The following is a 144,179-nucleotide window of genomic DNA, read 5'->3' on the forward strand; positions in this document are numbered from 1 at the left end:
TTTCTGAAGCATGACGTAATGGGGGGGTGTTATCTCTTTTGTCGAAAATCAGCCGTTTTTGCTTGAACATTAAATGCCTCCAAATAGTATTTAATTCACTGCCCGAGCCCCTGGAAGCATGAAAATCACTTTAAACATGCTAATTTTAGCTCTAACACTGATGATCCACCTACAAATGTGAACTGACGTTCAAAAATAAAACATTTGAAAACAGACCATTTTCCACATTTCTGAAGCATGACGTAATGGGGGGGTGTTATCTCTTTTGTCGAAAATCAGCCGTTTTTGCTCGAACATTAAATGCCTCCAAATGGTATTTAATTAACTTCCCGGGGTGAAGAAACACTTTTTGAGAACTCAGAGTGAGTAAATTGGCCATTTTCATGCACTTTTAACCATTCCATAAATCTTGTGTTTAGGGCCCCTGGAAGCATGAAAATCACTTTAAACATGCAAATTTTAGCTCTAACACTGATGATCCACCTACAAATGTGAACTGACGTTCAAAAATAAAACATTTGAAAACTGACCATTTTCCACATTTCTGAAGCATGACGTAATGGGGGGGTGTTATCTCTTTTGTCAGAAATCAGCTGTTTTTGCTTGAACATTAAATGCCTCCAAATAGTATTTAATTCACTTCCCGAGCCCCTGGAAGCATGAAAATCACTTTAAACATGCTAATTTTAGCTCTAACACTGATGATCCACCTACAAATGTGAACTGACGTTCAAAAATAAAACATTTGAAAACAGACCATTTTCCACATTTCTGAAGCATGACGTAATGGGGGGGTGTTATCTCTTTTGTCGAAAATCAGCCGTTTTTGCTCGAACATTAAATGCCTCCAAATGGTATTTATTTAACTTCCCGGGGTGAAGAAACCCTTTTTGAGAACTCAGAGTGAGTAAATTGGCCATTTTCATGCACTTTTAACCATTCCATAAATCTTGTGTTTAGGGCCCCTGGAAGCATGAAAATCACTTTAAACATGCTAATTTTAGCTCTAACACTGATGATCCACCTACAAATGTGAACTGACGTTCAAAAATAAAACATTTGAAAACGGACCATTTTCCACATTTCTGAAGCATGACGTAATGGGGGGTGTTATCTCTTTTGTCGAAAATCAGCCGTTTTTGCTTGAACATTAAATGCCTCCAAATAGTATTTAATTCACTTCCCGAGCCCCTGGAAGCATGAAAATCACTTTAAACATGCTAATTTTAGCTCTAACACTGATGATCCACCTACAAATGTGAACTGACGTTCAAAAATAAAACATTTGAAAACGGACCATTTTCTACATTTCTGAAGCATGACGTAATGGGGGGGTGTTATCTCTTTTGTCGAAAATCAGCCGTTTTTGCTCGAACATTAAATGCCTCCAAATGGTATTTAATTAACTTCCCGGGGTGAAGAAACCCTTTTTGAGAACTCAGAGTGAGTAAATTGGCCATTTTCATGCACTTTTCACCATTCCATAAATCTTGTGTTTAGGGCCCCTGGAAGCATGAAAATCACTTTAAACATGCAAATTTTAGCTCTAACACTGATGATCCACCTACAAATGTGAACTGACGTTCAAAAATAAAACATTTGAAAACGGACCATTTTCCACATTTCTGAAGCATGACGTAATGGGGGGGGTGTTATCTCTTTTGTCGAAAATCAGCCGTTTTTGCTTGAACATTAAATGCCTCCAACTAGTATTTAATTCACTTCCCGAGCCCCTGGAAGCATGAAAATCACTTTAAACATGCTAATTTTAGCTCTTACACTGATGATCCACCTACAAATGTAAACTGACGTTCAAAAATAAAACATTTGAAAACAGACCATTTTCCACATTTCTGAAGCATGACGTAATGGGGGGGTGTTATCTCTTTTGTCGAAAATCAGCCGTTTTTGCTCGAACATTAAATGCCTCCAAATGGTATTTAATTAACTTCCCGGGGTGAAGAAACCCTTTTTGCGAACTCAGAGTGAGTAAATTGGCCATTTTCATGCACTTTTAACCATTCCATAAATCTTTTGTTTAGGGCCCCTGGAAGCATGAAAATCACTTTAAACATGCTAATTTTAGCTCTAACACTGATGATCCACCTACAAATGTGAACTGACGTTCAAAAATAAAACATTTGAAAACTGACCATTTTCCACATTTCTGAAGCATGACGTAATGGGGGGGTGTTATCTCTTTTGTCAGAAATCAGCTGTTTTTGCTTGAACATTAAATGCCTCCAAATAGTATTTAATTCACTTCCCGAGCCCCTGGAAGCATGAAAATCACTTTAAACATGCTAATTTTAGCTCTAACACTGATGATCCACCTACAAATGTGAACTGACGTTCAAAAATAAAACATTTGAAAACAGACCATTTTCCACATTTCTGAAGCATGACGTAATGGGGGGGTGTTATCTCTTTTGTCGAAAATCAGCCGTTTTTGCTCGAACATTAAATGCCTCCAAATGGTATTTAATTAACTTCCCGGGGTGAAGAAACCCTTTTTGAGAACTCAGAGTGAGTAAATTGGCCATTTTCATGCACTTTTAACCATTCCATAAATCTTGTGTTTAGGGCCCCTGGAAGCATGAAAATCACTTTAAACATGCTAATTTTAGCTCTAACACTGATGATCCACCTACAAATGTGAACTGACGTTCAAAAATAAAACATTTGAAAACGGACCATTTTCCACATTTCTGAAGCATGACGTAATGGGGGGGTGTTATCTCTTTTGTCGAAAATCAGCCGTTTTTGCTTGAACATTAAATGCCTCCAAATAGTATTTAATTCACTTCCCGAGCCCCTGGAAGCATGAAAATCACTTTAAACATGCTAATTTTAGCTCTAACACTGATGATCCACCTACAAATGTGAACTGACGTTCAAAAATAAAACATTTGAAAACAGACCATTTTCCACATTTCTGAAGCATGACGTAATGGGGGGGGGGTTTATCTCTTTTGTCGAAAATCAGCCGTTTTTGCTCCAACATTAAATGCCTCCAAATGGTATTTAATTAACTTCCCGGGGTGAAGAAACCCTTTTTGAGAACTCAGAGTGAGTAAATTGGCCATTTTCATGCACTTTTAACCATTCCATAAATCTTGTGTTTAGGGCCCCTGGAAGCATGAAAATCACTTTAAACATGCTAATTTTAGCTCTAACACTGATGATCCACCTACAAATGTGAACTGACGTTCAAAAATAAAACATTTGAAAACGGACCATTTTCCACATTTCTGAAGCATGACGTAATGGGGGGTGTTATCTCTTTTGTCAGAAATCAGCTGTTTTTGCTTGAACATTAAATGCCTCCAAATAGTATTTAATTCACTTCCCGAGCCCCTGGAAGCATGAAAATCACTTTAAACATGCTAATTTTAGCTCTAACACTGATGATCCACCTACAAATGTGAACTGACGTTCAAAAATAAAACATTTGAAAACGGACCATTTTCCACATTTCTGAAGCATGACGTAAGGGGGGGTGTTATCTCTTTTGTCGAAAATCAGCCGTTTTTGCTCGAACATTAAATGCCTCCAAATGGTATTTAATTAACTTCCCGGGGTGAAGAAACCCTTTTTGCGAACTCAGAGTGAGTAAATTGGCCATTTTCATGCACTTTTAACCATTCCATAAATCTTGTGTTTAGGGCCCCTGGAAGCATGAAAATCACTTTAAACATGCTAATTTTAGCTCTAACACTGATGATCCACCTACAAATGTGAACTGACGTTCAAAAATAAAACATTTGAAAACTGACCATTTTCCACATTTCTGAAGCATGACGTAATGGGGGGGTGTTATCTCTTTTGTCAGAAATCAGCTGTTTTTGCTTGAACATTAAATGCCTCCAAATAGTATTTAATTCACTTCCCGAGCCCCTGGAAGCATGAAAATCACTTTAAACATGCTAATTTTAGCTCTAACACTGATGATCCACCTACAAATGTGAACTGACGTTCAAAAATAAAACATTTGAAAACGGACCATTTTCCACATTTCTGAAGCATGACGTAATGGGGGGGTGTTATCACTTTTGTCGAAAATCAGCCGTTTTTGCTCGAACATTAAATGCCTCCAAATGGTATTTAATTAACTTCCCGGGGTGAAGAAACCCTTTTTGCGAACTCAGAGTGAGTAAATTGGCCATTTTCATGCACTTTTAACCATTCCATAAATCTTGTGTTTAGGGCCCCTGGAAGCATGAAAATCACTTTAAACATGCTAATTTTAGCTCTAACACTGATGATCCACCTACAAATGTGAACTGACGTTCAAAAATAAAACATTTGAAAACGGACCATTTTCCACATTCCTGAAGCATGACGTAATGGGGGGGTGTTATCTCTTTTGTCGAAAATCAGCCGTTTTTGCTTGAACATTAAATGCCTCCAAATAGTATTTAATTCACTTCCCGAGCCCCTGGAAGCATGAAAATCACTTTAAACATGCTAATTTTAGCTCTAACACTGATGATCCACCTACAAATGTGAACTGACGTTCAAAAATAAAACATTTGAAAACGGACCATTTTCCACATTTCTGAAGCATGACGTAATGGGGGGGTGTTATCTCTTTTGTCGAAAAAAAGCCGTTTTTGCTCGAACATTAAATGCCTCCAAATGGTATTTAATTAACTTCCCGGGGTGAAGAAACCCTTTTTGCGAACTCAGAGTGAGTAAATTGGCCATTTTCATGCACTTTTAACCATTCCATAAATCTTGTGTTTAGGGCCCCTGGAAGCATGAAAATCACTTTAAACATGCTAATTTTAGCTCTAACACTGATGATCCACCTACAAATGTGAACTGACGTTCAAAAATAAAACATTTGAAAACGGACCATTTTCCACATTTCTGAACCATGACGTAATGGGGGGGTGTTATCTCTTTTGTCAGAAATCAGCTGTTTTTGCTTGAACATTAAATGCCTCCAAATAGTATTTAATTCACTTCCCGAGCCCCTGGAAGCATGAAAATCACTTTAAACATGCTAATTTTAGCTCTAACACTGATAATCCACCTACAAATGTGAACTGACGTTCAAAAATAAAACATTTGAAAACGGACCATTTTCCACATTTCTGAAGCATGACGTAATGGGGGGGTGTTATCTATTTTGTCGAAAATCAGCCGTTTTTGCTCGAACATTAAATGCCTACAAATGGTATTCAATTAACTTCCCGGGGTGAAGAAACCCTTTTTGAGAACTCAGAGTGAGTAAATTGGCCATTTTCATGCGCTTTTAACCATTCCATAAATCTTGTGTTTAGGGCCCCTGGAAGCATGAAAATCACTTTAAACATGCTAATTTTAGCTCTAACACTGATGATCCACCTACAAATGTGAACTGATGTTCAAAAATAAAACATTTGAAAACGGACCATTTTCCACATTTCTGAAGCAGGACGTAATGGGGGGGGGGGTGTTATCTCTTTTGTCAGAAATCAGCTGTTTTTGATTGAACATTAAATGCCTCCAAATTGTATTTAATTCACTTACCAAGCCCCTGGAAGCATGATAATCACTATAAACTTGCTAATTTTAGCTCTAACACTGATTATCCACCTACAAATATGAACTGATGTTCAAAAATAAAACATTTGAAAACGGACCATTTTCCACATTTCTGAAGCATGACGTAATGGGGGGGGTGTTATCTCTTTTGTCGAAAATCAGCCGTTTTTGCTTGAACATTAAATGCCTCCAAATAGTATTTAATTCACTGCCCGAGCCCCTGGAAGCATGAAAATCACTTTAAACATGCTAATTTTAGCTCTAACACTGATGATCCACCTACAAATGTGAACTGACGTTCAAAAATAAAACATTTGAAAACAGACCATTTTCCACATTTCTGAAGCATGACGTAATGGGGGGGTGTTATCTCTTTTGTCGAAAATCAGCCGTTTTTGCTCGAACATTAAATGCCTCCAAATGGTATTTAATTAACTTCCCGGGGTGAAGAAACCCTTTTTGAGAACTCAGAGTGAGTAAATTGGCCATTTTCATGCACTTTTAACCATTCCACAAATCTTGTGTTTAGGGCCCCTGGAAGCATGAAAATCACTTTAAACATGCAAATTTTAGCTCTAACACTGATGATCCACCTACAAATGTGAACTGACGTTCAAAAATAAAACATTTGAAAACGGACCATTTTCCACATTTCTGAAGCATGACGTAATGGGGGGGGGTGTTATCTCTTTTGTCGAAAATCAGCCGTTTTTGCTTGAACATTAAATGCCTCCAACTAGTATTTAATTCACTTCCCGAGCCCCTGGAAGCATGAAAATCACTTTAAACATGCTAATTTTAGCTCTTACACTGATGATCCACCTACAAATGTAAACTGACGTTCAAAAATAAAACATTTGAAAACAGACCATTTTCCACATTTCTGAAGCATGACGTAATGGGGGGGTGTTATCTCTTTTGTCGAAAATCAGCCGTTTTTGCTCGAACATTAAATGCCTCCAAATGGTATTTAATTAACTTCCCGGGGTGAAGAAACCCTTTTTGAGAACTCAGAGTGAGTAAATTGGCCATTTTCATGCACTTTTAACCATTCCATAAATCTTGTGTTTAGGGCCCCTGGAAGCATGAAAATCACCTTAAACATGCTAATTTTAGCTCTAACACTGATGATCCACCTACAAATGTGAACTGACGTTCAAAAATAAAACATTTGAAAACTGACCATTTTCCACATTTCTGAAGCATGACGTAATGGGGGGGGTGTTATCTCTTTTGTCGAAAATCAGCCGTTTTTGCTTGAACATTAAATGCCTCCAAATAGTATTTAATTCACTTCCCGAGCCCCTGGAAGCATGAAAATCACTTTAAACATGCTAATTTTAGCTCTAACACTGATGATCCACCTACAAATGTGAACTGACGTTCAAAAATAAAACATTTGAAAACAGACCATTTTCCACATTTCTGAAGCATGACGTAATGGGGGGGGTGTTATCTCTTTTGTCGAAAATAAGCCGTTTTTGCTCCAACATTAAATGCCTCCAAATGGTATTTAATTAACTTCCCGGGGTGAAGAAACCCTTTTTGAGAACTCAGAGTGAGTAAATTGGCCATTTTCATGCACTTTTAACCATTCCATAAATCTTTTGTTTAGGGCCCCTGGAAGCATGAAAATCACTTTAAACATGCTAATTTTAGCTCTAACACTGATGATCCACCTACAAATGTGAACTGACGTTCAAAAATAAAACATTTGAAAACTGACCATTTTCCACATTTCTGAACCATGACGTAATGGGGGGGTGTTATCTCTTTTGTCAGAAATCAGCTGTTTTTGCTTGAACATTAAATGCCTCCAAATAGTATTTAATTCACTTCCCGAGCCCCTGGAAGCATGAAAATCACTTTAAACATGCTAATTTTAGCTCTAACACTGATGATCCACCTACAAATGTGAACTGACGTTCAAAAATAAAACATTTGAAAACGGACCATTTTCCACATTTCTGAAGCATGACGTAATGGGGGGGTGTTATCTCTTTTGTCAAAAATCAGCCGTTTTTGCTCGAACATTAAATGCCTCCAAATGGTATTTAATTAACTTCCCGGGGTGAAGAAACCCTTTTTGCGAACTCAGAGTGAGTAAATTGGCCATTTTCATGCACTTTTAACCATTCCATAAATCTTGTGTTTAGGGCCCCTGGAAGCATGAAAATCACTTTAAACATGCTAATTTTAGCTCTAACACTGATGATCCACCTACAAATGTGAACTGACGTTCAAAAATAAAACATTTGAAAACTGACCATTTTCCACATTTCTGAAGCATGACGTAATGGGGGGGTGTTATCTCTTTTGTCAGAAATCAGCTGTTTTTGCTTGAACATTAAATGCCTCCAAATAGTATTTAATTCACTTCCCGAACCCCTGGAAGCATGAAAATCACTTTAAACATGCTAATTTTAGCTCTAACACTGATGATCCACCTACAAATGTGAACTGACGTTCAAAAATAAAACATTTGAAAACGGACCATTTTCCACATTTCTGAAGCATGACGTAATGGGGGGGTGTTATCTCTTTTGTCGAAAATCAGCCGTTTTTGCTCGAACATTAAATGCCTACAAATGGTATTCAATTAACTTCCCGGGGTGAAGAAACCCTTTTTGAGAACTCAGAGTGAGTAAATTGGCCATTTTCATGCGCTTTTAACCATTCCATAAATCTTGTGTTTAGGGCCCTGGAAGCATGAAAATCACTTTAAACATGCTAATTTTAGCTCTAACACTGATGATCCACCTACAAATGTGAACTGATGTTCAAAAATAAAACATTTGAAAACGGACCATTTTCCACATTTCTGAAGCAGGACGTAATGGGGGGGGGGGGTGTTATCTCTTTTGTCAGAAATCAGCTGTTTTTGATTGAACATTAAATGACTCCAAATTGTATTTAATTCACTTACCAAGCCCCTGGAAGCATGAAAATCACTTTAAACGTGCTAATTTTAGCTCTAACACTGATGATCCACCTACAAATATGAACTGATGTTCAAAAATAAAACATTTGAAAACGGACCATTTTCCACATTTCTGAAGCATGACGTAATGGGGGGGTGTTATCTCTTGTCGAAAATCAGCCGTTTTTGCTCGAACATTAAATGCCTCCAAATGGTATTTAATTAACTTCCCGGGGTGAAGAAACCCTTTTTGCGAACTCAGAGTGAGTAAATTGGCCATTTTCATGCACTTTTAACCATTCCATAAATCTTGTGTTTAGGGCCCCTGGAAGCATGAAAATCACTTTAAACATGCTAACTTTAGCTCTAACACTGATGATCCACCTACAAATGTGAACTGACGTTCAAAAATAAAACATTTGAAAACGGACCATTTTCCACATTTCTGAAGCATGACGTAATGGGGGGGTGTTATCTCTTTTGTCGAAAATCAGCCGTTTTTGCTTGAACATTAAATGCCTCCAAATAGTATTTAATTCACTGCCCGAGCCCCTGGAAGCATGAAAATCACTTTAAACATGCTAATTTTAGCTCTAACACTGATGATCCACCTACAAATGTGAACTGACGTTCAAAAATAAAACATTTGAAAACAGACCATTTTCCACATTTCTGAAGCATGACGTAATGGGGGGGTGTTATCTCTTTTGTCGAAAATCAGCCGTTTTTGCTCGAACATTAAATGCCTCCAAATGGTATTTAATTAACTTCCCGGGGTGAAGAAACACTTTTTGAGAACTCAGAGTGAGTAAATTGGCCATTTTCATGCACTTTTAACCATTCCATAAATCTTGTGTTTAGGGCCCCTGGAAGCATGAAAATCACTTTAAACATGCAAATTTTAGCTCTAACACTGATGATCCACCTACAAATGTGAACTGACGTTCAAAAATAAAACATTTGAAAACGGACCATTTTCCACATTTCTGAAGCATGACGTAATGGGGGGGGTGTTATCTCTTTTGTCGAAAATCAGCCGTTTTTGCTTGAACATTAAATGCCTCCAACTAGTATTTAATTCACTTCCCGAGCCCCTGGAAGCATGAAAATCACTTTAAACATGCTAATTTTAGCTCTTACACTGATGATCCACCTACAAATGTAAACTGACGTTCAAAAATAAAACATTTGAAAACAGACCATTTTCCACATTTCTGAAGCATGACGTAATGGGGGGGTGTTATCTCTTTTGTCGAAAATCAGCCGTTTTTGCTCGAACATTAAATGCCTCCAAATGGTACTTAATTAACTTCCCGGGGTGAAGAAACCCTTTTTGAGAACTCAGAGTGAGTAAAATGGCCATTTTCATGCCCTTTTAACCATTCCATAAATCTTGTGTTTAGGGCCCCTGGAAGCATGAAAATCACTTTAAACATGCTAATTTTAGCTCTAACACTGATGATCCACCTACAAATGTGAACTGACGTTCAAAAATAAAACATTTGAAAACGGACCATTTTCCACATTTCTGAAGCATAACGTAATGGGGGGGGGTGTTATCTCTTTTGTCGAAAATCAGCCGTTTTTGCTCGAACATTAAATGCCTCCAAATGGTATTTAATTAACTTCCCGGGGTGAAGAAACCCTTTTTGAGAACTCAGAGTGAGTAAATTGGCCATTTTTTTATGCACTTTTAACCATTCCATAAATCTTGTGTTTAGGGCCCCTGGAAGCATGAAAATCACTTTAAACATGCTAATTTTAGCTCTAACACTGATGATCCACCTACAAATGTGAACTGACGTTCAAAAATAAAACATTTGAAAACGGACCATTTTCCACATTTCTGAAGCATGACGTAATGGGGGGGTGTTATCTCTTTTGTCAGAAATCAGCTGTTTTTGCTTGAACATTAAATACCTCCAAATAGTATTTAATTCACTTCCAGAGCCCCTGGAAGCATGAAAATCACTTTAAACATGCTAATTTTAGCTCTAACACTGATGATCCACCTACAAATGTGACCTGACGTTCAAAAATAAAACATTTGAAAACGGACCATTTTCCACATTTCTGAAGCATGACGTAATGGGGGGGTGTTATCTCTTTTGTCGAAAATCAGCCGTTTTTGCTCGAACATTAAATGCCTCCAAATGGTATTTAATTAACTTCCCGGGGTGAAGAAACCCTTTTTGAGAACTCAGAGTGAGTAAATTGGCCATTTTCATGCACTTTTAACCATTCCATAAATCTTGTGTTTAGGGCCCCTGGAAGCATGAAAATCACTTTAAACATGCTAATTTTAGCTCTAACACTGATGATCCATCTACAAATGTGAACTGACGTTCAAAAATAAAACATTTGAAAACAGACCATTTTCCACATTTCTGAAGCATGACGTAATGGGGGGGTGTTATCTCTTTTGTCGAAAATCAGCCGTTTTTGCTTGAACATTAAATGCCTCCAAATAGTATTTAATTCACTTCCCAAGCCCCTGGAAGCATGAAAATCACTTTAAACATGCTAATTTTAGCTCTAACACTGATGATCCACCTACAAATGTGAACTGACGTTCAAAAATAAAACATTTGAAAACGGACCATTTTCCACATTTCTGAAGCATGACATATTGGGGGGGTGTTATCTCTTTTGTCGAAAATCAGCCATTTTTGCTTGAACATTAAATGCCTCCAAATGGTATTTAATTAACTTCCCGGGGTGAAGAAACCCTTTTTGAGAACTCAGAGTGAGTAAATTGGGCATTTTCATGCACTTTTAACCATTCCATAAATCTTGTGTTTAGGGCCCCTGGAAGCATGAAAATCACTTTAAACATGCTAATTTTAGCTGTAACACTGATGATCCACCTACAAATGTGAACTGACGTTCAAAAATAAAACATTTGAAAACAGACCATTTTCCACATTTCTGAAGCATGACGTAATGGGGGGTGTTATCTCTTTTGTCGAAAATCAGCCGTTTTTGCTCGAACATTAAATGCCTCCAAATGGTATTTAATTAACTTCCCGGGGTGAAGAAACCCTTTTTGCGAACTCAGAGTGAGTAAATTGGCCATTTCCATGCACTTTTAACCATTCCATAAATCTTGTGTTTAGGGCCCCTGGAAGCATGAAAATCACTTTAAACATGCTAATTTTAGCTCTAACACTGATGATCCACCTACAAATGTGAACTGACGTTCAAAAATAAAACATTTGAAAACGGACCATTTTCCACATTTCCGAAGCATGACGTAATGGGGGGGTGTTATCTCTTTTGTCAGAAATCAGCTGTTTTTGCTTGAACATTAAATGCCTCCAAATAGTATTTAATTCACTTCCCGAGCCCCTGGAAGCATGAAAATGACTTTAAACATGCTAATTTTAGCTCTAACACTGATGATCCACCTACAAATGTGAACTGACGTTCAAAAATAAAACATTTGAAAACGGACCATTTTCCACATTTCTGAAGCATGACGTAATGGGGGGGTGTTATCTCTTATGTCGAAAATCAGCCGTTTTTGCTCGAACATTAAATGCCTCCAAATGGTATTTAATTAAGTTCCCGGGGTGAAGAAACCCTTTTTGCGAACTCAGAGTGAGTAAATTGGCCATTTTCATGCACTTTTAACCATTCCATAAATCTTGTGTTTAGGGCCCCTGGAAGTATGAAAATCACTTTAAACATGCTAATTTTAGCTCTAACACTGATGATCCACCTACAAATGTGAACTGACGTTCAAAAATAAAACATTTGAAAACGGACCATTTTCCACATTTCTGAAGCATGACGTAATGGGGGGGTGTTATCTCTTTTGTCAGAAATCAGCTGTTTTTGCTTGAACATTAAATGCCTCCAAATAGTATTTAATTCACTTCCCGAGTTCCTGGAAGCATGAAAATCACTTTAAACATGCTAATTTTAGCTCTAACACTGATGATCCACCTACAAATGTGAACTGACGTTCAAAAATAAAACATTTGAAAACGGACCATTTTCCACATTTCTGAAGCATGACGTAATGGAGGGTGTTATCTCTTTTGTCGAAAATCAGCCGTTTTTGCTCGAACATTAAATGCCTCCAAATGGTATTTAATTAACTTCCCGGGGTGAAGAAACCCTTTTTGCGAACTCAGAGTGAGTAAATTGGCCATTTTCATGCACTTTTAACCATTCCATAAATCTTGTGTTTAGGGCCCCTGGAAGCATGAAAATCACTTTAAACATGCTAATTTTAGCTCTAACACTGATGATCCACCTACAAATGTGAACTGACGTTCAAAAATAAAACATTTGAAAACAGACCATTTTCCACATTTCTGAAGCATGACGTAATGGGGGGGTGTTATCTCTTTTGTCAGAAATCAGCTGTTTTTGCTTGAACATTAAATGCATCCAAATAGTATTTAATTCACTTCCCGAGCCCCTGGAAGCATGAAAATCACTTTAAACATGCTAATTTTAGCTCTAACACTGATGATCCACCTACAAATGTGAACTGACATTCAAAAATAAAACATTTGAAAACGGACCATTTTCCACATTTCTGAAGCATGACGTAATGGGGGGGTGTTATCTCTTTTGTCGAAAATCAGCCGTTTTTGCTCGAACATTAAATGCCTACAAATGGTATTCAATTAACTTCCCGGGGTGAAGAAACCCTTTTTGAGAACTCAGAGTGAGTAAATTGGCCATTTTCATGCGCTTTTAACCATTCCATAAATCTTGTGTTTAGGGCCCCTGGAAGCATGAAAATCACTTTAAACATGCTAATTTTAGCTCTAACACTGATGATCCACCTACAAATGTGAACTGACGTTCAAAAATAAAACATTTGAAAACGGACCATTTTCCACATTTCTGAAGCATGACGTAATGGGGGGGTGTTATCTCTTTTGTCAGAAATCAGCTGTTTTTGCTTGAACATTAAATGCCTCCAAATAGTATTTAATTCACTTCCCGAGCCCCTGGAAGCATGAAAATTACTTTAAACATGCTAATTTTAGCTCTAACACTGATGATCCACCTACAAATGTGAACTGACGTTCAAAAATAAAACATTTGAAAACGGACCATTTTCCACATTTCTGAAGCATGACGTAATGGGGGGGTGTTATCTCTTTTGTCGAAAATCAGCCGTTTTTGCTCGAACATTAAATGCCTCCAAATGGTATTTAATTAACTTCCCGGCGTGAAGAAACCCTTTTTGAGAACTCAGAGTGAGTAAATTGGCCATTTTCATGCGCTTTTAACCATTCCATAAATCTTGTGTTTAGGGCCCCTGGAAGCATGAAAATCACTTTAAACATGCTAATTTTAGCTCTAACACTGATGATCCACCTACAAATGTGAACTGACGTTCAAAAATAAAACATTTGAAAACGGACCATTTTCCACATTTCTGAAGCATGACGTAATGGGGGGGTGTTATCTCTTTTGTCGAAAATCAGCCGTTTTTGCTTGAACATTAAATGACTCCAAATAGTATTTAATTCACTTCCCGAGCCCCTGGAAGCATGAAAATCACTTTAAACATGCTAATTTTAGCTCTAACACTGATGATCCACCTACAAATGTGAACTGACATTCAAAAATAAAACATTTGAAAACGGACAATTTTCCACATTTCTGAAGCATGACGTAATGGGGGGGTGTTATCTCTTTTGTCGAAAATCAGCCGTTTTTGCTCGAACATTAATTGCCTACAAATGGTATTTAATTAACTTCCCGGGGTGAAGAAACCCTTTTTGAGAACTCAGAGTGAGTAAATTGGCCATTTTCATGCACTTTTAACCATTCCATAAATCTTGTGTTTAGGGCCCCTGGAAGCATGAAAATCACTTTAAACATGCTAATTTTAGCTCTAACACTGATGATCCACCTACAAATGTGAACTGACGTTCAAAAATAAAACATTTGAAAACAGACCATTTTCCACATTTCTGAAGCATGACGTAATGGGGGGGTGTTATCTCTTTTGTCGAAAATCAGCCGTTTTTGCTTGAACATTAAATGCCTCCAAATAGTATTTAATTCACTTCCCGAGCCCCTGGAAGCATGAAAATCACTTTAAACATGCTAATTTTAGCTCTAACACTGATGATCCACCTACAAATGTGAACTGACGTTCAAAAATAAAACATTTGAAAACGGACCATTTTCCACATTTCTGTAGCATGACGTAATGGGGGGGTGTTATCTCTTTTGTCGAAAATCAGCCATTTTTGCTTGAACATTAAATGCCTCCAAATGGTATTTAATTAACTTCCCGGGGTGAAGAAACCCTTTTTGAGAACTCAGAGTGAGTAAATTGGGCATTTTCATGCACTTTTAACCATTCCATAAATCTTGTGTTTAGGGCCCCTGGAAGCATGAAAATCACTTTAAACATGCTAATTTTAGCTGTAACACTGATGATCCACCTACAAATGTGAACTGACGTTCAAAAATAAAACATTTGAAAACAGACCATTTTCCACATTTCTGAAGCATGACGTAATGGGGGGGTGTTATCTCTTTTGTCGAAAATCAGCCGTTTTTGCTCGAACATTAAATGCCTCCAAATGGTATTTAATTAACTTCCCGGGGTGAAGAAACCCTTTTTGCGAACTCAGAGTGAGTAAATTGGCCATTTCCATGCACTTTTAACCATTCCATAAATCTTGTGTTTAGGGCCCCTGGAAGCATGAAAATCACTTTAAACATGCTAATTTTAGCTCTAACACTGATGATCCACCTACAAATGTGAACTGACGTTCAAAAATAAAACATTTGAAAACGGACCATTTTCCACATTTCCGAAGCATGACGTAATGGGGGGGTGTTATCTCTTTTGTCAGAAATCAGCTGTTTTTGCTTGAACATTAAATGCCTCCAAATAGTATTTAATTCACTTCCCGAGCCCCTGGAAGCATGAAAATGACTTTAAACATGCTAATTTTAGCTCTAACACTGATGATCCACCTACAAATGTGAACTGACGTTCAAAAATAAAACATTTGAAAACGGACCATTTTCCACATTTCTGAAGCATGACGTAATGGGGGGGTGTTATCTCTTATGTCGAAAATCAGCCGTTTTTGCTCGAACATTAAATGCCTCCAAATGGTATTTAATTAAGTTCCCGGGGTGAAGAAACCCTTTTTGCGAACTCAGAGTGAGTAAATTGGCCATTTTCATGCACTTTTAACCATTCCATAAATCTTGTGTTTAGGGCCCCTGGAAGCATGAAAATCACTTTAAACATGCTAATTTTAGCTCTAACACTGATGATCCACCTACAAATGTGAACTGACGTTCAAAAATAAAACATTTGAAAACAGACCATTTTCCACATTTCTGAAGCATGACGTAATGGGGGGGTGCTATCTCTTTTGTCAGAAATCAGCTGTTTTTGCTTGAACATTAAATGCATCCAAATAGTATTTAATTCACTTCCCGAGCCCCTGGAAGCATGAAAATCACTTTAAACATGCTAATTTTAGCTCTAACACTGATGATCCACCTACAAATATGAACTGACATTCAAAAATAAAACATTTGAAAACGGACCATTTTCCACATTTCTGAAGCATGACGTAATGGGGGGGTGTTATCTCTTTTGTCGAAAATCAGCCGTTTTTGCTCGAACATTAAATGCCTACAAATGGTATTCAATTAACTTCCCGGGGTGAAGAAACCCTTTTTGAGAACTCAGAGTGAGTAAATTGGCCATTTTCATGCGCTTTTAACCATTCCATAAATCTTGTGTTTAGGGCCCCTGGAAGCATGAAAATCACTTTAAACATGCTAATTTTAGCTCTAACACTGATGATCCACCTACAAATGTGAACTGACGTTCAAAAATAAAACATTTGAAAACGGACCATTTTCCACATTTCTGAAGCATGACGTAATGGGGGGGTGTTATCTCTTTTGTCAGAAATCAGCTGTTTTTGCTTGAACATTAAATGCCTCCAAATAGTATTTAATTCACTTCCCGAGCCCCTGGAAGCATGAAAATCACTTTAAACATGCTAATTTTAGCTCTAACACTGATGATCCACCTACAAATGTGAACTGACGTTCAAAAATAAAACATTTGAAAACGGACCATTTTCCACATTTCTGAAGCATGACGTAATGGGGGGGTGTTATCTCTTTTGTCGAAAATCAGCCGTTTTTGCTCGAACATTAAATGCCTCCAAATGGTATTTAATTAACTTCCCGGCGTGAAGAAACCCTTTTTGAGAACTCAGAGTGAGTAAATTGGCCATTTTCATGCGCTTTTAACCATTCCATAAATCTTGTGTTTAGGGCCCCTGGAAGCATGAAAATCACTTTAAACATGCTAATTTTAGCTCTAACACTGATGATCCACCTACAAATGTGAACTGACGTTCAAAAATAAAACATTTGAAAATGGACCATTTTCCACATTTCTGAAGCATGACGTAATGGGGGGGTGTTATCTCTTTTGTCAGAAATCAGCTGTTTTTGCTTGAACATTAAATGCCTCCAAATAGTATTTAATTCACTTCCCGAGCCCCTGGAAGCATGAAAATCACTTTAAACATGCTAATTTTAGCTCTAACACTGATGATCCACCTACAAATGTGAACTGACGTTCAAAAATAAAACATTTGAAAACGGACCATTTTCCACATTTCTGAAGCATGACGTAATGGGGGGGTGTTATCTCTTTTGTCGAAAATCAGCCGTTTTTGCTCGAACATTAAATGCCTCCAAATGGTATTTAATTAACTTCCCGGGGTGAAGAAACCCTTTTTGCGAACTCAGAGTGAGTAAATTGGCCATTTTCATGCACTTTTAACCATTCCATAAATCTTGTGTTTAGGGCCCCTGGAAGCATGAAAATCACTTTAAACATGCTAATTTTAGCTCTAACACTGATGATCCACCTACAAATGTGAACTGACGTTCAAAAATAAAACATTTGAAAACAGACCATTTTCCACATTTCTGAAGCATGACCTAATGGGGGGGTGTTATCTCTTTTGTCAGAAATCAGCTGTTTTTGCTTGAACATTAAATGCCTCCAAATAGTATTTAATTCACTTCCCGAGCCCCTGGAAGAATGAAAATCACTTTAAACATGCTAATTTTAGCTCTAACACTGATGATCCACCTACAAATGTGAACTGACATTCAAAAATAAAACATTTGAAAACGGACCATTTTCCACATTTCTGAAGCATGACGTAATGGGGGGGTGTTATCTCTTTTGTCGAAAATCAGCCGTTTTTGCTCGAACATTAAATGCCTAAAATGGTATTCAATTAACTTCCCGGGGTGAAGAAACCCTTTTTGCGAACTCAGAGTGAGTAAATTGGCCATTTTCATGCACTTTTAACCATTCCATAAATCTTGCGTTTAGGGCCCCTGGAAGCATGAAAATCACTTTAAACATGCTAATTTTAGCTCTAACACTGATGATCCACCTACAAATGTGAACTGACGTTCAAAAATAAAACATTTGAAAACTGACCATTTTCCACATTTCTGAAGCATGACGTAATGGGGGGGTGTTATCTCTTTTGTCAGAAATCAGCTGTTTTTGCTTGAACATTAAATGCCTCCAAATAGTATTTAATTCACTTCCCGAGCCCCTGGAAGCATGAAAATCACTTTAAACATGCTAATTTTAGCTCTAACACTGATGATCCACCTACAAATGTGAACTGACGTTCAAAAATAAAACATTTGAAAACGGACCATTTTCCACATTTCTGAAGCATGACGTAATGGGGGGGTGTTATCTCTTTTGTCGAAAATCAGCCGTTTTTGCTCGAACATTAAATGCCTCCAAATGGTATTTAATTAACTTCCCGGGGTGAAGAAACCCTTTTTGCGAACTCAGAGTGAGTAAATTGGCCATTTTCATGCACTTTTAACCATTCCATAAATCTTGTGTTTAGGGCCCCTGGAAGCATGAAAATCACTTTAAACATGCTAATTTTAGCTCTAACACTGATGATCCACCTACAAATGTGAACTGACGTTCAAAAATAAAACATTTGAAAACGGACCATTTTCCACATTCCTGAAGCATGACGTAATGGGGGGGTGTTATCTCTTTTGTCGAAAATCAGCCGTTTTTGCTTGAACATTAAATGCCTCCAAATAGTATTTAATTCACTTCCCGAGCCCCTGGAAGCATGAAAATCACTTTAAACATGCTAATTTTAGCTCTAACACTGATGATCCACCTACAAATGTGAACTGACGTTCAAAAATAAAACATTTGAAAACGGACCATTTTCCACATTTCTGAAGCATGACGTAATGGGGGGGTGTTATCTCTTTTGTCGAAAAAAAGCCGTTTTTGCTCGAACATTAAATGCCTCCAAATGGTATTTAATTAACTTCCCGGGGTGAAGAAACCCTTTTTGCGAACTCAGAGTGAGTAAATTGGCCATTTTCATGCACTTTTAACCATTCCATAAATCTTGTGTTTAGGGCCCCTGGAAGCATGAAAATCACTTTAAACATGCTAATTTTAGCTCTAACACTGATGATCCACCTACAAATGTGAACTGACGTTCAAAAATAAAACATTTGAAAACGGACCATTTTCCACATTTCTGAACCATGACGTAATGGGGGGGTGTTATCTCTTTTGTCAGAAATCAGCTGTTTTTGCTTGAACATTAAATGCCTCCAAATAGTATTTAATTCACTTCCTGAGCCCCTGGAAGCATGAAAATCACTTTAAACATGCTAATTTTAGCTCTAACACTGATAATCCACCTACAAATGTGAACTGACGTTCAAAAATAAAACATTTGAAAACGGACCATTTTCCACATTTCTGAAGCATGACGTAATGGGGGGGTGTTATCTATTTTGTCGAAAATCAGCCGTTTTTGCTCGAACATTAAATGCCTACAAATGGTATTCAATTAACTTCCCGGGGTGAAGAAACCCTTTTTGAGAACTCAGAGTGAGTAAATTGGCCATTTTCATGCGCTTTTAACCATTCCATAAATCTTGTGTTTAGGGCCCCTGGAAGCATGAAAATCACTTTAAACATGCTAATTTTAGCTCTAACACTGATGATCCACCTACAAATGTGAACTGATGTTCAAAAATAAAACATTTGAAAACGGACCATTTTCCACATTTCTGAAGCAGGACGTAATGGGGGGGGGTGTTATCTCTTTTGTCAGAAATCAGCTGTTTTTGATTGAACATTAAATGCCTCCAAATTGTATTTAATTCACTTACCAAGCCCCTGGAAGCATGAAAATCACTTTAAACTTGCTAATTTTAGCTCTAACACTGATGATCCACCTACAAATATGAACTGATGTTCAAAAATAAAACATTTGAAAACGGACCATTTTCCACATTTCTGAAGCATGACGTAATGGGGGGGGTGTTATCTCTTTTGTCGAAAATCAGCCGTTTTTGCTTGAACATTAAATGCCTCCAAATAGTATTTAATTCACTGCTTGAGCCCCTGGAAGCATGAAAATCACTTTAAACATGCTAATTTTAGCTCTAACACTGATGATCCACCTACAAATGTGAAATGACGTTCAAAAATAAAACATTTGAAAACAGACCATTTTCCACATTTCTGAAGCATGACGTAATGGGGGGGTGTTATCTCTTTTGTCGAAAATCAGCCGTTTTTGCTCGAACATTAAATGCCTCCAAATGGTATTTAATTAACTTCCCGGGGTGAAGAAACCCTTTTTGAGAACTCAGAGTGAGTAAATTGGCCATTTTCATGCACTTTTAACCATTCCACAAATCTTGTGTTTAGGGCCCCTGGAAGCATGAAAATCACTTTAAACATGCAAATTTTAGCTCTAACACTGATGATCCACCTACAAATGTGAACTGACGTTCAAAAATAAAACATTTGAAAACGGACCATTTTCCACATTTCTGAAGCATGACGTAATGGGGGGGTGTTATCTCTTTTGTCAGAAATCAGCTGTTTTTGCTTGAACATTAAATGCCTCCAAATAGTATTTAATTCACTTCCCGAGCCCCTGGAAGCATGAAAATCACTTTAAACATGCTAATTTTAGCTCTAACACTGATGATCCACCTACAAATGTGAACTGACGTTCAAAAATAAAACATTTGAAAACGGACCATTTTCCACATTTCTGAAGCATGACGTAATGGGGGGGTGTTATCTCTTTTGTCAGAAATCAGCTGTTTTTGCTTGAACATTAAATGCCTCCAAATAGTATTTAATTCACTTCCCGAGTTCCTGGAAGCATGAAAATCACTTTAAACATGCTAATTTTAGCTCTAACACTGATGATCCACCTACAAATGTGAACTGACGTTCAAAAATAAAACATTTGAAAACGGACCATTTTCCACATTTCTGAAGCATGACGTAATGGAGGGTGTTATCTCTTTTGTCGAAAATCAGCCGTTTTTGCTCGAACATTAAATGCCTCCAAATGGTATTTAATTAACTTCCCGGGGTGAAGAAACCCTTTTTGCGAACTCAGAGTGAGTAAATTGGCCATTTTCATGCACTTTTAACCATTCCATAAATCTTGTGTTTAGGGCCCCTGGAAGCATGAAAATCACTTTAAACATGCTAATTTTAGCTCTAACACTGATGATCCACCTACAAATGTGAACTGACGTTCAAAAATAAAACATTTGAAAACAGACCATTTTCCACATTTCTGAAGCATGACGTAATGGGGGGGTGTTATCTCTTTTGTCAGAAATCAGCTGTTTTTGCTTGAACATTAAATGCATCCAAATAGTATTTAATTCACTTCCCGAGCCCCTGGAAGCATGAAAATCACTTTAAACATGCTAATTTTAGCTCTAACACTGATGATCCACCTACAAATGTGAACTGACATTCAAAAATAAAACATTTGAAAACGGACCATTTTCCACATTTCTGAAGCATGACGTAATGGGGGGGTGTTATCTCTTTTGTCGAAAATCAGCCGTTTTTGCTCGAACATTAAATGCCTACAAATGGTATTCAATTAACTTCCCGGGGTGAAGAAACCCTTTTTGAGAACTCAGAGTGAGTAAATTGGCCATTTTCATGCGCTTTTAACCATTCCATAAATCTTGTGTTTAGGGCCCCTGGAAGCATGAAAATCACTTTAAACATGCTAATTTTAGCTCTAACACTGATGATCCACCTACAAATGTGAACTGACGTTCAAAAATAAAACATTTGAAAACGGACCATTTTCCACATTTCTGAAGCATGACGTAATGGGGGGGTGTTATCTCTTTTGTCAGAAATCAGCTGTTTTTGCTTGAACATTAAATGCCTCCAAATAGTATTTAATTCACTTCCCGAGCCCCTGGAAGCATGAAAATTACTTTAAACATGCTAATTTTAGCTCTAACACTGATGATCCACCTACAAATGTGAACTGACGTTCAAAAATAAAACATTTGAAAACGGACCATTTTCCACATTTCTGAAGCATGACGTAATGGGGGGGTGTTATCTCTTTTGTCGAAAATCAGCCGTTTTTGCTCGAACATTAAATGCCTCCAAATGGTATTTAATTAACTTCCCGGCGTGAAGAAACCCTTTTTGAGAACTCAGAGTGAGTAAATTGGCCATTTTCATGCGCTTTTAACCATTCCATAAATCTTGTGTTTAGGGCCCCTGGAAGCATGAAAATCACTTTAAACATGCTAATTTTAGCTCTAACACTGATGATCCACCTACAAATGTGAACTGACGTTCAAAAATAAAACATTTGAAAACGGACCATTTTCCACATTTCTGAAGCATGACGTAATGGGGGGGTGTTATCTCTTTTGTCGAAAATCAGCCGTTTTTGCTTGAACATTAAATGACTCCAAATAGTATTTAATTCACTTCCCGAGCCCCTGGAAGCATGAAAATCACTTTAAACATGCTAATTTTAGCTCTAACACTGATGATCCACCTACAAATGTGACCTGACGTTCAAAAATAAAACATTTGAAAACGGACCATTTTCCACATTTCTGAAGCATGACGTAATGGGGGGGTGTTATCTCTTTTGTCGAAAATCAGCCGTTTTTGCTCGAACATTAAATGCCTCCAAATGGTATTTAATTAACTTCCCGGGGTGAAGAAACCCTTTTTGAGAACTCAGAGTGAGTAAATTGGCCATTTTCATGCACTTTTAACCATTCCATAAATCTTGTGTTTAGGGCCCCTGGAAGCATGAAAATCACTTTAAACATGCTAATTTTAGCTCATACACTGATGATCCACCTACAAATGTGAACTGACGTTCAAAAATAAAACATTTGAAAACGGACCATTTTCCACATTTCTGAAGCATGACGTAATGGGGGGGGTGTTATCTCTTTTGTCAGAAATCAGCTGTTTTTGCTTGAACATTAAATGCCTCCAAATAGTATTTAATTCACTTCCCGAGCCCCTGGAAGCATGAAAATCACTTTAAACATGCTAATTTTAGCTCTAACACTGATGATCCACCTACAAATGTGAACTGACATTCAAAAATAAAACATTTGAAAACGGACAATTTTCCACATTTCTGAAGCATGACGTAATGGGGGGGTGTTATCTCTTTTGTCGAAAATCAGCCGTTTTTGCTCGAACATTAATTGCCTACAAATGGTATTTAATTAACTTCCCGGGGTGAAGAAACCCTTTTTGAGAACTCAGAGTGAGTAAATTGGCCATTTTCATGCACTTTTAACCATTCCATAAATCTTGTGTTTAGGGCCCCTGGAAGCATGAAAATCACTTTAAACATGCTAATTTTAGCTCTAACACTGATGATCCACCTACAAATGTGAACTGACGTTCAAAAATAAAACATTTGAAAACAGACCATTTTCCACATTTCTGAAGCATGACGTAATGGGGGGGTGTTATCTCTTTTGTCGAAAATCAGCCGTTTTTGCTTGAACATTAAATGCCTCCAAATAGTATTTAATTCACTTCCCGAGCCCCTGGAAGCATGAAAATCACTTTAAACATGCTAATTTTAGCTCTAACACTGATGATCCACCTACAAATGTGAACTGACGTTCAAAAATAAAACATTTGAAAACGGACCATTTTCCACATTTCTGTAGCATGACGTAATGGGGGGGTGTTATCTCTTTTGTCGAAAATCAGCCATTTTTGCTTGAACATTAAATGCCTCCAAATGGTATTTAATTAACTTCCCGGGGTGAAGAAACCCTTTTTGAGAACTCAGAGTGAGTAAATTGGGCATTTTCATGCACTTTTAACCATTCCATAAATCTTGTGTTTAGGGCCCCTGGAAGCATGAAAATCACTTTAAACATGCTAATTTTAGCTGTAACACTGATGATCCACCTACAAATGTGAACTGACGTTCAAAAATAAAACATTTGAAAACAGACCATTTTCCACATTTCTGAAGCATGACGTAATGGGGGGGTGTTATCTCTTTTGTCGAAAATCAGCCGTTTTTGCTCGAACATTAAATGCCTCCAAATGGTATTTAATTAACTTCCCGGGGTGAAGAAACCCTTTTTGCGAACTCAGAGTGAGTAAATTGGCCATTTCCATGCACTTTTAACCATTCCATAAATCTTGTGTTTAGGGCCCCTGGAAGCATGAAAATCACTTTAAACATGCTAATTTTAGCTCTAACACTGATGATCCACCTACAAATGTGAACTGACGTTCAAAAATAAAACATTTGAAAACGGACCATTTTCCACATTTCCGAAGCATGACGTAATGGGGGGGTGTTATCTCTTTTGTCAGAAATCAGCTGTTTTTGCTTGAACATTAAATGCCTCCAAATAGTATTTAATTCACTTCCCGAGCCCCTGGAAGCATGAAAATGACTTTAAACATGCTAATTTTAGCTCTAACACTGATGATCCACCTACAAATGTGAACTGACGTTCAAAAATAAAACATTTGAAAACGGACCATTTTCCACATTTCTGAAGCATGACGTAATGGGGGGGTGTTATCTCTTATGTCGAAAATCAGCCGTTTTTGCTCGAACATTAAATGCCTCCAAATGGTATTTAATTAAGTTCCCGGGGTGAAGAAACCCTTTTTGCGAACTCAGAGTGAGTAAATTGGCCATTTTCATGCACTTTTAACCATTCCATAAATCTTGTGTTTAGGGCCCCTGGAAGCATGAAAATCACTTTAAACATGCTAATTTTAGCTCTAACACTGATGATCCACCTACAAATGTGAACTGACGTTCAAAAATAAAACATTTGAAAACAGACCATTTTCCACATTTCTGAAGCATGACGTAATGGGGGGGTGCTATCTCTTTTGTCAGAAATCAGCTGTTTTTGCTTGAACATTAAATGCATCCAAATAGTATTTAATTCACTTCCCGAGCCCCTGGAAGCATGAAAATCACTTTAAACATGCTAATTTTAGCTCTAACACTGATGATCCACCTACAAATATGAACTGACATTCAAAAATAAAACATTTGAAAACGGACCATTTTCCACATTTCTGAAGCATGACGTAATGGGGGGGTGTTATCTCTTTTGTCGAAAATCAGCCGTTTTTGCTCGAACATTAAATGCCTACAAATGGTATTCAATTAACTTCCCGGGGTGAAGAAACCCTTTTTGAGAACTCAGAGTGAGTAAATTGGCCATTTTCATGCGCTTTTAACCATTCCATAAATCTTGTGTTTAGGGCCCCTGGAAGCATGAAAATCACTTTAAACATGCTAATTTTAGCTCTAACACTGATGATCCACCTACAAATGTGAACTGACGTTCAAAAATAAAACATTTGAAAACGGACCATTTTCCACATTTCTGAAGCATGACGTAATGGGGGGGTGTTATCTCTTTTGTCAGAAATCAGCTGTTTTTGCTTGAACATTAAATGCCTCCAAATAGTATTTAATTCACTTCCCGAGCCCCTGGAAGCATGAAAATCACTTTAAACATGCTAATTTTAGCTCTAACACTGATGATCCACCTACAAATGTGAACTGACGTTCAAAAATAAAACATTTGAAAACGGACCATTTTCCACATTTCTGAAGCATGACGTAATGGGGGGGTGTTATCTCTTTTGTCGAAAATCAGCCGTTTTTGCTCGAACATTAAATGCCTCCAAATGGTATTTAATTAACTTCCCGGCGTGAAGAAACCCTTTTTGAGAACTCAGAGTGAGTAAATTGGCCATTTTCATGCGCTTTTAACCATTCCATAAATCTTGTGTTTAGGGCCCCTGGAAGCATGAAAATCACTTTAAACATGCTAATTTTAGCTCTAACACTGATGATCCACCTACAAATGTGAACTGACGTTCAAAAATAAAACATTTGAAAATGGACCATTTTCCACATTTCTGAAGCATGACGTAATGGGGGGGTGTTATCTCTTTTGTCAGAAATCAGCTGTTTTTGCTTGAACATTAAATGCCTCCAAATAGTATTTAATTCACTTCCCGAGCCCCTGGAAGCATGAAAATCACTTTAAACATGCTAATTTTAGCTCTAACACTGATGATCCACCTACAAATGTGAACTGACGTTCAAAAATAAAACATTTGAAAACGGACCATTTTCCACATTTCTGAAGCATGACGTAATGGGGGGGTGTTATCTCTTTTGTCGAAAATCAGCCGTTTTTGCTCGAACATTAAATGCCTCCAAATGGTATTTAATTAACTTCCCGGGGTGAAGAAACCCTTTTTGCGAACTCAGAGTGAGTAAATTGGCCATTTTCATGCACTTTTAACCATTCCATAAATCTTGTGTTTAGGGCCCCTGGAAGCATGAAAATCACTTTAAACATGCTAATTTTAGCTCTAACACTGATGATCCACCTACAAATGTGAACTGACGTTCAAAAATAAAACATTTGAAAACAGACCATTTTCCACATTTCTGAAGCATGACCTAATGGGGGGGTGTTATCTCTTTTGTCAGAAATCAGCTGTTTTTGCTTGAACATTAAATGCCTCCAAATAGTATTTAATTCACTTCCCGAGCCCCTGGAAGAATGAAAATCACTTTAAACATGCTAATTTTAGCTCTAACACTGATGATCCACCTACAAATGTGAACTGACATTCAAAAATAAAACATTTGAAAACGGACCATTTTCCACATTTCTGAAGCATGACGTAATGGGGGGGTGTTATCTCTTTTGTCGAAAATCAGCCGTTTTTGCTCGAACATTAAATGCCTAAAATGGTATTCAATTAACTTCCCGGGGTGAAGAAACCCTTTTTGCGAACTCAGAGTGAGTAAATTGGCCATTTTCATGCACTTTTAACCATTCCATAAATCTTGCGTTTAGGGCCCCTGGAAGCATGAAAATCACTTTAAACATGCTAATTTTAGCTCTAACACTGATGATCCACCTACAAATGTGAACTGACGTTCAAAAATAAAACATTTGAAAACTGACCATTTTCCACATTTCTGAAGCATGACGTAATGGGGGGGTGTTATCTCTTTTGTCAGAAATCAGCTGTTTTTGCTTGAACATTAAATGCCTCCAAATAGTATTTAATTCACTTCCCGAGCCCCTGGAAGCATGAAAATCACTTTAAACATGCTAATTTTAGCTCTAACACTGATGATCCACCTACAAATGTGAACTGACGTTCAAAAATAAAACATTTGAAAACGGACCATTTTCCACATTTCTGAAGCATGACGTAATGGGGGGGTGTTATCTCTTTTGTCGAAAATCAGCCGTTTTTGCTCGAACATTAAATGCCTCCAAATGGTATTTAATTAACTTCCCGGGGTGAAGAAACCCTTTTTGCGAACTCAGAGTGAGTAAATTGGCCATTTTCATGCACTTTTAACCATTCCATAAATCTTGTGTTTAGGGCCCCTGGAAGCATGAAAATCACTTTAAACATGCTAATTTTAGCTCTAACACTGATGATCCACCTACAAATGTGAACTGACGTTCAAAAATAAAACATTTGAAAACGGACCATTTTCCACATTCCTGAAGCATGACGTAATGGGGGGGTGTTATCTCTTTTGTCGAAAATCAGCCGTTTTTGCTTGAACATTAAATGCCTCCAAATAGTATTTAATTCACTTCCCGAGCCCCTGGAAGCATGAAAATCACTTTAAACATGCTAATTTTAGCTCTAACACTGATGATCCACCTACAAATGTGAACTGACGTTCAAAAATAAAACATTTGAAAACGGACCATTTTCCACATTTCTGAAGCATGACGTAATGGGGGGGTGTTATCTCTTTTGTCGAAAAAAAGCCGTTTTTGCTCGAACATTAAATGCCTCCAAATGGTATTTAATTAACTTCCCGGGGTGAAGAAACCCTTTTTGCGAACTCAGAGTGAGTAAATTGGCCATTTTCATGCACTTTTAACCATTCCATAAATCTTGTGTTTAGGGCCCCTGGAAGCATGAAAATCACTTTAAACATGCTAATTTTAGCTCTAACACTGATGATCCACCTACAAATGTGAACTGACGTTCAAAAATAAAACATTTGAAAACGGACCATTTTCCACATTTCTGAACCATGACGTAATGGGGGGGTGTTATCTCTTTTGTCAGAAATCAGCTGTTTTTGCTTGAACATTAAATGCCTCCAAATAGTATTTAATTCACTTCCTGAGCCCCTGGAAGCATGAAAATCACTTTAAACATGCTAATTTTAGCTCTAACACTGATAATCCACCTACAAATGTGAACTGACGTTCAAAAATAAAACATTTGAAAACGGACCATTTTCCACATTTCTGAAGCATGACGTAATGGGGGGGTGTTATCTATTTTGTCGAAAATCAGCCGTTTTTGCTCGAACATTAAATGCCTACAAATGGTATTCAATTAACTTCCCGGGGTGAAGAAACCCTTTTTGAGAACTCAGAGTGAGTAAATTGGCCATTTTCATGCGCTTTTAACCATTCCATAAATCTTGTGTTTAGGGCCCCTGGAAGCATGAAAATCACTTTAAACATGCTAATTTTAGCTCTAACACTGATGATCCACCTACAAATGTGAACTGATGTTCAAAAATAAAACATTTGAAAACGGACCATTTTCCACATTTCTGAAGCAGGACGTAATGGGGGGGGGTGTTATCTCTTTTGTCAGAAATCAGCTGTTTTTGATTGAACATTAAATGCCTCCAAATTGTATTTAATTCACTTACCAAGCCCCTGGAAGCATGAAAATCACTTTAAACTTGCTAATTTTAGCTCTAACACTGATGATCCACCTACAAATATGAACTGATGTTCAAAAATAAAACATTTGAAAACGGACCATTTTCCACATTTCTGAAGCATGACGTAATGGGGGGGGTGTTATCTCTTTTGTCGAAAATCAGCCGTTTTTGCTTGAACATTAAATGCCTCCAAATAGTATTTAATTCACTGCTTGAGCCCCTGGAAGCATGAAAATCACTTTAAACATGCTAATTTTAGCTCTAACACTGATGATCCACCTACAAATGTGAAATGACGTTCAAAAATAAAACATTTGAAAACAGACCATTTTCCACATTTCTGAAGCATGACGTAATGGGGGGGTGTTATCTCTTTTGTCGAAAATCAGCCGTTTTTGCTCGAACATTAAATGCCTCCAAATGGTATTTAATTAACTTCCCGGGGTGAAGAAACCCTTTTTGAGAACTCAGAGTGAGTAAATTGGCCATTTTCATGCACTTTTAACCATTCCACAAATCTTGTGTTTAGGGCCCCTGGAAGCATGAAAATCACTTTAAACATGCAAATTTTAGCTCTAACACTGATGATCCACCTACAAATGTGAACTGACGTTCAAAAATAAAACATTTGAAAACGGACCATTTTCCACATTTCTGAAGCATGACGTAATGGGGGGGTGTTATCTCTTTTGTCAGAAATCAGCTGTTTTTGCTTGAACATTAAATGCCTCCAAATAGTATTTAATTCACTTCCCGAGCCCCTGGAAGCATGAAAATCACTTTAAACATGCTAATTTTAGCTCTAACACTGATGATCCACCTACAAATGTGAACTGACGTTCAAAAATAAAACATTTGAAAACGGACCATTTTCCACATTTCTGAAGCATGACGTAATGGGGGGGTGTTATCTCTTTTGTCGAAAATCAGCCGTTTTTGCTCGAACATTAAATGCCTCCAAATGGTATTTAATTAACTTCCCGGCGTGAAGAAACCCTTTTTGAGAACTCAGAGTGAGTAAATTGGCCATTTTCATGCGCTTTTAACCATTCCATAAATCTTGTGTTTAGGGCCCCTGGAAGCATGAAAATCACTTTAAACATGCTAATTTTAGCTCTAACACTGATGATCCACCTACAAATGTGAACTGACGTTCAAAAATAAAACATTTGAAAATGGACCATTTTCCACATTTCTGAAGCATGACGTAATGGGGGGGTGTTATCTCTTTTGTCAGAAATCAGCTGTTTTTGCTTGAACATTAAATGCCTCCAAATAGTATTTAATTCACTTCCCGAGCCCCTGGAAGCATGAAAATCACTTTAAACATGCTAATTTTAGCTCTAACACTGATGATCCACCTACAAATGTGAACTGACGTTCAAAAATAAAACATTTGAAAACGGACCATTTTCCACATTTCTGAAGCATGACGTAATGGGGGGGTGTTATCTCTTTTGTCGAAAATCAGCCGTTTTTGCTCGAACATTAAATGCCTCCAAATGGTATTTAATTAACTTCCCGGGGTGAAGAAACCCTTTTTGCGAACTCAGAGTGAGTAAATTGGCCATTTTCATGCACTTTTAACCATTCCATAAATCTTGTGTTTAGGGCCCCTGGAAGCATGAAAATCACTTTAAACATGCTAATTTTAGCTCTAACACTGATGATCCACCTACAAATGTGAACTGACGTTCAAAAATAAAACATTTGAAAACAGACCATTTTCCACATTTCTGAAGCATGACCTAATGGGGGGGTGTTATCTCTTTTGTCAGAAATCAGCTGTTTTTGCTTGAACATTAAATGCCTCCAAATAGTATTTAATTCACTTCCCGAGCCCCTGGAAGAATGAAAATCACTTTAAACATGCTAATTTTAGCTCTAACACTGATGATCCACCTACAAATGTGAACTGACATTCAAAAATAAAACATTTGAAAACGGACCATTTTCCACATTTCTGAAGCATGACGTAATGGGGGGGTGTTATCTCTTTTGTCGAAAATCAGCCGTTTTTGCTCGAACATTAAATGCCTAAAATGGTATTCAATTAACTTCCCGGGGTGAAGAAACCCTTTTTGCGAACTCAGAGTGAGTAAATTGGCCATTTTCATGCACTTTTAACCATTCCATAAATCTTGCGTTTAGGGCCCCTGGAAGCATGAAAATCACTTTAAACATGCTAATTTTAGCTCTAACACTGATGATCCACCTACAAATGTGAACTGACGTTCAAAAATAAAACATTTGAAAACTGACCATTTTCCACATTTCTGAAGCATGACGTAATGGGGGGGTGTTATCTCTTTTGTCAGAAATCAGCTGTTTTTGCTTGAACATTAAATGCCTCCAAATAGTATTTAATTCACTTCCCGAGCCCCTGGAAGCATGAAAATCACTTTAAACATGCTAATTTTAGCTCTAACACTGATGATCCACCTACAAATGTGAACTGACGTTCAAAAATAAAACATTTGAAAACGGACCATTTTCCACATTTCTGAAGCATGACGTAATGGGGGGGTGTTATCTCTTTTGTCGAAAATCAGCCGTTTTTGCTCGAACATTAAATGCCTCCAAATGGTATTTAATTAACTTCCCGGGGTGAAGAAACCCTTTTTGCGAACTCAGAGTGAGTAAATTGGCCATTTTCATGCACTTTTAACCATTCCATAAATCTTGTGTTTAGGGCCCCTGGAAGCATGAAAATCACTTTAAACATGCTAATTTTAGCTCTAACACTGATGATCCACCTACAAATGTGAACTGACGTTCAAAAATAAAACATTTGAAAACGGACCATTTTCCACATTCCTGAAGCATGACGTAATGGGGGGGTGTTATCTCTTTTGTCGAAAATCAGCCGTTTTTGCTTGAACATTAAATGCCTCCAAATAGTATTTAATTCACTTCCCGAGCCCCTGGAAGCATGAAAATCACTTTAAACATGCTAATTTTAGCTCTAACACTGATGATCCACCTACAAATGTGAACTGACGTTCAAAAATAAAACATTTGAAAACGGACCATTTTCCACATTTCTGAAGCATGACGTAATGGGGGGGTGTTATCTCTTTTGTCGAAAAAAAGCCGTTTTTGCTCGAACATTAAATGCCTCCAAATGGTATTTAATTAACTTCCCGGGGTGAAGAAACCCTTTTTGCGAACTCAGAGTGAGTAAATTGGCCATTTTCATGCACTTTTAACCATTCCATAAATCTTGTGTTTAGGGCCCCTGGAAGCATGAAAATCACTTTAAACATGCTAATTTTAGCTCTAACACTGATGATCCACCTACAAATGTGAACTGACGTTCAAAAATAAAACATTTGAAAACGGACCATTTTCCACATTTCTGAACCATGACGTAATGGGGGGGTGTTATCTCTTTTGTCAGAAATCAGCTGTTTTTGCTTGAACATTAAATGCCTCCAAATAGTATTTAATTCACTTCCTGAGCCCCTGGAAGCATGAAAATCACTTTAAACATGCTAATTTTAGCTCTAACACTGATAATCCACCTACAAATGTGAACTGACGTTCAAAAATAAAACATTTGAAAACGGACCATTTTCCACATTTCTGAAGCATGACGTAATGGGGGGGTGTTATCTATTTTGTCGAAAATCAGCCGTTTTTGCTCGAACATTAAATGCCTACAAATGGTATTCAATTAACTTCCCGGGGTGAAGAAACCCTTTTTGAGAACTCAGAGTGAGTAAATTGGCCATTTTCATGCGCTTTTAACCATTCCATAAATCTTGTGTTTAGGGCCCCTGGAAGCATGAAAATCACTTTAAACATGCTAATTTTAGCTCTAACACTGATGATCCACCTACAAATGTGAACTGATGTTCAAAAATAAAACATTTGAAAACGGACCATTTTCCACATTTCTGAAGCAGGACGTAATGGGGGGGGGTGTTATCTCTTTTGTCAGAAATCAGCTGTTTTTGATTGAACATTAAATGCCTCCAAATTGTATTTAATTCACTTACCAAGCCCCTGGAAGCATGAAAATCACTTTAAACTTGCTAATTTTAGCTCTAACACTGATGATCCACCTACAAATATGAACTGATGTTCAAAAATAAAACATTTGAAAACGGACCATTTTCCACATTTCTGAAGCATGACGTAATGGGGGGGGTGTTATCTCTTTTGTCGAAAATCAGCCGTTTTTGCTTGAACATTAAATGCCTCCAAATAGTATTTAATTCACTGCTTGAGCCCCTGGAAGCATGAAAATCACTTTAAACATGCTAATTTTAGCTCTAACACTGATGATCCACCTACAAATGTGAAATGACGTTCAAAAATAAAACATTTGAAAACAGACCATTTTCCACATTTCTGAAGCATGACGTAATGGGGGGGTGTTATCTCTTTTGTCGAAAATCAGCCGTTTTTGCTCGAACATTAAATGCCTCCAAATGGTATTTAATTAACTTCCCGGGGTGAAGAAACCCTTTTTGAGAACTCAGAGTGAGTAAATTGGCCATTTTCATGCACTTTTAACCATTCCACAAATCTTGTGTTTAGGGCCCCTGGAAGCATGAAAATCACTTTAAACATGCAAATTTTAGCTCTAACACTGATGATCCACCTACAAATGTGAACTGACGTTCAAAAATAAAACATTTGAAAACGGACCATTTTCCACATTTCTGAAGCATGACGTAATGGGGGGGGGTGTTATCTCTTTTGTCGAAAATCAGCCGTTTTTGCTTGAACATTAAATGCCTCCAACTAGTATTTAATTCACTTCCCGAGCCCCTGGAAGCATGAAAATCACTTTAAACATGCTAATTTTAGCTCTTACACTGATGATCCACCTACAAATGTAAACTGACGTTCAAAAATAAAACATTTGAAAACAGACCATTTTCCACATTTCTGAAGCATGACGTAATGGGGGGGTGTTATCTCTTTTGTCGAAAATCAGCCGTTTTTGCTCGAACATTAAATGCCTCCAAATGGTATTTAATTAACTTCCCGGGGTGAAGAAACCCTTTTTGAGAACTCAGAGTGAGTAAATTGGCCATTTTCATGCACTTTTAACCATTCCATAAATCTTGTGTTTAGGGCCCCTGGAAGCATGAAAATCACTTTAAACATGCTAATTTTAGCTCTAACACTGATGATCCACCTACAAATGTGAACTGACGTTCAAAAATAAAACATTTGAAAACTGACCATTTTCCACATTTCTGAATCATGACGTAATGGGGGGGGTGTTATCTCTTTTGTCGAAAATAAGCCGTTTTTGCTTGAACATTAAATGCCTCCAAATAGTATTTAATTCACTTCCCGAGCCCCTGGAAGCATGAAAATCACTTTAAACATGCTAATTTTAGCTCTAACACTGATGATCCACCTACAAATGTGAACTGACGTTCAAAAATAAAACATTTGAAAACAGACCATTTTCCACATTTCTGAAGCATGACGTAATGGGGGGGGTGTTATCTCTTTTGTCGAAAATAAGCCGTTTTTGCTCCAACATTAAATGCCTCCAAATGGTATTTAATTAACTTCCCGGGGTGAAGAAACCCTTTTTGAGAACTCAGAGTGAGTAAATTGGCCATTTTCATGCACTTTTAACCATTCCATAAATCTTTTGTTTAGGGCCCCTGGAAGCATGAAAATCACTTTAAACATGCTAATTTTAGCTCTAACACTGATGATCCACCTACAAATGTGAACTGACGTTCAAAAATAAAACATTTGAAAACTGACCATTTTCCACATTTCTGAACCATGACGTAATGGGGGGGTGTTATCTCTTTTGTCAGAAATCAGCTGTTTTTGCTTGAACATTAAATGCCTCCAAATAGTATTTAATTCACTTCCCGAGCCCCTGGAAGCATGAAAATCACTTTAAACATGCTAATTTTAGCTCTAACACTGATGATCCACCTACAAATGTGAACTGACGTTCAAAAATAAAACATTTGAAAACGGACCATTTTCCACATTTCTGAAGCATGACGTAATGGGGGGGTGTTATCTCTTTTGTCAAAAATCAGCCGTTTTTGCTCGAACATTAAATGCCTCCAAATGGTATTTAATTAACTTCCCGGGGTGAAGAAACCCTTTTTGCGAACTCAGAGTGAGTAAATTGGCCATTTTCATGCACTTTTAACCATTCCATAAATCTTGTGTTTAGGGCCCCTGGAAGCATGAAAATCACTTTAAACATGCTAATTTTAGCTCTAACACTGATTATCCACCTACAAATGTGAACTGACGTTCAAAAATAAAACATTTGAAAACTGACCATTTTCCACATTTCTGAAGCATGACGTAATGGGGGGGTGTTATCTCTTTTGTCAGAAATCAGCTGTTTTTGCTTGAACATTAAATGCCTCCAAATATTATTTAATTCACTTCCCGAGCCCCTGGAAGCATGAAAATCACTTTAAACATGCTAATTTTAGCTCTAACACTGATGATCCACCTACAAATGTGAACTGACGTTCAAAAATAAAACATTTGAAAACGGACCATTTTCCACATTTCTGAAGCATGACGTAATGGGGGGGTGTTATCTCTTTTGTCGAAAATCAGCCGTTTTTGCTCGAACATTAAATGCCTACAAATGGTATTCAATTAACTTCCCGGGGTGAAGAAACCCTTTTTGAGAACTCAGAGTGAGTAAATTGGCCATTTTCATGCGCTTTTAACCATTCCATAAATCTTGTGTTTAGGGCCCTGGAAGCATGAAAATCACTTTAAACATGCTAATTTTAGCTCTAACACTGATGATCCACCTACAAATGTGAACTGATGTTCAAAAATAAAACATTTGAAAACGGACCATTTTCCACATTTCTGAAGCAGGACGTAATGGGGGGGGGGGGTGTTATCTCTTTTGTCAGAAATCAGCTGTTTTTGATTGAACATTAAATGCCTCCAAATTGTATTTAATTCACTTACCAAGCCCCTGGAAGCATGAAAATCACTTTAAACGTGCTAATTTTAGCTCTAACACTGATGATCCACCTACAAATATGAACTGATGTTCAAAAATAAAACATTTGAAAACGGACCATTTTCCACATTTCTGAAGCATGACGTAATGGGGGGGTGTTATCTCTTGTCGAAAATCAGCCGTTTTTGCTCGAACATTAAATGCCTCCAAATGGTATTTAATTAACTTCCCGGGGTGAAGAAACCCTTTTTGCGAACTCAGAGTGAGTAAATTGGCCATTTTCATGCACTTTTAACCATTCCATAAATCTTGTGTTTAGGGCCCCTGGAAGCATGAAAATCACTTTAAACATGCTAACTTTAGCTCTAACACTGATGATCCACCTACAAATGTGAACTGACGTTCAAAAATAAAACATTTGAAAACGGACCATTTTCCACATTTCTGAAGCATGACGTAATGGGGGGGTGTTATCTCTTTTGTCGAAAATCAGCCGTTTTTGCTTGAACATTAAATGCCTCCAACTAGTATTTAATTCACTTCCCGAGCCCCTGGAAGCATGAAAATCACTTTAAACATGCTAATTTTAGCTCTTACACTGATGATCCACCTACAAATGTAAACTGACGTTCAAAAATAAAACATTTGAAAACAGACCATTTTCCACATTTCTGAAGCATGACGTAATGGGGGGGTGTTATCTCTTTTGTCGAAAATCAGCCGTTTTTGCTCGAACATTAAATGCCTCCAAATGGTATTTAATTAACTTCCCGGGGTGAAGAAACCCTTTTTGAGAACTCAGAGTGAGTAAAATGGCCATTTTCATGCCCTTTTAACCATTCCATAAATCTTGTGTTTAGGGCCCCTGGAAGCATGAAAATCACTTTAAACATGCTAATTTTAGCGCTAACACTGATGATCCACCTACAAATGTGAACTGACGTTCAAAAATAAAACATTTGAAAACGGACCATTTTCCACATTTCTGAAGCATGACGTAATGGGGGGGTGTTATCTCTTTTGTCAAAAATCAGCCGTTTTTGCTTGAACATTAAATGCCTCCAAATAGTATTTAATTCACTTCCCGAGCCCCTGGAAGCATGAAAATCACTTTAAACATGCTAATTTTAGCTCTAACACTGATGATCCACCTACAAATGTGAACTGACGTTCAAAAATAAAACATTTGAAAACAGACCATTTTCCACATTTCTGAAGCATGACGTAATGGGGGGGGTGTTATCTCTTTTGTCGAAAATCAGCCATTTTTGCTCCAACATTAAATGCCTCCAAATGGTATTTAATTAACTTCCCGGGGTGAAGAAACCCTTTTTGAGAACTCAGAGTGAGTAAATTGGCCATTTTCATGCACTTTTAACCATTCCATAAATCTTTTGTTTAGGGCCCCTGGAAGCATGAAAATCACTTTAAACGTGCTAATTTTAGCTCTAACACTGATGATCCACCTACAAATGTGAACTGACGTTCAAAAATAAAACATTTGAAAACGGACCATTTTCCACATTTCTGAAGCATGACGTAATGGGGGGGTGTTATCTCTTTTGTCAGAAATCAGCTGTTTTTGCTTGAACATTAAATGCCTCCAAATAGTATTTAATCCACTTCCCGAGCCCCTGGAAGCATGAAAATCACTTTAAACATGCTAATTTTAGCTCTAACACTGATGATCCACCTACAAACGTGAACTGACGTTCAAAAATAAAACATTTGAAAACGGACCATTTTCCACATTTCTGAAGCATGACGTAATGGGGGGGTGTTATCTCTTGTCGAAAATCAGCCGTTTTTGCTCGAACATTAAATGCCTCCAAATGGTATTTAATTAACTTCCCGGGGTGAAGAAACCCTTTTTGCGAACTCAGAGTGAGTAAATTGGCCATTTTCATGCACTTTTAACCATTCCATAAATCTTGTGTTTAGGGCCCCTGGAAGCATGAAAATCACTTTAAACATGCTAATTTTAGCTCTAATACTGATGATCCACCTACAAATGTGAACTGACGTTCAAAAATAAAACATTTGAAAACTGACCATTTTCCACATTTCTGAAGCATGACGTAATGGGGGGGTGTTATCTCTTTTGTCAGAAATCAGCTGTTTTTGCTTGAACATTAAATGCCTCCAAATAGTATTTAATTCACTTCCCGAGCCCCTGGAAGCATGAAAATCACTTTAAACATGCTAATTTTAGCTCTAACACTGATGATCCACCTACAAATGTGAACTGACGTTCAAAAATAAAACATTTGAAAACAGACCATTTTCCACATTTCTGAAGCATGACGTAATGGGGGGGTGTTATCTCTTTTGTCGAAAATCAGCCGTTTTTGCTCGAACATTAAATGCCTCCAAATGGTATTTATTTAACTTCCCGGGGTGAAGAAACCCTTTTTGAGAACTCAGAGTGAGTAAATTGGCCATTTTCATGCACTTTTAACCATTCCATAAATCTTGTGTTTAGGGCCCCTGGAAGCATGAAAATCACTTTAAACATGCTAATTTTAGCTCTAACACTGATGATCCACCTACAAATGTGAACTGACGTTCAAAAATAAAACATTTGAAAACGGACCATTTTCCACATTTCTGAAGCATGACGTAATGGGGGGTGTTATCTCTTTTGTCGAAAATCAGCCGTTTTTGCTTGAACATTAAATGCCTCCAAATAGTATTTAATTCACTTCCCGAGCCCCTGGAAGCATGAAAATCACTTTAAACATGCTAATTTTAGCTCTAACACTGATGATCCACCTACAAATGTGAACTGACGTTCAAAAATAAAACATTTGAAAACGGACCATTTTCCACATTTCTGAAGCATGACGTAATGGGGGGGTGTTATCTCTTTTGTCAGAAATCAGCTGTTTTTGCTTGAACATTAAATGCCTCCAAATAGTATTTAATTCACTTCCCGAGCCCCTGGAAGCATGAAAATCACTTTAAACATGCTAATTTTAGCTCTAACACTGATGATCCACCTACAAATGTGAACTGACATTCAAAAATAAAACATTCGAAAACGGATCATTTTCCACATTTCTGAAGCATGACGTAATGGGGGGGGTGTTATCTCTTTTGTCGAAACTCAGCCGTTTTTGCTCGAACATTAAATGCCTACAAATGGTATTTAATTAACTTCCCGGGGTGAAGAAACCCTTTTTGAGAACTCAGAGTGAGTAAATTGGCCATTTTCATGCACTTTTAACCATTCCATAAATCTTGTGTTTAGGGCCCCTGGAAGCATGAAAATCACTTTAAACATGCTAATTTTAGCTCTAACACTGATGATCCACCTACAAATGTGAACTGACGTTCAAAAATAAAACATTTGAAAACGGACCATTTTCCACATTCCTGAAGCATGACGTAATGGGGGGGTGTTATCTCTTTTGTCGAAAATCAGCCGTTTTTGCTTGAACATTAAATGCCTCCAAATAGTATTTAATTCACTTCCCGAGCCCCTGGAAGCATGAAAATCACTTTAAACATGCTAATTTTAGCTCTAACACTGATGATCCACCTACAAATGTGAACTGACGTTCAAAAATAAAACATTTGAAAACGGACCATTTTCCACATTTCTGAAGCATGACGTAATGGGGGGGTGTTATCTCTTTTGTCGAAAAAAAGCCGTTTTTGCTCGAACATTAAATGCCTCCAAATGGTATTTAATTAACTTCCCGGGGTGAAGAAACCCTTTTTGCGAACTCAGAGTGAGTAAATTGGCCATTTTCATGCACTTTTAACCAAACCATAAATCTTGTGTTTAGGGCCCCTGGAAGCATGAAAATCACTTTAAACATGCTAATTTTAGCTCTAACACTGATGATCCACCTACAAATGTGAACTGACGTTCAAAAATAAAACATTTGAAAACGGACCATTTTCCACATTTCTGAACCATGACGTAATGGGGGGGTGTTATCTCTTTTGTCAGAAATCAGCTGTTTTTGCTTGAAAATTAAATGCCTCCAAATAGTATTTAATTCACTTCCCGAGCCCCTGGAAGCATGAAAATCACTTTAAACATGCTAATTTTAGCTCTAACACTGATAATCCACCTACAAATGTGAACTGACGTTCAAAAATAAAACATTTGAAAACGGACCATTTTCCACATTTCTGAAGCATGACGTAATGGGGGGGTGTTATCTATTTTGTCGAAAATCAGCCGTTTTTGCTCGAACATTAAATGCCTCCAAATGGTATTTAATTAACTTCCCGGGGTGAAGAAACCCTTTTTGCGAACTCAGAGTGAGTAAATTGGCCATTTTCATGCACTTTTAACCATTCCATAAATCTTGTGTTTAGGGCCCCTGGAAGCATGAAAATCACTTTAAACATGCTAATTTTAGCTCTAACACTGATGATCAACCTACAAATGTGAACTGACGTTCAAAAATAAAACATTTGAAAACGGACCATTTTCTACATTTCTGAAGCATGACGTAATGGGGGGGTGTTATCTCTTTTGTCGAAAATCAGCCGTTTTTGCTCGAACATTAAATGCCTCCAAATGGTATTTAATTAACTTCCCGGGGTGAAGAAACCCTTTTTGAGAACTCAGAGTGAGTAAATTGGCCATTTTCATGCACTTTTCACCATTCCATAAATCTTGTGTTTAGGGCCCCTGGAAGCATGAAAATCACTTTAAACATGCAAATTTTAGCTCTAACACTGATGATCCACCTACAAATGTGAACTGACGTTCAAAAATAAAACATTTGAAAACGGACCATTTTCCACATTTCTGAAGCATGACGTAATGGGGGGGGTGTTATCTCTTTTGTCGAAAATCAGCCGTTTTTGCTTGAACATTAAATGCCTCCAACTAGTATTTAATTCACTTCCCGAGCCCCTGGAAGCATGAAAATCACTTTAAACATGCTAATTTTAGCTCTTACACTGATGATCCACCTACAAATGTAAACTGACGTTCAAAAATAAAACATTTGAAAACAGACCATTTTCCACATTTCTGAAGCATGACGTAATGGGGGGGTGTTATCTCTTTTGTCGAAAATCAGCCGTTTTTGCTCGAACATTAAATGCCTCCAAATGGTATTTAATTAACTTCCCGGGGTGAAGAAACCCTTTTTGCGAACTCAGAGTGAGTAAATTGGCCATTTTCATGCACTTTTAACCATTCCATAAATCTTTTGTTTAGGGCCCCTGGAAGCATGAAAATCACTTTAAACATGCTAATTTTAGCTCTAACACTGATGATCCACCTACAAATGTGAACTGACGTTCAAAAATAAAACATTTGAAAACTGACCATTTTCCACATTTCTGAAGCATGACGTAATGGGGGGGTGTTATCTCTTTTGTCAGAAATCAGCTGTTTTTGCTTGAACATTAAATGCCTCCAAATAGTATTTAATTCACTTCCCGAGCCCCTGGAAGCATGAAAATCACTTTAAACATGCTAATTTTAGCTCTAACACTGATGATCCACCTACAAATGTGAACTGACGTTCAAAAATAAAACATTTGAAAACAGACCATTTTCCACATTTCTGAAGCATGACGTAATGGGGGGGTGTTATCTCTTTTGTCGAAAATCAGCCGTTTTTGCTCGAACATTAAATGCCTCCAAATGGTATTTAATTAACTTCCCGGGGTGAAGAAACCCTTTTTGAGAACTCAGAGTGAGTAAATTGGCCATTTTCATGCACTTTTAACCATTCCATAAATCTTGTGTTTAGGGCCCCTGGAAGCATGAAAATCACTTTAAACATGCTAATTTTAGCTCTAACACTGATGATCCACCTACAAATGTGAACTGACGTTCAAAAATAAAACATTTGAAAACGGACCATTTTCCACATTTCTGAAGCATGACGTAATGGGGGGGTGTTATCTCTTTTGTCGAAAATCAGCCGTTTTTGCTTGAACATTAAATGCCTCCAAATAGTATTTAATTCACTTCCCGAGCCCCTGGAAGCATGAAAATCACTTTAAACATGCTAATTTTAGCTCTAACACTGATGATCCACCTACAAATGTGAACTGACGTTCAAAAATAAAACATTTGAAAACAGACCATTTTCCACATTTCTGAAGCATGACGTAATGGGGGGGGGTTTATCTCTTTTGTCGAAAATCAGCCGTTTTTGCTCCAACATTAAATGCCTCCAAATGGTATTTAATTAACTTCCCGGGGTGAAGAAACCCTTTTTGAGAACTCAGAGTGAGTAAATTGGCCATTTTCATGCACTTTTAACCATTCCATAAATCTTGTGTTTAGGGCCCCTGGAAGCATGAAAATCACTTTAAACATGCTAATTTTAGCTCTAACACTGATGATCCACCTACAAATGTGAACTGACGTTCAAAAATAAAACATTTGAAAACGGACCATTTTCCACATTTCTGAAGCATGACGTAATGGGGGGTGTTATCTCTTTTGTCAGAAATCAGCTGTTTTTGCTTGAACATTAAATGCCTCCAAATAGTATTTAATTCACTTCCCGAGCCCCTGGAAGCATGAAAATCACTTTAAACATGCTAATTTTAGCTCTAACACTGATGATCCACCTACAAATGTGAACTGACGTTCAAAAATAAAACATTTGAAAACGGACCATTTTCCACATTTCTGAAGCATGACGTAAGGGGGGGTGTTATCTCTTTTGTCGAAAATCAGCCGTTTTTGCTCGAACATTAAATGCCTCCAAATGGTATTTAATTAACTTCCCGGGGTGAAGAAACCCTTTTTGCGAACTCAGAGTGAGTAAATTGGCCATTTTCATGCACTTTTAACCATTCCATAAATCTTGTGTTTAGGGCCCCTGGAAGCATGAAAATCACTTTAAACATGCTAATTTTAGCTCTAACACTGATGATCCACCTACAAATGTGAACTGACGTTCAAAAATAAAACATTTGAAAACTGACCATTTTCCACATTTCTGAAGCATGACGTAATGGGGGGGTGTTATCTCTTTTGTCAGAAATCAGCTGTTTTTGCTTGAACATTAAATGCCTCCAAATAGTATTTAATTCACTTCCCGAGCCCCTGGAAGCATGAAAATCACTTTAAACATGCTAATTTTAGCTCTAACACTGATGATCCACCTACAAATGTGAACTGACGTTCAAAAATAAAACATTTGAAAACGGACCATTTTCCACATTTCTGAAGCATGACGTAATGGGGGGGTGTTATCACTTTTGTCGAAAATCAGCCGTTTTTGCTCGAACATTAAATGCCTCCAAATGGTATTTAATTAACTTCCCGGGGTGAAGAAACCCTTTTTGCGAACTCAGAGTGAGTAAATTGGCCATTTTCATGCACTTTTAACCATTCCATAAATCTTGTGTTTAGGGCCCCTGGAAGCATGAAAATCACTTTAAACATGCTAATTTTAGCTCTAACACTGATGATCCACCTACAAATGTGAACTGACGTTCAAAAATAAAACATTTGAAAACGGACCATTTTCCACATTCCTGAAGCATGACGTAATGGGGGGGTGTTATCTCTTTTGTCGAAAATCAGCCGTTTTTGCTTGAACATTAAATGCCTCCAAATAGTATTTAATTCACTTCCCGAGCCCCTGGAAGCATGAAAATCACTTTAAACATGCTAATTTTAGCTCTAACACTGATGATCCACCTACAAATGTGAACTGACGTTCAAAAATAAAACATTTGAAAACGGACCATTTTCCACATTTCTGAAGCATGACGTAATGGGGGGGTGTTATCTCTTTTGTCGAAAAAAAGCTGTTTTTGCTCGAACATTAAATGCCTCCAAATGGTATTTAATTAACTTCCCGGGGTGAAGAAACCCTTTTTGCGAACTCAGAGTGAGTAAATTGGCCATTTTCATGCACTTTTAACCATTCCATAAATCTTGTGTTTAGGGCCCCTGGAAGCATGAAAATCACTTTAAACATGCTAATTTTAGCTCTAACACTGATGATCCACCTACAAATGTGAACTGACGTTCAAAAATAAAACATTTGAAAACGGACCATTTTCCACATTTCTGAAGCAGGACGTAATGGGGGGGGGGGTGTTATCTCTTTTGTCAGAAATCAGCTGTTTTTGATTGAACATTAAATGCCTCCAAATTGTATTTAATTCACTTACCAAGCCCCTGGAAGCATGAAAATCACTTTAAACTTGCTAATTTTAGCTCTAACACTGATGATCCACCTACAAATATGAACTGATGTTCAAAAATAAAACATTTGAAAACGGACCATTTTCCACATTTCTGAAGCATGACGTAATGGGGGGGGTGTTATCTCTTTTGTCGAAAATCAGCCGTTTTTGCTTGAACATTAAATGCCTCCAAATAGTATTTAATTCACTGCCCGAGCCCCTGGAAGCATGAAAATCACTTTAAACATGCTAATTTTAGCTCTAACACTGATGATCCACCTACAAATGTGAACTGACGTTCAAAAATAAAACATTTGAAAACAGACCATTTTCCACATTTCTGAAGCATGACGTAATGGGGGGGTGTTATCTCTTTTGTCGAAAATCAGCCGTTTTTGCTCGAACATTAAATGCCTCCAAATGGTATTTAATTAACTTCCCGGGGAGAAGAAACCCTTTTTGAGAACTCAGAGTGAGTAAATTGGCCATTTTCATGCACTTTTAACCATTCCACAAATCTTGTGTTTAGGGCCCCTGGAAGCATGAAAATCACTTTAAACATGCAAATTTTAGCTCTAACACTGATGATCCACCTACAAATGTGAACTGACGTTCAAAAATAAAACATTTCAAAACGGACCATTTTCCACATTTCTGAAGCATGACGTAATGGGGGGGGGTGTTATCTCTTTTGTCGAAAATCAGCCGTTTTTGCTTGAACATTAAATGCCTCCAACTAGTATTTAATTCACTTCCCGAGCCCCTGGAAGCATGAAAATCACTTTAAACATGCTAATTTTAGCTCTTACACTGATGATCCACCTACAAATGTAAACTGACGTTCAAAAATAAAACATTTGAAAACAGACCATTTTCCACATTTCTGAAGCATGACGTAATGGGGGGGTGTTATCTCTTTTGTCGAAAATCAGCCGTTTTTGCTCGAACATTAAATGCCTCCAAATGGTATTTAATTAACTTCCCGGGGTGAAGAAACCCTTTTTGAGAACTCAGAGTGAGTAAATTGGCCATTTTCATGCACTTTTAACCATTCCATAAATCTTGTGTTTAGGGCCCCTGGAAGCATGAAAATCACTTTAAACATGCTAATTTTAGCTCTAACACTGATGATCCACCTACAAATGTGAACTGACGTTCAAAAATAAAACATTTGAAAACTGACCATTTTCCACATTTCTGAAGCATGACGTAATGGGGGGGGTGTTATCTCTTTTGTCGAAAATCAGCCGTTTTTGCTTGAACATTAAATGCCTCCAAATAGTATTTAATTCACTTCCCGAGCCCCTGGAAGCATGAAAATCACTTTAAACATGCTAATTTTAGCTCTAACACTGATGATCCACCTACAAATGTGAACTGACGTTCAAAAATAAAACATTTGAAAACAGACCATTTTCCACATTTCTGAAGCATGACGTAATGGGGGGGGTGTTATCTCTTTTGTCGAAAATAAGCCGTTTTTGCTCCAACATTAAATGCCTCCAAATGGTATTTAATTAACTTCCCGGGGTGAAGAAACCCTTTTTGAGAACTCAGAGTGAGTAAATTGGCCATTTTCATGCACTTTTAACCATTCCATAAATCTTTTGTTTAGGGCCCCTGGAAGCATGAAAATCACTTTAAACATGCTAATTTTAGCTCTAACACTGATGATCCACCTACAAATGTGAACTGACGTTCAAAAATAAAACATTTGAAAACTGACCATTTTCCACATTTCTGAACCATGACGTAATGGGGGGGTGTTATCTCTTTTGTCAGAAATCAGCTGTTTTTGCTTGAACATTAAATGCCTCCAAATAGTATTTAATTCACTTCCCGAGCCCCTGGAAGCATGAAAATCACTTTAAACATGCTAATTTTAGCTCTAACACTGATGATCCACCTACAAATGTGAACTGACGTTCAAAAATAAAACATTTGAAAACGGACCATTTTCCACATTTCTGAAGCATGACGTAATGGGGGGGTGTTATCTCTTTTGTCAAAAATCAGCCGTTTTTGCTCGAACATTAAATGCCTCCAAATGGTATTTAATTAACTTCCCGGGGTGAAGAAACCCTTTTTGCGAACTCAGAGTGAGTAAATTGGCCATTTTCATGCACTTTTAACCATTCCATAAATCTTGTGTTTAGGGCCCCTGGAAGCATGAAAATCACTTTAAACATGCTAATTTTAGCTCTAACACTGATGATCCACCTACAAATGTGAACTGACGTTCAAAAATAAAACATTTGAAAACTGACCATTTTCCACATTTCTGAAGCATGACGTAATGGGGGGGTGTTATCTCTTTTGTCAGAAATCAGCTGTTTTTGCTTGAACATTAAATGCCTCCAAATAGTATTTAATTCACTTCCCGAACCCCTGGAAGCATGAAAATCACTTTAAACATGCTAATTTTAGCTCTAACACTGATGATCCACCTACAAATGTGAACTGACGTTCAAAAATAAAACATTTGAAAACGGACCATTTTCCACATTTCTGAAGCATGACGTAATGGGGGGGTGTTATCTCTTTTGTCGAAAATCAGCCGTTTTTGCTCGAACATTAAATGCCTACAAATGGTATTCAATTAACTTCCCGGGGTGAAGAAACCCTTTTTGAGAACTCAGAGTGAGTAAATTGGCCATTTTCATGCGCTTTTAACCATTCCATAAATCTTGTGTTTAGGGCCCTGGAAGCATGAAAATCACTTTAAACATGCTAATTTTAGCTCTAACACTGATGATCCACCTACAAATGTGAACTGATGTTCAAAAATAAAACATTTGAAAACGGACCATTTTCCACATTTCTGAAGCAGGACGTAATGGGGGGGGGGGGTGTTATCTCTTTTGTCAGAAATCAGCTGTTTTTGATTGAACATTAAATGACTCCAAATTGTATTTAATTCACTTACCAAGCCCCTGGAAGCATGAAAATCACTTTAAACGTGCTAATTTTAGCTCTAACACTGATGATCCACCTACAAATATGAACTGATGTTCAAAAATAAAACATTTGAAAACGGACCATTTTCCACATTTCTGAAGCATGACGTAATGGGGGGGTGTTATCTCTTGTCGAAAATCAGCCGTTTTTGCTCGAACATTAAATGCCTCCAAATGGTATTTAATTAACTTCCCGGGGTGAAGAAACCCTTTTTGCGAACTCAGAGTGAGTAAATTGGCCATTTTCATGCACTTTTAACCATTCCATAAATCTTGTGTTTAGGGCCCCTGGAAGCATGAAAATCACTTTAAACATGCTAACTTTAGCTCTAACACTGATGATCCACCTACAAATGTGAACTGACGTTCAAAAATAAAACATTTGAAAACGGACCATTTTCCACATTTCTGAAGCATGACGTAATGGGGGGGTGTTATCTCTTTTGTCGAAAATCAGCCGTTTTTGCTTGAACATTAAATGCCTCCAAATAGTATTTAATTCACTGCCCGAGCCCCTGGAAGCATGAAAATCACTTTAAACATGCTAATTTTAGCTCTAACACTGATGATCCACCTACAAATGTGAACTGACGTTCAAAAATAAAACATTTGAAAACAGACCATTTTCCACATTTCTGAAGCATGACGTAATGGGGGGGTGTTATCTCTTTTGTCGAAAATCAGCCGTTTTTGCTCGAACATTAAATGCCTCCAAATGGTATTTAATTAACTTCCCGGGGTGAAGAAACACTTTTTGAGAACTCAGAGTGAGTAAATTGGCCATTTTCATGCACTTTTAACCATTCCATAAATCTTGTGTTTAGGGCCCCTGGAAGCATGAAAATCACTTTAAACATGCAAATTTTAGCTCTAACACTGATGATCCACCTACAAATGTGAACTGACGTTCAAAAATAAAACATTTGAAAACGGACCATTTTCCACATTTCTGAAGCATGACGTAATGGGGGGGGTGTTATCTCTTTTGTCGAAAATCAGCCGTTTTTGCTTGAACATTAAATGCCTCCAACTAGTATTTAATTCACTTCCCGAGCCCCTGGAAGCATGAAAATCACTTTAAACATGCTAATTTTAGCTCTTACACTGATGATCCACCTACAAATGTAAACTGACGTTCAAAAATAAAACATTTGAAAACAGACCATTTTCCACATTTCTGAAGCATGACGTAATGGGGGGGTGTTATCTCTTTTGTCGAAAATCAGCCGTTTTTGCTCGAACATTAAATGCCTCCAAATGGTATTTAATTAACTTCCCGGGGTGAAGAAACCCTTTTTGAGAACTCAGAGTGAGTAAAATGGCCATTTTCATGCCCTTTTAACCATTCCATAAATCTTGTGTTTAGGGCCCCTGGAAGCATGAAAATCACTTTAAACATGCTAATTTTAGCTCTAACACTGATGATCCACCTACAAATGTGAACTGACGTTCAAAAATAAAACATTTGAAAACGGACCATTTTCCACATTTCTGAAGCATAACGTAATGGGGGGGGGTGTTATCTCTTTTGTCGAAAATCAGCCGTTTTTGCTCGAACATTAAATGCCTCCAAATGGTATTTAATTAACTTCCCGGGGTGAAGAAACCCTTTTTGGGAACTCAGAGTGAGTAAATTGGCCATTTTTTTATGCACTTTTAACCATTCCATAAATCTTGTGTTTAGGGCCCCTGGAAGCATGAAAATCACTTTAAACATGCTAATTTTAGCTCTAACACTGATGATCCACCTACAAATGTGAACTGACGTTCAAAAATAAAACATTTGAAAACGGACCATTTTCCACATTTCTGAAGCATGACGTAATGGGGGGGTGTTATCTCTTTTGTCAGAAATCAGCTGTTTTTGCTTGAACATTAAATACCTCCAAATAGTATTTAATTCACTTCCAGAGCCCCTGGAAGCATGAAAATCACTTTAAACATGCTAATTTTAGCTCTAACACTGATGATCCACCTACAAATGTGACCTGACGTTCAAAAATAAAACATTTGAAAACGGACCATTTTCCACATTTCTGAAGCATGACGTAATGGGGGGGGTGTTATCTCTTTTGTCGAAAATCAGCCGTTTTTGCTCGAACATTAAATGCCTCCAAATGGTATTTAATTAACTTCCCGGGGTGAAGAAACCCTTTTTGAGAACTCAGAGTGAGTAAATTGGCCATTTTCATGCACTTTTAACCATTCCATAAATCTTGTGTTTAGGGCCCCTGGAAGCATGAAAATCACTTTAAACATGCTAATTTTAGCTCTAACACTGATGATCCATCTACAAATGTGAACTGACGTTCAAAAATAAAACATTTGAAAACAGACCATTTTCCACATTTCTGAAGCATGACGTAATGGGGGGGTGTTATCTCTTTTGTCGAAAATCAGCCGTTTTTGCTTGAACATTAAATGCCTCCAAATAGTATTTAATTCACTTCCCGAGCCCCTGGAAGCATGAAAATCACTTTAAACATGCTAATTTTAGCTCTAACACTGATGATCCACCTACAAATGTGAACTGACGTTCAAAAATAAAACATTTGAAAACGGACCATTTTCCACATTTCTGAAGCATGACATATTGGGGGGGTGTTATCTCTTTTGTCGAAAATCAGCCATTTTTGCTTGAACATTAAATGCCTCCAAATGGTATTTAATTAACTTCCCGGGGTGAAGAAACCCTTTTTGAGAACTCAGAGTGAGTAAATTGGGCATTTTCATGCACTTTTAACCATTCCATAAATCTTGTGTTTAGGGCCCCTGGAAGCATGAAAATCACTTTAAACATGCTAATTTTAGCTGTAACACTGATGATCCACCTACAAATGTGAACTGACGTTCAAAAATAAAACATTTGAAAACAGACCATTTTCCACATTTCTGAAGCATGACGTAATGGGGGGTGTTATCTCTTTTGTCGAAAATCAGCCGTTTTTGCTCGAACATTAAATGCCTCCAAATGGTATTTAATTAACTTCCCGGGGTGAAGAAACCCTTTTTGCGAACTCAGAGTGAGTAAATTGGCCATTTCCATGCACTTTTAACCATTCCATAAATCTTGTGTTTAGGGCCCCTGGAAGCATGAAAATCACTTTAAACATGCTAATTTTAGCTCTAACACTGATGATCCACCTACAAATGTGAACTGACGTTCAAAAATAAAACATTTGAAAACGGACCATTTTCCACATTTCCGAAGCATGACGTAATGGGGGGGTGTTATCTCTTTTGTCAGAAATCAGCTGTTTTTGCTTGAACATTAAATGCCTCCAAATAGTATTTAATTCACTTCCCGAGCCCCTGGAAGCATGAAAATGACTTTAAACATGCTAATTTTAGCTCTAACACTGATGATCCACCTACAAATGTGAACTGACGTTCAAAAATAAAACATTTGAAAACGGACCATTTTCCACATTTCTGAAGCATGACGTAATGGGGGGTGTTATCTCTTATGTCGAAAATCAGCCGTTTTTGCTCGAACATTAAATGCCTCCAAATGGTATTTAATTAAGTTCCCGGGGTGAAGAAACCCTTTTTGCGAACTCAGAGTGAGTAAATTGGCCATTTTCATGCACTTTTAACCATTCCATAAATCTTGTGTTTAGGGCCCCTGGAAGTATGAAAATCACTTTAAACATGCTAATTTTAGCTCTAACACTGATGATCCACCTACAAATGTGAACTGACGTTCAAAAATAAAACATTTGAAAACGGACCATTTTCCACATTTCTGAAGCATGACGTAATGGGGGGGTGTTATCTCTTTTGTCAGAAATCAGCTGTTTTTGCTTGAACATTAAATGCCTCCAAATAGTATTTAATTCACTTCCCGAGTTCCTGGAAGCATGAAAATCACTTTAAACATGCTAATTTTAGCTCTAACACTGATGATCCACCTACAAATGTGAACTGACGTTCAAAAATAAAACATTTGAAAACGGACCATTTTCCACATTTCTGAAGCATGACGTAATGGAGGGTGTTATCTCTTTTGTCGAAAATCAGCCGTTTTTGCTCGAACATTAAATGCCTCCAAATGGTATTTAATTAACTTCCCGGGGTGAAGAAACCCTTTTTGCGAACTCAGAGTGAGTAAATTGGCCATTTTCATGCACTTTTAACCATTCCATAAATCTTGTGTTTAGGGCCCCTGGAAGCATGAAAATCACTTTAAACATGCTAATTTTAGCTCTAACACTGATGATCCACCTACAAATGTGAACTGACGTTCAAAAATAAAACATTTGAAAACAGACCATTTTCCACATTTCTGAAGCATGACGTAATGGGGGGGTGTTATCTCTTTTGTCAGAAATCAGCTGTTTTTGCTTGAACATTAAATGCATCCAAATAGTATTTAATTCACTTCCCGAGCCCCTGGAAGCATGAAAATCACTTTAAACATGCTAATTTTAGCTCTAACACTGATGATCCACCTACAAATGTGAACTGACATTCAAAAATAAAACATTTGAAAACGGACCATTTTCCACATTTCTGAAGCATGACGTAATGGGGGGGTGTTATCTCTTTTGTCGAAAATCAGCCGTTTTTGCTCGAACATTAAATGCCTACAAATGGTATTCAATTAACTTCCCGGGGTGAAGAAACCCTTTTTGAGAACTCAGAGTGAGTAAATTGGCCATTTTCATGCGCTTTTAACCATTCCATAAATCTTGTGTTTAGGGCCCCTGGAAGCATGAAAATCACTTTAAACATGCTAATTTTAGCTCTAACACTGATGATCCACCTACAAATGTGAACTGACGTTCAAAAATAAAACATTTGAAAACGGACCATTTTCCACATTTCTGAAGCATGACGTAATGGGGGGGTGTTATCTCTTTTGTCAGAAATCAGCTGTTTTTGCTTGAACATTAAATGCCTCCAAATAGTATTTAATTCACTTCCCGAGCCCCTGGAAGCATGAAAATTACTTTAAACATGCTAATTTTAGCTCTAACACTGATGATCCACCTACAAATGTGAACTGACGTTCAAAAATAAAACATTTGAAAACGGACCATTTTCCACATTTCTGAAGCATGACGTAATGGGGGGGGTGTTATCTCTTTTGTCGAAAATCAGCCGTTTTTGCTCGAACATTAAATGCCTCCAAATGGTATTTAATTAACTTCCCGGCGTGAAGAAACCCTTTTTGAGAACTCAGAGTGAGTAAATTGGCCATTTTCATGCGCTTTTAACCATTCCATAAATCTTGTGTTTAGGGCCCCTGGAAGCATGAAAATCACTTTAAACATGCTAATTTTAGCTCTAACACTGATGATCCACCTACAAATGTGAACTGACGTTCAAAAATAAAACATTTGAAAACGGACCATTTTCCACATTTCTGAAGCATGACGTAATGGGGGGGTGTTATCTCTTTTGTCGAAAATCAGCCGTTTTTGCTTGAACATTAAATGACTCCAAATAGTATTTAATTCACTTCCCGAGCCCCTGGAAGCATGAAAATCACTTTAAACATGCTAATTTTAGCTCTAACACTGATGATCCACCTACAAATGTGACCTGACGTTCAAAAATAAAACATTTGAAAACGGACCATTTTCCACATTTCTGAAGCATGACGTAATGGGGGGGTGTTATCTCTTTTGTCGAAAATCAGCCGTTTTTGCTCGAACATTAAATGCCTCCAAATGGTATTTAATTAACTTCCCGGGGTGAAGAAACCCTTTTTGAGAACTCAGAGTGAGTAAATTGGCCATTTTCATGCACTTTTAACCATTCCATAAATCTTGTGTTTAGGGCCCCTGGAAGCATGAAAATCACTTTAAACATGCTAATTTTAGCTCATACACTGATGATCCACCTACAAATGTGAACTGACGTTCAAAAATAAAACATTTGAAAACGGACCATTTTCCACATTTCTGAAGCATGACGTAATGGGGGGGGTGTTATCTCTTTTGTCAGAAATCAGCTGTTTTTGCTTGAACATTAAATGCCTCCAAATAGTATTTAATTCACTTCCCGAGCCCCTGGAAGCATGAAAATCACTTTAAACATGCTAATTTTAGCTCTAACACTGATGATCCACCTACAAATGTGAACTGACATTCAAAAATAAAACATTTGAAAACGGACAATTTTCCACATTTCTGAAGCATGACGTAATGGGGGGGTGTTATCTCTTTTGTCGAAAATCAGCCGTTTTTGCTCGAACATTAATTGCCTACAAATGGTATTTAATTAACTTCCCGGGGTGAAGAAACCCTTTTTGAGAACTCAGAGTGAGTAAATTGGCCATTTTCATGCACTTTTAACCATTCCATAAATCTTGTGTTTAGGGCCCCTGGAAGCATGAAAATCACTTTAAACATGCTAATTTTAGCTCTAACACTGATGATCCACCTACAAATGTGAACTGACGTTCAAAAATAAAACATTTGAAAACAGACCATTTTCCACATTTCTGAAGCATGACGTAATGGGGGGGTGTTATCTCTTTTGTCGAAAATCAGCCGTTTTTGCTTGAACATTAAATGCCTCCAAATAGTATTTAATTCACTTCCCGAGCCCCTGGAAGCATGAAAATCACTTTAAACATGCTAATTTTAGCTCTAACACTGATGATCCACCTACAAATGTGAACTGACGTTCAAAAATAAAACATTTGAAAACGGACCATTTTCCACATTTCTGTAGCATGACGTAATGGGGGGGTGTTATCTCTTTTGTCGAAAATCAGCCATTTTTGCTTGAACATTAAATGCCTCCAAATGGTATTTAATTAACTTCCCGGGGTGAAGAAACCCTTTTTGAGAACTCAGAGTGAGTAAATTGGGCATTTTCATGCACTTTTAACCATTCCATAAATCTTGTGTTTAGGGCCCCTGGAAGCATGAAAATCACTTTAAACATGCTAATTTTAGCTGTAACACTGATGATCCACCTACAAATGTGAACTGACGTTCAAAAATAAAACATTTGAAAACAGACCATTTTCCACATTTCTGAAGCATGACGTAATGGGGGGGTGTTATCTCTTTTGTCGAAAATCAGCCGTTTTTGCTCGAACATTAAATGCCTCCAAATGGTATTTAATTAACTTCCCGGGGTGAAGAAACCCTTTTTGCGAACTCAGAGTGAGTAAATTGGCCATTTCCATGCACTTTTAACCATTCCATAAATCTTGTGTTTAGGGCCCCTGGAAGCATGAAAATCACTTTAAACATGCTAATTTTAGCTCTAACACTGATGATCCACCTACAAATGTGAACTGACGTTCAAAAATAAAACATTTGAAAACGGACCATTTTCCACATTTCCGAAGCATGACGTAATGGGGGGGTGTTATCTCTTTTGTCAGAAATCAGCTGTTTTTGCTTGAACATTAAATGCCTCCAAATAGTATTTAATTCACTTCCCGAGCCCCTGGAAGCATGAAAATGACTTTAAACATGCTAATTTTAGCTCTAACACTGATGATCCACCTACAAATGTGAACTGACGTTCAAAAATAAAACATTTGAAAACGGACCATTTTCCACATTTCTGAAGCATGACGTAATGGGGGGGTGTTATCTCTTATGTCGAAAATCAGCCGTTTTTGCTCGAACATTAAATGCCTCCAAATGGTATTTAATTAAGTTCCCGGGGTGAAGAAACCCTTTTTGCGAACTCAGAGTGAGTAAATTGGCCATTTTCATGCACTTTTAACCATTCCATAAATCTTGTGTTTAGGGCCCCTGGAAGTATGAAAATCACTTTAAACATGCTAATTTTAGCTCTAACACTGATGATCCACCTACAAATGTGAACTGACGTTCAAAAATAAAACATTTGAAAACGGACCATTTTCCACATTTCTGAAGCATGACGTAATGGGGGGGTGTTATCTCTTTTGTCAGAAATCAGCTGTTTTTGCTTGAACATTAAATGCCTCCAAATAGTATTTAATTCACTTCCCGAGTTCCTGGAAGCATGAAAATCACTTTAAACATGCTAATTTTAGCTCTAACACTGATGATCCACCTACAAATGTGAACTGACGTTCAAAAATAAAACATTTGAAAACGGACCATTTTCCACATTTCTGAAGCATGACGTAATGGAGGGTGTTATCTCTTTTGTCGAAAATCAGCCGTTTTTGCTCGAACATTAAATGCCTCCAAATGGTATTTAATTAACTTCCCGGGGTGAAGAAACCCTTTTTGCGAACTCAGAGTGAGTAAATTGGCCATTTTCATGCACTTTTAACCATTCCATAAATCTTGTGTTTAGGGCCCCTGGAAGCATGAAAATCACTTTAAACATGCTAATTTTAGCTCTAACACTGATGATCCACCTACAAATGTGAACTGACGTTCAAAAATAAAACATTTGAAAACAGACCATTTTCCACATTTCTGAAGCATGACGTAATGGGGGGGTGCTATCTCTTTTGTCAGAAATCAGCTGTTTTTGCTTGAACATTAAATGCATCCAAATAGTATTTAATTCACTTCCCGAGCCCCTGGAAGCATGAAAATCACTTTAAACATGCTAATTTTAGCTCTAACACTGATGATCCACCTACAAATATGAACTGACATTCAAAAATAAAACATTTGAAAACGGACCATTTTCCACATTTCTGAAGCATGACGTAATGGGGGGGTGTTATCTCTTTTGTCGAAAATCAGCCGTTTTTGCTCGAACATTAAATGCCTACAAATGGTATTCAATTAACTTCCCGGGGTGAAGAAACCCTTTTTGAGAACTCAGAGTGAGTAAATTGGCCATTTTCATGCGCTTTTAACCATTCCATAAATCTTGTGTTTAGGGCCCCTGGAAGCATGAAAATCACTTTAAACATGCTAATTTTAGCTCTAACACTGATGATCCACCTACAAATGTGAACTGACGTTCAAAAATAAAACATTTGAAAACGGACCATTTTCCACATTTCTGAAGCATGACGTAATGGGGGGGTGTTATCTCTTTTGTCAGAAATCAGCTGTTTTTGCTTGAACATTAAATGCCTCCAAATAGTATTTAATTCACTTCCCGAGCCCCTGGAAGCATGAAAATCACTTTAAACATGCTAATTTTAGCGCTAACACTGATGATCCACCTACAAATGTGAACTGACGTTCAAAAATAAAACATTTGAAAACGGACCATTTTCCACATTTCTGAAGCATGACGTAATGGGGGGGTGTTATCTCTTTTGTCGAAAATCAGCCGTTTTTGCTCGAACATTAAATGCCTCCAAATGGTATTTAATTAACTTCCCGGCGTGAAGAAACCCTTTTTGAGAACTCAGAGTGAGTAAATTGGCCATTTTCATGCGCTTTTAACCATTCCATAAATCTTGTGTTTAGGGCCCCTGGAAGCATGAAAATCACTTTAAACATGCTAATTTTAGCTCTAACACTGATGATCCACCTACAAATGTGAACTGACGTTCAAAAATAAAACATTTGAAAATGGACCATTTTCCACATTTCTGAAGCATGACGTAATGGGGGGGTGTTATCTCTTTTGTCAGAAATCAGCTGTTTTTGCTTGAACATTAAATGCCTCCAAATAGTATTTAATTCACTTCCCGAGCCCCTGGAAGCATGAAAATCACTTTAAACATGCTAATTTTAGGTCTAACACTGATGATCCACCTACAAATGTGAACTGACGTTCAAAAATAAAACATTTGAAAACGGACCATTTTCCACATTTCTGAAGCATGACGTAATGGGGGGGTGTTATCTCTTTTGTCGAAAATCAGCCGTTTTTGCTCGAACATTAAATGCCTCCAAATGGTATTTAATTAACTTCCCGGGGTGAAGAAACCCTTTTTGCGAACTCAGAGTGAGTAAATTGGCCATTTTCATGCACTTTTAACCATTCCATAAATCTTGTGTTTAGGGCCCCTGGAAGCATGAAAATCACTTTAAACATGCTAATTTTAGCTCTAACACTGATGATCCACCTACAAATGTGAACTGACGTTCAAAAATAAAACATTTGAAAACAGACCATTTTCCACATTTCTGAAGCATGACCTAATGGGGGGGTGTTATCTCTTTTGTCAGAAATCAGCTGTTTTTGCTTGAACATTAAATGCCTCCAAATAGTATTTAATTCACTTCCCGAGCCCCTGGAAGAATGAAAATCACTTTAAACATGCTAATTTTAGCTCTAACACTGATGATCCACCTACAAATGTGAACTGACATTCAAAAATAAAACATTTGAAAACGGACCATTTTCCACATTTCTGAAGCATGACGTAATGGGGGGGTGTTATCTCTTTTGTCGAAAATCAGCCGTTTTTGCTCGAACATTAAATGCCTAAAATGGTATTCAATTAACTTCCCGGGGTGAAGAAACCCTTTTTGAGAACTCAGAGTGAGTAAATTGGCCATTTTCATGCACTTTTAACCATTCCATAAATCTTGTGTTTAGGGCCCCTGGAAGCATGAAAATCACTTTAAACATGCTAATTTTAGCTCTAACACTGATGATCCACCTACAAATGTGAACTGACGTTCAAAAATAAAACATTTGAAAACGGACCATTTTCCACATTTCTGAAGCATGACGTAATGGGGGGGGTGTTATCTCTTTTGTCGAAAATCAGCCGTTTTTGCTTGAACATTAAATGCCTCCAAATAGTATTTAATTCACTTCCCGAGCCCCTGGAAGCATGAAAATCACTTTAAACATGCTAATTTTAGCTCTAACACTGATGATCCACCTACAAATGTGAACTGACGTTCAAAAATAAAACATTTGAAAACAGACCATTTTCCACATTTCTGAAGCATGACGTAATGGGGGGGTGTTATCTCTTTTGTCAAAAATCAGCCGTTTTTGCTCGAACATTAAATGCCTCCAAATGGTATTTAATTAACTTCCCGGGGGGAAGAAACCCTTTTTGAGAACTCAGAGTGAGTAAATTGGCCATTTTCATGCACTTTTAACCATTCCATAAATCTTGTGTTTAGGGCCCCTGGAAGCATGAAAATCACTTTAAACATGCTAATTTTAGCTCTAACACTGATGATCCACCTACAAATGTGAACTGACGTTCAAAAATAAAACATTTGAAAACGGACCATTTTCCACATTTCTGAAGCATGACGTAATGGGGGGGTGTTATCTCTTTTGTCAGAAATCAGCTGTTTTTGCTTGAACATTAAATGCCTCCAAATAGTATTTAATTCACTTCCCGAGCCCCTGGAAGCATGAAAATCACTCTAAACATGCTAATTTTAGCTCTAACACTGATGATCCACCTACAAATGTGAACTGACGTTCAAAAATAAAACATTTGAAAACGGACCATTTTCCACATTTCTGAAGCATGACGTAATGGGGGGGGTGTTATCTCTTTTGTCGAAAATCAGTCGTTTTTGCTCGAACATTAAATGCCTCCAAATGGTATTTAATTAACTTCCTGGGGTGAAGAAACCCTTTTTGCGAACTCAGAGTGAGTAAATTGGCCATTTTCATGCACTTTTAACCATTCCATAAATCTTGTGTTTAGGGCCCCTGGAAGCATGAAAATCACTTTAAACATGCTAATTTTAGCTCTAACACTGATGATCCACCTACAAATGTGAACTGATGTTCAAAAATAAAACATTTGAAAACGGACCATTTTCCACATTTCTGAAGCATGACGTAATGGGGGGGTGTTATCTCTTTTGTCAGAAATCAGCTGTTTTTGCTTGAACATTAAATGCCTCCAAATAGTATTTAATTCACTTCCCGAGCCCCTGGAAGCATGAAAATCACTTTAAACATGCTAATTTTAGCTCTAACACTGATGATCCACCTACAAATGTGAACTGACGTTCAAAAATAAAACATTTGAAAACGGACCATTTTCCACATTTCTGAAGCATGACGTAATGGGGGGTGTTATCTCTTTTGTCGAAAATCAGCCGTTTTTGCTCGAACATTAAATGCCTCCAAATGGTATTTAATTAACTTCCCGGGGTGAAGAAACCCTTTTTGCGAACTCAGAGTGAGTAAATTGGCCATTTTCATGCATTTTAACCATTCCATAAATCTTGTGTTTAGGGCCCCTGGAAGCATGAAAATCACTTTAAACATGCTAATTTTAGCTCTAACACTGATGATCCACCTACAAATGTGAACTGACGGTCAAAAATAAAACATTTGAAAACGGACCATTTTCCACATTTCTGAAGCATGACGTAATGGGGGGGTGTTATCTCTTTTGTCAGAAATCAGCTGTTTTTGCTTGAACATTAAATGCCTCCAAATAGTATTTAATTCACTTCCCGAGCCCCTGGAAGCATGAAAATCACTTTAAACATGCTAATTTTAGCTCTAACACTGATGATCCACCTACAAATGTGAACTGACATTCAAAAATAAAACATTTGAAAATGGACCATTTTCCACATTTCTGAAGCATGACGTAATGGGGGGTGTTATCTCTTTTGTCGAAAATCAGCAGTTTTTGCTCGAACATTAAATGCCTACAAATGGTATTTAATTAACTTCCCGGGGTGAAGAAACCCTTTTTGAGAACTCAGAGTGAGTAAATTGGCCATTTTCATGCACTTTTAACCATTCCATAAATCTTGTGTTTAGGGCCCCTGGAAGCATGAAAATCACTTTAAACATGCTAATTGTAGCTCTAACACTGATGATCCACCTACAAATGTGAACTGACGTTCAAAAATAAAACATTTGAAAACGGACCATTTTCCACATTTCTGAAGCATGACGTAATGGGGGGGTGTTATCTCTTTTGTCGAAAATCAGCCGTTTTTGCTCGAACATTAAATGCCTCCAAATGGTATTTAATTAACTTCCCGGGGTGAAGAAACCCTTTTTGCGAACTCAGAGTGAGTAAATTGGCCATTTTCATGCACTTTTAACCATTCCATAAATCTTGTGTTTAGGGCCCCTGGAAGCATGAAAATCACTTTAAACATGCTAATTTTAGCTCTAACACTGATGATCCACCTACAAATGTGAACTGACGTTCAAAAATAAAACATTTGAAAACGGACCATTTTCCACATTTCTGAAGCATGACGTAATGGGGGGGTGTTATCTCTTTTGTCAGAAATCAGCTGTTTTTGCTTGAACATTAAATGCCTCCAAATAGTATTTAATTCACTTCCCGAGCCCCTGGAAGCATGAAAATCACTTTAAACATGCTAATTTTAGCTCTAACACTGATGATCCACCTACAAATGTGAACTGACGTTCAAAAATAAAACATTTGAAAACGGACCATTTTCCACATTTCTGAAGCATGACGTAATGGGGGGGTGTTATCTCTTTTGTCGAAAATCAGCCGTTTTTGCTCGAACATTAAATGCCTCCAAATGGTATTTAATTAACTTCCCGGGGTGAAGAAACCCTTTTTGCGAACTCAGAGTGAGTAAATTGGCCATTTTCATGCACTTTTAACCATTCCATAAATCTTGTGTTTAGGGCCCCTGGAAGCATGAAAATCACTTTAAACATGCTAATTTTAGCTCTAACACTGATGATCCACCTACAAATGTGAACTGACGTTCAAAAATAAAACATTTGAAAACGGACCATTTTCCACATTTCTGAAGCATGACGTAATGGGGGGGTGTTATCTCTTTTGTCAGAAATCAGCTGTTTTTGCTTGAACATTAAATGCCTCCAAATAGTATTTAATTCACTTCCCGAGCCCCTGGAAGCATGAAAATCACTTTAAACATGCTAATTTTAGCTCTAACACTGATGATCCACCTACAAATGTGAACTGACATTCAAAAATAAAACATTTGAAAATGGACCATTTTCCACATTTCTGAAGCATGACGTAATGGGGGGTGTTATCTCTTTTGTCGAAAATCAGCCGTTTTTGCTCGAACATTAAATGCCTACAAATGGTATTTAATTAACTTCCCGGGGTGAAGAAACCCTTTTTGAGAACTCAGAGTGAGTAAATTGGCCATTTTCATGCACTTTTAACCATTCCATAAATCTTGTGTTTAGGGCCCCTGGAAGCATGAAAATCACTTTAAACATGCTAATTTTAGCTCTAACACTGATGATCCACCTACAAATGTGAACTGACGTTCAAAAATAAAACATTTGAAAACGGACCATTTTCCACATTTCTGAAGCATGACATAATGGGGGGGGGTGTTATCTCTTTTGTCGAAAATCAGCCGTTTTTGCTTGAACATTAAATGCCTCCAAATAGTATTTAATTCACTTCCCGAGCCCCTGGAAGCATGAAAATCACTTTAAACATGCTAATTTTAGCTCTAACACTGATGATCCACCTACAAATGTGAACTGACGTTCAAAAATAAAACATTTGAAAACAGACCATTTTCCACATTTCTGAAGCATGACGTAATGGGGGGGTGTTATCTCTTTTGTCGAAAATCAGCCGTTTTTGCTCGAACATTAAATGCCTCCAAATGGTATTTAATTAACTTCCCGGGGGGAAGAAACCCTTTTTGAGAACTCAGAGTGAGTAAATTGGCCATTTTCATGCACTTTTAACCATTCCATAAATCTTGTGTTTAGGGCCCCTGGAAGCATGAAAATCACTTTAAACATGCTAATTTTAGCTCTAACACTGATGATCCACCTACAAATGTGAACTGACGTTCAAAAATAAAACATTTGAAAACGGACCATTTTCCACATTTCTGAAGCATGACGTAATGGGGGGGTGTTATCTCTTTTGTCAGAAATCAGCTGTTTTTGCTTGAACATTAAATGCCTCCAAATAGTATTTAATTTACTTCCCGAGCCCCTGGAAGCATGAAAATCACTTTAAACATGCTAATTTTAGCTCTAACACTGATGATCCACCTACAAATGTGAACTGACATTCAAAAATAAAACATTTGAAAATGGACCATTTTCCACATTTCTGAAGCATGACGTAATGGGGGGTGTTATCTCTTTTGTCGAAAATCAGCCGTTTTTGCTCGAACATTAAATGCCTACAAATGGTATTTAATTAACTTCCCGGGGTGAAGAAACCCTTTTTGAGAACTCAGAGTGAGTAAATTGGCCATTTTCATGCACTTTTAACCATTCCATAAATCTTGTGTTTAGGGCCCCTGGAAGCATGAAAATCACTTTAAACATGCTAATTTTAGCTCTAACACTGATGATCCACCTACAAATGTGAACTGACGTTCAAAAATAAAACATTTGAAAACGGACCATTTTCCACATTTCTGAAGCATGACGTAATGGGGGGGGTGTTATCTCTTTTGTCGAAAATCAGCCGTTTTTGCTTGAACATTAAATGCCTCCAAATAGTATTTAATTCACTTCCCGAGACCCTGGAAGCATGAAAATCACTTTAAACATGCTAATTTTAGCTCTAACACTGATGATCCACCTACAAATGTGAACTGACGTTCAAAAATAAAACATTTGAAAACAGACCATTTTCCATATTTCTGAAGCATGACGTAATGGGGGGGTGTTATCTCTTTTGTCGAAAATCAGCCGTTTTTGCTCGAACATTAAATGCCTCCAAATGGTATTTAATTAACTTCCCGGGGGGAAGAAACCCTTTTTGAGAACTCAGAGTGAGTAAATTGGCCATTTTCATGCACTTTTAACCATTCCATAAATCTTGTGTTTAGGGCCCCTGGAACCATGAAAATCACTTCAAACATGCTAATTTTAGCTCTAACACTGATGATCCACCTACAAATGTGAACTGACGTTCAAAAATAAAACATTTGAAAACGGACCATTTTCCACATTTCTGAAGCATGACGTAATGGGGGGGTGTTATCTCTTTTGTCAGAAATCAGCTGTTTTTGCTTGAACATTAAATGCCTCCAAATAGTATTTAATTCACTTCCCGAGCCCCTGGAAGCATGAAAATCACTTTAAACATGCTAATTTTAGCTCTAACACTGATGATCCACCTACAAATGTGAACTGACATTCAAAAATAAAACATTTGAAAACGGACCATTTTCCACATTTCTGAAGCATGACGTAATGGGGGGGTGTTATCTCTTTTGTCGAAAATCAGCCGTTTTTGCTCGAACATTAAATGCCTACAAATGGTATTTAATTAACTTCCCGGGGTGAAGAAACCCTTTTTGAGAACTCAGAGTGAGTAAATTGGCCATTTTCATGCACTTTTAACCTTTCCATAAATCTTGTGTTTAGGGCCCCTGGAAGCATGAAAATCACTTTAAACATGCTAATTTTAGCTCTAACACTGATGATCCACCTACAAATGTGAACTGACGTTCAAAAATAGAACATTTGAAAACGGACCATTTTCCACATTTCTGAAGCATGACGTAATGGGGGGTGTTATCTCTTTTGTCGAAAATCAGCCGTTTTTGCTTGAACATTAAATGCCTCCAAATAGTATTTAATTCACTTCCCGAGCCCCTGGAAGCATGAAAATCACTTTAAACATGCTAATTTTAGCTCTAACACTGATGATCCACCTACAAATGTGAACTGACGTTCAAAAATAAAACATTTGAAAACAGACCATTTTCCACATTTCTGAAGCATGACGTAATGGGGGGGTGTTATTTCTTTTGTCGAAAATCAGCCGTTTTTGCTCGAACATTAAATGCCTCCAAATGGTATTTAATTAACTTCCCGGGGGGAAGAAACCCTTTTTGAGAACTCAGAGTGAGTAAATTGGCCATTTTCATGCACTTTTAACCATTCCATAAATCTTGTGTTTAGGGCCCCTGGAAGCATGAAAATCACTTTAAACATGCTAATTTTAGCTCTAACACTGATGATCCACCTACAAATGTGAACTGACGTTCAAAAATAAAACATTTGAAAACGGACCATTTTCCACATTTCTGAAGCATGACGTAATGGGGGGGTGTTATCTCTTTTGTCAGAAATCAGCTGTTTTTGCTTGAACATTAAATGCCTCCAAATAGTATTTAATTCACTTCCCAAGCCCCTGGAAGCATGAAAATCACTTTAAACATGCTAATTTTAGCTCTAACACTGATGATCCACCTACAAATGTGAACTGACGTTCAAAAATAAAACATTTGAAAACGGACCATTTTCCTCATTTCTGAAGCATGACGTAATGGGGGGGGGTGTTATCTCATTTGTCGAAAATCAGCCGTTTTTGCTCGAACATTAAATGCCTCCAAATGGTATTTAATTAACTTCCCGGCGTGAAGAAACCCTTTTTGAGAACTCAGAGTGAGTAAATTGGCCATTTTCATGCGCTTTTAACCATTCCATAAATCTTGTGTTTAGGGCCCCTGGAAGCATGAAAATCACTTTAAACATGCTAATTTTAGCTCTAACACTGATGATCCACCTACAAATGTGAACTGACGTTCAAAAATAAAACATTTGAAAACGGACCATTTTCCACATTTCTGAAGCATGACGTAATGGGGGGGTGTTATCTCTTTTGTCAGAAATCAGCTGTTTTTGCTTGAACATTAAATGCCTCCAAATAGTATTTAATTCACTTCCCGAGCCCCTGGAAGCATGAAAATCACTTTAAACATGCTAATTTTAGCTCTAACACTGATGATCCACCTACAAATGTGAACTGACGTTCAAAAATAAAACATTTGAAAACGGACCATTTTCCACATTTCTGAAGCATGACGTAATGGGGGGTGTTATCTCTTTTGTCGAAAATCAGCCGTTTTTGCTCGAACATTAAATGCCTCCAAATGGTATTTAATTAACTTCCCGGGGTGAAGAAACCCTTTTTGCAAACTCAGAGTGAGTAAATTGGCCATTTTCATGCACTTTTAACCATTCCATAAATCTTGTGTTTAGGGCCCCTGGAAGCATGAAAATCACTTTAAACATGCTAATTTTAGCTCTAACACTGATGATCCACCTACAAATGTGAACTGACGTTCAAAAATAAAACATTTGAAAACGGACCATTTTCCACATTTCTGAAGCATGACGTAATGGGGGGTGTTATCTCTTTTGTCAGAAATCAGCTGTTTTTGCTTGAACATTAAATGCCTCCAAATAGTATTTAATTCACTTCCCGAGCCCCTGGAAGCATGAAAATCACTTTAAACATGCTAATTTTAGCTCTAACACTGATGATCCACCTACAAATGTGAACTGACATTCAAAAATAAAACATTTGAAAATGGACCATTTTCCACATTTCTGAAGCATGACGTAATGGGGGGTGTTATCTCTTTTGTCGAAAATCAGCCGTTTTTGCTCGAACATTAAATGCCTACAAATGGTATTTAATTAACTTCCCGACTGAAGAAACCCTTTTTGAGAACTCAGAGTGAGTAAATTGGCCATTTTCATGCACTTTTAACCATTCCATAAATCTTGAGTTTAGGGCCCCTGGAAGCATGAAAATCACTTTAAACATGCTAATTTTAGCTCTAACACTGATGATCCACCTACAAATGTGAACTGACATTCAAAAATAAAACATTTGAAAACGGACCATTTTCCACATTTCTGAAGCATGACGTAATGGGGGGGGGTGTTATCTCTTTTGTCGAAAATCAGCCGTTTTTGCTTGAACATTAAATGCCTCCAAATGGTATTTAATTAACTTCCCGGGGTGAAGAAACCCTTTTTGCGAACTCAGAGTGAGTAAATTGGCCATTTTCATGCACTTTTAACCATTCCATAAATCTTGTGTTTAGGGCCCCTGGAAGCATGAAAATCACTTTAAACATGCTAATTTTAGCTCTAACACTGATGATCCACCTACAAATGTGAACTGACGTTCAAAAATAATACATTTGAAAACAGACCATTTTCCACATTTCTGAAGCATGACCTAATGGGGGGGTGTTATCTCTTTTGTCAGAAATCAGCTGTTTTTGCTTGAACATGAAATGCCTCCAAATAGTATTTAATTCACTTCCCGAGCCCCTGGAAGCATGAAAATCACTTTAAACTTGCTAATTTTAGCTCTAACACTGATGATCCACCTACAAATGTGAACTGACGTTCAAAAATAAAACATTTGAAAACAGACCATTTTCCACATTTCTGAAGCATGACGTAATGGGGGGGTGTTATCTCTTTTGTCGAAAATCAGCCGTTTTTGCTCGAACATTAAATGCCTCCAAATGGTATTTAATTAACTTCCCGGGGGGAAGAAACCCTTTTTGAGAACTCAGAGTGAGTAAATTGGCCATTTTCATGCACTTTTAACCATTCCATAAATCTTGTGTTTAGGGCCCCTGGAAGCATGAAAATCACTTTAAACATGCTAATTTTAGCTCTAACACTGATGATCCACCTACAAATGTGAACTGACGTTCAAAAATAAAACATTTGAAAACGGACCATTTTCCACATTTCTGAAGCATGACGTAATGGGGGGGTGTTATCTCTTTTGTCAGAAATCAGCTGTTTTTGCTTGAACATTAAATGCCTCCAAATAGTATTTAATTTACTTCCCGAGCCCCTGGAAGCATGAAAATCACTTTAAACATGCTAATTTTAGCTCTAACACTGATGATCCACCTACAAATGTGAACTGACATTCAAAAATAAAACATTTGAAAATGGACCATTTTCCACATTTCTGAAGCATGACGTAATGGGGGGTGTTATCTCTTTTGTCGAAAATCAGCCGTTTTTGCTCGAACATTAAATGCCTACAAATGGTATTTAATTAACTTCCCGGGGTGAAGAAACCCTTTTTGAGAACTCAGAGTGAGTAAATTGGCCATTTTCATGCACTTTTAACCATTCCATAAATCTTGTGTTTAGGGCCCCTGGAAGCATGAAAATCACTTTAAACATGCTAATTTTAGCTCTAACACTGATGATCCACCTACAAATGTGAACTGACGTTCAAAAATAAAACATTTGAAAACGGACCATTTTCCACATTTCTGAAGCATGACGTAATGGGGGGGGTGTTATCTCTTTTGTCGAAAATCAGCCGTTTTTGCTTGAACATTAAATGCCTCCAAATAGTATTTAATTCACTTCCCGAGACCCTGGAAGCATGAAAATCACTTTAAACATGCTAATTTTAGCTCTAACACTGATGATCCACCTACAAATGTGAACTGACGTTCAAAAATAAAACATTTGAAAACAGACCATTTTCCATATTTCTGAAGCATGACGTAATGGGGGGGTGTTATCTCTTTTGTCGAAAATCAGCCGTTTTTGCTCGAACATTAAATGCCTCCAAATGGTATTTAATTAACTTCCCGGGGGGAAGAAACCCTTTTTGAGAACTCAGAGTGAGTAAATTGGCCATTTTCATGCACTTTTAACCATTCCATAAATCTTGTGTTTAGGGCCCCTGGAACCATGAAAATCACTTCAAACATGCTAATTTTAGCTCTAACACTGATGATCCACCTACAAATGTGAACTGACGTTCAAAAATAAAACATTTGAAAACGGACCATTTTCCACATTTCTGAAGCATGACGTAATGGGGGGGTGTTATCTCTTTTGTCAGAAATCAGCTGTTTTTGCTTGAACATTAAATGCCTCCAAATAGTATTTAATTCACTTCCCGAGCCCCTGGAAGCATGAAAATCACTCTAAAGATGCTAATTTTAGCTCTAACACTGATGATCCACCTACAAATGTGAACTGACGTTCAAAAATAAAACATTTGAAAACGGACCATTTTCCACATTTCTGAAGCATGAAGTAATGGGGGGGGTGTTATCTCTTTTGTCGAAAATCAGTCGTTTTTGCTCGAACATTAAATGCCTCCAAATGGTATTTAATTAACTTCCCGGGGTGAAGAAACCCTTTTTGCGAACTCAGAGTGAGTAAATTGGCCATTTTCATGCACTTTTAACCATTCCATAAATCTTGTGTTTAGGGCCCCTGGAAGCATGAAAATCACTTTAAACATGCTAATTTTAGCTCTAACACTGATGATCCACCTACAAATGTGAACTGACGTTCAAAAATAAAACATTTGAAAACGGACCATTTTCCACATTTCTGAAGCATGACGTAATGGGGGGGTGTTATCTCTTTTGTCAGAAATCAGCTGTTTTTGCTTGAACATTAAATGCCTCCAAATAGTATTTAATTCACTTCCCGAGCCCCTGGAAGCATGAAAATCACTTTAAACATGCTAATTTTAGCTCTAACACTGATGATCCACCTACAAATGTGAACTGACATTCAAAAATAAAACATTTGAAAACGGACCATTTTCCACATTTCTGAAGCATGACGTAATGGGGGGGTGTTATCTCTTTTGTCGAAAATCAGCCGTTTTTGCTCGAACATTAAATGCCTACAAATGGTATTTAATTAACTTCCCGGGGTGAAGAAACCCTTTTTGAGAACTCAGAGTGAGTAAATTGGCCATTTTCATGCACTTTTAACCTTTCCATAAATCTTGTGTTTAGGGCCCCTGGAAGCATGAAAATCACTTTAAACATGCTAATTTTAGCTCTAACACTGATGATCCACCTACAAATGTGAACTGACGTTCAAAAATAGAACATTTGAAAACGGACCATTTTCCACATTTCTGAAGCATGACGTAATGGGGGGTGTTATCTCTTTTGTCGAAAATCAGCCGTTTTTGCTTGAACATTAAATGCCTCCAAATAGTATTTAATTCACTTCCCGAGCCCCTGGAAGCATGAAAATCACTTTAAACATGCTAATTTTAGCTCTAACACTGATGATCCACCTACAAATGTGAACTGACGTTCAAAAATAAAACATTTGAAAACAGACCATTTTCCACATTTCTGAAGCATGACGTAATGGGGGGGTGTTATTTCTTTTGTCGAAAATCAGCCGTTTTTGCTCGAACATTAAATGCCTCCAAATGGTATTTAATTAACTTCCCGGGGGGAAGAAACCCTTTTTGAGAACTCAGAGTGAGTAAATTGGCCATTTTCATGCACTTTTAACCATTCCATAAATCTTGTGTTTAGGGCCCCTGGAAGCATGAAAATCACTTTAAACATGCTAATTTTAGCTCTAACACTGATGATCCACCTACAAATGTGAACTGACGTTCAAAAATAAAACATTTGAAAACGGACCATTTTCCACATTTCTGAAGCATGACGTAATGGGGGGGTGTTATCTCTTTTGTCAGAAATCAGCTGTTTTTGCTTGAACATTAAATGCCTCCAAATAGTATTTAATTCACTTCCCAAGCCCCTGGAAGCATGAAAATCACTTTAAACATGCTAATTTTAGCTCTAACACTGATGATCCACCTACAAATGTGAACTGACGTTCAAAAATAAAACATTTGAAAACGGACCATTTTCCTCATTTCTGAAGCATGACGTAATGGGGGGGGGTGTTATCTCATTTGTCGAAAATCAGCCGTTTTTGCTCGAACATTAAATGCCTCCAAATGGTATTTAATTAACTTCCCGGCGTGAAGAAACCCTTTTTGAGAACTCAGAGTGAGTAAATTGGCCATTTTCATGCGCTTTTAACCATTCCATAAATCTTGTGTTTAGGGCCCCTGGAAGCATGAAAATCACTTTAAACATGCTAATTTTAGCTCTAACACTGATGATCCACCTACAAATGTGAACTGACGTTCAAAAATAAAACATTTGAAAACGGACCATTTTCCACATTTCTGAAGCATGACGTAATGGGGGGGTGTTATCTCTTTTGTCAGAAATCAGCTGTTTTTGCTTGAACATTAAATGCCTCCAAATAGTATTTAATTCACTTCCCGAGCCCCTGGAAGCATGAAAATCACTTTAAACATGCTAATTTTAGCTCTAACACTGATGATCCACCTACAAATGTGAACTGACGTTCAAAAATAAAACATTTGAAAACGGACCATTTTCCACATTTCTGAAGCATGACGTAATGGGGGGGTGTTATCTCTTTTGTCGAAAATCAGCCGTTTTTGCTCGAACATTAAATGCCTCCAAATGGTATTTAATTAACTTCCCGGGGTGAAGAAACCCTTTTTGCAAACTCAGAGTGAGTAAATTGGCCATTTTCATGCACTTTTAACCATTCCATAAATCTTGTGTTTAGGGCCCCTGGAAGCATGAAAATCACTTTAAACATGCTAATTTTAGCTCTAACACTGATGATCCACCTACAAATGTGAACTGACGTTCAAAAATAAAACATTTGAAAACGGACCATTTTCCACATTTCTGAAGCATGACGTAATGGGGGGTGTTATCTCTTTTGTCAGAAATCAGCTGTTTTTGCTTGAACATTAAATGCCTCCAAATAGTATTTAATTCACTTCCCGAGCCCCTGGAAGCATGAAAATCACTTTAAACATGCTAATTTTAGCTCTAACACTGATGATCCACCTACAAATGTGAACTGACATTCAAAAATAAAACATTTGAAAATGGACCATTTTCCACATTTCTGAAGCATGACGTAATGGGGGGTGTTATCTCTTTTGTCGAAAATCAGCCGTTTTTGCTCGAACATTAAATGCCTACAAATGGTATTTAATTAACTTCCCGACTGAAGAAACCCTTTTTGAGAACTCAGAGTGAGTAAATTGGCCATTTTCATGCACTTTTAACCATTCCATAAATCTTGAGTTTAGGGCCCCTGGAAGCATGAAAATCACTTTAAACATGCTAATTTTAGCTCTAACACTGATGATCCACCTACAAATGTGAACTGACGTTCAAAAATAAAACATTTGAAAACGGACCATTTTCCACATTTCTGAAGCATGACGTAATGGGGGGGGGTGTTATCTCTTTTGTCGAAAATCAGCCGTTTTTGCTTGAACATTAAATGCCTCCAAATGGTATTTAATTAACTTCCCGGGGTGAAGAAACCCTTTTTGCGAACTCAGAGTGAGTAAATTGGCCATTTTCATGCACTTTTAACCATTCCATAAATCTTGTGTTTAGGGCCCCTGGAAGCATGAAAATCACTTTAAACATGCTAATTTTAGCTCTAACACTGATGATCCACCTACAAATGTGAACTGACGTTCAAAAATAATACATTTGAAAACAGACCATTTTCCACATTTCTGAAGCATGACCTAATGGGGGGGTGTTATCTCTTTTGTCAGAAATCAGCTGTTTTTGCTTGAACATGAAATGCCTCCAAATAGTATTTAATTCACTTCCCGAGCCCCTGGAAGCATGAAAATCACTTTAAACTTGCTAATTTTAGCTCTAACACTGATGATCCACCTACAAATGTGAACTGACATTCAAAAATAAAACATTTGAAAACGGACCATTTTCCACATTTCTGAAGCATGACGTAATGGGGGGGGTGTTATCTCTTTTGTCGAAAATCAGCCGTTTTTGCTCGAACATTAAATGCCTAAAATGGTATTCAATTAACTTCCCGGGGTGAAGAAACCCTTTTTGAGAACTCAGAGTGAGTAAATTGGCCATTTTCATGCACTTTTAACCATTCCATAAATCTTGTGTTTAGGGCCCCTGGAAGCATGAAAATCACTTTAAACATGCTAATTGTAGCTCTAACACTGATGATCCACCTACAAATGTGAACTGACGTTCAAAAATAAAACATTTGAAAACGGACCATTTTCCACATTTCTGAAGCATGACGTAATGGGGGGTGTTATCTCTTTTGTCGAAAATCAGCCGTTTTTGCTCGAACATTAAATGCCTCCAAATGGTATTTAATTAACTTCCCGGGGTGAAGAAACCCTTTTTGCGAACTCAGAGTGAGTAAATTGGCCATTTTCATGCACTTTTAACCATTCCATAAATCTTGTGTTTAGGGCCCCTGGAAGCATGAAAATCACTTTAAACATGCTAATTTTAGCTCTAACACTGATGATCCACCTACAAATGTGAACTGACGTTCAAAAATAAAACATTTGAAAACGGACCATTTTCCACATTTCTGAAGCATGACGTAATGGGGGGGTGTTATCTCTTTTGTCAGAAATCAGCTGTTTTTGCTTGAACATTAAATGCCTCCAAATAGTATTTAATTCACTTCCCGAGCCCCTGGAAGCATGAAAATCACTTTAAACATGCTAATTTTAGCTCTAACACTGATGATCCACCTACAAATGTGAACTGACGTTCAAAAATAAAACATTTGAAAACGGACCATTTTCCACATTTCTGAAGCATGACGTAATGGGGGGGTGTTATCTCTTTTGTCGAAAATCAGCCGTTTTTGCTCGAACATTAAATGCCTCCAAATGGTATTTAATTAACTTCCCGGGGTGAAGAAACCCTTTTTGCGAACTCAGAGTGAGTAAATTGGCCATTTTCATGCACTTTTAACCATTCCATAAATCTTGTGTTTAGGGCCCCTGGAAGCATGAAAATCACTTTAAACATGCTAATTTTAGCTCTAACACTGATGATCCACCTACAAATGTGAACTGACGTTCAAAAATAAAACATTTGAAAACGGACCATTTTCCACATTTCTGAAGCATGACGTAATGGGGGGGTGTTATCTCTTTTGTCAGAAATCAGCTGTTTTTGCTTGAACATTAAATGCCTCCAAATAGTATTTAATTCACTTCCCGAGCCCCTGGAAGCATGAAAATCACTTTAAACATGCTAATTTTAGCTCTAACACTGATGATCCACCTACAAATGTGAACTGACATTCAAAAATAAAACATTTGAAAATGGACCATTTTCCACATTTCTGAAGCATGACGTAATGGGGGGTGTTATCTCTTTTGTCGAAAATCAGCCGTTTTTGCTCGAACATTAAATGCCTACAAATGGTATTTAATTAACTTCCCGGGGTGAAGAAACCCTTTTTGAGAACTCAGAGTGAGTAAATTGGCCATTTTCATGCACTTTTAACCATTCCATAAATCTTGTGTTTAGGGCTGCTGGAAGCATGAAAATCACTTTAAACATGCTAATTTTAGCTCTAACACTGATGATCCACCTACAAATGTGAACTGACGTTCAAAAATAAAACATTTGAAAACGGACCATTTTCCACATTTCTGAAGCATGACGTAATGGGGGGAGGTGTTATCTCTTTTGTCGAAAATCAGCCGTTTTTGCTTGAACATTAAATGCCTCCAAATAGTATTTAATTCACTTCCCGAGCCCCTGGAAGCATGAAAATCACTTTAAACATGCTAATTTTAGCTCTAACACTGATGATCCACCTACAAATGTGAACTGACGTTCAAAAATAAAACATTTGAAAACAGACCATTTTCCACATTTCTGAAGCATGACGTAATGGGGGGGTGTTATCTCTTTTGTCGAAAATCAGCCGTTTTTGCTCGAACATTAAATGCCTCCAAATGGTATTTAATTAACTTCCCGGGGGGAAGAAACCCTTTTTGAGAACTCAGAGTGAGTAAATTGGCCATTTTCATGCACTTTTAACCATTCCATAAATCTTGTGTTTAGGGCCCCTGGAAGCATGAAAATCACTTTAAACATGCTAATTTTAGCTCTAACACTGATGATCCACCTACAAATGTGAACTGACGTTCAAAAATAAAACATTTGAAAACGGACCATTTTCCACATTTCTGAAGCATGACGTAATGGGGGGGTGTTATCTCTTTTGTCAGAAATCAGCTGTTTTTGCTTGAACATTAAATGCCTCCAAATAGTATTTAATTCACTTCCCGAGCCCCTGGAAGCATGAAAATCACTTTAAACATGCTAATTTTAGCTCTAACACTGATGATCCACCTACAAATGTGAACTGACATTCAAAAATAAAACATTTGAAAATGGACCATTTTCCACATTTCTGAAGCATGACGTAATGGGGGGTGTTATCTCTTTTGTCGAAAATCAGCCGTTTTTGCTCGAACATTAAATGCCTACAAATGGTATTTAATTAACTTCCCGGGGTGAAGAAACCCTTTTTGAGAACTCAGAGTGAGTAAATTGGCCATTTTCATGCACTTTTAACCATTCCATAAATCTTGTGTTTAGGGCCCCTGGAAGCATGAAAATCACTTTAAACATGCTAATTTTAGCTCTAACACTGATGATCCACCTACAAATGTGAACTGACGTTCAAAAATAAAACATTTGAAAACGGACCATTTTCCACATTTCTGAAGCATGACGTAATGGGGGGGGTGTTATCTCTTTTGTCGAAAATCAGCCGTTTTTGCTTGAACATTAAATGCCTCCAAATAGTATTTAATTCACTTCCCGAGACCCTGGAAGCATGAAAATCACTTTAAACATGCTAATTTTAGCTCTAACACTGATGATCCACCTACAAATGTGAACTGACGTTCAAAAATAAAACATTTGAAAACAGACCATTTTCCATATTTCTGAAGCATGACGTAATGGGGGGGTGTTATCTCTTTTGTCGAAAATCAGCCGTTTTTGCTCGAACATTAAATGCCTCCAAATGGTATTTAATTAACTTCCCGGGGGGAAGAAACCCTTTTTGAGAACTCAGAGTGAGTAAATTGGCCATTTTCATGCACTTTTAACCATTCCATAAATCTTGTGTTTAGGGCCCCTGGAACCATGAAAATCACTTCAAACATGCTAATTTTAGCTCTAACACTGATGATCCACCTACAAATGTGAACTGACGTTCAAAAATAAAACATTTGAAAACGGACCATTTTCCACATTTCTGAAGCATGACGTAATGGGGGGGTGTTATCTCTTTTGTCAGAAATCAGCTGTTTTTGCTTGAACATTAAATGCCTCCAAATAGTATTTAATTCACTTCCCGAGCCCCTGGAAGCATGAAAATCACTCTAAACATGCTAATTTTAGCTCTAACACTGATGATCCACCTACAAATGTGAACTGACGTTCAAAAATAAAACATTTGAAAACGGACCATTTTCCACATTTCTGAAGCATGAAGTAATGGGGGGGGTGTTATCTCTTTTGTCGAAAATCAGTCGTTTTTGCTCGAACATTAAATGCCTCCAAATGGTATTTAATTAACTTCCCGGGGTGAAGAAACCCTTTTTGCGAACTCAGAGTGAGTAAATTGGCCATTTTCATGCACTTTTAACCATTCCATAAATCTTGTGTTTAGGGCCCCTGGAAGCATGAAAATCACTTTAAACATGCTAATTTTAGCTCTAACACTGATGATCCACCTACAAATGTGAACTGACGTTCAAAAATAAAACATTTGAAAACGGACCATTTTCCACATTTCTGAAGCATGACGTAATGGGGGGGTGTTATCTCTTTTGTCAGAAATCAGCTGTTTTTGCTTGAACATTAAATGCCTCCAAATAGTATTTAATTCACTTCCCGAGCCCCTGGAAGCATGAAAATCACTTTAAACATGCTAATTTTAGCTCTAACACTGATGATCCACCTACAAATGTGAACTGACATTCAAAAATAAAACATTTGAAAACGGACCATTTTCCACATTTCTGAAGCATGACGTAATGGGGGGGTGTTATCTCTTTTGTCGAAAATCAGCCGTTTTTGCTCGAACATTAAATGCCTACAAATGGTATTTAATTAACTTCCCGGGGTGAAGAAACCCTTTTTGAGAACTCAGAGTGAGTAAATTGGCCATTTTCATGCACTTTTAACCTTTCCATAAATCTTGTGTTTAGGGCCCCTGGAAGCATGAAAATCACTTTAAACATGCTAATTTTAGCTCTAACACTGATGATCCACCTACAAATGTGAACTGACGTTCAAAAATAGAACATTTGAAAACGGACCATTTTCCACATTTCTGAAGCATGACGTAATGGGGGGTGTTATCTCTTTTGTCGAAAATCAGCCGTTTTTGCTTGAACATTAAATGCCTCCAAATAGTATTTAATTCACTTCCCGAGCCCCTGGAAGCATGAAAATCACTTTAAACATGCAAATTTTAGCTCTAACACTGATGATCCACCTACAAATGTGAACTGACGTTCAAAAATAAAACATTTGAAAACAGACCATTTTCCACATTTCTGAAGCATGACGTAATGGGGGGGTGTTATTTCTTTTGTCGAAAATCAGCCGTTTTTGCTCGAACATTAAATGCCTCCAAATGGTATTTAATTAACTTCCCGGGGGGAAGAAACCCTTTTTGAGAACTCAGAGTGAGTAAATTGGCCATTTTCATGCACTTTTAACCATTCCATAAATCTTGTGTTTAGGGCCCCTGGAAGCATGAAAATCACTTTAAACATGCTAATTTTAGCTCTAACACTGATGATCCACCTACAAATGTGAACTGACGTTCAAAAATAAAACATTTGAAAACGGACCATTTTCCTCATTTCTGAAGCATGACGTAATGGGGGGGGGTGTTATCTCATTTGTCGAAAATCAGCCGTTTTTGCTCGAACATTAAATGCCTCCAAATGGTATTTAATTAACTTCCCGGCGTGAAGAAACCCTTTTTGAGAACTCAGAGTGAGTAAATTGGCCATTTTCATGCGCTTTTAACCATTCCATAAATCTTGTGTTTAGGGCCCCTGGAAGCATGAAAATCACTTTAAACATGCTAATTTTAGCTCTAACACTGATGATCCACCTACAAATGTGAACTGACGTTCAAAAATAAAACATTTGAAAACGGACCATTTTCCACATTTCTGAAGCATGACGTAATGGGGGGGTGTTATCTCTTTTCTCAGAAATCAGCTGTTTTTGCTTGAACATTAAATGCCTCCAAATAGTATTTAATTCACTTCCCGAGCCCCTGGAAGCATGAAAATCACTTTAAACATGCTAATTTTAGCTCTAACACTGATGATCCACCTACAAATGTGAACTGACGTTCAAAAATAAAACATTTGAAAACGGACCATTTTCCACATTTCTGAAGCATGACGTAATGGGGGGGTGTTATCTCTTTTGTCGAAAATCAGCCGTTTTTGCTCGAACATTAAATGCCTCCAAATGGTATTTAATTAACTTCCCGGGGTGAAGAAACCCTTTTTGCGAACTCAGAGTGAGTAAATTGGCCATTTTCATGCACTTTTAACCATTCCATAAATCTTGTGTTTAGGGCCCCTGGAAGCATGAAAATCACTTTAAACATGCTAATTTTAGCTCTAACACTGATGATCCACCTACAAATGTGAACTGACGTTCAAAAATAAAACATTTGAAAACGGACCATTTTCCACATTTCTGAAGCATGACGTAATGGGGGGTGTTATCTCTTTTGTCAGAAATCAGCTGTTTTTGCTTGAACATTAAATGCCTCCAAATAGTATTTAATTCACTTCCCGAGCCCCTGGAAGCATGAAAATCACTTTAAACATGCTAATTTTAGCTCTAACACTGATGATCCACCTACAAATGTGAACTGACATTCAAAAATAAAACATTTGAAAATGGACCATTTTCCACATTTCTGAAGCATGACGTAATGGGGGGTGTTATCTCTTTTGTCGAAAATCAGCCGTTTTTGCTCGAACATTAAAAGCCTACAAATGGTATTTAATTAACTTCCCGACTGAAGAAACCCTTTTTGAGAACTCAGAGTGAGTAAATTGGCCATTTTCATGCACTTTTAACCATTCCATAAATCTTGAGTTTAGGGCCCCTGGAAGCATGAAAATCACTTTAAACATGCTAATTTTAGCTCTAACACTGATGATCCACCTACAAATGTGAACTGACGTTCAAAAATAAAACATTTGAAAACGGACCATTTTCCACATTTCTGAAGCATGACGTAATGGGGGGGGTGTTATCTCTTTTGTCGAAAATCAGCCGTTTTTGCTTGAACATTAAATGCCTCCAAATGGTATTTAATTAACTTCCCGGGGGGAAGAAACCCTTTTTGAGAACTCAGAGTGAGTAAATTGGCCATTTTCATGCACTTTTAACCATTCCATAAATCTTGTGTTTAGGGCCCCTGGAACCATGAAAATCACTTCAAACATGCTAATTTTAGCTCTAACACTGATGATCCACCTACAAATGTGAACTGACGTTCAAAAATAAAACATTTGAAAACGGACCATTTTCCACATTTCTGAAGCATGACGTAATGGGGGGGTGTTATCTCTTTTGTCAGAAATCAGCTGTTTTTGCTTGAACATTAAATGCCTCCAAATAGTATTTAATTCACTTCCCGAGCCCCTGGAAGCATGAAAATCACTCTAAACATGCTAATTTTAGCTCTAACATTGATGATCCACCTACAAATGTGAACTGACGTTCAAAAATAAAACATTTGAAAACGGACCATTTTCCACATTTCTGAAGCATGAAGTAATGGGGGGGGTGTTATCTCTTTTGTCGAAAATCAGTCGTTTTTGCTCGAACATTAAATGCCTCCAAATGGTATTTAATTAACTTCCCGGGGTGAAGAAACCCTTTTTGCGAACTCAGAGTGAGTAAATTGGCCATTTTCATGCACTTTTAACCATTCCATAAATCTTGTGTTTAGGGCCCCTGGAAGCATGAAAATCACTTTAAACATGCTAATTTTAGCTCTAACACTGATGATCCACCTACAAATGTGAACTGACGTTCAAAAATAAAACATTTGAAAACGGACCATTTTCCACATTTCTGAAGCATGACGTAATGGGGGGGTGTTATCTCTTTTGTCAGAAATCAGCTGTTTTTGCTTGAACATTAAATGCCTCCAAATAGTATTTAATTCACTTCCCGAGCCCCTGGAAGCATGAAAATCACTTTAAACATGCTAATTTTAGCTCTAACACTGATGATCCACCTACAAATGTGAACTGACATTCAAAAATAAAACATTTGAAAACGGACCATTTTCCACATTTCTGAAGCATGACGTAATGGGGGGGTGTTATCTCTTTTGTCGAAAATCAGCCGTTTTTGCTCGAACATTAAATGCCTACAAATGGTATTTAATTAACTTCCCGGGGTGAAGAAACCCTTTTTGAGAACTCAGAGTGAGTAAATTGGCCATTTTCATGCACTTTTAACCTTTCCATAAATCTTGTGTTTAGGGCCCCTGGAAGCATGAAAATCACTTTAAACATGCTAATTTTAGCTCTAACACTGATGATCCACCTACAAATGTGAACTGACGTTCAAAAATAGAACATTTGAAAACGGACCATTTTCCACATTTCTGAAGCATGACGTAATGGGGGGTGTTATCTCTTTTGTCGAAAATCAGCCGTTTTTGCTTGAACATTAAATGCCTCCAAATAGTATTTAATTCACTTCCCGAGCCCCTGGAAGCATGAAAATCACTTTAAACATGCAAATTTTAGCTCTAACACTGATGATCCACCTACAAATGTGAACTGACGTTCAAAAATAAAACATTTGAAAACAGACCATTTTCCACATTTCTGAAGCATGACGTAATGGGGGGGTGTTATTTCTTTTGTCGAAAATCAGCCGTTTTTGCTCGAACATTAAATGCCTCCAAATGGTATTTAATTAACTTCCCGGGGGGAAGAAACCCTTTTTGAGAACTCAGAGTGAGTAAATTGGCCATTTTCATGCACTTTTAACCATTCCATAAATCTTGTGTTTAGGGCCCCTGGAAGCATGAAAATCACTTTAAACATGCTAATTTTAGCTCTAACACTGATGATCCACCTACAAATGTGAACTGACGTTCAAAAATAAAACATTTGAAAACGGACCATTTTCCTCATTTCTGAAGCATGACGTAATGGGGGGGGGTGTTATCTCATTTGTCGAAAATCAGCCGTTTTTGCTCGAACATTAAATGCCTCCAAATGGTATTTAATTAACTTCCCGGCGTGAAGAAACCCTTTTTGAGAACTCAGAGTGAGTAAATTGGCCATTTTCATGCGCTTTTAACCATTCCATAAATCTTGTGTTTAGGGCCCCTGGAAGCATGAAAATCACTTTAAACATGCTAATTTTAGCTCTAACACTGATGATCCACCTACAAATGTGAACTGACGTTCAAAAATAAAACATTTGAAAACGGACCATTTTCCACATTTCTGAAGCATGACGTAATGGGGGGGTGTTATCTCTTTTCTCAGAAATCAGCTGTTTTTGCTTGAACATTAAATGCCTCCAAATAGTATTTAATTCACTTCCCGAGCCCCTGGAAGCATGAAAATCACTTTAAACATGCTAATTTTAGCTCTAACACTGATGATCCACCTACAAATGTGAACTGACGTTCAAAAATAAAACATTTGAAAACGGACCATTTTCCACATTTCTGAAGCATGACGTAATGGGGGGGTGTTATCTCTTTTGTCGAAAATCAGCCGTTTTTGCTCGAACATTAAATGCCTCCAAATGGTATTTAATTAACTTCCCGGGGTGAAGAAACCCTTTTTGCGAACTCAGAGTGAGTAAATTGGCCATTTTCATGCACTTTTAACCATTCCATAAATCTTGTGTTTAGGGCCCCTGGAAGCATGAAAATCACTTTAAACATGCTAATTTTAGCTCTAACACTGATGATCCACCTACAAATGTGAACTGACGTTCAAAAATAAAACATTTGAAAACGGACCATTTTCCACATTTCTGAAGCATGACGTAATGGGGGGTGTTATCTCTTTTGTCAGAAATCAGCTGTTTTTGCTTGAACATTAAATGCCTCCAAATAGTATTTAATTCACTTCCCGAGCCCCTGGAAGCATGAAAATCACTTTAAACATGCTAATTTTAGCTCTAACACTGATGATCCACCTACAAATGTGAACTGACATTCAAAAATAAAACATTTGAAAATGGACCATTTTCCACATTTCTGAAGCATGACGTAATGGGGGGTGTTATCTCTTTTGTCGAAAATCAGCCGTTTTTGCTCGAACATTAAAAGCCTACAAATGGTATTTAATTAACTTCCCGACTGAAGAAACCCTTTTTGAGAACTCAGAGTGAGTAAATTGGCCATTTTCATGCACTTTTAACCATTCCATAAATCTTGAGTTTAGGGCCCCTGGAAGCATGAAAATCACTTTAAACATGCTAATTTTAGCTCTAACACTGATGATCCACCTACAAATGTGAACTGACGTTCAAAAATAAAACATTTGAAAACGGACCATTTTCCACATTTCTGAAGCATGACGTAATGGGGGGGGTGTTATCTCTTTTGTCGAAAATCAGCCGTTTTTGCTTGAACATTAAATGCCTCCAAATGGTATTTAATTAACTTCCCGGGGTGAAGAAACCCTTTTTGCGAACTCAGAGTGAGTAAATTGGCCATTTTCATGCACTTTTAACCATTCCATAAATCTTGTGTTTAGGGCCCCTGGAAGCATGAAAATCACTTTAAACATGCTAATTTTAGCTCTAACACTGATGATCCACCTACAAATGTGAACTGACGGTCAAAAATAAAACATTTGAAAACGGACCATTTTCCACATTTCTGAAGCATGACGTAATGGGGGGTGTTATCTCTTTTGTCAGAAATCAGCTGTTTTTGCTTGAACATTAAATGCCTCCAAATAGTATTTAATTCACTTCCCGAGCCCCTGGAAGCATGAAAATCACTTTAAACATGCTAATTTTAGCTCTAACACTGATGATCCACCTACAAATGTGAACTGACATTCAAAAATAAAACATTTGAAAATGGATCATTTTCCACATTTCTGAAGCATGACGTAATGGGGGGTGTTATCTCTTTTGTCGAAAATCAGCAGTTTTTGCTCGAACATTAAATGCCTACAAATGGTATTTAATTAACTTCCCGGGGTGAAGAAACCCTTTTTGAGAACTCAGAGTGAGTAAATTGGCCATTTTCATGCACTTTTAACCATTCCATAAATCTTGTGTTTAGGGCCCCTGGAAGCATGAAAATCACTTTAAACATGCTAATTTTAGCTCTAACACTGATGATCCACCTACAAATGTGAACTGACGTTCAAAAATAATACATTTGAAAACAGACCATTTTCCATTTCTGAAGCATGACCTAATGGGGGGGTGTTATCTCTTTTGTCAGAAATCAGCTGTTTTTGCTTGAACATGAAATGCCTCCAAATAGTATTTAATTCACTTACCGAGCCCCTGGAAGCATGAAAATCACTTTAAACTTGCTAATTTTAGCTCTAACACTGATGATCCACCTACAAATGTGAACTGACATTCAAAAATAAAACATTTGAAAACGGACCATTTTCCACATTTCTGAAGCATGACGTAATGGGGGGGTGTTATCTCTTTTGTCGAAAATCAGCCGTTTTTGCTCGAACATTAAATGCCTAAAATGGTATTCAATTAACTTCCCGGGGTGAAGAAACCCTTTTTGAGAACTCAGAGTGAGTAAATTGGCCATTTTCATGCACTTTTAACCATTCCATAAATCTTGTGTTTAGGGCCCCTGGAAGCATGAAAATCACTTTAAACATGCTAATTGTAGCTCTAACACTGATGATCCACCTACAAATGTGAACTGACGTTCAAAAATAAAACATTTGAAAATGGACCATTTTCCACATTTCTGAAGCATGACGTAATGGGGGGGTGTTATCTCTTTTGTCGAAAATCAGCCGTTTTTGCTTGAACATTAAATGCCTCCAAATAGTATTTAATTCACTTCCCGAGCCCCTGGAAGCATGAAAATCACTTTAAACATGCTAATTTTAGCTCTAACACTGATGATCCACCTACAAATGTGAACTGACGTTCAAAAATAAAACATTTGAAAACGGACCATTTTCCACATTTCTGAAGCGTGACGTAATGGGGGGGTGTTATCTCTTTTGTCGAAAATCAGCCGTTTTTGCTCGAACATTAAATGCCTCCAAATGGTATTTAATTAACTTCCCGGGGTGAAGAAACCCTTTTTGCGAACTCAGAGTGAGTAAATTGGCCATTTTCATGCACTTTTAACCATTCCATAAATCTTGTGTTTAGGGCCCCTGGAAGCATGAAAATCACTTTAAACATGCTAATTTTAGCTCTAACACTGATGATCCACCTACAAATGTGAACTGACGTTCAAAAATAAAACATTTGAAAACGGACCATTTTCCACATTTCTGAAGCATGACGTAATGGGGGGGTGTTATCTCTTTCGTCAGAAATCAGCTGTTTTTGCTTGAACATTAAATGCCTCCAAATAGTATTTAATTCACTTCCCGAGCCCCTGGAAGCATGAAAATCACTTTAAACATGCTAATTTTAGCTCTAACACTGATGATCCACCTACAAATGTGAACTGACGTTCAAAAATAAAACATTTGAAAACGGACCATTTTCCACATTTCTGAAGCATGACGTAATGGGGGGGTGTTATCTATTTTGTCGAAAATCAGCCGTTTTTGCTCGAACATTAAATGCCTCCAAATGGTATTTAATTAACTTCCCGGGGTGAAGAAACCCTTTTTGCGAACTCAGAGTGAGTAAATTGGCCATTTTCATGCACTTTTAACCATTCCATAAATCTTGTGTTTAGGGCCCCTGGAAGCATGAAAATCACTTTAAACATGCTAATTTTAGCTCTAACACTGATGATCCACCTACAAATGTGAACTGACGTTCAAAAATAAAACATTTGAAAACGGACCATTTTCCACATTTCTGAAGCATGACGTAATGGGGGGGTGTTATCTCTTTTGTCAGAAATCAGCTGTTTTTGCTTGAACATTAAATGCCTCCAAATAGTATTTAATTCACTTCCCGAGCCCCTGGAAGCATGAAAATCACTTTAAACATGCTAATTTTAGCTCTAACACTGATGATCCACCTACAAATGTGAACTGACATTCAAAAATAAAACATTTGAAAATGGACCATTTTCCACATTTCTGAAGCATGACGTAATGGGGGGTGTTATCTCTTTTGTCGAAAATCAGCCGTTTTTGCTCGAACATTAAATGCCTACAAATGGTATTTAATTAACTTCCCGGGGTGAAGAAACCCTTTTTGAGAACTCAGAGTGAGTAAATTGGCCATTTTCATGCACTTTTAACCATTCCATAAATCTTGTGTTTAGGGCCCCTGGAAGCATGAAAATCACTTTAAACATGCTAATTTTAGCTCTAACACTGATGATCCACCTACAAATGTGAACTGACGTTCAAAAATAAAACATTTGAAAACGGACCATTTTCCACATTTCTGAAGCATGACGTAATGGGGGGGGTGTTATCTCTTTTGTCGAAAATCAGCCGTTTTTGCTTGAACATTAAATGCCTCCAAATGGTATTTAATTAACTTCCCGGCGTGAAGAAACCCTTTTTGAGAACTCAGAGTGAGTAAATTGGCCATTTTCATGCGCTTTTAACCATTCCATAAATCTTGTGTTTAGGGCCCCTGGAAGCATGAAAATCACTTTAAACATGCTAATTTTAGCTCTAACACTGATGATCCACCTACAAATGTGAACTGACGTTCAAAAATAAAACATTTGAAAACGGACCATTTTCCACATTTCTGAAGCATGACGTAATGGGGGGGTGTTATCTCTTTTCTCAGAAATCAGCTGTTTTTGCTTGAACATTAAATGCCTCCAAATAGTATTTAATTCACTTCCCGAGCCCCTGGAAGCATGAAAATCACTTTAAACATGCTAATTTTAGCTCTAACACTGATGATCCACCTACAAATGTGAACTGACGTTCAAAAATAAAACATTTGAAAACGGACCATTTTCCACATTTCTGAAGCATGACGTAATGGGGGGGTGTTATCTCTTTTGTCGAAAATCAGCCGTTTTTGCTCGAACATTAAATGCCTCCAAATGGTATTTAATTAACTTCCCGGGGTGAAGAAACCCTTTTTGCGAACTCAGAGTGAGTAAATTGGCCATTTTCATGCACTTTTAACCATTCCATAAATCTTGTGTTTAGGGCCCCTGGAAGCATGAAAATCACTTTAAACATGCTAATTTTAGCTCTAACACTGATGATCCACCTACAAATGTGAACTGACGTTCAAAAATAAAACATTTGAAAACGGACCATTTTCCACATTTCTGAAGCATGACGTAATGGGGGGTGTTATCTCTTTTGTCAGAAATCAGCTGTTTTTGCTTGAACATTAAATGCCTCCAAATAGTATTTAATTCACTTCCCGAGCCCCTGGAAGCATGAAAATCACTTTAAACATGCTAATTTTAGCTCTAACACTGATGATCCACCTACAAATGTGAACTGACATTCAAAAATAAAACATTTGAAAATGGACCATTTTCCACATTTCTGAAGCATGACGTAATGGGGGGTGTTATCTCTTTTGTCGAAAATCAGCCGTTTTTGCTCGAACATTAAAAGCCTACAAATGGTATTTAATTAACTTCCCGACTGAAGAAACCCTTTTTGAGAACTCAGAGTGAGTAAATTGGCCATTTTCATGCACTTTTAACCATTCCATAAATCTTGAGTTTAGGGCCCCTGGAAGCATGAAAATCACTTTAAACATGCTAATTTTAGCTCTAACACTGATGATCCACCTACAAATGTGAACTGACGTTCAAAAATAAAACATTTGAAAACGGACCATTTTCCACATTTCTGAAGCATGACGTAATGGGGGGGTGTTATCTCTTTTGTCGAAAATCAGCCGTTTTTGCTTGAACATTAAATGCCTCCAAATGGTATTTAATTAACTTCCCGGGGTGAAGAAACCCTTTTTGCGAACTCAGAGTGAGTAAATTGGCCATTTTCATGCACTTTTAACCATTCCATAAATCTTGTGTTTAGGGCCCCTGGAAGCATGAAAATCACTTTAAACATGCTAATTTTAGCTCTAACACTGATGATCCACCTACAAATGTGAACTGACGGTCAAAAATAAAACATTTGAAAACGGACCATTTTCCACATTTCTGAAGCATGACGTAATGGGGGGTGTTATCTCTTTTGTCAGAAATCAGCTGTTTTTGCTTGAACATTAAATGCCTCCAAATAGTATTTAATTCACTTCCCGAGCCCCTGGAAGCATGAAAATCACTTTAAACATGCTAATTTTAGCTCTAACACTGATGATCCACCTACAAATGTGAACTGACATTCAAAAATAAAACATTTGAAAATGGACCATTTTCCACATTTCTGAAGCATGACGTAATGGGGGGTGTTATCTCTTTTGTCGAAAATCAGCAGTTTTTGCTCGAACATTAAATGCCTACAAATGGTATTTAATTAACTTCCCGGGGTGAAGAAACCCTTTTTGAGAACTCAGAGTGAGTAAATTGGCCATTTTCATGCACTTTTAACCATTCCATAAATCTTGTGTTTAGGGCCCCTGGAAGCATGAAAATCACTTTAAACATGCTAATTTTAGCTCTAACACTGATGATCCACCTACAAATGTGAACTGACGTTCAAAAATAATACATTTGAAAACAGACCATTTTCCATTTCTGAAGCATGACCTAATGGGGGGGTGTTATCTCTTTTGTCAGAAATCAGCTGTTTTTGCTTGAACATGAAATGCCTCCAAATAGTATTTAATTCACTTCCCGAGCCCCTGGAAGCATGAAAATCACTTTAAACTTGCTAATTTTAGCTCTAACACTGATGATCCACCTACAAATGTGAACTGACATTCAAAAATAAAACATTTGAAAACGGACCATTTTCCACATTTCTGAAGCATGACGTAATGGGGGGGTGTTATCTCTTTTGTCGAAAATCAGCCGTTTTTGCTCGAACATTAAATGCCTAAAATGGTATTCAATTAACTTCCCGGGGTGAAGAAACCCTTTTTGAGAACTCAGAGTGAGTAAATTGGCCATTTTCATGCACTTTTAACCATTCCATAAATCTTGTGTTTAGGGCCCCTGGAAGCATGAAAATCACTTTAAACATGCTAATTGTAGCTCTAACACTGATGATCCACCTACAAATGTGAACTGACGTTCAAAAATAAAACATTTGAAAATGGACCATTTTCCACATTTCTGAAGCATGACGTAATGGGGGGGTGTTATCTCTTTTGTCGAAAATCAGCCGTTTTTGCTTGAACATTAAATGCCTCCAAATAGTATTTAATTCACTTCCCGAGCCCCTGGAAGCATGAAAATCACTTTAAACATGCTAATTTTAGCTCTAACACTGATGATCCACCTACAAATGTGAACTGACGTTCAAAAATAAAACATTTGAAAACGGACCATTTTCCACATTTCTGAAGCATGACGTAATGGGGGGGTGTTATCTCTTTTGTCGAAAATCAGCCGTTTTTGCTCGAACATTAAATGCCTCCAAATGGTATTTAATTAACTTCCCGGGGTGAAGAAACCCTTTTTGCGAACTCAGAGTGAGTAAATTGGCCATTTTCATGCACTTTTAACCATTCCATAAATCTTGTGTTTAGGGCCCCTGGAAGCATGAAAATCACTTTAAACATGCTAATTTTAGCTCTAACACTGATGATCCACCTACAAATGTGAACTGACGTTCAAAAATAAAACATTTGAAAACGGACCATTTTCCACATTTCTGAAGCATGACGTAATGGGGGGGTGTTATCTCTTTCGTCAGAAATCAGCTGTTTTTGCTTGAACATTAAATGCCTCCAAATAGTATTTAATTCACTTCCCGAGCCCCTGGAAGCATGAAAATCACTTTAAACATGCTAATTTTAGCTCTAACACTGATGATCCACCTACAAATGTGAACTGACGTTCAAAAATAAAACATTTGAAAACGGACCATTTTCCACATTTCTGAAGCATGACGTAATGGGGGGGTGTTATCTATTTTGTCGAAAATCAGCCGTTTTTGCTCGAACATTAAATGCCTCCAAATGGTATTTAATTAACTTCCCGGGGTGAAGAAACCCTTTTTGCGAACTCAGAGTGAGTAAATTGGCCATTTTCATGCACTTTTAACCATTCCATAAATCTTGTGTTTAGGGCCCCTGGAAGCATGAAAATCACTTTAAACATGCTAATTTTAGCTCTAACACTGATGATCCACCTACAAATGTGAACTGACGTTCAAAAATAAAACATTTGAAAACGGACCATTTTCCACATTTCTGAAGCATGACGTAATGGGGGGGTGTTATCTCTTTTGTCAGAAATCAGCTGTTTTTGCTTGAACATTAAATGCCTCCAAATAGTATTTAATTCACTTCCCGAGCCCCTGGAAGCATGAAAATCACTTTAAACATGCTAATTTTAGCTCTAACACTGATGATCCACCTACAAATGTGAACTGACATTCAAAAATAAAACATTTGAAAATGGACCATTTTCCACATTTCTGAAGCATGACGTAATGGGGGGTGTTATCTCTTTTGTCGAAAATCAGCCGTTTTTGCTCGAACATTAAATGCCTACAAATGGTATTTAATTAACTTCCCGGGGTGAAGAAACCCTTTTTGAGAACTCAGAGTGAGTAAATTGGCCATTTTCATGCACTTTTAACCATTCCATAAATCTTGTGTTTAGGGCCCCTGGAAGCATGAAAATCACTTTAAACATGCTAATTTTAGCTCTAACACTGATGATCCACCTACAAATGTGAACTGACGTTCAAAAATAAAACATTTGAAAACGGACCATTTTCCACATTTCTGAAGCATGACGTAATGGGGGGGGTGTTATCTCTTTTGTCGAAAATCAGCCGTTTTTGCTTGAACATTAAATGCCTCCAAATAGTATTTAATTCACTTCCCGAGCCCCTGGAAGCATGAAAATCACTTTAAACATGCTAATTTTAGCTCTAACACTGATGATCCACCTACAAATGTGAACTGACGTTCAAAAATAAAACATTTGAAAACAGACCATTTTCCACATTTCTGAAGCATGACGTAATGGGGGGGTGTTATCTCTTTTGTCGAAAATCAGCCGTTTTTGCTCGAACATTAAATGCCTCCAAATGGTATTTAATTAACTTCCCGGGGGGAAGAAACCCTTTTTGAGAACTCAGAGTGAGTAAATTGGCCATTTTCATGCACTTTTAACCATTCCATAAATCTTGTGTTTAGGGCCCCTGGAAGCATGAAAATCACTTTAAACATGCTAATTTTAGCTCTAACACTGATGATCCACCTACAAATGTGAACTGACGTTCAAAAATAAAACATTTGAAAACGGACCATTTTCCACATTTCTGAAGCATGACGTAATGGGGGGGTGTTATCTCTTTTGTCAGAAATCAGCTGTTTTTGCTTGAACATTAAATGCCTCCAAATAGTATTTAATTCACTTCCCGAGCCCCTGGAAGCATGAAAATCACTTTAAACATGCTAATTTTAGCTCTAACACTGATGATCCACCTACAAATGTGAACTGACATTCAAAAATAAAACATTTGAAAATGGACCATTTTCCACATTTCTGAAGCATGACGTAATGGGGGGTGTTATCTCTTTTGTCGAAAATCAGCCGTTTTTGCTCGAACATTAAATGCCTACAAATGGTATTTAATTAACTTCCCGGGGTGAAGAAACCCTTTTTGAGAACTCAGAGTGAGTAAATTGGCCATTTTCATGCACTTTTAACCATTCCATAAATCTTGTGTTTAGGGCCCCTGGAAGCATGAAAATCACTTTAAACATGCTAATTTTAGCTCTAACACTGATGATCCACCTACAAATGTGAACTGACGTTCAAAAATAAAACATTTGAAAACGGACCATTTTCCACATTTCTGAAGCATGACGTAATGGGGGGGTGTTATCTCTTTTGTCGAAAATCAGCCGTTTTTGCTTGAACATTAAATGCCTCCAAATAGTATTTAATTCACTTCCCGAGACCCTGGAAGCATGAAAATCACTTTAAACATGCTAATTTTAGCTCTAACACTGATGATCCACCTACAAATGTGAACTGACGTTCAAAAATAAAACATTTGAAAACAGACCATTTTCCACATTTCTGAAGCATGACGTAATGGGGGGGTGTTATCTCTTTTGTCGAAAATCAGCCGTTTTTGCTCGAACATTAAATGCCTCCAAATGGTATTTAATTAACTTCCCGGGGGGAAGAAACCCTTTTTGAGAACTCAGAGTGAGTAAATTGGCCATTTTCATGCACTTTTAACCATTCCATAAATCTTGTGTTTAGGGCCCCTGGAAGCATGAAAATCACTTCAAACATGCTAATTTTAGCTCTAACACTGATGATCCACCTACAAATGTGAACTGACGTTCAAAAATAAAACATTTGAAAACGGACCATTTTCCACATTTCTGAAGCATGACGTAATGGGGGGGTGTTATCTCTTTTGTCAGAAATCAGCTGTTTTTGCTTGAACATTAAATGCCTCCAAATAGTATTTAATTCACTTCCCGAGCCCCTGGAAGCATGAAAATCACTCTAAACATGCTAATTTTAGCTCTAACACTGATGATCCACCTACAAATGTGAACTGACGTTCAAAAATAAAACATTTGAAAACGGACCATTTTCCACATTTCTGAAGCATGAAGTAATGGGGGGGGGTGTTATCTCTTTTGTCGAAAATCAGTCGTTTTTGCTCAAACATTAAATGCCTCCAAATGGTATTTAATTAACTTCCCGGGGTGAAGAAACCCTTTTTGCGAACTCAGAGTGAGTAAATTGGCCATTTTCATGCACTTTTAACCATTCCATAAATCTTGTGTTTAGGGCCCCTGGAAGCATGAAAATCACTTTAAACATGCTAATTTTAGCTCTAACACTGATGATCCACCTACAAATGTGAACTGACGTTCAAAAATAAAACATTTGAAAACGGACCATTTTCCACATTTCTGAAGCATGACGTAATGGGGGGGTGTTATCTCTTTTGTCAGAAATCAGCTGTTTTTGCTTGAACATTAAATGCCTCCAAATAGTATTTAATTCACTTCCCGAGCCCCTGGAAGCATGAAAATCACTTTAAACATGCTAATTTTAGCTCTAACACTGATGATCCACCTACAAATGTGAACTGACATTCAAAAATAAAACATTTGAAAACGGACCATTTTCCACATTTCTGAAGCATGACGTAATGGGGGGGTGTTATCTCTTTTGTCGAAAATCAGCCGTTTTTGCTCGAACATTAAATGCCTACAAATGGTATTTAATTAACTTCCCGGGGTGAAGAAACCCTTTTTGAGAACTCAGAGTGAGTAAATTGGCCATTTTCATGCACTTTTAACCTTTCCATAAATCTTGTGTTTAGGGCCCCTGGAAGCATGAAAATCACTTTAAACATGCTAATTTTAGCTCTAACACTGATGATCCACCTACAAATGTGAACTGACGTTCAAAAATAGAACATTTGAAAACGGACCATTTTCCACATTTCTGAAGCATGACGTAATGGGGGGTGTTATCTCTTTTGTCAAAAATCAGCCGTTTTTGCTTGAACATTAAATGCCTCCAAATAGTATTTAATTCACTTCCCGAGCCCCTGGAAGCATGAAAATCACTTTAAACATGCTAATTTTAGCTCTAACACTGATGATCCACCTACAAATGTGAACTGACGTTCAAAAATAAAACATTTGAAAACAGACCATTTTCCACATTTCTGAAGCATGACGTAATTGGGGGGTGTTATCTCTTTTGTCGAAAATCAGCCGTTTTTGCTCGAACATTAAATGCCTCCAAATGGTATTTAATTAACTTCCCGGGGGGAAGAAACCCTTTTTGAGAACTCAGAGTGAGTAAATTGGCCATTTTCATGCACTTTTAACCATTCCATAAATCTTGTGTTTAGGGCCCCTGGAAGCATGAAAATCACTTTAAACATGCTAATTTTAGCTCTAACACTGATGATCCACCTACAAATGTGAACTGACGTTCAAAAATAAAACATTTGAAAACGGACCATTTTCCACATATCTGAAGCATGACGTAATGGGGGGGTGTTATCTCTTTTGTCAGAAATCAGCTGTTTTTGCTTGAACATTAAATGCCTCCAAATAGTATTTAATTCACTTCCCGAGCCCCTGGAAGCATGAAAATCACTTTAAACATGCTAATTTTAGCTCTAACACTGATGATCCACCTACAAATGTGAACTGACGTTCAAAAATAAAACATTTGAAAACGGACCATTTTCCTCATTTCTGAAGCATGACGTAATGGGGGGGGGTGTTATCTCATTTGTCGAAAATCAGCCGTTTTTGCTCGAACATTAAATGCCTCCAAATGGTATTTAATTAACTTCCCGGCGTGAAGAAACCCTTTTTGAGAACTCAGAGTGAGTAAATTGGCCATTTTCATGCGCTTTTAACCATTCCATAAATCTTGTGTTTAGGGCCCCTGGAAGCATGAAAATCACTTTAAACATGCTAATTTTAGCTCTAACACTGATGATCCACCTACAAATGTGAACTGACATTCAAAAATAAAACATTTGAAAACGGACCATTTTCCACATTTCTGAAGCATGACGTAATGGGGGGGTGTTATCTCTTTTGTCAGAAATCAGCTGTTTTTGCTTGAACATTAAATGCCTCCAAATAGTATTTAATTCACTTCCCGAGCCCCTGGAAGCATGAAAATCACTTTAAACATGCTAATTTTAGCTCTAACACTGATGATCCACCTACAAATGTGAACTGACGTTCAAAAATAAAACATTTGAAAATGGACCATTTTCCACATTTCTGAAGCATGACGTAATGGGGGGTGTTATCTCTTTTGTCGAAAATCAGCCGTTTTTGCTCGAACATTAAATGCCTACAAATGGTATTTAATTAACTTCCCGACTGAAGAAACCCTTTTTGAGAACTCAGAGTGAGTAAATTGGCCATTTTCATGCACTTTTAACCATTCCATAAATCTTGAGTTTAGGGCCCCTGGAAGCATGAAAATCACTTTAAACATGCTAATTTTAGCTCTAACACTGATGATCCACCTACAAATGTGAACTGACGTTCAAAAATAAAACATTTGAAAACGGACCATTTTCCACATTTCTGAAGCATGACGTAATGGGGGGGGTGTTATCTCTTTTGTCGAAAATCAGCCGTTTTTGCTTGAACATTAAATGCCTCCAAATAGTATTTAATTCACTTCCCGAGCCCCTGGAAGCATGAAAATCACTTTAAACATGCTAATTTTAGCTCTAACACTGATGATCCACCTACAAATGTGAACTGACGTTCAAAAATAAAACATTTGAAAACAGACCATTTTCCACATTTCTGAAGCATGACGTAATGGGGGGGTGTTATCTCTTTTGTCGAAAATCAGCCGTTTTTGCTCGAACATTAAATGCCTCCAAATGGTATTTAATTAACTTCCCGGGGGGAAGAAACCCTTTTTGAGAACTCAGAGTGAGTAAATTGGCCATTTTCATGCACTTTTAACCATTCCATAAATCTTGTGTTTAGGGCCCCTGGAAGCATGAAAATCACTTTAAACATGCTAATTTTAGCTCTAACACTGATGATCCACCTACAAATGTGAACTGACGTTCAAAAATAAAACATTTGAAAACGGACCATTTTCCACATTTCTGAAGCATGACGTAATGGGGGGGTGTTATCTCTTTTGTCAGAAATCAGCTGTTTTTGCTTGAACATTAAATGCCTCCAAATAGTATTTAATTCACTTCCCGAGCCCCTGGAAGCATGAAAATCACTCTAAACATGCTAATTTTAGCTCTAACACTGATGATCCACCTACAAATGTGAACTGACGTTCAAAAATAAAACATTTGAAAACGGACCATTTTCCACATTTCTGAAGCATGACGTAATGGGGGGGGGTGTTATCTCTTTTGTCGAAAATCAGTCGTTTTTGCTCGAACATTAAATGCCTCCAAATGGTATTTAATTAACTTCCCGGGGTGAAGAAACCCTTTTTGCGAACTCAGAGTGAGTAAATTGGCCATTTTCATGCACTTTTAACCATTCCATAAATCTTGTGTTTAGGGCCCCTGGAAGCATGAAAATCACTTTAAACATGCTAATTTTAGCTCTAACACTGATGATCCACCTACAAATGTGAACTGACGTTCAAAAATAAAACATTTGAAAACGGACAATTTTCCACATTTCTGAAGCATGACGTAATGGGGGGGTGTTATCTCTTTTGTCAGAAATCAGCTGTTTTTGCTTGAACATTAAATGCCGCCAAATAGTATTTAATTCACTTCCCGAGCCCCTGGAAGCATGAAAATCACTTTAAACATGCTAATTTTAGCTCTAACACTGATGATCCACCTACAAATGTGAACTGACGTTCAAAAATAAAACATTTGAAAACGGACCATTTTCCACATTTCTGAAGCATGACGTAATGGGGGGGTGTTATCTCATTTGTCGAAAATCAGCCATTTTTGCTCGAACATTAAATGCCTCCAAATGGTATTTAATTAACTTCCCGGCGTGAAGAAACCCTTTTTGAGAACTCAGAGTGAGTAAATTGGCCATTTTCATGCGCTTTTAACCATTCCATAAATCTTGTGTTTAGGGCCCCTGGAAGCATGAAAATCACTTTAAACATGCTAATTTTAGCTCTAACACTGATGATCCACCTACAAATGTGAACTGACGTTCAAAAACAAAACATTTGAAAACGGACCATTTTTCACATTTCTGAAGCATGACGTAATGGGGGGGGTGTTATCTCTTTTGTCGAAAATCAGCCGTTTTTGCTCGAACATTAAATGCCTCCAAATGGTATTTAATTAACTTCCCGGGGGGAAGAAACCCTTTTTGAGAACTCAGAGTGAGTAAATTGGCCATTTTCATGCACTTTTAACCATTCCATAAATCTTGTGTTTAGGGCCCCTGGAAGCATGAAAATCACTTTAAACATGCTAATTTTAGCTCTAACACTGATGATCCACCTACAAATGTGAACTGACGTTCAAAAATAAAACATTTGAAAACGGACCATTTTCCACATTTCTGAAGCATGACGTAATGGGGGGGTGTTATCTCTTTTGTCAGAAATCAGCTGTTTTTGCTTGAACATTAAATGCCTCCAAATAGTATTTAATTCACTTCCCGAGCCCCTGGAAGCATGAAAATCACTCTAAACATGCTAATTTTAGCTCTAACACTGATGATCCACCTACAAATGTGAACTGACATTCAAAAATAAAACATTTGAAAACGGACCATTTTCCACATTTCTGAAGCCTGACGTAACGGGGGGGTGTTATCTCTTTTGTCGAAAATCAGTCGTTTTTGCTCGAACATTAAATGCCTACAAATGGTATTTAATTAACTTCCCGGGGTGAAGAAACCCTTTTTGAGAACTCAGAGTGAGTAAATTGGCCATTTTCATGCACTTTTAACCTTTCCATAAATCTTGTGTTTAGGGCCCCTGGAAGCATGAAAATCACTTTAAACATGCTAATTTTAGCTCTAACACTGATGATCCACCTACAAATGTGAACTGACGTTCAAAAATAGAACATTTGAAAACGGACCATTTTCCACATTTCTGAAGCATGACGTAATGGGGGGTGTTATCTCTTTTGTCGAAAATCAGCCGTTTTTGCTTGAACATTAAATGCCTCCAAATAGTATTTAATTCACTTCCCGAGCCCCTGGAAGCATGAAAATCACTTTAAACATGCTAATTTTAGCTCTAACACTGATGATCCACCTACAAATGTGAACTGACGTTCAAAAATAAAACATTTGAAAACAGACCATTTTCCACATTTCTGAAGCATGACGTAATGGGGGGGTGTTATCTCTTTTGTCGAAAATCAGCCGTTTTTGCTCGAACATTAAATGCCTCCAAATGGTATTTAATTAACTTCCCGGGGGGAAGAAACCCTTTTTGAGAACTCAGAGTGAGTAAATTGGCCATTTTCATGCACTTTTAACCATTCCATAAATCTTGTGTTTAGGGCCCCTGGAAGCATGAAAATCACTTTAAACATGCTAATTTTAGCTCTAACACTGATGATCCACCTACAAATGTGAACTGACGTTCAAAAATAAAACATTTGAAAACGGACCATTTTCCACATTTCTGAAGCATGACGTAATGGGGGGGGTGTTATCTCATTTGTCGAAAATCAGCCATTTTTGCTCGAACATTAAATGCCTCCAAATGGTATTTAATTAACTTCCCGGCGTGAAGAAACCCTTTTTGAGAACTCAGAGTGAGTAAATTGGCCATTTTCATGCGCTTTTAACCATTCCATAAATCTTGTGTTTAGGGCCCCTGGAAGCATGAAAATCACTTTAAACATGCTAATTTTAGCTCTAACACTGATGATCCACCTACAAATGTGAACTGACGTTCAAAAATAAAACATTTGAAAACGGACCATTTTCCACATTTCTGAAGCATGACGTAATGGGGGGGTGTTATCTCTTTTGTCGAAAATCAGCCGTTTTTGCTCGAACATTAAATGCCTCCAAATGGTATTTAATTAACTTCCCGGGGTGAAGAAACCCTTTTTGCGAACTCAGAGTGAGTAAATTGGCCATTTTCATGCACTTTTAACCATTCCATAAATCTTGTGTGTAGGGCCCCTGGAAGCATGAAAATCACTTTAAACATGCTAATTTTAGCTCTAACACTGATGATCCACCTACAAATGTGAACTGACGTTCAAAAATAAAACATATAAAAACGGACCTTTTTCCACATTTCTGAAGCATGACGTAATGGAGGGGTGTTATCTCTTTTGTCAGAAATCAGCTGTTTTTGCTTGAACATTAAATGCCTCCAAATAGTATTTAATTCACTTCCCGAGCCCCTGGAAGCATGAAAATCACTTTAAACATGCTAATTTTAGCTCTAACACTGATGATCCACCTACAAATGTGAACTGACATTCAAAAATAAAACATTTGAAAATGGACCATTTTCCACATTTCTGAAGCATGACGTAATGGGGGGTGTTATCTCTTTTGTCGAAAATCAGCCGTTTTTGCTCGAACATTAAATGCCTACAAATGGTATTTAATTAACTTCCCGGGGTGAAGAAACCCTTTTTGAGAACTCAGAGTGAGTAAATTGGCCATTTTCATGCACTTTTAACCATTCCATAAATCTTGTGTTTAGGGCCCTTGGAAGCATGAAAATCACTTTAAACATGCTAATTTTAGCTCTAACACTGATGATCCACCTACAAATGTGAACTGACGTTCAAAAATAAAACATTTGAAAACAGACCATTTTCCACATTTCTGAAGCATGACCTAATGGGGGGGTGTTATCTCTTTTGTCAGAAATCAGCTGTTTTTGCTTGAACATTAAATGCCTCCAAATAGTATTTAATTCACTTCCCGAGCCCCTGGAAGCATGAAAATCACTTTAAACATGCTAATTTTAGCTCTAACACTGATGATCAACCTACAAATGTGAACTGACATTCAAAAATAAAACATTTGAAAACGGACCATTTTCCACATTTCTGAAGCATGACGTAATGGGGGGGTGTTATCTCTTTTGTCGAAAATCAGCCGTTTTTGCTTGAACATTAAATGCCTCCAAATGGTATTTAATTAACTTCCCGGGGTGAAGAAACCCTTTTTGAGAACTCAGAGTGAGTAAATTGGGCATTTTCATGCACTTTTAACCATTCCATAAATCTTGTGTTTAGGGCCCCTGGAAGCATGAAAATCACTTTAAACATGCTAATTTTAGCTCTAACACTGATGATCCACCTACAAATGTGAACTGACGTTCAAAAATAAAACATTTGAAAACAGACCATTTTCCACATTTCTGAAGCATGACGTAATGGGGGGGTGTTATCTCTTTTGTCGAAAATCAGCCGTTTTTGCTCGAACATTAAATGCCTCCAAATGGTATTTAATTAACTTCCCGGGGTGAAGAAACCCTTTTTGAGAACTCAGAGTGAGTAAATTGGCCATTTTCATGCACTTTTAACCATTCCATAAATCCTGTGTTTAGGGCCCCTGGAAGCATGAAAATCACTTTAAACATGCTAATTTTAGCTCTAACACTGATGATCCACCTACAAATGTGAACTGACGTTCAAAAATAAAACATTTGAAAACGGACCATTTTCCACATTTCTGAAGCATGACGTAATGGGGGGGTGTTATCTCTTTTGTCAGAAATCAGCTGTTTTTGCTTGAACATTAAATGCCTCCAAATAGTATTTAATTCACTTCCCGAGCCCCTGGAAGCATGAAAATCACTTTAAACATGCTAATTTTAGCTCTAACACTGATGATCCACCTACAAATGTGAACTGACGTTCAAAAATAAAACATTTGAAAACGGACCATTTTCCACATTTCTGAAGCATGACGTAATGGGGGGGTGTTATCTCTTTTGTCCAAAATCAGCCGTTTTTGCTCGAACATTAAATGCCTCCAAATGGTATTTAATTAACTTCCCGGGGTGAAGAAACCCTTTTTGCGAACTCAGAGTGAGTAAATTGGCCATTTTCATGCACTTTTAACCATTCCATAAATCTTGTGTTTAGGGCCCCTGGAAGCATGAAAATCACTTTAAACATGCTAATTTTAGCTCTAACACTGATGATCCACCTACAAATGTGAACTGACGTTCAAAAATAAAACATTTGAAAACGGACCATTTTCCACATTTATGAAGCATGACGTAATGGGGGGGTGTTATCTCTTTTGTCAGAAATCAGCTGTTTTTGCTTGAACATTAAATGCCTTTAAATAGTATTTAATTCACTTCCCGAGCCCCTGGAAGCATGAAAATCACTCTAAACATGCTAATTTTAGCTCTAACACTGATGATCCACCTACAAATGTGAACTGACGTTCAAAAATAAAACATTTGAAAACGGACCATTTTCCACATTTCTGAAGCATGACGTAATGGAGGGGGTGTTATCTCCTTCGTCGAAAATCAGCCGTTTTTGCTCGAACATTAAATGCCTCCAAATGGTATTTAATTAACTTCCCGGGGTGAAGAAACCCTTTTTGCGAACTCAGAGTGAGTAAATTGGCCATTTTCATGCACTTTTAACCATTCCATAAATCTTGTGTTTAGGGCCCCTGGAAGCATGAAAATCACTTTAAACATGCTAATTTTAGCTTTAACACTGATGATCCACCTACAAATGTGAACTGACGTTCAAAAATAAAACATTTGAAAACGGACCATTTTCCACATTTCTGAAGCATGACGTAATGGGGGGGTGTTATCTCTTTTGTCGAAAATCAGCCGTTTTTGCTTGAACATTAAATGCCTCCAAATAGTATTTAATTCACTTCCCGAGCCCCTGGAAACATGAAAATCACTTTAAACATGCTAATTTTAGCTCTAACACTGATGATCCACCTACAAATGTGAACTGACGTTCAAAAATAAAACATTTGAAAACGGACCATTTTCCACATTTCTGAAGCATGACGTAATGGGGGGGTGTTATCTCTTTTGTCGAAAATCAGCCGTTTTTGCTCGAACATTAAATGCCTCCAAATGGTATTTAATTAACTTCCCGGGGTGAAAAAACCCTTTTTGCGAACTCAGAGTGAGTAAATTGGCCATTTTCATGCACTTTTAACCATTCCATAAATCTTGTGTTTAGGGCCCCTGGAAGCATGAAAATCACTTTAAACATGCTAATTTTAGCTCTAACACTGATGATCCACCTACAAATGTGAACTGACGTTCAAAAATAAAACATTTGAAAACGGACCTTTTTCCACATTTCTGAAGCATGACGTAATGGAGGGGTGTTATCTCTTTTGTCAGAAATCAGCTGTTTTTGCTTGAACATTAAATGCCTCCAAATAGTATTTAATTCACTTCCCGAGCCCCTGGAAGCATGAAAATCACTTTAAACATGCTAATTTTAGCTCTAACACTGATGATCCACCTACAAATGTGAACTGACATTCAAAAATAAAACATTTGAAAATGGACCATTTTCCACATTTCTGAAGCATGACGTAATGGGGGGTGTTATCTCTTTTGTCGAAAATCAGCCGTTTTTGCTCGAACATTAAATGCCTACAAATGGTATTTAATTAACTTCCCGGGGTGAAGAAACCCTTTTTGAGAACTCAGAGTGAGTAAATTGGCCATTTTCATGCACTTTTAACCATTCCATAAATCTTGTGTTTAGGGCCCTTGGAAGCATGAAAATCACTTTAAACATGCTAATTTTAGCTCTAACACTGATGATCCACCTACAAATGTGAACTGACGTTCAAAAATAAAACATTTGAAAACAGACCATTTTCCACATTTCTGAAGCATGACCTAATGGGGGGGTGTTATCTCTTTTGTCAGAAATCAGCTGTTTTTGCTTGAACATTAAATGCCTCCAAATAGTATTTAATTCACTTCCCGAGCCCCTGGAAGCATGAAAATCACTTTAAACATGCTAATTTTAGCTCTAACACTGATGATCAACCTACAAATGTGAACTGACATTCAAAAATAAAACATTTGAAAACGGACCATTTTCCACATTTCTGAAGCATGACGTAATGGGGGGGTGTTATCTCTTTTGTCGAAAATCAGCCGTTTTTGCTCGAACATTAAATGCCTAAAATGGTATTCAATTAACTTCCCGGGGTGAAGAAACCCTTTTTGAGAACTCAGAGTGAGTAAATTGGCCATTTTCATGCACTTTTAACCATTCCATAAATCTTGTGTTTAGGGCCCCTGGAAGCATGGAAATCACTTTAAACATGCTAATTTTAGCTCTAACACTGATGATCCACCTACAAATGTGAACTGACGTTCAAAAATAAAACATTTGAAAACGGACCATTTTCCACATTTCTGAAGCATGACGTAATGGGGGGGTGTTATCTCTTTTGTCAGAAATCAGCTGTTTTTGCTTGAACATTAAATGCCTCCAAATAGTATTTAATTCACTTCCCGAGCCCCTGGAAGCATGAAAATCACTTTAAACATGCTAATGTTAGCTCTAACACTGATGATCCACCTACAAATGTGAACTGACATTCAAAAATAAAACATTTGAAAACGGACCATTTTCCACATTTCTGAAGCATGACGTAATGGGGGGGTGTTATTTCTTTTGTCGAAAATCAGCCGTTTTTGCTCGAACATTAAATGCCTACAAATGGTATTTAATTAACTTCCCGGGGTGAAGAAACCTTTTTTGAGAACTCAGAGTGAGTAAATTGGCCATTTTCATGCACTTTTAACCTTTCCATAAATCTTGTGTTTAGGGCCCCTGGAAGCATGAAAATCACTTTAAACATGCTAATTTTAGCTCTTACACTGATGATCCACCTACAAATGTGAACTGACGTTCAAAAATAGAACATTTGAAAACGGACCATTTTCCACATTTCTGAAGCATGACGTAATGGGGGGTGTTATCTCTTTTGTCGAAAATCAGCCGTTTTTGCTTGAACATTAAATGCCTCCAAATAGTATTTAATTCACTTCCCGAGCCCCTGGAAACATGAAAATCACTTTAAACATGCTAATTTTAGCTCTAACACTGATGATCCACCTACAAATGTGAACTGACGTTCAAAAATAAAACATTGGAAAACGGACCATTTTCCACATTTCTGAAGCATGACGTAATGGGGGGTGTTATCTCTTTTGTCGAAAATCAGCCGTTTTTGCTTGAACATTAAATGCCTCCAAATGGTATTTAATTAACTTCCCGGGGTGAAGAAACCCTTTTTGAGAACTCAGAGTGAGTAAATTGGCCATTTTCATGCACTTTTAACCATTCCATAAATCTTGTGTTTAGGGCCCCTGGAAGCATGAAAATCACTTTAAACATGCTAATTTTAGCTCTAACACTGATGATCCACCTACAAATGTGAACTGACGTTCAAAAATAAAACATTTGAAAACGGACCATTTTCCACATTTCTGAAGCATGACGTAATGGGGGGTGTTATCTCTTTTGTCGAAAATCAGCCGTTTTTGCTCGAACATTAAATGCCTAAAATGGTATTCAATTAACTTCCCGGGGTGAAGAAACCCTTTTTGAGAACTCAGAGTGAGTAAATTGGCCATTTTCATGCACTTTTAACCATTCCATAAATCTTGTGTTTAGGGCCCCTGGAAGCATGGAAATCACTTTAAACATGCTAATTTTAGCTCTAACACTGATGATCCACCTACAAATGTGAACTGACGTTCAAAAATAAAACATTTGAAAACGGACCATTTTCCACATTTCTGAAGCATGACGTAATGGGGGGGTGTTATCTCTTTTGTCAGAAATCAGCTGTTTTTGCTTGAACATTAAATGCCTCCAAATAGTATTTAATTCACTTCCCGAGCCCCTGGAAGCATGAAAATCACTTTAAACATGCTAATTTTAGCTCTAACACTGATGATCCACCTACAAATGTGAACTGACATTCAAAAATAAAACATTTGAAAACGGACCATTTTCCACATTTCTGAAGCATGACGTAATGGGGGGGTGTTATTTCTTTTGTCGAAAATCAGCCGTTTTTGCTCGAACATTAAATGCCTACAAATGGTATTTAATTAACTTCCCGGGGTGAAGAAACCTTTTTTGAGAACTCAGAGTGAGTAAATTGGCCATTTTCATGCACTTTTAACCTTTCCATAAATCTTGTGTTTAGGGCCCCTGGAAGCATGAAAATCACTTTAAACATGCTAATTTTAGCTCTAACACTGATGATCCACCTACAAATGTGAACTGACGTTCAAAAATAGAACATTTGAAAACGGACCATTTTCCACATTTCTGAAGCATGACGTAATGGGGGGTGTTATCTCTTTTGTCGAAAATCAGCCGTTTTTGCTTGAACATTAAATGCCTCCAAATAGTATTTAATTCACTTCCCGAGCCCCTGGAAACATGAAAATCACTTTAAACATGCTAATTTTAGCTCTAACACTGATGATCCACCTACAAATGTGAACTGACGTTCAAAAATAAAACATTTGAAAACGGACCATTTTCCACATTTCTGAAGCATGACGTAATGGGGGGGTGTTATCTCTTTTGTCGAAAATCAGCCGTTTTTGCTTGAACATTAAATGCCTCCAAATGGTATTTAATTAACTTCCCGGGGTGAAGAAACCCTTTTTGAGAACTCAGAGTGAGTAAATTGGGCATTTTCATGCACTTTTAACCATTCCATAAATCTTGTGTTTAGGGCCCCTGGAAGCATGAAAATCACTTTAAACATGCTAATTTTAGCTCTAACACTGATGATCCACCTACAAATGTGAACTGACGTTCAAAAATAAAACATTTGAAAACAGACCATTTTCCACATTTCTGAAGCATGACGTAATGGGGGGGTGTTATCTCTTTTGTCGAAAATCAGCCGTTTTTGCTCGAACATTAAATGCCTCCAAATGGTATTTAATTAACTTCCCGGGGTGAAGAAACCCTTTTTGAGAAATCAGAGTGAGTAAATTGGCCATTTTCATGCACTTTTAACCATTCCATAAATCCTGTGTTTAGGGCCCCTGGAAGCATGAAAATCACTTTAAACATGCTAATTTTAGCTCTAACACTGATGATCCACCTACAAATGTGAACTGACGTTCAAAAATAAAACATTTGAAAATGGACCATTTTCCACATTTCTGAAGCATGACGTAATGGGGGGGGTGTTATCTCTTTTGTCAGAAATCAGCTGTTTTTGCTTGAACATTAAATGCCTCCAAATAGTATTTAATTCACTTCCCGAGCCCCTGGAAGCATGAAAATCACTTTAAACATGCTAATTTTAGCTCTAACACTGATGATCCACCTACAAATGTGAACTGACATTCAAAAATAAAACATTTGAAAACGGACCATTTTCCACATTTCTGAAGCATGACGTAATGGGGGGGTGTTATTTCTTTTGTCGAAAATCAGCCGTTTTTGCTCGAACATTAAATGCCTACAAATGGTATTTAATTAACTTCCCGGGGTGAAGAAACCTTTTTTGAGAACTCAGAGTGAGTAAATTGGCCATTTTCATGCACTTTTAACCTTTCCATAAATCTTGTGTTTAGGGCCCCTGGAAGCATGAAAATCACTTTAAACATGCTAATTTTAGCTCTAACACTGATGATCCACCTACAAATGTGAACTGACGTTCAAAAATAGAACATTTGAAAACGGACCATTTTCCACATTTCTGAAGCATGACGTAATGGGGGGTGTTATCTCTTTTGTCGAAAATCAGCCGTTTTTGCTTGAACATTAAATGCCTCCAAATAGTATTTAATTCACTTCCCGAGCCCCTGGAAACATGAAAATCACTTTAAACATGCTAATTTTAGCTCTAACACTGATGATCCACCTACAAATGTGAACTGACGTTCAAAAATAAAACATTTGAAAACGGACCATTTTCCACATTTCTGAAGCATGACGTAATGGGGGGGTGTTATCTCTTTTGTCGAAAATCAGCCGTTTTTGCTTGAACATTAAATGCCTCCAAATGGTATTTAATTAACTTCCCGGGGTGAAGAAACCCTTTTTGAGAACTCAGAGTGAGTAAATTGGGCATTTTCATGCACTTTTAACCATTCCATAAATCTTGTGTTTAGGGCCCCTGGAAGCATGAAAATCACTTTAAACATGCTAATTTTAGCTCTAACACTGATGATCCACCTACAAATGTGAACTGACGTTCAAAAATAAAACATTTGAAAACAGACCATTTTCCACATTTCTGAAGCATGACGTAATGGGGGGGTGTTATCTCTTTTGTCGAAAATCAGCCGTTTTTGCTCGAACATTAAATGCCTCCAAATGGTATTTAATTAACTTCCCGGGGTGAAGAAACCCTTTTTGAGAAATCAGAGTGAGTAAATTGGCCATTTTCATGCACTTTTAACCATTCCATAAATCCTGTGTTTAGGGCCCCTGGAAGCATGAAAATCACTTTAAACATGCTAATTTTAGCTCTAACACTGATGATCCACCTACAAATGTGAACTGACGTTCAAAAATAAAACATTTGAAAATGGACCATTTTCCACATTTCTGAAGCATGACGTAATGGGGGGGGTGTTATCTCTTTTGTCAGAAATCAGCTGTTTTTGCTTGAACATTAAATGCCTCCAAATAGTATTTAATTCACTTCCCGAGCCCCTGGAAGCATGAAAATCACTTTAAACATGCTAATTTTAGCTCTAACACTGATGATCCACCTACAAATGTGAACTGACATTCAAAAATAAAACATTTGAAAACGGACCATTTTCCACATTTCTGAAGCATGACGTAATGGGGGGGTGTTATCTCTTTTGTCGAAAATCAGCCGTTTTTGCTCGAACATTAAATGCCTACAAATGGTATTTAATTAACTTCCCGGGGTGAAGAAACCCTTTTTGAGAACTCAGAGTGAGTAAATTGGCCATTTTCATGCACTTTTAACCTTTCCATAAATCTTGTGTTTAGGGCCCCTGGAAGCATGAAAATCACTTTAAACATGCTAATTTTAGCTTTAACACTGATGATCCACCTACAAATGTGAACTGACGTTCAAAAATAAAACATTTGAAAACGGACCATTTTCCACATTTCTGAAGCATGACGTAATGGGGGGGTGTTATCTCTTTTGTCGAAAATCAGCCGTTTTTGCTTGAACATTAAATGCCTCCAAATAGTATTTAATTCACTTCCCGAGCCCCTGGAAACATGAAAATCACTTTAAACATGCTAATTTTAGCTCTAACACTGATGATCCACCTACAAATGTGAACTGACGTTCAAAAATAAAACATTTGAAAACGGACCATTTTCCACATTTCTGAAGCATGACGTAATGGGGGGGTGTTATCTCTTTTGTCGAAAATCAGCCGTTTTTGCTCGAACATTAAATGCCTCCAAATGGTATTTAATTAACTTCCCGGGGTGAAGAAACCCTTTTTGCGAACTCAGAGTGAGTAAATTGGCCATTTTCATGCACTTTTAACCATTCCATAAATCTTGTGTTTAGGGCCCCTGGAAGCATGAAAATCACTTTAAACATGCTAATTTTAGCTCTAACACTGATGATCCACCTACAAATGTGAACTGACGTTCAAAAATAAAACATTTGAAAACGGACCTTTTTCCACATTTCTGAAGCATGACGTAATGGAGGGGTGTTATCTCTTTTGTCAGAAATCAGCTGTTTTTGCTTGAACATTAAATGCCTCCAAATAGTATTTAATTCACTTCCCGAGCCCCTGGAAGCATGAAAATCACTTTAAACATGCTAATTTTAGCTCTAACACTGATGATCCACCTACAAATGTGAACTGACATTCAAAAATAAAACATTTGAAAATGGACCATTTTCCACATTTCTGAAGCATGACGTAATGGGGGGTGTTATCTCTTTTGTCGAAAATCAGCCGTTTTTGCTCGAACATTAAATGCCTACAAATGGTATTTAATTAACTTCCCGGGGTGAAGAAACCCTTTTTGAGAACTCAGAGTGAGTAATTGGCCATTTTCATGCACTTTTAACCATTCCATAAATCTTGTGTTTAGGGCCCTTGGAAGCATGAAAATCACTTTAAACATGCTAATTTTAGCTCTAACACTGATGATCCACCTACAAATGTGAACTGACGTTCAAAAATAAAACATTTGAAAACAGACCATTTTCCACATTTCTGAAGCATGACCTAATGGGGGGGTGTTATCTCTTTTGTCAGAAATCAGCTGTTTTTGCTTGAACATTAAATGCCTCCAAATAGTATTTAATTCACTTCCCGAGCCCCTGGAAGCATGAAAATCACTTTAAACATGCTAATTTTAGCTCTAACACTGATGATCAACCTACAAATGTGAACTGACATTCAAAAATAAAACATTTGAAAACGGACCATTTTCCACATTTCTGAAGCATGACGTAATGGGGGGGTGTTATCTCTTTTGTCGAAAATCAGCCGTTTTTGCTCGAACATTAAATGCCTAAAATGGTATTCAATTAACTTCCCGGGGTGAAGAAACCCTTTTTGAGAACTCAGAGTGAGTAAATTGGCCATTTTCATGCACTTTTAACCATTCCATAAATCTTGTGTTTAGGGCCCCTGGAAGCATGGAAATCACTTTAAACATGCTAATTTTAGCTCTAACACTGATGATCCACCTACAAATGTGAACTGACGTTCAAAAATAAAACATTTGAAAACAGACCATTTTCCACATTTCTGAAGCATGACGTAATGGGGGGGTGTTATCTCTTTTGTCGAAAATCAGCCGTTTTTGCTCGAACATTAAATGCCTCCAAATGGTATTTAATTAACTTCCCGGGGTGAAGAAACCCTTTTTGAGAAATCAGAGTGAGTAAATTGGCCATTTTCATGCACTTTTAACCATTCCATAAATCCTGTGTTTAGGGCCCCTGGAAGCATGAAAATCACTTTAAACATGCTAATTTTAGCTCTAACACTGATGATCCACCTACAAATGTGAACTGACGTTCAAAAATAAAACATTTGAAAATGGACCATTTTCCACATTTCTGAAGCATGACGTAATGGGGGGGGTGTTATCTCTTTTGTCAGAAATCAGCTGTTTTTGCTTGAACATTAAATGCCTCCAAATAGTATTTAATTCACTTCCCGAGCCCCTGGAAGCATGAAAATCACTTTAAACATGCTAATTTTAGCTCTAACACTGATGATCCACCTACAAATGTGAACTGACATTCAAAAATAAAACATTTGAAAACGGACCATTTTCCACATTTCTGAAGCATGACGTAATGGGGGGGTGTTATCTCTTTTGTCAGAAATCAGCTGTTTTTGCTTGAACATTAAATGCCTCCAAATAGTATTTAATTCACTTCCCGAGCCCCTGGAAGCATGAAAATCACTTTAAACATGCTAATTTTAGCTCTAACACTGATGATCCACCTACAAATGTGAACTGACATTCAAAAATAAAACATTTGAAAACGGACCATTTTCCACATTTCTGAAGCATGACGTAATGGGGGGGTGTTATTTCTTTTGTCGAAAATCAGCCGTTTTTGCTCGAACATTAAATGCCTACAAATGGTATTTAATTAACTTCCCGGGGTGAAGAAACCTTTTTTGAGAACTCAGAGTGAGTAAATTGGCCATTTTCATGCACTTTTAACCTTTCCATAAATCTTGTGTTTAGGGCCCCTGGAAGCATGAAAATCACTTTAAACATGCTAATTTTAGCTCTAACACTGATGATCCACCTACAAATGTGAACTGACGTTCAAAAATAGAACATTTGAAAACGGACCATTTTCCACATTTCTGAAGCATGACGTAATGGGGGGTGTTATCTCTTTTGTCGAAAATCAGCCGTTTTTGCTTGAACATTAAATGCCTCCAAATAGTATTTAATTCACTTCCCGAGCCCCTGGAAACATGAAAATCACTTTAAACATGCTAATTTTAGCTCTAACACTGATGATCCACCTACAAATGTGAACTGACGTTCAAAAATAAAACATTTGAAAACGGACCATTTTCCACATTTCTGAAGCATGACGTAATGGGGGGTGTTATCTCTTTTGTCGAAAATCAGCCGTTTTTGCTTGAACATTAAATGCCTCCAAATGGTATTTAATTAACTTCCCGGGGTGAAGAAACCCTTTTTGAGAACTCAGAGTGAGTAAATTGGGCATTTTCATGCACTTTTAACCATTCCATAAATCTTGTGTTTAGGGCCCCTGGAAGCATGAAAATCACTTTAAACATGCTAATTTTAGCTCTAACACTGATGATCCACCTACAAATGTGAACTGACGTTCAAAAATAAAACATTTGAAAACAGACCATTTTCCACATTTCTGAAGCATGACGTAATGGGGGGGTGTTATCTCTTTTGTCGAAAATCAGCCGTTTTTGCTCGAACATTAAATGCCTCCAAATGGTATTTAATTAACTTCCCGGGGTGAAGAAACCCTTTTTGAGAACTCAGAGTGAGTAAATTGGCCATTTTCATGCACTTTTAACCATTCCATAAATCCTGTGTTTAGGGCCCCTGGAAGCATGAAAATCACTTTAAACATGCTAATTTTAGCTCTAACACTGATGATCCACCTACAAATGTGAACTGACGTTCAAAAATAAAACATTTGAAAACGGACCATTTTCCACATTTCTGAAGCATGACGTAATGGGGGGGTGTTATCTCTTTTGTCAGAAATCAGCTGTTTTTGCTTGAACATTAAATGCCTCCAAATAGTATTTAATTCACTTCCCGAGCCCCTGGAAGCATGAAAATCACTTTAAACATGCTAATTTTAGCTCTAACACTGATGATCCACCTACAAATGTGAACTGACGTTCAAAAATAAAACATTTGAAAACGGACCATTTTCCACATTTCTGAAGCATGACGTAATGGGGGGGTGTTATCTCTTTTGTCGAAAATCAGCCGTTTTTGCTCGAACATTAAATGCCTCCAAATGGTATTTAATTAACTTCCCGGGGTGAAGAAACCCTTTTTGCGAACTCAGAGTGAGTAAATTGGCCATTTTCATGCACTTTTAACCATTCCATAAATCTTGTGTTTAGGGCCCCTGGAAGCATGAAAATCACTTTAAACATGCTAATTTTAGCTCTAACACTGATGATCCACCTACAAATGTGAACTGACGTTCAAAAATAAAACATTTGAAAACGGACCATTTTCCACATTTATGAAGCATGACGTAATGGGGGGGTGTTATCTCTTTTGTCAGAAATCAGCTGTTTTTGCTTGAACATTAAATGCCTTTAAATAGTATTTAATTCACTTCCCGAGCCCCTGGAAGCATGAAAATCACTCTAAACATGCTAATTTTAGCTCTAACACTGATGATCCACCTACAAATGTGAACTGACGTTCAAAAATAAAACATTTGAAAACGGACCATTTTCCACATTTCTGAAGCATGACGTAATGGGGGGGGGTGTTATCTCCTTCGTCGAAAATCAGCCGTTTTTGCTCGAACATTAAATGCCTCCAAATGGTATTTAATTAACTTCCCGGGGTGAAGAAACCCTTTTTGCGAACTCAGAGTGAGTAAATTGGCCATTTTAATGCACTTTTAACCATTCCATAAATCTTGTGTTTAGGGCCCCTGGAAGCATGAAAATCACTTTAAACATGCTAATTTTAGCTCTAACACTGATGATCCACCTACAAATGTGAACTGACGTTCAAAAATAAAACATTTGAAAACGGACCATTTTCCACATTTCTGAAGCATGACGTAATGGGGGGGGTGTTATCTCTTTTGTCAGAAATCAGCTGTTTTTGCTTGAACATTAAATGCCTCCAAATAGTATTTAATTCACTTCCCGAGCCCCTGGAAGCATGAAAATCACTTTAAACATGCTAATTTTAGCTCTAACACTGATGATCCACCTACAAATGTGAACTGACATTCAAAAATAAAACATTTGAAAACGGACCATTTTCCACATTTCTGAAGCATGACGTAATGGGGGGGTGTTATCTCTTTTGTCGAAAATCAGCCGTTTTTGCTCGAACATTAAATGCCTACAAATGGTATTTAATTAACTTCCCGGGGTGAAGAAACCCTTTTTGAGAACTCAGAGTGAGTAAATTGGCCATTTTCATGCACTTTTAACCTTTCCATAAATCTTGTGTTTAGGGCCCCTGGAAGCATGAAAATCACTTTAAACATGCTAATTTTAGCTTTAACACTGATGATCCACCTACAAATGTGAACTGACGTTCAAAAATAAAACATTTGAAAACGGACCATTTTCCACATTTCTGAAGCATGACGTAATGGGGGGGTGTTATCTCTTTTGTCGAAAATCAGCCGTTTTTGCTTGAACATTAAATGCCTCCAAATAGTATTTAATTCACTTCCCGAGCCCCTGGAAACATGAAAATCACTTTAAACATGCTAATTTTAGCTCTAACACTGATGATCCACCTACAAATGTGAACTGACGTTCAAAAATAAAACATTTGAAAACGGACCATTTTCCACATTTCTGAAGCATGACGTAATGGGGGGGTGTTATCTCTTTTGTCGAAAATCAGCCGTTTTTGCTCGAACATTAAATGCCTCCAAATGGTATTTAATTAACTTCCCGGGGTGAAGAAACCCTTTTTGCGAACTCAGAGTGAGTAAATTGGCCATTTTCATGCACTTTTAACCATTCCATAAATCTTGTGTTTAGGGCCCCTGGAAGCATGAAAATCACTTTAAACATGCTAATTTTAGCTCTAACACTGATGATCCACCTACAAATGTGAACTGACGTTCAAAAATAAAACATTTGAAAACGGACCTTTTTCCACATTTCTGAAGCATGACGTAATGGAGGGGTGTTATCTCTTTTGTCAGAAATCAGCTGTTTTTGCTTGAACATTAAATGCCTCCAAATAGTATTTAATTCACTTCCCGAGCCCCTGGAAGCATGAAAATCACTTTAAACATGCTAATTTTAGCTCTAACACTGATGATCCACCTACAAATGTGAACTGACATTCAAAAATAAAACATTTGAAAATGGACCATTTTCCACATTTCTGAAGCATGACGTAATGGGGGGTGTTATCTCTTTTGTCGAAAATCAGCCGTTTTTGCTCGAACATTAAATGCCTACAAATGGTATTTAATTAACTTCCCGGGGTGAAGAAACCCTTTTTGAGAACTCAGAGTGAGTAAATTGGCCATTTTCATGCACTTTTAACCATTCCATAAATCTTGTGTTTAGGGCCCTTGGAAGCATGAAAATCACTTTAAACATGCTAATTTTAGCTCTAACACTGATGATCCACCTACAAATGTGAACTGACGTTCAAAAATAAAACATTTGAAAACAGACCATTTTCCACATTTCTGAAGCATGACCTAATGGGGGGGTGTTATCTCTTTTGTCAGAAATCAGCTGTTTTTGCTTGAACATTAAATGCCTCCAAATAGTATTTAATTCACTTCCCGAGCCCCTGGAAGCATGAAAATCACTTTAAACATGCTAATTTTAGCTCTAACACTGATGATCAACCTACAAATGTGAACTGACATTCAAAAATAAAACATTTGAAAACGGACCATTTTCCACATTTCTGAAGCATGACGTAATGGGGGGGTGTTATCTCTTTTGTCGAAAATCAGCCGTTTTTGCTCGAACATTAAATGCCTAAAATGGTATTCAATTAACTTCCCGGGGTGAAGAAACCCTTTTTGAGAACTCAGAGTGAGTAAATTGGCCATTTTCATGCACTTTTAACCATTCCATAAATCTTGTGTTTAGGGCCCCTGGAAGCATGGAAATCACTTTAAACATGCTAATTTTAGCTCTAACACTGATGATCCACCTACAAATGTGAACTGACGTTCAAAAATAAAACATTTGAAAACGGACCATTTTCCACATTTCTGAAGCATGACGTAATGGGGGGGTGTTATCTCTTTTGTCAGAAATCAGCTGTTTTTGCTTGAACATTAAATGCCTCCAAATAGTATTTAATTCACTTCCCGAGCCCCTGGAAGCATGAAAATCACTTTAAACATGCTAATTTTAGCTCTAACACTGATGATCCACCTACAAATGTGAACTGACATTCAAAAATAAAACATTTGAAAACGGACCATTTTCCACATTTCTGAAGCATGACGTAATGGGGGGGTGTTATTTCTTTTGTCGAAAATCAGCCGTTTTTGCTCGAACATTAAATGCCTACAAATGGTATTTAATTAACTTCCCGGGGTGAAGAAACCTTTTTTGAGAACTCAGAGTGAGTAAATTGGCCATTTTCATGCACTTTTAACCTTTCCATAAATCTTGTGTTTAGGGCCCCTGGAAGCATGAAAATCACTTTAAACATGCTAATTTTAGCTCTAACACTGATGATCCACCTACAAATGTGAACTGACGTTCAAAAATAGAACATTTGAAAACGGACCATTTTCCACATTTCTGAAGCATGACGTAATGGGGGGTGTTATCTCTTTTGTCGAAAATCAGCCGTTTTTGCTTGAACATTAAATGCCTCCAAATGGTATTTAATTAACTTTCCGGGGTGAAGAAACCCTTTTTGAGAACTCAGAGTGAGTAAATTGGGCATTTTCATGCACTTTTAACCATTCCATAAATCTTGTGTTTAGGGCCCCTGGAAGCATGAAAATCACTTTAAACATGCTAATTTTAGCTCTAACACTGATGATCCACCTACAAATGTGAACTGACGTTCAAAAATAAAACATTTGAAAACAGACCATTTTCCACATTTCTGAAGCATGACGTAATGGGGGGGTGTTATCTCTTTTGTCGAAAATCAGCCGTTTTTGCTCGAACATTAAATGCCTCCAAATGGTATTTAATTAACTTCCCGGGGTGAAGAAACCCTTTTTGAGAAATCAGAGTGAGTAAATTGGCCATTTTCATGCACTTTTAACCATTCCATAAATCCTGTGTTTAGGGCCCCTGGAAGCATGAAAATCACTTTAAACATGCTAATTTTAGCTCTAACACTGATGATCCACCTACAAATGTGAACTGACGTTCAAAAATAAAACATTTGAAAACGGACCATTTTCCACATTTCTGAAGCATGACGTAATGGGGGGGTGTTATCTCTTTTGTCAGAAATCAGCTGTTTTTGCTTGAACATTAAATGCCTCCAAATAGTATTTAATTCACTTCCCGAGCCCCTGGAAGCATGAAAATCACTTTAAACATGCTAATTTTAGCTCTAACACTGATGATCCACCTACAAATGTGAACTGACGTTCAAAAATAAAACATTTGAAAACGGACCATTTTCCACATTTCTGAAGCATGACGTAATGGGGGGGTGTTATCTCTTTTGTCGAAAATCAGCCGTTTTTGCTCGAACATTAAATGCCTCCAAATGGTATTTAATTAACTTCCCGGGGTGAAGAAACCCTTTTTGCGAACTCAGAGTGAGTAAATTGGCCATTTTCATGCACTTTTAACCATTCCATAAATCTTGTGTTTAGGGCCCCTGGAAGCATGAAAATCACTTTAAACATGCTAATTTTAGCTCTAACACTGATGATCCACCTACAAATGTGAACTGACGTTCAAAAATAAAACATTTGAAAACGGACCATTTTCCACATTTATGAAGCATGACGTAATGGGGGGGTGTTATCTCTTTTGTCAGAAATCAGCTGTTTTTGCTTGAACATTAAATGCCTTTAAATAGTATTTAATTCACTTCCCGAGCCCCTGGAAGCATGAAAATCACTCTAAACATGCTAATTTTAGCTCTAACACTGATGATCCACCTACAAATGTGAACTGACGTTCAAAAATAAAACATTTGAAAACGGACCATTTTCCACATTTCTGAAGCATGACGTAATGGGGGGGGTGTTATCTCCTTCGTCGAAAATCAGCCGTTTTTGCTCGAACATTAAATGCCTCCAAATGGTATTTAATTAACTTCCCGGGGTGAAGAAACCCTTTTTGCGAACTCAGAGTGAGTAAATTGGCCATTTTCATGCACTTTTAACCATTCCATAAATCTTGTGTTTAGGGCCCCTGGAAGCATGAAAATCACTTTAAACATGCTAATTTTAGCTCTAACACTGATGATCCACCTACAAATGTGAACTGACGTTCAAAAATAAAACATTTGAAAACGGACCATTTTCCACATTTCTGAAGCATGACGTAATGGGGGGGGGTGTTATCTCTTTTGTCAGAAATCAGCTGTTTTTGCTTGAACATTAAATGCCTCCAAATAGTATTTAATTCACTTCCCGAGCCCCTGGAAGCATGAAAATCACTTTAAACATGCTAATTTTAGCTCTAACACTGATGATCCACCTACAAATGTGAACTGACATTCAAAAATAAAACATTTGAAAACGGACCATTTTCCACATTTCTGAAGCATGACGTAATGGGGGGGTGTTATCTCTTTTGTCGAAAATCAGCCGTTTTTGCTCGAACATTAAATGCCTACAAATGGTATTTAATTAACTTCCCGGGGTGAAGAAACCCTTTTTGAGAACTCAGAGTGAGTAAATTGGCCATTTTCATGCACTTTTAACCTTTCCATAAATCTTGTGTTTAGGGCCCCTGGAAGCATGAAAATCACTTTAAACATGCTAATTTTAGCTTTAACACTGATGATCCACCTACAAATGTGAACTGACGTTCAAAAATAAAACATTTGAAAACGGACCATTTTCCACATTTCTGAAGCATGACGTAATGGGGGGGTGTTATCTCTTTTGTCGAAAATCAGCCGTTTTTGCTTGAACATTAAATGCCTCCAAATAGTATTTAATTCACTTCCCGAGCCCCTGGAAACATGAAAATCACTTTAAACATGCTAATTTTAGCTCTAACACTGATGATCCACCTACAAATGTGAACTGACGTTCAAAAATAAAACATTTGAAAACGGACCATTTTCCACATTTCTGAAGCATGACGTAATGGGGGGGTGTTATCTCTTTTGTCGAAAATCAGCCGTTTTTGCTTGAACATTAAATGCCTCCAAATGGTATTTAATTAACTTCCCGGGGTGAAGAAACCCTTTTTGAGAACTCAGAGTGAGTAAATTGGGCATTTTCATGCACTTTTAACCATTCCATAAATCTTGTGTTTAGGGCCCCTGGAAGCATGAAAATCACTTTAAACATGCTAATTTTAGCTCTAACACTGATGATCCACCTACAAATGTGAACTGACGTTCAAAAATAAAACATTTGAAAACAGACCATTTTCCACATTTCTGAAGCATGACGTAATGGGGGGGTGTTATCTCTTTTGTCGAAAATCAGCCGTTTTTGCTCGAACATTAAATGCCTCCAAATGGTATTTAATTAACTTCCCGGGGTGAAGAAACCCTTTTTGAGAACTCAGAGTGAGTAAATTGGCCATTTTCATGCACTTTTAACCATTCCATAAATCTTGTGTTTAGGGCCCCTGGAAGCATGAAAATCACTTTAAACATGCTAATTTTAGCTCTAACACTGATGATCCACCTACAAATGTGAACTGACGTTCAAAAATAAAACATTTGAAAACGGACCATTTTCCACATTTCTGAAGCATGACGTAATGGGGGGGTGTTATCTCTTTTGTCAGAAATCAGCTGTTTTTGCTTGAACATTAAATGCCTCCAAATAGTATTTAATTCACTTCCCGAGCCCCTGGAAGCATGAAAATCACTTTAAACATGCTAATTTTAGCTCTAACACTGATGATCCACCTACAAATGTGAACTGTCGTTCAAAAATAAAACATTTGAAAACGGACCATTTTCCACATTTCTGAAGCATGACGTAATGGGGGGGTGTTATCTCTTTTGTCGAAAATCAGCCGTTTTTGCTCGAACATTAAATGCCTCCAAATGGTATTTAATTAACTTCCCGGGGTGAAGAAACCCTTTTTGCGAACTCAGAGTGAGTAAATTGGCCATTTTCATGCACTTTTAACCATTCCATAAATCTTGTGTTTAGGGCCCCTGGAAGCATGAAAATCACTTTAAACATGCTAATTTTAGCTCTAACACTGATGATCCACCTACAAATGTGAACTGACGTTCAAAAATAAAACATTTGAAAACGGACCATTTTCCACATTTCTGAAGCATGACGTAATGGGGGGGTGTTATCTCTTTTGTCAGAAATCAGCTGTTTTTGCTTGAACATTAAATGCCTCCAAATAGTATTTAATTCACTTCCCGAGCCCCTGGAAGCATGAAAATCACTTTAAACATGCTAATTTTAGCTCTAACACTGATGATCCACCTACAAATGTGAACTGACGTTCAAAAATAAAACATTTGAAAACGGACCATTTTCCACATTTCTGAAGCATGACGTAATGGGGGGGGGTGTTATCTCTTTTGTCAGAAATCAGCTGTTTTTGCTTGAACATTAAATGCCTCCAAATAGTATTTAATTCACTTCCCGAGCCCCTGGAAGCATGAAAATCACTTTAAACATGCTAATTTTAGCTCTAACACTGATGATCCACCTACAAATGTGAACTGACATTCAAAAATAAAACATTTGAAAACGGACCATTTTCCACATTTCTGAAGCATGACGTAATGGGGGGGTGTTATCTCTTTTGTCGAAAATCAGCCGTTTTTGCTCGAACATTAAATGCCTACAAATGGTATTTAATTAACTTCCCGGGGTGAAGAAACCCTTTTTGAGAACTCAGAGTGAGTAAATTGGCCATTTTCATGCACTTTTAACCTTTCCATAAATCTTGTGTTTAGGGCCCCTGGAAGCATGAAAATCACTTTAAACATGCTAATTTTAGCTTTAACACTGATGATCCACCTACAAATGTGAACTGACGTTCAAAAATAAAACATTTGAAAACGGACCATTTTCCACATTTCTGAAGCATGACGTAATGGGGGGGTGTTATCTCTTTTGTCGAAAATCAGCCGTTTTTGCTTGAACATTAAATGCCTCCAAATAGTATTTAATTCACTTCCCGAGCCCCTGGAAACATGAAAATCACTTTAAACATGCTAATTTTAGCTCTAACACTGATGATCCACCTACAAATGTGAACTGACGTTCAAAAATAAAACATTTGAAAACGGACCATTTTCCACATTTCTGAAGCATGACGTAATGGGGGGGTGTTATCTCTTTTGTCGAAAATCAGCCGTTTTTGCTTGAACATTAAATGCCTCCAAATGGTATTTAATTAACTTCCCGGGGTGAAGAAACCCTTTTTGAGAACTCAGAGTGAGTAAATTGGGCATTTTCATGCACTTTTAACCATTCCATAAATCTTGTGTTTAGGGCCCCTGGAAGCATGAAAATCACTTTAAACATGCTAATTTTAGCTCTAACACTGATGATCCACCTACAAATGTGAACTGACGTTCAAAAATAAAACATTTGAAAACAGACCATTTTCCACATTTCTGAAGCATGACGTAATGGGGGGGTGTTATCTCTTTTGTCGAAAATCAGCCGTTTTTGCTCGAACATTAAATGCCTCCAAATGGTATTTAATTAACTTCCCGGGGTGAAGAAACCCTTTTTGAGAACTCAGAGTGAGTAAATTGGCCATTTTCATGCACTTTTAACCATTCCATAAATCTTGTGTTTAGGGCCCCTGGAAGCATGAAAATCACTTTAAACATGCTAATTTTAGCTCTAACACTGATGATCCACCTACAAATGTGAACTGACGTTCAAAAATAAAACATTTGAAAACGGACCATTTTCCACATTTCTGAAGCATGACGTAATGGGGGGGTGTTATCTCTTTTGTCAGAAATCAGCTGTTTTTGCTTGAACATTAAATGCCTCCAAATAGTATTTAATTCACTTCCCGAGCCCCTGGAAGCATGAAAATCACTTTAAACATGCTAATTTTAGCTCTAACACTGATGATCCACCTACAAATGTGAACTGTCGTTCAAAAATAAAACATTTGAAAACGGACCATTTTCCACATTTCTGAAGCATGACGTAATGGGGGGGTGTTATCTCTTTTGTCGAAAATCAGCCGTTTTTGCTCGAACATTAAATGCCTCCAAATGGTATTTAATTAACTTCCCGGGGTGAAGAAACCCTTTTTGCGAACTCAGAGTGAGTAAATTGGCCATTTTCATGCACTTTTAACCATTCCATAAATCTTGTGTTTAGGGCCCCTGGAAGCATGAAAATCACTTTAAACATGCTAATTTTAGCTCTAACACTGATGATCCACCTACAAATGTGAACTGACGTTCAAAAATAAAACATTTGAAAACGGACCATTTTCCACATTTCTGAAGCATGACGTAATGGGGGGGTGTTATCTCTTTTGTCAGAAATCAGCTGTTTTTGCTTGAACATTAAATGCCTCCAAATAGTATTTAATTCACTTCCCGAGCCCCTGGAAGCATGAAAATCACTTTAAACATGCTAATTTTAGCTCTAACACTGATGATCCACCTACAAATGTGAACTGACATTCAAAAATAAAACATTTGAAAACGGACCATTTTCCACATTTGTGAAGCATGACGTAATGGGGGGTGTTATCTCTTTTGTCGAAAATCAGCCGTTTTTGCTCGAACATTAAATGCCTCCAAATGGTATTTAATTAACTTCTCGGGGTGAAGAACCCTTTTTGAGAACTCAGAGTGAGTAAATTGGCCATTTTCATGCACTTTTAACCATTCCATAAATCTTGTGTTTAGGGCCCCTGGAAGCATGAAAATCACTTTAAACATGCTAATTTTAGCTCTAACACTGATGATCCACCTACAAATGTGAACTGACGTTCAAAAATAAAACATTTGAAAACGGACCATTTTCCACATTTCTGAAGCATGACGTAATGGGGGCGTGTTATCTCTTTTGTCAGAAATCAGCTGTTTTTGCTTGAACATTAAATGCCTCCAAATAGTATTTAATTCACTTCCCGAGCCCCTGGAAGCATGAAAATCACTTTAAACATGCTAATTTTAGCTCTAACACTGATGATCCACTTACAAATCTGAACTGACGTTCAAAAATAAAACATTTGAAAACGAACCATTTTCCACATTTCTGAAGCATGACGTAATGGGGGGGTGTTATCTCTTTTGTCGAAAATCAGCCGTTTTTGCTCGAACATTAAATGCCTCCAAATGGTATTTAATTAACTTCCCGGGGTGAAGAAACCCTTTTTGAGAACTCAGAGTGAGTAAATTGGCCATTTTCATGCACTTTTAACCATTCCATAAATCTTGTGTTTAGGGCCCCTGGAAGCATGAAAATCACTTTAAACATGCTAATTTTAGCTCTAACACTGATGATCCACCTACAAATGTGAACTGACATTCAAAAATAAAAAATTTGAAAACGGACCATTTTCCACATTTCTGAAGCATGACGTAATGGGGGGGTGTTATCTCTATTGTCGAAAATCAGCCGTTTTTGCTTGAACATTAAATGCCTCCAAATAGTATTTAATTCACTTCCCGAGCCCCTGGAAGCATGAAAATCACTTTAAACATGCTAATTTTAGCTCTAACACTGATGATCCACTTACAAATCTGAACTGACGTTCAAAAATAAAACATTTGAAAACGAACCATTTTCCACATTTCTGAAGCATGACGTAATGGGGGGGTGTTATCTCTTTTGTCGAAAATCAGCCGTTTTTGCTCGAACATTAAATGCCTCCAAATGGTATTTAATTAACTTCCCGGGGTGAAGAAACCCTTTTTGAGAACTCAGAGTGAGTAAATTGGCCATTTTCATGCACTTTTAACCATTCCATAAATCTTGTGTTTAGGGCCCCTGGAAGCATGAAAATCACTTTAAACATGCTAATTTTAGCTCTAACATTGATGATCCACCTACAAATGTGAACTGACGTTCAAAAATAAAACATTTGAAAACGGACCATTTTCCACATTTCTGAAGCATGACGTAATGGGGGGTGTTATCTCTTTTGTCAGAAATCAGCTGTTTTTGCTTGAACATTAAATGCCTCCAAATAGTATTTCATTCACTTCCCGAGCCCCTGGAAGCATGAAAATCACTTTAAACATGCTAATTTTAGCTCTAACACTGATGATCCACCTACAAATGTGAACTGACGTTCAAAAATAAAACATTTGAAAACGGACCATTTTCCACATTTCTGAAGCATGACGTAATGGGGGGGTGTTATCTCTTTTGTCGAAAATCAGCCGTTTTTGCTCGAACATTAAATGCCTCCAAATGGTATTTAATTAACTTCCCGGGGTGAAGAAACCCTTATTGCGAACTCAGAGTGAGTAAATTGGCCATTTTCATGCACTTTTAACCATTCCATAAATCTTGTGTTTAGGGCCCCTGGAAGCATGAAAATCACTTTAAACATGCTAATTTTAGCTCTAACACTGATGATCCACCTACAAATGGGAACTGACGTTCAAAAATAAAACATTTGAAAACTGACCATTTTCCACATTTCTGAAGCATGGCGTAATGGGGGGGTGTTATCTCTTTTGTCAGAAATCAGCTGTTTTTGCTTGAACATTAAATGCCTCCAAATAGTATTTAATTCACTTCCCGAGCCCCTGGAAGCATGAAAATCACTCTAAACATGCTAATTTTAGCTCTAACACTGATGATCCACCTACAAATGTGAACTGACGTTCAAAAATAAAACATTTGAAAACGGACCATTTTCCACATTTCTGAAGCATGACGTAATGGGGGGGGTGTTATCTCTTTTATCGAAAATCAGCCGTTTTTGCTCGAACATTAAATGCCTCCAAATGGTATTTAATTAACTTCCCGGGGTGAAGAAACCCTTTTTGCGAACTCAGAGTGAGTAAATTGGCCATTTTCATGCACTTTTAACCATTCCATAAATCTTGTGTTTAGGGCCCCTGGAAGCATGAAAATCACTTTAAACATGCTAATTTTAGCTCTAACACTGATGATCCACCTACAAATGTGAACTGACGTTCAAAAATAAAACATTTGAAAACGGACCATTTTCCACATTTCTGAAGCATGACGTAATGGGGGGGTGTTATCTCTTTTGTCAGAAATCAGCCTTTTTTTGCTTGAACATTAAATGCCTCCAAATAGTGTTTAATTCACTTCCCGAGCCCCTGGAAGCATGAAAATCACTTTAAACATGCTAATTTTAGCTCTAACACTGATGATCCACCTACAAATGTGAACTGACATTCAAAAATAAAACATTTGAAAACGGACCATTTTCCACATTTCTGAAGCATGACGTAATGGGGGGGTGTTATCTCTTTTGTCGAAAATCAGCCGTTTTTGCTCGAACATTAAATGCCTACAAATGGTATTTAATTAACTTCCCGGGCCCCTGGAAACATGAAAATCACTTTAAACATGCTAATTTTAGCTCTAACACTGATGATCCACCTACAAATGTGAACTGACGTTCAAAAATAAAACATTTGAAAACGGACCATTTTCCACATTTCTGAAGCATGACGTAATGGGGGGGTGTTATCTCTTTTGTCAGAAATCAGCCTTTTTTTGCTTGAACATTAAATGCCTCCAAATAGTGTTTAATTCACTTCCCGAGCCCCTGGAAGCATGAAAATCACTTTAAACATGCTAATTTTAGCTCTAACACTGATGATCCACCTACAAATGTGAACTGACGTTCAAAAATAAAACATTTGAAAACGGACCATTTTCCACATTTCTGAAGCATGACTTAATGGGGGGTGTTATCTCTTTTGTCGAAAATCAGCCGTTTTTGCTTGAACATTAAATGCCTCCAAATAGTATTTAATTCACTTCCCGAGCCCCTGGAAACATGAAAATCACTTTAAACATGCTAATTTTAGCTCTAACACTGATGATCCACCTACAAATGTGAACTGACGTTCAAAAATAAAACATTTGAAAACGGACCATTTTCCACATTTCTGAAGCATGACGTAATGGGGGAGTGTTATCTCTTTTGTCGAAAATCAGCCGTTTTTGCTTGAACATTAAATGCCTCCAAATGGTATTTAATTAACTTCCCGGGGTGAAGAAACCCTTTTTGAGAACTCAGAGTGAGTAAATTGGGCATTTTCATGCACTTTTACCATTCCATAAATCTTGTGTTTAGGGCCCCTGGAAGCATGAAAATCACTTTAAACATGCTAATTGTAGCTCTAACACTGATGATCCACCTACAAATGTGAACTGACGTTCAAAAATAAAACATTTGAAAACAGACCATTTTCCACATTTCTGAAGCATGACGTAATGGGGGGGTGTTATCTCTTTTGTCGAAAATCAGCCGTTTTTGCTCGAACATTAAATGCCTCCAAATGGTATTTAATTAACTTCCCGGGGTGAAGAAACCCTTTTTGAGAACTCAGAGTGAGTAAATTGGCCATTTTCATGCACTTTTAACCATTCCATAAATCTTGTGTTTAGGGCCCCTGGAAGCATGAAAATCACTTTAAACATGCTAATTTTAGCTCTAACACTGATGATCCACCTACAAATGTGAACTGACGTTCAAAAATAAAACATTTGAAAACGGACCATTTTCCACATTTCTGAAGCATGACGTAATGGGGGGGTGTTATCTCTTTTGTGAGAAATCAGCTGTTTTTGCTTGAACATTAAATGCCTCCAAATAGTATTTAATTCACTTCCCAAGCCCCTAGAAGCATGAAAATCACTTTAAACATGCTAATTTTAGCTCTAACACTGATGATCCACCTACAAATGTGAACTGACATTCAAAAATAAAACATTTGAAAACGGACCATTTTCCACATTTCTGAAGCATGACGTAATGGGGGGGTGTTATCTCTTTTGTCGAAAATCAGCCGTTTTTGCTCGAACATTAAATGCCTACAAATGGTATTTAATTAACTTCCCGGGGTGAAGAAACCCTTTTTGAGAACTCAGAGTGAGTAAATTGGCCATTTTCATGCACTTTTAACCTTTCCATAAATCTTGTGTTTAGGGCCCCTGGAAGCATGAAAATCACTTTAAACATGCTAATTTTAGCTCTAACACTGATGATCCACCTACAAATGTGAACTGACGTTCAAAAATAAAACATTTGAAAACGGACCATTTTCCACATTTCTGAAGCATGACTTAATGGGGGGGTGTTATCTCTTTTGTCGAAAATCAGCCGTTTTTGCTTGAACATTAAATGCCTCCAAATAGTATTTAATTCACTTCCCGAGCCCCTGGAAACATGAAAATCACTTTAAACATGCTAATTTTAGCTCTAACACTGATGATCCACCTACAAATGTGAACTGACGTTCAAAAATAAAACATTTGAAAACGGACCATTTTCCACATTTCTGAAGCATGACGTAATGGGGGGGTGTTATCTCTTTTGTCGAAAATCAGCCGTTTTTGCTTGAACATTAAATGCCTCCAAATGGTATTTAATTAACTTCCCGGGGTGAAGAAACCCTTTTTGAGAACTCAGAGTGAGTAAATTGGGCATTTTCATGCACTTTTACCATTCCATAAATCTTGTGTTTAGGGCCCCTGGAAGCATGAAAATCACTTTAAACATGCTAATTTTAGCTCTAACACTGATGATCCACCTACAAATGTGAACTGACGTTCAAAAATAAAACATTTGAAAACAGACCATTTTCCACATTTCTGAAGCATGACGTAATGGGGGGGTGTTATCTCTTTTGTCGAAAATCAGCCGTTTTTGCTCGAACATTAAATGCCTCCAAATGGTATTTAATTAACTTCCCGGGGTGAAGAAACCCTTTTTGAGAACTCAGAGTGAGTAAATTGGCCATTTTCATGCACTTTTAACCATTCCATAAATCTTGTGTTTAGGGCCCCTGGAAGCATGAAAATCACTTTAAACATGCTAATTTTAGCTCTAACACTGATGATCCACCTACAAATGTGAACTGACGTTCAAAAATAAAACATTTGAAAACGGACCATTTTCCACATTTCTGAAGCATGACGTAATGGGGGGGTGTTATCTCTTTTGTCAGAAATCAGCTGTTTTTGCTTGAACATTAAATGCCTCCAAATAGTATTTAATTCACTTCCCGAGCCCCTGGAAGCATGAAAATCACTTTAAACATGCTAATTTTAGCTCTAACACTGATGATCCACTTACAAAGCTGAACTGACGTTCAAAAATAAAACATTTGAAAACGGACCATTTTCCACATTTCTGAAGCATGACGTAATGGGGGGGTGTTATCTCTTTTGTCGAAAATCAGCCGTTTTTGCTCGAACATTAAATGCCTCCAAATGGTATTTAATTAACTTCCCGGGGTGAAGAAACCCTTTTTGAGAACTCAGAGTGAGTAAATTGGCCATTTTCATGCACTTTTAACCATTCCATAAATCTTGTGTTTAGGGCCCCTGGAAGCATGAAAATCACTTTAAACATGCTAATTTTAGCTCTAACACTGATGATCCACCTACAAATGTGAACTGACGTTCAAAAATAAAACATTTGAAAACGGACCATTTTCCACATTTCTGAAGCATGACGTAATGGGGGGGTGTTATCTCTTTTGTCGAAAAACAGCAGTTTTTGCTCGAACATTAAATGCCTCCAAATGGTATTTAATTAACTTCCCGAGCCCCTGGAAGCATGAAAATCACTTTAAACATGCTAATTTTAGCTCTAACACTGATGATCCACCTACAAATGTGAACTGACGTTCGAAAATAAAAAATTTGAAAACGGACCATTTTCCACATTTCTGAAGCATGACGTAATGGGGGGGTGTTATCTCTTTTGTCGAAAATCAGCCGTTTTTGCTCGAACATTAAATGCCTCCAAATGGTATTTAATTAACTTCCCGGGGTGAAGAAACCCTTTTTGCGAACTCAGAGTGAGTAAATTGGCCATTTTCATGCACTTTTAACCATTCCATAAATCTTGTGTTTAGGGCCCCTGGAAGCATGAAAATCACTTTAAACATGCTAATTTTAGCTCTAACACTGATGATCCACCTACAAATGTGAACTGACGTTCAAAAATAAAACATTTGAAAACGGACCATTTTCCACATTTCTGAAGCATGACGTAATGGGGGGGTGTTATCTCTTTTGTCAGAAATCAGCTGTTTTTGCTTGAACATTAAATGCCTCCAAATAGTATTTAATTCACTTCCCAAGCCCCTAGAAGCATGAAAATCACTTTAAACATGCTAATTTTAGCTCTAACACTGATGATCCACCTACAAATGTGAACTGACATTCAAAAATAAAACATTTGAAAACGGACCATTTTCCACATTTGTGAAGCATGACATAATGGGGGGGTGTTATCTCTTTTGTCGAAAATCAGCCGTTTTTGCTCGAACATTAAATGCCTCCAAATGGTATTTAATTAACTTCTCGGGGTGAAGAAACCCTTTTTGAGAACTCAGAGTGAGTAAATTGGCCATTTTCATGCACTTTTAACCATTCCATAAATCTTGTGTTTAGGGCCCCTGGAAGCATGAAAATCACTTTAAACATGCTAATTTTAGCTCTAACACTGATGATCCACCTACAAATGTGAACTGACGTTCAAAAATAAAACATTTGAAAACGGACCATTTTCCACATTTCTGAAGCATGACGTAATGGGGGGGTGTTATCTCTTTTGTCAGAAATCAGCTGTTTTTGCTTGAACATTAAATGCCTCCAAATAGTATTTAATTCACTTCCCGAGCCCCTGGAAGCATGAAAATCACTTTAAACATGCTAATTTTAGCTCTAACACTGATGATCCACTTACAAATCTGAACTGACGTTCAAAAATAAAACATTTTAAAACGGACCATTTTCCACATTTCTGAAGCATGACGTAATGGAGGGGTGTTATCTCTTTTGTCGAAAATCAGCCGTTTTTGCTCGAACATTAAATGCCTCCAAATGGTATTTAATTAACTTCCCGGGGTGAAGAAACCCTTTTTGAGAACTCAGAGTGAGTAAATTGGCCATTTTCATGCACTTTTAACCATTCCATAAATCTTGTGTTTAGGGCCCCTGGAAGCATGAAAATCACTTTAAACATGCTAATTTTAGCTCTAACACTGATGATCCACCTACAAATGTGAACTGACATTCAAAAATAAAAAATTTGAAAACGGACCATTTTCCACATTTCTGAAGCATGACGTAATGGGGGGGTGTTATCTCTTTTGTCGAAAATCAGCCGTTTTTGCTTGAACATTAAATGCCTCCAAATAGTATTTAATTCACTTCCCGAGCCCCTGGAAGCATGAAAATCACTTTAAACATGCTAATTTTAGCTCTAACACTGATGATCCACCTACAAATGTGAACTGACGTTCAAAAATAAAACATTTGAAAACGGACCATTTTCCACATTTCTGAAGCATGACGTAATGGGGGGTGTTATCTCTTTTGTCGAAAATCAGCCGTTTTTGCTCGAACATTAAATGCCTCCAAATGGTATTTAATTAACTTCCCGGGGTGAAGAAACCCTTTTTGAGAACTCAGAGTGAGTAAATTGGCCATTTTCATGCACTTTTAACCATTCCATAAATCTTGTGTTTAGGGCCCCTGGAAGCATGAAAATCACTTTAAACATGCTAATTTTAGCTCTAACACTGATGATCCACCTACAAATGTGAACTGACGTTCAAAAATAAAACATTTGAAAACGGACCATTTTCCACATTTCTGAAGCATGACGTAATGGGGGGGTGTTATCTCTTTTGTCAGAAATCAGCTGTTTTTGCTTGAACATTAAATGCCTCCAAATAGTATTTAATTCACTTCCCGAGCCCCTGGAAGCATGAAAATCACTTTAAACATGCTAATTTTAGCTCTAACACTGATGATCCACTTACAAATCTGAACTGTCGTTCAAAAATAAAACATTTGAAAACGGACCATTTTCCACATTTCTGAAGCATGACGTAATGGGGGGGTGTTATCTCTTTTGTCGAAAATCAGCCGTTTTTGCTCAAACATTAAATGCCTCCAAATGGTATTTAATTAACTTCCCGGGGTGAAGAAACCCTTTTTGAGAACTCAGAGTGAGTAAATTGGCCATTTTCATGCACTTTTAACCATTCCATAAATCTTGTGTTTAGGGCCCCTGGAAGCATGAAAATCACTTTAAACATGCTAATTTTAGCTCTAACACTGATGATCCACCTACAAATGTGAACTGACGTTCAAAAATAAAACATTTGAAAACGGACCATTTTCCACATTTCTGAAGCATGACGTAATGGGGGGGTGTTATCTCTTTTGTCGAAAAACAGCAGTTTTTGCTCGAACATTAAATGCCTCCAAATGGTATTTAATTAACTTCCCGAGCCCCTGGAAGCATGAAAATCACTTTAAACATGCTAATTTTAGCTCTAACACTGATGATCCACCTACAAATGTGAACTGACGTTCGAAAATAAAAAATTTGAAAACGGACCATTTTCCACATTTCTGAAGCATGACGTAATGGGGGGGTGTTATCTCTTTTGTCGAAAATCAGCCTTTTTTGCTCGAACATTAAATGCCTCCAAATGGTATTTAATTAACTTCCCGGGGTGAAGAAACCCTTTTTGCGAACTCAGAGTGAGTAAATTGGCCATTTTCATGCACTTTTAACCATTCCATAAATCTTGTGTTTAGGGCCCCTGGAAGCATGAAAATCACTTTAAACATGCTAATTTTAGCTCTAACACTGATGATCCACCTACAAATGTGAACTGACGTTCAAAAATAAAACATTTGAAAACGGACCATTTTCCACATTTCTGAAGCATGACGTAATGGGGGGTGTTATCTCTTTTGTCAGAAATCAGCTGTTTTTGCTTGAACATTAAATGCCTCCAAATAGTATTTAATTCACTTCCCAAGCCCCTAGAAGCATGAAAATCACTTTAAACATGCTAATTTTAGCTCTAACACTGATGATCCACCTACAAATGTGAACTGACATTCAAAAATAAAACATTTGAAAACGGACCATTTTCCACATTTGTGAAGCATGACATAATGGGGGGGTGTTATCTCTTTTGTCGAAAATCAGCCGTTTTTGCTCGAACATTAAATGCCTCCAAATGGTATTTAATTAACTTCTCGGGGTGAAGAAACCCTTTTTGAGAACTCAGAGTGAGTAAATTGGCCATTTTCATGCACTTTTAACCATTCCATAAATCTTGTGTTTAGGGCCCCTGGAAGCATGAAAATCACTTTAAACATGCTAATTTTAGCTCTAACACTGATGATCCACCTACAAATGTGAACTGACGTTCAAAAATAAAACATTTGAAAACGGACCATTTTCCACATTTCTGAAGCATGACGTAATGGGGGGTGCTATCTCTTTTGTCAGAAATCAGCTGTTTTTGCTTGAACATTAAATGCCTCCAAATAGTATTTAATTCACTTCCCGAGCCCCTGGAAGCATGAAAATCACTTTAAACATGCTAATTTTAGCTCTAACACTGATGATCCACTTACAAATCTGAACTGACGTTCAAAAATAAAACATTTGAAAACGGACCATTTTCCACATTTCTGAAGCATGACGTAATGGGGGGGTGTTATCTCTTTTGTCGAAAATCAGCCGTTTTTGCTCGAACATTAAATGCCTCCAAATGGTATTTAATTAACTTCCCGGGGTGAAGAAACCCTTTTTGAGAACTCAGAGTGAGTAAATTGGCCATTTTCATGCACTTTTAACCATTCCATAAATCTTGTGTTTAGGGCCCCTGGAAGCATGAAAATCACTTTAAACATGCTAATTTTAGCTCTAACACTGATGATCCACCTACAAATGTGAACTGACGTTCAAAAATAAAACATTTGAAAACGGACCATTTTCCACATTTCTGAAGCATGACGTAATGGGGGGGTGTTATCTCTTTTGTCAGAAATCAGCCTTTTTTTGCTTGAACATTAAATGCCTCCAAATAGTGTTTAATTCACTTCCCGAGCCCCTGGAAGCATGAAAATCACTTTAAACATGCTAATTTTAGCTCTAACACTGATGATCCACCTACAAATGTGAACTGACATTCAAAAATAAAACATTTGAAAACGGACCATTTTCCACATTTCTGAAGCATGACGTAATGGGGGGGTGTTATCTCTTTTGTCGAAAATCAGCCGTTTTTGCTCGAACATTAAATGCCTACAAATGGTATTTAATTAACTTCCCGGGCCCCTGGAAACATGAAAATCACTTTAAACATGCTAATTTTAGCTCTAACACTGATGATCCACCTACAAATGTGAACTGACGTTCAAAAATAAAACATTTGAAAACGGACCATTTTCCACATTTCTGAAGCATGACGTAATGGGGGGGTGTTATCTCTTTTGTCAGAAATCAGCCTTTTTTTGCTTGAACATTAAATGCCTCCAAATAGTGTTTAATTCACTTCCCGAGCCCCTGGAAGCATGAAAATCACTTTAAACATGCTAATTTTAGCTCTAACACTGATGATCCACCTACAAATGTGAACTGACGTTCAAAAATAAAACATTTGAAAACGGACCATTTTCCACATTTCTGAAGCATGACTTAATGGGGGGTGTTATCTCTTTTGTCGAAAATCAGCCGTTTTTGCTTGAACATTAAATGCCTCCAAATAGTATTTAATTCACTTCCCGAGCCCCTGGAAACATGAAAATCACTTTAAACATGCTAATTTTAGCTCTAACACTGATGATCCACCTACAAATGTGAACTGACGTTCAAAAATAAAACATTTGAAAACGGACCATTTTCCACATTTCTGAAGCATGACGTAATGGGGGAGTGTTATCTCTTTTGTCGAAAATCAGCCGTTTTTGCTTGAACATTAAATGCCTCCAAATGGTATTTAATTAACTTCCCGGGGTGAAGAAACCCTTTTTGAGAACTCAGAGTGAGTAAATTGGGCATTTTCATGCACTTTTACCATTCCATAAATCTTGTGTTTAGGGCCCCTGGAAGCATGAAAATCACTTTAAACATGCTAATTGTAGCTCTAACACTGATGATCCACCTACAAATGTGAACTGACGTTCAAAAATAAAACATTTGAAAACAGACCATTTTCCACATTTCTGAAGCATGACGTAATGGGGGGGTGTTATCTCTTTTGTCGAAAATCAGCCGTTTTTGCTCGAACATTAAATGCCTCCAAATGGTATTTAATTAACTTCCCGGGGTGAAGAAACCCTTTTTGAGAACTCAGAGTGAGTAAATTGGCCATTTTCATGCACTTTTAACCATTCCATAAATCTTGTGTTTAGGGCCCCTGGAAGCATGAAAATCACTTTAAACATGCTAATTTTAGCTCTAACACTGATGATCCACCTACAAATGTGAACTGACGTTCAAAAATAAAACATTTGAAAACGGACCATTTTCCACATTTCTGAAGCATGACGTAATGGGGGGGTGTTATCTCTTTTGTGAGAAATCAGCTGTTTTTGCTTGAACATTAAATGCCTCCAAATAGTATTTAATTCACTTCCCAAGCCCCTAGAAGCATGAAAATCACTTTAAACATGCTAATTTTAGCTCTAACACTGATGATCCACCTACAAATGTGAACTGACATTCAAAAATAAAACATTTGAAAACGGACCATTTTCCACATTTGTGAAGCATGACATAATGGGGGGGTGTTATCTCTTTTGTCGAAAATCAGCCGTTTTTGCTCGAACATTAAATGCCTCCAAATGGTATTTAATTAACTTCTCGGGGTGAAGAAACCCTTTTTGAGAACTCAGAGTGAGTAAATTGGCCATTTTCATGCACTTTTAACCATTCCATAAATCTTGTGTTTAGGGCCCCTGGAAGCATGAAAATCACTTTAAACATGCTAATTTTAGCTCTAACACTGATGATCCACCTACAAATGTGAACTGACGTTCAAAAATAAAACATTTGAAAACGGACCATTTTCCACATTTCTGAAGCATGACGTAATGGGGGGTGTTATCTCTTTTGTCAGAAATCAGCTGTTTTTGCTTGAACATTAAATGCCTCCAAATAGTGTTTAATTCACTTCCCGAGCCCCTCTGAGCATGAAAATCACTTTAAACATGCTAATTTTAGCTCTAACACTGATGATCCACCTACAAATGTGAACTGACATTCAAAAATAAAACATTTGAAAACGGACCATTTTCCACATTTCTGAAGCATGACGTAATGGGGGGGTGTTATCTCTTTTGTCGAAAATCAGCCGTTTTTGCTCGAACATTAAATGCCTACAAATGGTATTTAATTAACTTCCCGGGGTGAAGAAACCCTTTTTGAGAACTCAGAGTGAGTAAATTGGCCATTTTCATGCACTTTTAACCTTTCCATAAATCTTGTGTTTAGGGCCCCTGGAAGCATGAAAATCACTTTAAACATGCTAATTTTAGCTCTAACACTGATGATCCACCTACAAATGTGAACTGACGTTCAAAAATAAAACATTTGAAAACGGACCATTTTCCACATTTCTGAAGCATGACTTAATGGGGGGGTGTTATCTCTTTTGTCGAAAATCAGCCGTTTTTGCTTGAACATTAAATGCCTCCAAATAGTATTTAATTCACTTCCCGAGCCCCTGGAAACATGAAAATCACTTTAAACATGCTAATTTTAGCTCTAACACTGATGATCCACCTACAAATGTGAACTGACGTTCAAAAATAAAACATTTGAAAACGGACCATTTTCCACATTTCTGAAGCATGACGTAATGGGGGGGTGTTATCTCTTTTGTCGAAAATCAGCCGTTTTTGCTTGAACATTAAATGCCTCCAAATGGTATTTAATTAACTTCCCGGGGTGAAGAAACCCTTTTTGAGAACTCAGAGTGAGTAAATTGGGCATTTTCATGCACTTTTACCATTCCATAAATCTTGTGTTTAGGGCCCCTGGAAGCATGAAAATCACTTTAAACATGCTAATTTTAGCTCTAACACTGATGATCCACCTACAAATGTGAACTGACGTTCAAAAATAAAACATTTGAAAACAGACCATTTTCCACATTTCTGAAGCATGACGTAATGGGGGGGTGTTATCTCTTTTGTCGAAAATCAGCCGTTTTTGCTCGAACATTAAATGCCTCCAAATGGTATTTAATTAACTTCCCGGGGTGAAGAAACCCTTTTTGAGAACTCAGAGTGAGTAAATTGGCCATTTTCATGCACTTTTAACCATTCCATAAATCTTGTGTTTAGGGCCCCTGGAAGCATGAAAATCACTTTAAACATGCTAATTTTAGCTCTAACACTGATGATCCACCTACAAATGTGAACTGACGTTCAAAAATAAAACATTTGAAAACGGACCATTTTTCACATTTCTGAAGCATGACGTAATGGGGGGGTGTTATCTCTTTTGTCGAAAAACAGCAGTTTTTGCTCGAACATTAAATGCCTCCAAATGGTATTTAATTAACTTCCCGAGCCCCTGGAAGCATGAAAATCACTTTAAACATGCTAATTTTAGCTCTAACACTGATGATCCACCTGCAAATGTGAACTGACATTCAAAAATAAAACATTTGAAAACGGACCATTTTCCACATTTGTGAAGCATGACATAATGGGGGGGTGTTATCTCTTTTGTCGAAAATCAGCCGTTTTTGCTCGAACATTAAATGCCTCCAAATGGTATTTAATTAACTTCCCGGGGTGAAGAAACCCTTTTTGAGAACTCAGAGTGAGTAAATTGGCCATTTTCATGCACTTTTAACCATTCCATAAATCTTGTGTTTAGGGCCCCTGGAAGCATGAAAATCACTTTAAACATGCTAATTTTAGCTCTAACACTGATGATCCACCTACAAATGTGAACTGACGTTCAAAAATAAAACATTTGAAAACGGACCATTTTCCACATTTCTGAAGCATGACGTAATGGGGGGGTGTTATCTCTTTTGTCAGAAATCAGCTGTTTTTGCTTGAACATTAAATGCCTCCAAATAGTATTTAATTCACTTCCCGAGCCCCTGGAAGCATGAAAATCACTTTAAACATGCTAATTTTAGCTCTAACACTGATGATCCACTTACAAAGCTGAACTGACGTTCAAAAATAAAACATTTGAAAACGGACCATTTTCCACATTTCTGAAGCATGACGTAATGGGGGGGTGTTATCTCTTTTGTCGAAAATCAGCCGTTTTTGCTCGAACATTAAATGCCTCCAAATGGTATTTAATTAACTTCCCGGGGTGAAGAAACCCTTTTTGAGAACTCAGAGTGAGTAAATTGGCCATTTTCATGCACTTTTAACCATTCCATAAATCTTGTGTTTAGGGCCCCTGGAAGCATGAAAATCACTTTAAACATGCTAATTTTAGCTCTAACACTGATGATCCACCTACAAATGTGAACTGACGTTCAAAAATAAAACATTTGAAAACCGACCATTTTCCACATTTCTGAAGCATGACGTAATGGGGGGGTGTTATCTCTTTTGTCGAAAAACAGCAGTTTTTGCTCGAACATTAAATGCCTCCAAATGGTATTTAATTAACTTCCCGAGCCCCTGGAAGCATGAAAATCACTTTAAACATGCTAATTTTAGCTCTAACACTGATGATCCACCTACAAATGTGAACTGACGTTCGAAAATAAAAAATTTGAAAACGGACCATTTTCCACATTTCTGAAGCATGACGTAATGGGGGGGTGTTATCTCTTTTGTCGAAAATCAGCCGTTTTTGCTCGAACATTAAATGCCTCCAAATGGTATTTAATTAACTTCCCGGGGTGAAGAAACCCTTTTTGCGAACTCAGAGTGAGTAAATTGGCCATTTTCATGCACTTTTAACCATTCCATAAATCTTGTGTTTAGGGCCCCTGGAAGCATGAAAATCACTTTAAACATGCTAATTTTAGCTCTAACACTGATGATCCACCTACAAATGTGAACTGACGTTCAAAAATAAAACATTTGAAAACGGACCATTTTCCACATTTCTGAAGCATGACGTAATGGGGGGGTGTTATCTCTTTTGTCAGAAATCAGCTGTTTTTGCTTGAACATTAAATGCCTCCAAATAGTATTTAATTCACTTCCCAAGCCCCTAGAAGCATGAAAATCACTTTAAACATGCTAATTTTAGCTCTAACACTGATGATCCACCTACAAATGTGAACTGACATTCAAAAATAAAACATTTGAAAACGGACCATTTTCCACATTTGTGAAGCATGACATAATGGGGGGGTGTTATCTCTTTTGTCGAAAATCAGCCGTTTTTGCTCGAACATTAAATGCCTCCAAATGGTATTTAATTAACTTCTCGGGGTGAAGAAACCCTTTTTGAGAACTCAGAGTGAGTAAATTGGCCATTTTCATGCACTTTTAACCATTCCATAAATCTTGTGTTTAGGGCCCCTGGAAGCATGAAAATCACTTTAAACATGCTAATTTTAGCTCTAACACTGATGATCCACCTACAAATGTGAACTGACGTTCAAAAATAAAACATTTGAAAACGGACCATTTTCCACATTTCTGAAGCATGACGTAATGGGGGGGTGTTATCTCTTTTGTCAGAAATCAGCTGTTTTTGCTTGAACATTAAATGCCTCCAAATAGTATTTAATTCACTTCCCGAGCCCCTGGAAGCATGAAAATCACTTTAAACATGCTAATTTTAGCTCTAACACTGATGATCCACTTACAAATCTGAACTGACGTTCAAAAATAAAACATTTTAAAACGGACCATTTTCCACATTTCTGAAGCATGACGTAATGGAGGGGTGTTATCTCTTTTGTCGAAAATCAGCCGTTTTTGCTCGAACATTAAATGCCTCCAAATGGTATTTAATTAACTTCCCGGGGTGAAGAAACCCTTTTTGAGAACTCAGAGTGAGTAAATTGGCCATTTTCATGCACTTTTAACCATTCCATAAATCTTGTGTTTAGGGCCCCTGGAAGCATGAAAATCACTTTAAACATGCTAATTTTAGCTCTAACACTGATGATCCACCTACAAATGTGAACTGACATTCAAAAATAAAAAATTTGAAAACGGACCATTTTCCACATTTCTGAAGCATGACGTAATGGGGGGGTGTTATCTCTTTTGTCGAAAATCAGCCGTTTTTGCTTGAACATTAAATGCCTCCAAATAGTATTTAATTCACTTCCCGAGCCCCTGGAAGCATGAAAATCACTTTAAACATGCTAATTTTAGCTCTAACACTGATGATCCACCTACAAATGTGAACTGACGTTCAAAAATAAAACATTTGAAAACGGACCATTTTCCACATTTCTGAAGCATGACGTAATGGGGGGTGTTATCTCTTTTGTCGAAAATCAGCCGTTTTTGCTCGAACATTAAATGCCTCCAAATGGTATTTAATTAACTTCCCGGGGTGAAGAAACCCTTTTTGAGAACTCAGAGTGAGTAAATTGGCCATTTTCATGCACTTTTAACCATTCCATAAATCTTGTGTTTAGGGCCCCTGGAAGCATGAAAATCACTTTAAACATGCTAATTTTAGCTCTAACACTGATGATCCACCTACAAATGTGAACTGACGTTCAAAAATAAAACATTTGAAAACGGACCATTTTCCACATTTCTGAAGCATGACGTAATGGGGGGGTGTTATCTCTTTTGTCAGAAATCAGCTGTTTTTGCTTGAACATTAAATGCCTCCAAATAGTATTTAATTCACTTCCCGAGCCCCTGGAAGCATGAAAATCACTTTAAACATGCTAATTTTAGCTCTAACACTGATGATCCACTTACAAATCTGAACTGTCGTTCAAAAATAAAACATTTGAAAACGGACCATTTTCCACATTTCTGAAGCATGACGTAATGGGGGGGTGTTATCTCTTTTGTCGAAAATCAGCCGTTTTTGCTCAAACATTAAATGCCTCCAAATGGTATTTAATTAACTTCCCGGGGTGAAGAAACCCTTTTTGAGAACTCAGAGTGAGTAAATTGGCCATTTTCATGCACTTTTAACCATTCCATAAATCTTGTGTTTAGGGCCCCTGGAAGCATGAAAATCACTTTAAACATGCTAATTTTAGCTCTAACACTGATGATCCACCTACAAATGTGAACTGACGTTCAAAAATAAAACATTTGAAAACGGACCATTTTCCACATTTCTGAAGCATGACGTAATGGGGGGGTGTTATCTCTTTTGTCGAAAAACAGCAGTTTTTGCTCGAACATTAAATGCCTCCAAATGGTATTTAATTAACTTCCCGAGCCCCTGGAAGCATGAAAATCACTTTAAACATGCTAATTTTAGCTCTAACACTGATGATCCACCTACAAATGTGAACTGACGTTCGAAAATAAAAAATTTGAAAACGGACCATTTTCCACATTTCTGAAGCATGACGTAATGGGGGGGTGTTATCTCTTTTGTCGAAAATCAGCCTTTTTTGCTCGAACATTAAATGCCTCCAAATGGTATTTAATTAACTTCCCGGGGTGAAGAAACCCTTTTTGCGAACTCAGAGTGAGTAAATTGGCCATTTTCATGCACTTTTAACCATTCCATAAATCTTGTGTTTAGGGCCCCTGGAAGCATGAAAATCACTTTAAACATGCTAATTTTAGCTCTAACACTGATGATCCACCTACAAATGTGAACTGACGTTCAAAAATAAAACATTTGAAAACGGACCATTTTCCACATTTCTGAAGCATGACGTAATGGGGGGTGTTATCTCTTTTGTCAGAAATCAGCTGTTTTTGCTTGAACATTAAATGCCTCCAAATAGTATTTAATTCACTTCCCAAGCCCCTAGAAGCATGAAAATCACTTTAAACATGCTAATTTTAGCTCTAACACTGATGATCCACCTACAAATGTGAACTGACATTCAAAAATAAAACATTTGAAAACGGACCATTTTCCACATTTGTGAAGCATGACATAATGGGGGGGTGTTATCTCTTTTGTCGAAAATCAGCCGTTTTTGCTCGAACATTAAATGCCTCCAAATGGTATTTAATTAACTTCTCGGGGTGAAGAAACCCTTTTTGAGAACTCAGAGTGAGTAAATTGGCCATTTTCATGCACTTTTAACCATTCCATAAATCTTGTGTTTAGGGCCCCTGGAAGCATGAAAATCACTTTAAACATGCTAATTTTAGCTCTAACACTGATGATCCACCTACAAATGTGAACTGACGTTCAAAAATAAAACATTTGAAAACGGACCATTTTCCACATTTCTGAAGCATGACGTAATGGGGGGTGCTATCTCTTTTGTCAGAAATCAGCTGTTTTTGCTTGAACATTAAATGCCTCCAAATAGTATTTAATTCACTTCCCGAGCCCCTGGAAGCATGAAAATCACTTTAAACATGCTAATTTTAGCTCTAACACTGATGATCCACTTACAAATCTGAACTGACGTTCAAAAATAAAACATTTGAAAACGGACCATTTTCCACATTTCTGAAGCATGACGTAATGGGGGGGTGTTATCTCTTTTGTCGAAAATCAGCCGTTTTTGCTCGAACATTAAATGCCTCCAAATGGTATTTAATTAACTTCCCGGGGTGAAGAAACCCTTTTTGAGAACTCAGAGTGAGTAAATTGGCCATTTTCATGCACTTTTAACCATTCCATAAATCTTGTGTTTAGGGCCCCTGGAAGCATGAAAATCACTTTAAACATGCTAATTTTAGCTCTAACACTGATGATCCACCTACAAATGTGAACTGACATTCAAAAATAAAAAATTTGAAAACGGACCATTTTCCACATTTCTGAAGCATGACGTAATGGGGGGGTGTTATCTCTTTTGTCGAAAATCAGCCGTTTTTGCTTGAACATTAAATGCCTCCAAATAGTATTTAATTCACTTCCCGAGCCCCTGGAAGCATACAAATCACTTTAAACATGCTAATTTTAGCTCTAACACTGATGATCCACCTACAAATGTGAACTGACGTTCAAAAATAAAACATTTGAAAACGGGCCATTTTCCACATTTCTGAAGCATGACGTAATGGGGGGGGTGTTATCTCTTTTGTCGAAAATCAGCCGTTTTTGCTCGAACATTAAATGCCTCCAAATGTTATTTAATTAACTTCCCGGGGTGAAGAAACCCTTTTTGAGAACTCAGAGTGAGTAAATTGGCCATTTTCATGCACTTTTAACCATTCCATAAATCTTGTGTTTAGGGCCTCTGGAAGCATGAAAATCACTTTAAACATGCTAATTTTAGCTCTAACACTGATGATCCACCTACAAATGTGAACTGACATTCAAAAATAAAAAGTTTGAAAACGGACCATTTTCCACATTTCTGAAGCATGACGTAATGGGGGGGTGTTATCTCTTTTGTCGAAAATCAGCCGTTTTTGCTTCAACATTAAATGCCTCCAAATAGTATTTAATTCACTTCCCGAGCCCCTGGAAGCATGAAAATCACTTTAAACATGCTAATTTTAGCTCTAACACTGATGATCCACCTACAAATGTGAACTGACGTTCAAAAATAAAACATTTGAAAACGGACCATTTTCCACATTTCTGAAGCATGACGTAATGGGGGGGTGTTATCTCTTTTGTCGAAAATCAGCCGTTTTTGCTTGAACATTAAATGCCTCCAAATGGTATTTAATTACCTTCCCGGGGTGAAGAAACCCTTTTTGAGAACTCAGAGTGAGTAAATTGGCCATTTTCATGCACTTTTAACCATTCAATAAATCTTGTGTTTAGGGCCCCTGGAAGCATGAAAATCACTTTAAACATGCTAATTTTAGCTCTAACACTGATGATCCACCTACAAATGTGAACTGACGTTCAAAAATAAAACATTTGAAAACGGACCATTTTCCACATTTCTGAAGCATGACGTAATGGGGGGGTGTTATCTCTTTTGTCAGAAATCAGCTGTTTTTGCTTGAACATTAAATGCCTCCAAATAGTATTTAATTCACTTCCCGAGCCCCTGGAAGCATGAAAATCACTTAAAACATGCTAATTTTAGCTCTAACACTGATGATCCACCTACAAATGTGAACTGACGTTCAAAAATAAAACATTTGAAAACGGACCATTTTCCACATTTCTGAAGCATGACGTAATGGGGGGGTGTTATCTCTTTTGTCAGAAATCAGCTGTTTTTGCTTGAACAGTAAATGCCTCCAAATAGTATTTAATTCACTTCCCGGGGTGAAGAAACCCTTTTTGCGAACTCAGAGTAAGTAAATTGGCCATTTTCATGCACTTTTAACCATTCCATAAATCTTGTGTTTAGGGCCCCTGGAAGCATGAAAATCACTTTAAACATACTAATTTTAGCTCTAACACTGATGATCCACCTACAAATGTGAACTGACGTTCAAAAATAAAACATTTGAAAACGGACCATTTTCCACATTTCTGAAGCATGACGTAATGGGGGGGTGTTATCTCTTTTGTCAGAAATCAGCTGTTTTTGCTTGAACATTAAATGCCTCCAAATAGTATTTAATTCACTTCCCGAGCCCCTGGAAGCATGAAAATTACTTTAAACATGCTAATTTTAGCTCTAACACTGATGATCCACCTACAAATGTGAACTGACGTTCAAAAATAAAACATTTGAAAACGGACCATTTTCCACATTTCTGAAGCATGACGTAATGGGGGGGTGTTATCTCTTTTGTCGAAAATCAGCCGTTTTTGCTCGAACATTAAATGCCTCCAAATGGTATTTAATTAACTTCCCGGGGTGAAGAAACCCTTTTTGAGAACTCAGAGTGAGTAAATTGGCCATTTTCATGCACTTTTAACCATTCCATAAATCTTGTGTTTAGGGCCCCTGGAAGCATGAAAATCACTTTAAACATGCTAATTTTAGCTCTAACACTGATGATCCACCTACAAATGTGAACTGATGTTCAAAAATAAAAAATTTGAAAACGGACCATTTTCCACATTTCTGAAGCATGACGTATTTGGGGGGTGTTATCTCTTTTGTCAGAAATCAGCTGTTTTTGATTGAACATTAAATGCCTCCAAATTGTATTTAATTCACTTCCCGAGCCCCTGGAAGCATGAAAATCACTTTAAACGTGCTAATTTTAGCTCTAACACTGATGATCCACCTACAAATGTGAACTGACGTTCAAAAATAAAACATTTGAAAACGGACCATTTTCCACGTTTCTGAAGCATGACGTAATGGGGGGTGTTATCTCTTTTGTCGAAAATCAGCCGTTTTTGCTTGAACATTAAATGCCTCCAAATGGTATTTAATTAACTTCCCGGGGTGAAGAAAACCTTTTTGAGAACTCAGAGTGAGTAAATTGGCCATTTTCATGCACTTTTAACCATTCCATAAATCTTGTGTTTAGGGCCCCTGGAAGCATGAAAATCACTTTAAACATGCTAATTTTAGCTCTAACACTGATGATCCACCTACAAATGTGAACTGACGTTCAAAAATAAAACATTTGAAAACGGACCATTTTCTACATTTCTGAAGCATGACGTAATGGGGGGGTGTTATCTCTTTTGTCGAAAATCAGCAGTTTTTGCTCGAACATTAAATGCCTCCAAATGGTATTTAATTAACTTCCCGGGGTTAAGAAACCCTTTTTGAGAACTCAGAGTGAGTAAATTGGCCATTTTCATGCACTTTTAACCATTCCATAAATCTTGTGTTTAGGGCCCCTGGAAGCATGAAAATCACTTTAAACATGCTAATTTTAGCTCTAACACTGATGATCCACCTACAAATGTGAACTGACGTTCAAAAATAAAACATTTGAAAACGGACCATTTTCCACATTTCTGAAGCATGACGTAATGGGGGGGTGTTATCTCTTTTGTCGAAAATCAGCCGTTTTTGCTTGAACATTAAATGCCTCCAAATAGTATTTAATTCACTTCCCGAGCCCCTGGAAGCATGAAAATCACTTTAAACATGCTAATTTTAGCTCTAACACTGATGATCCACCTACAAATGTGAACTGACGTTCAAAAATAAAACATTTGAAAACGGACAATTTTCCACATTTCTGAAGCATGACGTAATGGGGGGGTGTTATCTCTTTTGTCGAAAATCAGCCGTTTTTGCTTGAACATTAAATGCCTCCGAATGGTATTTAATTAACTTCCCGGGGTGAAGAAACCCTTTTTGAGAACTCAGAGTGAGTAAATTGGGCATTTTCATGTACTTTTAACCATTCCATAAATCTTGTGTTTAGGGCCCCTGGAAGCATGAAAATCACTTTAATCATGCTAATTTTAGCTCTAACATTGATGATCCACCTACAAATGTGAACTGACGTTCAAAAATGAAACATTTTAAAACGGACCATTTTCCACATTTCTGAAGCATGACGTAATGGGGGGGTGTTATCTCTTTTGTCGAAAATCAGCCGTTTTTGCTCGAACATTAAATGCCTCCAAATGGTATTTAATTAACTTCCCGGGGTGAAGAAACCCTTTTTGCGAACTCAGAGTGAGTAAATTGGCCATTTTCATGCACTTTTAACCATTCCATAAATCTTGTGTTTAGGGCCCCTGGAAGCATGAAAATCACTTTAAACATGCTAATTTTAGCTCTAACACTGATGATCCACCTACAAATGTGAACTGACGTTCAAAAATAAAACATTTGAAAACGGACCATTTTCCACATTTCTGAAGCATGACGTAATGGGGGGGTGTTATCTCTTTTGTCAGAAATCAGCTGTTTTTGCTTGAACATTAAATGCCTCCAAATAGTATTTAATTCACTTCCCGAGCCCCTGGAAGCATGAAAATCACTTTAAACATGCTAATTTTAGCTCTAACACTGATGATCCACCTACAAATTCGAACTGACGTTCAAAAATAAAACATTTGAAAACGGACCATTTTCCACATTTCTGAAGCATGACGTAATGGGGGGGTGTTATCTCTTTTGTCGAAAATCAGCCGTTTTTACTCGAACATTAAATGCCTCCAAATGGTATTTAATTAACTTCCCGGGGTGAAGAAACCCTTTTTGAGAACTCAGAGTGAGTAAATTGGCCATTTTCATGCACTTTTAACCATTCCATAAATCTTGTGTTTAGGGCCCCTGGAAGCATGAAAATCACTTTAAACATGCTAATTTTAGCTCTAACACTGATGATCCACCTACAAATGTGAACTGACGTTCAAAAATAAAACATTTGAAAACGGACCATTTTCCACATTTCTGAAGCATGACGTAATGGGGGGGTGTTATCTCTTTTGTCGAAAAACAGCAGTTTTTGCTCGAACATTAAATGCCTCCAAATGGTATTTAATTAACTTCCCGAGCCCCTGGAAGCATGAAAATCACTTTAAACATGCTAATTTTAGCTCTAACACTGATGATCCACCTACAAATGTGAACTGACGTTCGAAAATAAAAAATTTGAAAACGGACCATTTTCCACATTTCTGAAGCATGACGCAATGGGGGGTGTTATCTCTTTTGTCGAAAATCAGCCGTTTTTGCTCGAACATTAAATGCCTCCAAATGGTATTTAATTAACTTCCCGGGGTGAAGAAACCCTTTTTGCGAACTCAGAGTGAGTAAATTGGCCATTTTCATGCACTTTTAACCATTCCATAAATCTTGTGTTTAGGGCCCCTGGAAGCATGAAAATCACTTTAAACATGCTAATTTTAGCTCTAACACTGATGATCCACCTACAAATGTGAACTGACGTTCAAAAATAAAACATTTGAAAACGGACCATTTTCCACATTTCTGAAGCATGACGTAATGGGGGGGTGTTATCTCTTTTGTCAGAAATCAGCTGTTTTTGCTTGAACATTAAATGCCTCCAAATAGTATTTAATTCACTTCCCGAGCCCCTGGAAGCATGAAAATCACTTTAAACATGCTAATTTTAGCTCTAACACTGATGATCCACCTACAAATGTAAACTGACGTTCAAAAATAAAACATTTGAAAACGGACCATTTTCCACATTTCTGAAGCATGACGTAATGGGGGGGGGTGTTATCTCTTTTGTCGAAAATCAGCCGTTTTTGCTTGAACATTAAATGCCTCCAAATAGTATTTAATTCACTTCCTGAGCCCCTGGAAGCATGAAAATCACTTTAAACATGCTAATTTTAGCTCTAACACTGATGATCCACCTACAAATGTGAAATGACGTTCAAAAATAAAACATTTGAAAACGGACCATTTTCCACATTTCTGAAGCATGACGTAATGGGGGGTGTTATCTCTTTTGTCGAAAATCAGCTGTTTTTGCTTGAACATTAAATGCCTCCAAATGGTATTTAATTAACTTCCCGGGGTGAAGAAACCTTTTTTGAGAACTCAGAGCGAGTAAATTGGCCATTTTCATGCACTTTTAACCATTCCATAAATCTTGTGTTTAGGGCCCCTGGAAGCATGAAAATCACTTTAAACATGCTTATTTTAGCTCTAACACTGATGATCCACCTACAAATGTGAACTGACGTTCAAAAATAAAACATTTGAAAACGGACCATTTTCCACATTTCTGAAGCATGACGTAATGGGGGGGTGTTATCTCTTTTGTCGAAAATCAGCCGTTTTTGCTTGAACATTAAATGCCTACAAATGGTATTTAATTAACTTCCCGGGGTGAAGAAACCCTTTTTGAGAACTCAGAGTGAGTAAATTGGCCATTTTCATGCACTTTTACCCATTCCATAAATCTTGTGTTTAGGGCCCCTGGAAGCATGAAAATCACTTTAAACATGCTAATTTTAGCTCTAACACTGATGATCCACCTACAAATGTGAACTGACGTTCAAAAATAAAACATTTGAAAACAGACCATTTTCCACATTTCTGAAGCATGACGTAATGAGGGGTGTTATCTCTTTTGTCAAAAATCAGCTGTTTTTGCTTGAACATTAAATGCCTCCAAATAGTATTTCATTCACTTCCCGAGCCCCTGGAAGCATGAAAATCACTTTAAACATGCTAATTTTAGCTCTAACACTGATGATCCACCTACAAATGTGAACTGACGTTCAAAAATAAAACATTTGAAAACGGACCATTTTCCACATTTCTGAAGCATGACGTAATGGGGGGGTGTTATCTCTTTTGTGGAAAATCAGCCGTTTTTGCTCGAACATTAAATGCCTCCAAATAGTATTTAATTCACTTCCCGAGCCCCTGGAAGCATGAAAATCACTTTAAACATGCTAATTTTAGCTCTAACACTGATGATCCACCTACAAATGTGAACTGACATTCAAAAATAAAACATTTGAAAACGGACCATTTTCCACATTTCTGAAGCATGACGTAATGGGGGGGGTGTTATCTCTTTTGTCGAAAATCAGCCGTTTTTGCTCGAACATTAAATGCCTCCAAATGGTATTTAATTAACTTCCCGGGGTGAAGAAACCCTTTTTGCGAACTCAGAGTGAGTAAATTGGCCATTTTCATGCACTTTTAACCATTCCATAAATCTTGTGTTTAGGGCCCCTGGAAGCATGAAAATCACTTTAAACATGCTAATTTTAGCTCTAACACTGATGATCCACCTACAAATGTGAACTGACGTTCAAAAATAAAACATTTGAAAACGGACCATTTTCCACATTTCTGAAGCATGACGTAATGGGGGGGGTGTTATCTCTTTTGTCAGAAATCAGCTGTTTTTGCTTGAACATTAAATGCCTCCAAATAGTATTTAATTCACTTCCCGAGCCCCTGGAAGCATGAAAATCACTCTAAACATGCTAATTTTAGCTCTAAC

This window comes from Lissotriton vulgaris, chromosome 10 (genome assembly GCF_964263255.1).
Source record: "Lissotriton vulgaris chromosome 10, aLisVul1.2, whole genome shotgun sequence".
Classification (NCBI taxonomy): Eukaryota; Metazoa; Chordata; class Amphibia; order Caudata; family Salamandridae; genus Lissotriton; species Lissotriton vulgaris.